A 144179-nucleotide genomic window follows, 5' to 3' on the forward strand; every position below is an offset into this window, starting at 1 on the left:
GTCTCAAAGTGGGTTATTTCTGCAGTGTGTTTGGGGCCTGGGGTTATGGAGTCGGTGGGCCCACTTGGCTATAATAGGAAAAGAGAAACATGGAGAGAGAGACCACTTAGTGGTCCCCAAACTGTGCTCTTTAAGGGTTTTTTGGACTTCGGCCCCCAGAATCCCCAGACTGTTGGCCAACATGGTTGAGGCTTCTGGGAGCTGAAGTCCAAAATTTCTTAAACGCCACAGTTTGGGGACCACTTTTGACAGAAAATCAACGCTTATTAAAGACTTCATCTCCCCCAAAACAGAAGAGAGTGAAGGAGAATCATTGCACCAAAATAAATGAATAAACACCTGCAGGCCCATGAAGCGCTTCCATTTTGATCCACATTGTTTTGCAGAAAGCATAGAGGAATGGCTTCTACCTGCTTGGGCAGAAATAGCCAAGTGCTCAAGCTGGATAACTGAGGAGAAAAGAGCATGGGACACCTAGCTAGAAGACAAACTCTCTTACACTATAAAGGTCTGTAATGGGTGCTAAAATGACAACACGTTTTATGAAGACTGGTCACTTTTTATTATGTCAACAAAAATTTGCAGCACCTCCAACCACCAAATAAATGGTCAACTGGACTTCCGGAAGGACATGTCGCACCTTCACTCTTCCATCCAACCTGATGAGTATCCAATGGACTCTGTAAACAGATCACATGAATTGCATATAAGGGATCTAGAAATCCAAGTAGACCACAAGTGGAACATGAGTCAACAGTGTGATGCAGCAGCTAAAAAGGCCAATGCGATTTTAGACTGCATCAATAGAAGTACAGTCGGCCCTTCTAATACACAGATATTTTATACACGGATTCAAGCATCCACAGTTTGAAAATGTTCAAAAAAGTATAAATTTCAAATATCAAACCTTGATTTTCCATTTTTTTTATAAGGGACACCATTTTGCTATGTCATTATATTTAATGGAACTTGAGCATCCACGGATTTTGTTATACACGGGGGATCTTGAAACCAAACCCCAGCGTATAACAAGGGTCCACTGTATAGTGTCTAGATCAAGGGAAGTAATAGTGCCACTCTATTGTGCTCTGGTCAGGCCCCACCTGGAATACTGTGTCCAGTTCTGGGCCCCAAAATTCAAAAAGGATGTTGAGAAACTGGAGCGTGTCCAAAGGAGGGTGACCAAAATGGTGAAGGATCTGGAAACCATGTCCTATGAGGAATGACTTAGAGAGCTGGGGATGTTTAGCCTGGATAAGAGACGGTTAAGAGGTGATATGATAGCCTTGTTTTAATACTTGAAGGGATGTCATATTGAAGGGGGAGCTAACTTGTTTTCTGCTACTCCAGAGACTAGGACCCAGAGCAATGAATGCAAGCTACAGGAAGAGATTCCACCTCAACATTAGGAGGACTTTCCTGACAGCAAGGGCTGTTTGACAGTGGAACACACTCCTTCAGAGTGTAGTGGAGGACAGTCACCTATCAGGTATGCTTTGATTGAGAGTTCCTGCATGGCGGGTGGTTGGACTGGATGGCCCTTGTGGTCTCTTCCAACTCTATGATTCTATGTCACATTCCTACCTTTTGCTCCCAATGGCAATGGGCTGATGAAAGTTGCACTCCATAGAGGGCCAAAGGGCTGCCCACCTCTGACCCAGATGAACAAAACGATTTGACCAGATATTAGTTTTCTGTGTCCTCAAGGAACGTCAAGGAAAAAGATTAAGAGGTGTTGTTGTTTTTAATGCAGGAAGGGATGGAAATAACCACTAGATAAGTAATGCCTATCATACAGCTGTTAAAAATCAAGAAACCAAGCAGGAAAAGGTGTGAAACCTATATTGCTAGAGAATCTTCTTTGCAAAAGAGGTGCCATTACTAGATAAGTTCAGATTTATTCTCAGAACAGACACACCTATACCTAGAAAAAAGTGATTTCCCTTCAGTTGAATTGTCTTTGAAGTAATTGCATTTAGAGTAGCAGAGAGAAAAATCTCAGTGTCAAGAAGGAAAAGGAAAAAAAATGTTTATTTCCAGGAACTGTAAAGAAAATTGATTGAAGAACAAGATAAGGATTAAACTATGATAGCTATACTGCAAGTTGCTGGTTCTATATACAGAACAGATAGTTGGAGTTCTGAAGCAAATTGTGAAAGCTGAAATGATCTGGATTCTGCAAGAAATTAGAGGCAAACCTAACTTAACAAAGTAGGCCTGTTATTTCTCACAACATAGGAAGAGTACAGAAGTTGTGTTACACATGTCTGAGTACAGATATACCTCAGTTAACCAAGTAGATGTGTTCATGGGCATAACTTCTTCAGTAGAAAATTTGGTACCAGAGCCAGCACCACAAAAAAAGAAGAGCAGTTCAACATGTTTCAGCACTTTTTAAAACTGAAAACAAGTAATATGCACATGTGAAATTAAACAACCAGGTCAGATAAGCCTTGCCTAACAAAACAAAACCATTCTGAGCTTTCCAGACACCACTTGAAAGCTTTTTCCAAAATGCATCCAGGGATGATTTTTTTAAAAAAATTCAAAACTTTCCTTATGATTTCCATTTTGGTGACCAAACTTAAAGATCTATGCTTTGTCAACAGTGTGCTTATATGATCACTTTTGGCTTACTGGATCTTTATTTTGCCATTTAAACATACTTAATAAGGGATTAGAGACAGATGCTGCTTATCTTGTGTATCGTAAGCAGGCACACATAGCTACAGTAGGATCATCTGGAACAGAATCTCATTCTTTCCTAACACAAGTTTTATTGTAGTTTTCTTTAACAGCAGGCATGCTTTTGCAACCCATCCCCAAAAGTAAAATGTAAGTTTAAATGGTTTAAATGCTATAGATTGCAGAATTGTTTAATATATATTGCCCAGAATCCTGTTATCAAATACTAAACTAAGTACAATGGAACTTCGCCATCCACAGATTTCAGCATCCAGTTGTCCCAAATGGAGGTGTATGCATGAGGTCATGAGAACAGCCATATACACATCACACCAGCATTAGGGACAACAGCACTTGAGGTCCCACATTTTTTTCCTATCCTTGGGGAGGGTTGGAATGGATCCCCACAGATACAAAGGTCTAACTGTATTCTTAATTATGAAACCTGTCCCCCCAAACCTGGTGGAAACCCCCCAAACCTGGTGGAAACGTCATTCACCTGTGCTACAGTCATTGGCAAAATGGATCTCTTTCTCCCTATGTATCTGATGTCTTGTGTAAAGCAGTTGCAGGGGGAGTTATGATCATGACAATAGCATCACAATCATGACTAAGTAGCAATAGTGATTATGGGACACTTACCTAGACTTACTCATCTGTAACAGTTCTATATTCATGATTTCTACTTAGTCACAATTTTGATACAATTTCCACAATCATACACACACACACACACCCCAATTACTTTACCAGACAGCAGCTGCATGGGGAGAAGGAGACCCATTGTGCAAGTGAATGGAGCATGTATTACCTGATGTTTTCATCAGGTTTGGGATCGTGGGGTGGGGGGAGTTGGGCCAGAAGAAAGCAATTAGGAGCTGTACAGACAGCCCCAAAGGGGCAGCCTCCAGCTGCCCCTTTTACAACCACATCAGGGACATGGCAACCACACACCAGGGCTCTGATCTGGCCTTTCCAGGGTGCAAAAAGGAGCTGCAAAAAGCAGTTCCTTTTTGCACCCTAGGAAGGGCACGATAGCCACGGTGCTACAGTTTTACAGTGCTTCTTTGGCTCTGCTCGTGTGGACACAGCGCCAGAGGAGCACCATGATGCTGTGTGCCATGTGATGTGGCATGTGGCATCATGCCACCCTGGGGGTGGAGCCAGGACATGTGTCATGTAGACGCCCCCAGGTCGGCCCAAACTGCCAGTCTGCATAGCCCCTTAGTTAAGTATACTTTAACTGTTATTGATACAGAATACTGGCCTATGATTTTAAACAACTTGTAAAAGCTTCTAAAAAATTGTAGAAAACAAAACACTATAGAATAATGTAAAAGAGATTAGAGGATGACAGATTCATATAAGGAAGAACCATTTGAAAATGAACCTACAGTTTTAGGAAGTGAAATACAAAATGCACTGAGAACACTTGAAAGAAACAAATCACTAGGAACACATGGCATATCACTAGAGCTGCTCCAAGCAACACAGACCAAATTTACTTTAGTTCTGACCAAAATCCATCCACAAATATGGAAAACAATAGAATGGCCTACAGGCTGGAAACACTCAATATACATCCCAGTCCTTAAGAAAAGGAACACCAGGGATTGCAGTATCCACAGGACGATTGCATTAATTTCCCATTCAAGTAAAGTGATACTCAAAATTCTACAACAAAGACTTTTACCATGTATGGATGTCCAAGCTGGATTCAAGAAAGGAAGAGGTACTAGGGATCATATTGCAACATACATTGGATAATGGAGTGCATTAAATAATTTCAGAAGAAACTCAGTCTGTGCTTTATAAATTACAGTATAGCAAAATCTTTGATTGTATAGATCCTGAAAAACTATTATGGGTGTGCCACAACATCTGTTTGTCTAGATGGCAACCTGTACTCAGAATAAGGGACTACTATCAGGACAGAATATGAAGATATGAAATGGTTTGCAATTGACAAGGAGTCAAGGCAAGGATGTATTTTTCACCCTGTCTTTTTAACTTGTACACTGAACACATCAAACAGGATTAGACTTAAAGGAAGCAGGTATGAAAACTGGAGAAGGAAGAGGCAGGTGACTACTAGCAGAAAATAGCAAAGTCTGGACATGGTTAAGGAAGAAAGTGCAAAGGCACGTTTACAATTGAACATCAAGAAAACAAAAATAATGACCACAATTGATGTATATAACTTTAAAGCAGAAAATGAAGACACTGAAATAGTTTTTGGGGGCTTTTTGGGGCTGTGTGGCCACATTATGGAAGAATGTATTCCTGACGTTTCACCTGCACAAATGATGCCAGCCACAATTGCAGGCAAAACGTCAGAAATAAATTCCTCCAGAATACAGCCACACAGTCCAAAAAGCCCACAAAAAACTATGGATGCTGGCCATGAAAACCTTTGACTTCACATTGGACACTGAAATAGTTGAGGTTTTCCATACTCTGGGCCAGTCATTAGCAATAGCGTTTGCATTTCTCTACCACTTCATTGTGAAATCTGTACTCTCTAAGCAGTTTACAATCTGCAAGCCAATTGCCCTCAGCAAGCTAGGTACTAATTTTGCTGACCTATGAAAGGATGGAAGGCTGAGTCAACATTGGAGCCCTGTCTAGGATCGAACTCACAACCTTGTGACTGCAGTAAAGGCATTTATCCCCTGTGCCATCAAGGCTCCTAATCAGAATGGAGACTGCAGTCACCATTCCAGCTGGACCTGGAAGGGCAGCTATGAAGCTATGATGGAATTAGTTGGATGTTTACAACTATGTTGTAAACATACAATGGTTAATGGAGAGCACCAAGAGAGCACCAAATGGTTAATGGAGAGCATGAAGAAATTCCAGAAGAAAATCAGGAAGTACATTATAGACTCTAGCAAAGGATTTAACTGCATAGATCATAAAAAACTATGCATGGCTCTTAAAGTCATGGGAGTGCCAACACATCTGTTAGTCCTGATGAAAAATCTATACAGTACTTAGGACACAAAACTTCTATTGGAACAGAATGGTTCCCAAGTGGCAAAGGGGTTAGATAAGGCAGCATTCTAGCACGCAATTTGTTCAACATGTATGCAGAAAATATAATAAGAAGAGCAGGTTTAGACTCAGAAGAAGGAATGAAGATAGGAGAAAGGAACATGAACAATCTAATATATGTAAGTGATACCATACTACTAGTGGAAAACATCACAGGCCTGGAATAATTACTAATGAAGGTCAAAAAAGAAAGTTCAAAGACAGGCTTAATTATGAACATAAAGAAAGCAAAAATAATGACCAGAAAAGAACTATATAAATTTAACCTAAATGATGAGGAAATTAAAATAGTTAAAGAGTTCCCATAACTTGGATCAAACACTGGTCAGAACAGAGATTGCACTCAGGTAATCAGAAGAAGTCTAGGAATGGGAAGGGCAGCTATGAAGAACTAGACAAGAGAATAAAGAGTAAAGATATACAATTAAATATTCAAGTTAGAATCATCCAAGTCATTCTATTCCTCATTACCATGTATGGATGCGAGAACTGGACAGTGAAGAAAGCAGATAAGAGGAAGATCAACTCATTTAAGATGTGATACTGGAGAAGAGTAGTAAAGATAAGGTGGGCAGCCAAAATGACAAAACAAATGGGTTTTTAACTTTTGTATGTTTTTAATCTTAACTTTATATTGTTTTAACTAGGTTATTTTAATTGTTTTTTAATTAAAGTGTTTTTTATCTTGTGAGCCACCTTTGGGGGAAAGGTGGCATAAAAATGGAATGGATGGATGGATGGATCCTTGAGAAGATAAAGTCAGAAATCTTCCTCGAAGCCAAGATGATCAAGCTGATACTATCATATTTTGGCCACATCATGACAAACCATGACTCATTAGAAAACACAATAATGCTAGGAAATGTGGAGGACAGTAGAAAGAGAGGAAGAACGCATGCCACATGAATAGATTCAGTCAAGGAGGTCATGGGCCTGAAATTACAGGACCTAAGCAGAGCAGTAGAGGACAGAGGGTCTTGGAGATGTCTCATCCACAGGGTCACCATGAATGGAGGTTACTGCTGTTACCAACAAACAGATCAATAAATGGGTCCTAAAGCAAATCAAGCTTTAAGTCAACTGAGATTACCATATTTTGGACATTCCATGAGAAGACATGACTGACTAAATAAGGCAATAAGACTTCGTAATGAAGAAGGCAGTAAGAGGAAAACCCAATTCCAGTTGGATAGATTCAATCAAGGAAGCCACGGTCCTGAGTTTGGAAGACCTGCACAGGGCTGTTGAAGATAGGGTGACTTGTATGTCTCTCATTCATGGGGTCGCCACAAGTTGAAGTCAAGTTGATGGCAATTAACAACAAATGTTTTAAAACTGTACTGGTTTTAATAATTTGCTAGCCACTTTGAGTCACAGTATTGGGCAAAAGTTGATGTATAAATGAAGCGAAAGAGAAGAAGAGGTCTGTGTTTCCATTACCTTCTTTCACCAGTCTCCTATTGTCAATGTGCCTAAAAAATCCCTTCCAGCTACACAAGACAAGGAGGAGAAGGTAGGCTGGGCAGGTATAAAAAAATACCTTATTTAAAAAGAGGTTCTTTATCTGAAGTTTTTTAACAGAAGTATTCCTGTACTAGATTCCTCCCACATCACAATACCACAATTTTTCGTGTAAATGGAATTAGTTTTGTGAAGAACAGATGTGGATAGCTGTGTGCATCTTACAGGAGAGACTGAGAAGTCTTTTACCCTGGCAATTGAGTTTTACAGGACAAAGACAACATCTATTTTAAGTATAAAAAAATGAGTTTGAGTTTACAGTCATCTATTTTCCAGTAATTAGATCTCTTTCTCCACCCCCACAAAGGTATTTGAGTTTATAAACAGAACAGGTTTCAGTTAACTGCACAGAGTTCTATTGTATTCCCTGTTCTAAACGTCTGAGGCCAAAACGTCTGTGTAAGTGTACAACAGAATCCTTTTGCTGTTTGTTTTTTGGAACAACTTAGAAAAAACTCTACTACATGAGTAGACACCCATTTGTGCAATGGGACATCCCCTTCCTGTTCTCCCTCCTGTATTCAGAGCAGCTTTAGGGGACATATGGAGGACTCCAGGTCTGAAGGAAATCCATTCCTCCACTGGTGTCCATCCCACTGCTGGGTGAACACTCTTGGAGTCCCAGAGACCTGGACTTCACACCTCTAGTTTAAAGTTCAGGCTTTTACACTTTGCTTAAGTCCCTCTGTGCTGCCCAGAAATGATTTATTGATATGTGTAATATGCAGTGTGTATGTGTGTGCGCGCATGCGTCTGTATGTGTGTGATCATATTTCCTTGCCTATCATTGTAAATGCATATGCATCCCCCCTCTTTTAACAGCCCCTTTGTTGTGCATCCTGAGAGGCATCAGTCTCTCTTTCTCATCTGATTGACTGGATGTTTCCAGATCCCACTTCTTCTGTACAATCCCCAGTGGCATACTTAGCATATTTGACACCTGGTGCAGATCATTTCTTTAACACCCTCCACCCACCCATCAAAAGAAACTACCTGTCTCTTTGCAGCTCTGGCCAAGATCCTGCATCATCAGACCTAACTACCATAAACAGAGTTCCATCATAGATACCTCAGAAAATGCCACCCCTAAAAACCCTACCTTTTCAATCAGGCTGTATCTTAACCAAAGAGTTTTCATAGCACTGAAGTACACGGCATCTCCAGTACTCTTGCAATGCATGTTTAGATGGGCAACAGGAGAGGCCTTGTGGGGTCTTTGCTGTAACATCTTCTCTCAACATGCTCCACAACCAGGAGAGCACTGCCAGCATAATTTCCCAGTACCTCAACCTTCAGTGCCTCAGAAACCCTTCAAATGGGGTGCTAAAGGTAGGTTTGAGGGAAAAGGGGGTTACAATTGGTTGTTAATGCCTGTAAAGGTGAATTTGTAACATTGCAAGATCATATGTCTGGCTTACAAGCTCATAATAACTGAACAGGATGCCAGCCAGCATATCTCTAATAAGCAATGTTTTGACTTTGCCGTCTCTTATTATCCATTCATTGCTATTTGCACAAATACCACCACATTAACATTTGACAAATTAGTCTGATGGAAGATACAATGGGTCGTACCCTGAAAACAGGGAATCCCCTTACTCTGTATGGAAGATTCTTGCTGTTGTGTGCCTTGAAGTCATTTATGACTTATGGTGACCCTATCACAAGGTTTTCTTGGCAATTCTTTCAGAGGTGGTTTGCCATTGCCATAATCTGAGGTGGAGAGAATGAGACTTTCCCAGGGTCACCCAGTGGGTTTCATGGCAGGACTGTTGATGATAGTGTGATTTAGACTTCTCTCGTTCATAGGGTTGCCATAAATCGAAGTAAACTGGGTGCCAATTAACAGCAATTCAAAAGAATATAAACCAGCAACCACAATAGAAGCCTTGAATCCACATCCCATCTGAAAAAACACATTTCATCTGGGGGGGAAAAACTGTAGTAAAGGACTACTCTAAATCCATGGTTTCTCTGAGGGTGCAGATCACACCAGGTGACACCCCAGAGGAGAAGTGATGCTTGGTTGGGCCCTCCTTCCCCTTCAATGCAGGAGGGGCAAACGCACACCCTTCTCAGATGTTACTCTCTACCGCAGATCACACCCTAGTAAGTGGTGACACTATTCTAAAGTGCAGTAAGAGTCACTGTCCCTTTAAGGTATTCAGTAGAAATATTCAAAAACCCAAATGGGATACAACAATGACAAAAGCAAATGTTATGCTGGCCTTTCATTGTGTGGTCCCCCACTATGTGTTCCACATATTGCAATAGCTTTGTAGGTTTGCTGATTGAAATCAAGGTTAACAGGACCACATTTCCTTGATTTGTAAGGAACCTTGAAATGCTTCCTATTGGTCTCCAAAACAAGAAACAGCTAATGTTATTTCTCAATTTTTGAACATCTGTATTCAAAGCATGATTCTGACCTCTCTCTTCCCCAGGATAAAAAGAATTTGCTGTTTTTATTGTTGTAGTGTGTATTCAAGTCAACTCTGATTTATGACAACCACATCATAGGCTTTTCTTGGCAACATATACTCAGAAGAGGTTTGCTGTTGTCTTTATCTCAGGCTGAGAGTGTGACTTATCCAAGGACACCCACTGGGTTTGCATGGCTGAGTGAGGATTCAAACCTTGATCTCTCAGAGTCCTGGTCCAACACACAAACCACTACACTATGCTCGTTGTTTTTAATAGCACCAAAACCTTCTTTTGAACCAATACTGCTAGGGAGAGGAGGAACACTGACTCAGTGTTGGATGCCACACACATAATTGCCATCCGCATTGTCCTGATGTTGTTCGACCTTCCCCATAGCTGCTTATCTGCATAAGGAAAATAGGTAGATAAATTCATGCCAGTATCATCATATCCACATTACCTTGACCTTAGGAAGTATTTAGACATAAGAAGCACTTAAATGTTACTAGTTGAACTAGCACTTCTACATGGGGAGTTATTCAGGGGTGCTTGTATGGGAAAGGTAATGTATTTTCACTGGCAATGAGAAGAGTGAAATAAGCTCTACGTATGCTCAGACGGTTGGTTCACATGTCCCATGCCTGATCCAAAGGGTCAGATTGTGTCCTGTTTTTGTAATGCACCTGTAACCCACAATAAGGCATTTTAAGATGTGGCTTTACCACAGTTACTAGGTTGGGTTTCCATTGTGGTACAGTCTGCTAAGGTGTACAATCTAGAGCACTGAACAAGAGCAGAGTAGTACATGAGCAGGAGACCTTCTGGTGGGTAATCCTCTATGGCTAAATTTCCATTAGAAGATGGAGAAAATGTAATTTGGATGTTTTGCCTTAGGTACCCAAACACCCCTGCTCTGTAATATATTAAAGTGAGACCCTATTTATTTGCAATGGAAATTAAGGATGTAATGACTCCTGCTATTTTGGTGCACTTTGGCATGAGTAGTGGCAGCAAGAGGGAAAAGACTATGAAGGAGAAATGATGGCATTGGTGAAGCAGTATGCTTGGAACGGGCAGATTTTGTCTGCCTTCCCTCAACACAAGTGTGCAATCCTGGAAAATGTGCAACTACACCAAGAAGATTCCTGGCCCTATTATGAACACCAACAACATTATTCACACGTATGTGTGTCAACTGACCCTGTAAGAAGCTCCATTTAAGGGGAAATGGGTCAGCTTATTAGCATGAAGATAATGTCTGTCTCATAGAAAGATGTTTGAATTAAATCAGCCAAAAGTTAGGAAACATGCAACTGACAAACATAAAAGGAATGGAAGCAAAGTCTTTATGTTAGTTAGCGTCTGGGCAGATGTATTCATGGATGGGATTTCTCAATTCTTATCTTATGATTAAGCTGAAAGATAAATAGTATGGGAAACAGCATTCCTTCCAAAGCATGGTATGTGTAATGCAGAAACTGAAAAGAGACCATTGTGCAGGAGGATTGCAAAAAAAATAAAAATAAAAATGCTTGATTAGGCCTTCAACAACAACATTATTATTATTATTATTATTATTATTAATATTATTATTATTTCTTATCTGCCTCTCCCCATGATGCAGCAACAGACCAACATATACATAATGTCAGTTAAAAAAAGATATCAATTAAAAGAAGAGACAAGACATATGCATATTAAAACAATCCACATTTAAAATTAATCAGTTAAAATTTAAAATCATCTGAACAAGCCTGCCAGAAGAGACTGGTCTTTAATACTGAATTTAAGGCTGAATTGCTATGTCCAGTAATCTAGGAGAAAGCACTGCAAGAGAGCAGGAAATATAATGCTCGTTTCAACCAATATTTTCAAATTTGGTATGGACGATATGATGGGTACCAACTTATTACTCCACTTTTATTCAAATTTTTTTATTAGTGTTAAAATGCTTTCTTCACTATATATATATTTTAATGAAAGACATTCAGAGTACTCTAATCCCAGAGAACTGTAATGTTCTTTTTTGTTTAAAAAAAATTAACAACTCTTTCTAGTTACTATCATCACTTAACATCATTACTGAAATGGTGGTGACTGGAAAAAATTAAAAATCATTTTTAAAACAAATTAGCATTATTTCATAGCACTATAACACTAGAATGTAGTTATGCTGATCGACTCTGAATTATGGTATTATATTTCTCTTGCTCACATACTCCCTGCAACATTTTAGTACTAATTATAAAACCAATTATAGAAGAAATTAATGAGGTGATAAAATGCAAAGGTTTCAGATAGCTACTGTGTTTCGTTGTATAGTCTGGTGACTTGGATTTCTACTTTCCCACCCCCAACAGCTTTGTCACATCCACTGCCGTGGATGAAACCATGCACATTTGAAAAATTTGAAAAGAAAATGCAGTACCATTGTGTGCAATTCTTCTCATAGCTCACAATGGAAGAACAATTCTTGGGTAGTATGAGGAACTCCCCATCTTAAAGCATTTTAAGTCTGCAATTAGAAGGATTTTTGCAGGCATTAGCATAATCTGAAAACAGTGATTTCTAAAAGGATAGTTTCTTCCCAGAATAAACCCAAACAAAGCTCTACCAGTAAATGCATCAGACATGAGCGTTACTAAGATAAACAGAGACCTGATGGGAAAAGTCAGCTAAGCCACTTAAACCTTAAGCTAAGTCAAGTTTTTATACAATGGATCTGATCCAACTTCAGTTGATTATGCTTATACCTCATTGAATGTGAGGAACGTGTTCAAAGCCTTTGCTCAGTGGAACACATTCATCACAACTAAGATAAATTCTAGCGATATTAACTGGAATCTTCTTTCCAAATCTAAGCATTCATAGAGATATTTCATTTTATTTCTGCAAGAACCTCGAAAGGCCAACCGGTGGATTTCATGGCTTGGAAATTTTGAACAGAGGCCTCCCAACTCAACATGTAGCTTAATGGCTGACATTCTGCACTATTCATCTTTTGATTAGGGATGGAGCTGCAGAGAAGAATCTCGATGAGCTTTATCGTACTAGCGAGATCCTGCGAGAAAACGAGAGTTAAACGAGAGTTAAGTTAAATTCGAATTTAAACAGAACTTGCAAATTTGGAAAGTTTATCACACTAATTGCTGTTAAAATGAAATAACGCAAAGTTAATCTGCAGTTAAAGTGGAAGAAACCAGCAGCTTTTTAAATTCGGTTTGTTCTGAATTTTAAAAACTGCTGGATTAACTTCACGTTATTTCACATTAACTGCAACAACATATGATAAACTTTGGGCATTTCCGGGTTATCTTCGCATTATATCACGTTTAACTCCCGTTTTCCCATGGGATCTCGCTAGTGTGATAAACTCCGATGTCAACAGTAGGACCTTGGATTTACAATGGCCCATGTTCCAAGTAGAGGGACACTTCATCCCACACTGGCAGGATGAGGCATTCCCCAGATGGGACCATGGGTCACTAGCCCTGGGTTCACTCTTCTCCAGTTAAATAATCTTGAGTAGCAAGGCTGAGAAAGACTTCTTTCAATGACAACTTAGAGTGCTGCCTAGTCACAAAGTCAAGCACAAAGTTCTGAACTAGATGCACAAAAGTCTGTCTCAATGCAAGGTAGCACCATAAACTCGTTGGAGAGACAGAAGTGGAAACCCTGCTCAGCTATAATACTACAAAATTTAACATTGCCTCCTACACACTCAACAACAAAAGCTGCCAAAGTCTTTATTTTTTTATTCTTTTACTTTTCCCACTTTTCTGCATATATTGGGCGAAGGACTCGAGGTTAGTCCAAGGGTTTAATTTTTAGTAAGAGCTTCTTATTTTTCACTCAATGAATTTCTTGGCTTTTCTGTCCAGACAGTGATAGGATTTGGAAAAGTTCATGAAGTTCATGAACTAGCTCACCACAGTTATCTTGAAGACAAACTCGGTGATTAGTCAATAGCTTAAGAAAACAAGGTTGGCTAGCTTGTCTCCACACTATTTACCACAGTCTCAGGGCAGGGACAGAGGAAACCTATGGTTTTTCCGAATGCCTGATGCCAGACTGTTGAAATGTACAGCCTATCCAAGATGGATATCTGTTACTCACCTCGGAATTGACCTCTGCATTATAATGGATACACAAGTATTTTGTCTTTATGCTGTGAGATGAATTTATCTTAAATAAGCCCCATTTTAAAAAATCAAGATCCCACCATCTGGCAGTTTCCTCTAGACTGGGGAAGAGCCCTGCCCACAACTGTTTGAGCCACAAATGATGGTGAGACACATGAAGTAAGAGGATGCCTTTTGTTTTAATGTCTATGCGGGTCAGCCTTTCAACACAGAGAAGAACCAAGACAAATAAACCAAAATGGAACATACCATAAAATGTCTGCAGTTCACAATAAATCTGAGCTTCAAGTTTCCTCCTTCCCCTTGCTGCCTCATCACCACCACCTACAAAACAGTTGCTCTTTTCCAACTGGCATTTTCAACATGTGTTAAAATACAGGTCATTGATTTTGTTTTCACTTTCTGGTGTTCTGGGTTAAACCTTTGGGGCAAGGGGCTTTAATGTAGAAAAAGAGAGAGTGAGGGTTGAAGCACTGGCCTGTTGCAAGCCCCATTATTCTGCACCATTTATTTCAAAATGCAATTACATTTAAACTTGTTTTATTTATCTATATTATTTTAACCTTTTAAATTTTACATGTTGTAAGTTGGTTTATGATTATCGGTAGGATGTGTAATGTTTGAGATGAGGTGACTGATGTTTATATATTTTGTTATTTGGATATAGTTTGATGCAAAGGCCTTTGGCCAAAAGCAATAAATTTTTGACTTGACTTGTATTTCAAAATGCAAAACATAGCCTTCTAAGCACAGAACGTATTGTAAAGGTGTTACTCTTATGAAAAAGATCTTGTTAACCACTGAGCTATCCTGGGTTGTTGTTGTTTTTTAAACTCAATGGCAGCACAGAAATATTGCTTAAATTCTGCACTTTAAACTGACATGATCTAAAAACCACTCTATCCTGTGTTGTCTCTCCTGTCACATGACTGGCCTGGGAATAACTACAGTGTCCTAGGATTTTCTGTCCTGCTTTGGGGTTAGGTATGATGGTCTCATTGTGCGTAAGCAAGTGGTTTCACTCCTTAATTGCAAAAAGGAAGTGGTCAGACAATCCATGTTGCCCCAACGAGAAACATGGCAAAATGTCTTGGATGAAAACCAGGAAAGAACAAGAAGCTGCATGTGAAATTTAAAAACAATCTAGCTCTATCCCCCCCCCACCCCTTCAAATACAATTGGAACAATTTATAATATATTCCTTGAAAAGATACACAAGGTTTTTTTGAAAAGAATTGCCATTTTCTGTCCCTGCTTGTTTCTATAAAAGTCAAAAAGCTAATTCTATTTTCTTTACATAATTCTGCATGAGTCATAGTTTTGCCGTGAAGAAGAGGATGTGGGTTTTGGAGTCTAAAGTCATATACGCTTGCCAGCCAGCCCTCAGAACTATTGCAGGGGTCTTCAAAAAGGAAATTTTTGAAGATACTGTGATGCTACATCCAAATAACACTTAGAATAATAACAGAATAGTAACACAGAGCTTGGGGGAAATAAGTTTTGTGACCTCAGTAATCATAGCTGAAGAAAATAAAGGAGATGTTTTACAGCAGTGAAATGAGCAATCCTGAAAGGTCTTTTCCTGGGCAAAGTAATTCCAATCACATAAATACTACTGCTTCAATTACAAGTGTGTACAAGAAAACTAACCACGAAATTGTGCCCCATTTCTTCCCACCCTTGTACTTCAAGATGAAGAGCAATGAGATCTTCAACAAAAAAAGTTTCTTTTTATTTATTCCTATTGTTCTACACTTCACCAAGTTCAAAAGATGCATTAAAGAGGGGGATATGAACAAATACTGTTGCATGAGTAGAAAGGAAAACCCTTGTCATATTGGTTGTCCAAGCCTCATTTCATTTTAACCATTGAGTTCAGAAGATTTTCTCTCTCTAGTTTGCCCCTGTTCTTGCTTGTATCCTGGTCCTAGGTCTGCTTGCTACCTTTCTATCAAAAGTAGACCAGGCTGTCATTAAAAAAAACTTTGTAAAAGGAAACTTCTTTGCCAGAGGCTCCAATAACTGAGGTATGACTGTATGTTTATCATTTCTTCCTTTTAAACTGATTGGCCAGTAAGTAATTATGGGCATAATGTCTGCGTATCAATGATGATACATATATATCTCTGAGAAAATCCCATGGAGGGTTATTTGGTTAATTACAGGAAATACACATTGCTTTTAACTGTCTGTGTTTTATTCTGAGAATTAGATGAGTGTTTGACATTTTCTCTCATGTTTGGAAGGATAATAAGGCACAACGACACATTGTGCAATAAATCTGTAATCAGATCTTTCGATATTTTGACTTAAAAGAAGCTGGTCTTAATTTGATTGGTTCTGGCCAATAGGGGTTTGAATCCTTTTCTAGATACTGTTCAGCTCATTAGATCCAGTTCGTAGATCTGCAATATCATCCTGGCCACATCAGAGGATGTGATGGAGAGGCCCTGGTCTGAGTTCCAGGTATGGTGGCACTATTAGCTCAGAAAGTCCACCTCAGTGATAGCACCGAAACTTAATAGCACAAAAAGGTGTTGGGCCAGAATTCTTCGAGACTAGTGTCCAAATCCCAACTCCACTCTGGAAACTCTCTAGGTTGCCTTGGACAAGTCCCACTCTCTCAGCCCCAGAGGAAGGCATTGCCAAACCACTGCTGAACATTTTGTGCCATGAAAACCCCATAATAGGTTCACCTTAGGCTGGGTCACCATAAGTCAGAAATGTCTTGAAGGCACACAACAACAACAACCAACATGGTCCCCTCCCAGGTTACCCAGTAAGGTTTCGAGCAGTCACTTCACACTGATTAGTGTTGCAAAAACTTTGGGAAGAGACAGAGGAAAAATCTGAGCCTGCCACTCTTCTTTTAATTAAAAGTCAAATTACCCATTTGACCAAAATTAGATCTGAAGTGTAATATGTAGTTTGGTTGTAAGTACAACTGTGTCACACTATCAAATTAAACTGAAAGAAAAAATGCACACCTGTACTTACTGCAATATGAAAATCTCTTTTCAGAATTTGGCTATTTCACTGTTATCTAGCAATGTAACATCTAGTCCAAACAATTATAATTTCCACAAGTCAGAATTGCAAGTATTAATCTAGGGGGAAAAGAAAAATGCATGAAAACGGAAGACATTTTTAAACTGTAATTCCTATTGAAGTCAATGAGGTTTATTTCTGAGTAGACATGGACAGAATTACACAGTTGTCACAGCAAAACCTTGTGTTTCCCATATAAATACAGGAAGAAGTAAAGGGGGAAAAATATTTGTTTTCATAAAATGGAGGGAAAGCTGTCGTACCAGTTCATGCATTCTGTCTACCAAGGGAACAAAAAGATTCCCAGGCTAAAAAACTTAACAAAGTCTGAGAAATAACATATTCTCAGGCTTTTCCGTAGGTGGGCAAACCCAGAATGCCTCTGTTATTTTGGTTTTCTTTAGCGCTGTGAGAAACTGCATTAAAACATCTTACCATGCATGTCTATATGGGTAATAATTTTACTGTTTGGCAGAATGTATTTTGTAAAGCTAAGAAAAGGCATGTAACTTGTAGGTACAAATCTATGATCTGGGCTGTTTCACTCTGCTTTTGTGGACACTTCATTATTTCTGTTGTTCATTGGTGATAGGTCTGTTTTTCATAGTCTTTCCCTACCTGGGATTCTCCAATAGTATTTTTACTTGTTCCGACTCCCTAAGGCAAAGTGGAAAAGGTAAAGGTAAAGGTTTCCCCTTTGACAAGGTTGTCAAGTCATGTGCGACTGTAGAGAATGGTGTTCATCTCCATTACTAAACGAAAAAGCCAGCTTTATCAAAGATGACTCTGTGATCATGTGGCCAGCAAGACTGCACAGAATGATGTTACCTTTCCCACTGAAGTGGTACCTACAGTATACTGTATATCTACTTACACTTTTACATGCTTTTGAACTGCTAGGTGGGCAGAAGCTGGGACTAGTGATGGAAGCTCACTCCGTCATGTGATGCTTGGGTCTCAAACTGCTGACCTGGCGCCCATGCGATCATCAGAGTCAGCTTCTTAACCACTGAGCAAGCCCAAACTGCTCCCACTTTATACTGGAGTGGCCTGTCCCATCTCATTCTATCCTCCAGAATCATTTCTGAGTAGTCTAAAGGGTAATAAGGTGACGTACCATATGTAGTAACGTGTCTCTTTGTTTCTCTCTATATGTGGAGTCAGGATCTATTAAGTCCCCAGTACAAAAGAACTGCAAGCAATAGTTTAATGCAAAAAGGAACACAAAGGCATCTTCCAATGACATAATATTTCTGAGGGTTTTATTTCACAGTTCTCTGAGATGCATTTGTATCATAGGCCCGTTCCGCACGGGCATAAAGTACGTCCCCAGGACGTACTAGGGTTAGGAAAGGGCGTGCTTTACGCATGCCCCTAACCCTAGTATGTCCTGGGGACATACAAAATGGCAGCACCCATTCTACACGGGCGCTGCCATCTTGACGTTGCGGACACATAGCGTCCACACGTCCCGGGCTGGAAGTGACGTTGCGAGTGTGCCATTGGCCACTTGCGGCGCCACTTCCGGGGCCCAAAAAGAAGCCACTTTTTGCAGCTTCTTTTTGGTGTGTCCAGGACCGCGCAGTTTGACTGCTGCGGTTCCCGGATGGAGCAACCGGCAGCGCCGGCAGAGCGTCCATTTTGGTTGCTCTGTAACACGCCATAGTTTAACATTTCCCTGAATTCTCTCAGTGTTGTTACCAACCACTCCCCAGTTGGCCAAAGGCATAGCTAACTGTTCCTTAACTGATAACATGTTTTTCCTTTCCCCTCAGCCCTCTTTCTCAGCAGCACATTGGTTTTGTTGGGTGAAACCAAAAGAAAGCAGACTGCAATCCTGTATTTCATATTCATGGCCTAACTTGTAGGTAGTTCTTATAGATAATTACATCAGCATCTAATTACATTAGAACTAACTTTATTGAATGCAGGATACTGCCTGTTCTGGACATGGTAGCGCTGTCCTTGATAGATAAAGTTCATGACAGTCATGACCACGATCTTGGTCCATCTTAAACTAGTGCACAAACAACACTTGTTTCACTCTAAAACCTAAAACAGGCAAATAGCTGACAGTGTCCTATTCATAATATTGCTGACTAGATAGTAAAAAGGTCAGAGAAAAATAAGTTGAGAAAATATCTGAAAGCATTTCAAAAAAAAAAAACTTTTCTTATATTTATAGCTCTCTTGTTCTCCATCATTTGATGCAAGGCAATGTATGTTCCCAGGAGATCTCCTATCCAGATATCAGCCTAACAAGATGACTTGGATGATGGAACAGAGGTATGCTTATCAAACTTGTAGATCTAACCACATTAGATGTAGTAGATTATCCCAGAGGACAGGATGAGAAGTCAAAATTATCTTGACAGGTTGGAAAACTGGACTATAATCTTACAAAATGAATTTCAATGGGGAAAATGAGAAATATTACATTTAGGCAGGAAAAACTGGAGGCACAAATATAATATGCACAACACCTGGATTTACAGCACATATGAAATCAAACAAGGACCACAAGCTAAACATTAATCAACAGTATGATGCAATGGCCAAAAAAGCAATGTGGTTCAACAGGAATATAGGGTCCAGAATGAGGGAAAAGCAGACTTAATCTGGAATACTGTGCCTAGTTCTGGGAACCACAGTTCAAGAATATTTTTGACAAACTGGAACATGTCCAAAGATCAAGATGGTAAAAGTTTGGGAAACCAAATCCTACAAGGAATGGCTTAGGGACCTGGGTAGGTTTCATTTGGAGAACAGAAGATTGAGAGATGGCATGATAGCTATCTTTAAATACCTGAAGGGATGTCATGTAAAAGACTGAGTGAGCTTGTTTTTAACCTGCTCTAGAGACTAGGACACAGATCAATGAATTCAAATTACAAGAAAAGAGATTGCAACTGTACATTAGGAAGAGCATCTTGACAGTAACAGCAGTAACAAAGGTAGAATGAATTGCCTTGGAGGTTAGTGGATTTGCTACATTAAAGGTCTTTAAGCAGAGGTTGGAGGGCCATCTCTTGGAAGCACTGTATCTGTGTATTCCTTCATGACAGGGGTTACGTTAGATGTCCCTTGGGATTCCTTCATGTTCTGTGGTTTTATGATTTGAAGTTTCTAAGTCCTTATCGCCAGCATCTCCTATGCAGCTTCCCTCTGTTATGAATTTATTGTTATTATTGTTAGCTGTAGTTTTGTTTTGGTGCTATTAGCAGGTGCTGGGTCTAGCTTTGGGAATGAGAATCAGAGTTTCAGACACAGGCTGTTAGTGAGAAGCTCCAAGATCATTTGACCTGAGAGAGGAATGTAGACAGTTGAAGGGATGGTTTGCATGAGGGGAGTTATAATAGTGAAACTGACACTTCTGAGCTAGTTCTGACAAGAAATGGCTTTCTGTACTGATCTATTGCAATAAACTCTTTCTGGATCATCCATGAAGCCTGGTTATTGAGATAGATAGCGACAGGATATCAAACTTAATTTCAGCCACATGTGTCCTTGAGCATTATCATTTTTTAAAGTATTTAAATATATATATACATGAATAGCATAAAAATGATAGAGGCATCACACAGGAATATATTTCCATAAACCCATATCAATGGCATCACCAGGGTTGGCATCACCTGGAGAAGTTACCCCATTGACTCTCTCCCATACCACATCATACAAAATCCTTAGTAATGCCTTTTGTACTCATAATGTTACTCATAAATCATAATTCCCATATATTACTAAATGTAATGGAAATAGTTGTGACATAAACAACTAGCTAAATTAAAATTATACCTTTAAAATTACAGTGTTGTATGTACCACCTATATGTATTTACATGCATATAGTTTCATGTGGTTAAATGCTTTACAGACCGCCCAGAAGGAGCAGTCTCGCACCACTGCCGGTTGCTCCGCGAGGGAGCCGCAGCAGCCAAACCGCGCGGCTCCCTCGCGGAGCAAAAAGAAGCCCCAAAATGGTGCTTCTTTCCATGGCACGGATATGACGCCGCGAGGCGCCAATGGCGCACTCGCAGCGTCATATGTGCTGTGCGATGTGCGGACGCAGTGCGTCCGCTACATAAAGATGGTGGCCCCCATGTGGAATGGGCGCCGCCATTTTGTGCGTGCTCCGCACGTATTAGGGTTGGGGAGTCAGGAAGTGACACCCCTTTCTAATCCTAGTATGCGCAGAGCGCGTACTTTATGCCCGTGTGTAATGGGCCATAGTTTCATGTGGTTACTTAATCCTATTGTTGATTCCCTGGGAATCATCCATCAGATCTTTGTTAGATTACAAGATTACAGGTAGCACCTCTCAAGGCTAGGAGACCAGGTATAAATATCAGTCCCAAACCTCCTTGTACATAGCTGCACACAGCAGGCATACAGTTTGCATTCACTGTTTTCTCCCATACCATGTGAGCGCTAAGAGCCTCTCACTCTGTCACGCTCAGACGTCATCTGAGCCATACCCTGCTTTCTGTGCTTCCTCTTCAGGATAGGAAAATATCCAGTTTCCATCCCTCTCAGCTCTATATGATGTTGCTTTTTGAATTACTATCATGTGTTTGGTTACACTCTTGCATATTTCCAAATAAAAATCTTCTTTATTCACAAAACTTGGAGTCCTCTGCAGTTAGTACTGGTATTAATAGGTGGAAACAGTACTCAGGATTACCCATCTTCTCGCAAGCCTCCTTGTGCTAAACAATTCCTCCAACATTTAAGGAGATGCTGACACAGTTGGGGGGTAATGGCTGGGGAGGACCATGACAAAATCATCTACCATCAAGTGATCCTCTGTTTTAGGAGTTATTTTTTCTTGATCATCATAAAACCTGGTGCATCTTAAATGCACTATTGAACACGTTAGATTGGGGTCTATGGGTATAGAAAAGATGTTATTAATGTGTTAAAAAAACTCTGCCTTTCACTTCATAATTTTCTGTCAAAGTGATTCTCAGGGGCAAAAAGTTACAGGTGGTGCATTTCCAGAAAATACTTAAGTGTTTTTAATATTGAAAGTTGCTAAGCATATGGTCCAGACTAATCCATTCCAGTTATAGAGCTATAATAGACTAGACTATTTCCAGCCCATCCCAGTTATAGACATGCAATACCAGTTAGTGCCACACTCAGCCATCCCTAACCAATCATTATGGCTGCCATGTAACAGTACTATAATACAGAAATTAATATTCTTTGTTGGTAGTCATGTGTGGCCTATAATTTTTTTAATCAACTGTATGGAAGTAAAGTGTAATGCTAAATTGTGTTGCAGGAATTTTTCTCCAGAACTATAAGCCAGCACATTGGTCCAATTCAGAATATTTAGAATGAACTTGATTTTATTCTGCGTTTTGTTACATGCCTCTAGTAAACTCAGCACTGCCATCTGGTGCAGTTCTGAGCTCATGTGCATATTGGCATGCAACCTGTGGCCAAATGTCCAAGTGGTTCGAAGAATGCATGTTTTAAACTTGGGTGATAAATAATTTGTTTATTTCTCATACGAAAGGGATAAATTTGTTTACTTGTAATGATGATAATGGTGGTGATGACAGCAATGCCAGTGTACTGTGTATAATAACATCATAGCCCAGATTCTAAATGTGCTAGTAACTCTGTATGCACAGTTCTGTGTTCTTCCACTGCCTGGCAGTTGTCAAGTCCTGGGATGGGCCCACTTTTCCATTTCAATGCAGAGGGAAGGGCAGAGGAGACAATTGAGATCCCAGAGATGTGCGTGTCTCAGCTTGGTTGGGGAGGGGGAGAAATGGTTGGGGAGGGGAAGAAATGGGAGTGTACTGTCAATTGGAGTGCAGCTACCTTTTCCTTTTCCCAGACGCTCAAAGCAAGTAGAAGTTTATGACCTAAATTGCTTTCCACCCTCCCTCTGGTAAGAAACAGCAGCAAGGGGCCCTTCTGGGGCTTGACGGCTGCCAGAGCTGGCAGGGAGGTGGATGGACAGAGTTCTTTGCTCCTTATCCAAACAGGGACTTAACACACATAAGGGCACCACAATTAAAAAAGGATGTTGACAAACTGGAGCATGCCCAGAGGAGGACGACTAAAATGGTGAAGGGTCTGGAAACCATACCCTATGAGGAAAGACTTAGGGAGCTGGGTATGTTTAGCCTGGAGAAGAGGCAGTTAAGGGGTGATATGATAGCCCTCTTCAAGTATTTGAAGGGGTGTCACATTGAGGATGGAGCAAGCTTGTTTTCTACTGCTCCAGAGACTAGAACATGGACCAATGGATGCCAGCTCCAGGAACAGAGATTCCACCTCAACATTAGGAGGAACTTTCTGACAGTAAGGGCTGTTCGACAGTGGGACTCACTCCCTTGGAACATGGTGGGGTCTCCTTCCTTGGAGGTCTTTAAACAGAGGCTGAATGGTCATCCGTCGGGGATGCTTTGATTGAGAGTTCCTGCATGGCAGAATGGGGTTGCACTGGATGGCCCTTGTGGTCTCTTCCAACTCTATGCTTCTATGATTCTAAGTCATTGACAGAATGCCAGCTTATGTCAGTTCTGGTCTCTGATTTTTTTCTTTTCCTCTTCCCTACGTGTTCTTTCTTCCTTTTCTTCCATGACATAGGCAAGTAATTTAAAATGTAAGCCTCTTGAGTGCATTGCAGAATGGCAGCCTACCTATCTCATAAATAAATAAATGATAATAAACTAGTTGGTGGTGAAAAGGATCTATGTTCACCCATTCATGGATCTGGGAAAGCAGCTGGCTCCTTGGAAAACCTGGGGTGAGAGAACTTGTGTCCTTCAAAGAGCAATCTCTTGGGCCCTCTGGTGAGCCACCCTGTGGTACAGACAAAGTAGCATTTAAAAGAGGTTTGCAATGTGGCTAAAGGAGCCACGTTGCAAATTTAACTATTCCTCTTGGGCACACCTAATGTAGTTTCCTTACAGGATTTACCCTGTGAATTAATCAGATGGTCAGTTTGTGCAAAGGACTCCATTTTGGCCTGCCAGAATTCCAGCTGAAAAGTTCTGAAGACCTCGCAAAGTACTAAAAATGAAGACTTCTTTTTTTCAGTGTTATGACCCCCATCCTCTACCAAAATCATAGAATCATAGAGTTGGAAGAGACTCCAAGGGCCATCCAGTCCAATCCCATTCTGCCATGCAGGAACTCAACAATCAGAGCACCCCTGACAGATGGCCATCCAGCCTCTGTTTAAAAGCGTACAAAGAAGGAGACTCCACCGCAAACACTTCCCAGCTATTTAAGAAACAGAGTGATACCCTTTCCGAGGATTTCCACCAAAAATTAGTTTTCAATATAAGACTAAAGACACACATATCAGTACTGAAATAGGTGCTGTTTATGAAGTGTCAGATGTTATCCTGCTATAATGTAAATGGATCCGTGATAACATAGAGCTCCATGTATTAAGGAGTGGCTAATGTACCTGAAGGAAGTGGCAACACAAAGACCAGGAATACAAACACCGTTAGCAATGACCCTAGGAAAAAGTCTAAGATCTGAAATGGACTCATTCCTTTGCATATGCTTTGGTCCCAGGAACATTAATGGTGTTCCCTACTGGGAATACACTGCCAGTCCATTGGTTCATCAAGTCCAAAACTATTTTGAGTGACAGGGTAGTGGCTCTTAGCACTCAGGCAGAGGGACTTCCCATCAGCTGCTGCCTAAAATCCTTTTCACTGAAATTGTCAGAGACTCAGCTTGGGATCACAGGGCTCCTCCTGCGTGAGCAAAAGCTAAACACACCAGTGTCAGTGGTGTTGTGAGTAGAGTTGATCCAAGATATTTTGCTCCCTAAGGCAAAACATCAAATTATCTTTCCCTCTTCCCACCCCCAGGAACAGTGTATAGTATCCAATGCCAAGTACTCAAGTTATTTTGGCATCTGAGGGAGGTACCAAGCACCTCTGTCCTGCCTGGCAGTAAAAATGCAATAATAATAAATGGCATAACTAGCACATTGCAGCCTTTTCAATCCAACTACTTGAGGCAGCTCCTGCACTCTGCCTAGTGGCAGGGCTGTCCCTTTTTCATAATCCTTTGGCATCCTTTCCAATTAAAAAGAAAACAGTTTGTGAGTAGAGAAGGAGAGAAAGCTGACCAGCTCCTGTAGTTTTGAAAAGACAATCTGATGAAAGAGTAATGTTTCTGGTAAGTTGTATTGTTGGGACATAATTATTTTTATTTCTGCAAAGCCTGTAGATGTGATTTAACTTTTGGTGATGGATAAACTTCCATTCAGTGGAGTCAACAGAGGAGTGATTGCATTGTGGAAAGCTTCTCTTGGAAACTTTCCATCAAACAAGAGAGACCGCAATGGCAAGGGAAAACCATCTTTAAGCAAACAATGCATTATTATGACAACTGATTACATTACAGTCCCTGCTCCATTTTATTTTATTTTACTTGCGCACACATTTTCTTCATCTGGAGATTTTCCAGGAAATGGGATGGATATATTACATATGTGATGATCCCAAAATATTATTTAAAAACCTATGATACAAAAGCTGTGCTTAGCACTGAGACAGAAATTCAATATGCTGCTGAATATTTCCTTAACATCCACATAGATTAGCTGGGGCTATTGAAAAATAGAATATACATTTTAAGAGCCATATTATCAAAAAGCACATACATTTACATGTTACCCTAACAGGTTGTCCTAACTTTATTGGCTTTTTGGATTAAAACACAGAACAGTTCCATGCATTGAATTTTTAAGTTGAGAGCAGTAACATAAAACAGAAGGAAAAACAGAGTACATAGAGCATTCAAACTGCTGCTTGGCCAAAGAATTTGACCCATCTTAACAAAACAAAACAAACATCTGAAGAAGATGGAAATGAAGGGCCTTCCAGAGGTTAGGGGCAAAAAAACCTGAAACCCCAATCCAGCCTCAAAAAAGGGGGAATGCTTAGGCCTGTTACAGACTGCCAAAATAAAGCTGCTTTGGGTCTCTTTGGAGGTATTCTGTTTAAATGATGCATGCATCCTAAGAATCCAGAAGCTGCACCAAAGCTGCACTCCAGTGCTTAGGAATGGCGTGTGGCTTTGGCGCGACCTCCGGACTCTTAGGACCCATGCATCATTTAAATAGCATACCTCCAAAGAGATATGAAGCAGCTTTATTTTGGCAGTCTGTAACAGGCCTTACTTTCTTTTCTTTTTTATTAATATTAATGTACGGTTGTTGTTTTTTTCCTTTTAAAGTTTAAAAACACTTTATTACAGTCACAATGTGGATTTCTGGTGTGCCTTCTAGGTACAATTCAAGTAAGAGAGGCTGTGTAGCACCTTTTCCCTGCACTGAAAGGAGCTTGGAGTAACTGTTGTTCCTCTGGTCGGAATTACATCCAGTGAAAAGGTTTTTCAAATGTTAAAGAAAGAAGAACTCTGGAAAAATTACTCTCATGCCGTGTGCATCCAGGATAAAGTTGTGTGGGATGCAGACACTAGTGGGAATGGCAGCAATCTCTATAGCAGCCCGTTGAATTTTGCTACCTGCCTGGCTGACAAGAGTCCATCGGTCAGGTTACCATATTACCTTGTTAGGTGATTTTAACAGATTCTGGGCCCATGTCACCAAATCCCCTTATGCCCTTCCTCAGTCACCAGCCCCAGCCCGCTCCCACCAGCCTAGCTCGCCTCACCTCTGTGACTTCACTGATCCTCTATTTTTAAGCCTGAAATCTCATGAAATGGGTTGCTGATCTGCCAACCTGGACCCCACAACCAAAATGAAAGACGCAAAAATGACACAAGTCTCAACTGTACCAATTTGGCAGGGGCAGTCTCAATTACTCCTTGGCCATCCCAATTTTTCAGCTGCTTTTAAAATGTCCCAGTTTCACTTTCCCCCTCCCATTTTGTCCTGAGCTTCAGTTGCTGGAAACAAAGTGCAAAGTGCAAAAGTAGTTTGCATTCAGTAAAATCAGCAAGTGGGAGAGGAGGGGAGGGAGTGGAATATTTCCCTTCTCAGGTGGCTCAGGCAAAAGCAAACTGCTGCATCCTCTCCTAGTCTGTGTGTTCTTCATTTGTAAGCTTTACCATCTTGACTACAATCTGATGCTGCTTGGCCACACATGTTCTGGTTCTGTGAAATGTGTGCTGAAAAGGAAATTCACAACAGCGAATACAAATTAGGAAATTAATATTAATACTTTAAATGAATAAATTGAAGAGGAAAATGATCAGCCAAGACATAGAAATACAACCAATCAGAAAGTAGATAATTTATTAAAAGTACATGTAACAAATGCACATGCAACTTTATGAAATACTAGAATAGAAGTATTAAACAGAATCCCTAACCAGACAACATTCAGGGAAACCGTTACCTTAATCCTCTTTACCTGCTGACCATGGCAAATAATTAGTGCTGAGAACATACACACAACATTTTATCATGAGCATGATTTGTTGGGACAGCCCAGGAGGAAACTCTGCCACAGCTAAACCGCAGGGAGGAACATGATGAACCAGGTGTCATGAGGACTCTTCTCAATGGTTTGGGGGGGGGGGGGGGTTGAATTGGTTGTGGAGCTAAGCATTCTTGACATCATCATGATCATTATTTATGTCTCCTGGATGCCTCTTTCCCAAAAACAAAACCAGCCATCTCACAAATAAATATGCATCCATGAATCTTTACGTTGCTACATCTGCATCACTCCTTGCTATTTCTTGCTGGTTCCCTGGGCTATTTTAAAGCAAGGCAAAATCCTAGTCTATCTGCAGTTGAGCTTTAAATGTGTATTCCCTTCTGTTTCAGTATCTCCCATTGGTCAACACTCCATCCCTATCTCTCTTCGTCCCCTGCCCACATCTTCTAGACGGACTTTAAGCATTCATGGAATTTCTGAAGTGACCACAGCTGGGGAGAGATTGTTTTCTTTGTGCCTCTCAGCTTGTGGAAAATCGTACGCAATATGATTCAGGCACCAAGCAAAGCAGGAAGTACATGACTGCCATTGCCACACCATTTTATTAAGAGAGCCCATCATCGGCCGCAGGAGGCCCCTGCTCAAAAGGCCACCATGGGGGTAAACTACACACACATTTGTTTGTTCAGTGTCTTCAGGATGCCAACTGCCCCGAGGCCTTTGTCAAACCACTTAAGCAGCGGTCAGTCTGGTTCCCGAAATTTGTGCCCCAGTCAAGGCTGATGGAGGAAACATTTCAGGAATTTGTTAATACACACACAGCACTAGTTAAGGTCCAGTCACCATTAGATTAGAAATATATAAAGATATCTGTTAACTCGTTTCCCTACCTTGACCCTAATCTCCACCTGCCTGATTTCTATTGAAATAAATAAGCACACTTGAAGCTTCTTTCGTGTTCATGAAGCCATGGTGAAAACTCGTGGTTGGTGGCCAGTAAGAGAATGTTTCAGATCACATCATCCAGGCATTATAGATTAAATGAGCAAAATGGATAATTTCAGGAATGTTTTCAGGGGGGGAAATAAGATTAATCATAGGTTTTTTTGTAGGTTTTTCAGGCTATGTGGCCATGTTCTAGAAGAGTTTATCTACTGTAATAATCTTCTCTTGTTATCAGACCCATGGATGTGTTGGCTCCTTGACATTTCGCCAGCATCTGTGACTGGGACCAGCCACAGATGCTGGCGAAACATCAGGAATAAACTCTTCTAGAACATGGCCACATAGCCCGAAAAACCCACAAAAAACTATGGATGCCAGTCATAAAAGCCTTTGACTTCATACTCAAGATTAATCATAGTTTGCGGGGATTAATAACTGTTAGTAATAATACTTAGCAGTTACATAATGCTCTCTGAATTAAAAGGTGTAGCTGTATTAGTCTGGAAAATCAAATCTGAGGAAGTAGACTGAAACCTACAAAGGTTCAGGCTACACGTTTCTTTCTTCCAGTTAGTTTCAAAGGTGCTACAAGATCCCACTGCATATTGATAATACTGTCTTGTTTTTCAAAGCACTATATGTTGATTATTTTGGTAAGTCTAACAATACTCTGGTAAAGTAGGTTCATTTTATGCACATACTGCAGTGGGACAGTTGAAGCTAAGACTGAATACTTTGTCTGACACCAGCTAGCAAGGTAACAAGTAAACCTTGGCTAAAATAAGAGTGCAGTCTAATGTTACTAAAATAACTGTTTTGCATGGTTTCAATTTTGTGCATATCTGAAATTGGCACCGTACGTAAGACATTTTGCATTATCTGGTTTTGCTTTGCAATCCCCACTTATGAGATATATGGTCAAGGAGCCAACACATCCATGGGTCTGATAACAAGAGAAGATTATTACAGTAGATTTGAACTACTTTGAGACTATTGACATCACAGTTGTCAATTGATAATTAGTTCTAGCTTACAAAGTAGTAGTCGTTTCGTAAACTGGATGTAATACTGGGTATTGTTTTTCAATAAAATTCAGGTACAAAGACACTTCAGCAATGTTTTGTCTGCAAAGTTTTAAGCAATTTAGCAAAAAATAAATTAAACCAAGCATTAAACCAAAAAAAAAAAACCCAGGATCTAATAGATCAACTGTCTGGTTTGGATGAGCTAAGCCCAAAGGTGTGGTAAACACTGGAAACTTCTGGTGACTCAGTGGGGAATAACAAGCTACAAGCTAAAGAATCAACCCACACAACAGTTTCCATCCTCTTCTTCTTCTTCTGAGTATTTATGTTGTTTAATTTGGGAAGATTAATGTGCATGTAGATAAATTTCAGTGTTGTTTCACCATTTTCATTTTTACAGTGCTAGGGAATTATATACACCATCTCTTCTGCAAGTTGGCCCGGGGAGGATCAGCACTACAGGAATATCATGCAGAAATCAATGTTGGAAAAAAGTCGAGGATGAGGGGTTTCTTGTCTCCAATATTTATATTCATTTGATTATGAACTGCTTTAATGCTTTCCACAGTGTGGCCTTCAAGAACAGTAATTAAAACACAGTTATAAACTTTTAAATAACAACTTACCTTATGTAAGCAACATCTTAAGAACAGCTGCAACAGAAGAAAATATTACATGGGAGCAGACCTCACAGGAGAAGACAGAGGAAAGCATACCAGAACTGTGGCAAAATATGTTTTTCACCAGATTTTGAAATGCCAGTGGAGAGGGACCAAAAGCAATTCTTAGGCTATGGAGTTCCTGGCTCTAGGTGCCTGTCAAGGTGAGACTTACCTACCCAATTTCTTTACTCGGTTGGCAGACCAATGGGTCTTTTTTATCCCACCGCTGCCACCAGTTATGTGAAGGTTATGACCACTATCCCACCAATTCTTCATTGCAAGACTCAAACTCGGGACTCTCTTAAGTGTCTTCTGCACTATAGCTCTATTTTGATGCCAGTCGTCTTGGGTTTAAAATTTCCCCCCAGCTTGGCACCAACTATTCTTTGGCAGCCACAACCTATTATCTAATGTGTCCCAAACTTAAAAGACTTTTCTCAACATTGATAACGTTTTTAATATGTTTCTGAAAGCACTTCAGACAGCTGCTTGTTAAAACAAAGTAAGAAACTTATTTGCAAATCAGGCTGAATACATTATCTCTTTTACTAGATGGTGTTCACAATGGATATTCACCAATGGATATGGTGTATAAATATTTTATTCGTTACACAGTTTAACAGTTTCTCTAGCTTGTCTTTGTAATTGTTTCTTTATAGCTTTATATATGTTCCCCTACAGACATGGGCGCGTTACAGACCACCCAAAAGGGGCGGTCTCGCGCCGCTGCCGGTTGCAGCGCGGAGGAGTCGCAGCAGCCAAACCACGCGACTCTTCCGTGCTGCAAAGAAGAAGCGCCAAAATGGTGCTTCTCTTTGCGGCGCAGTTATGACGCCAATGGCACCGCGCGACGTGCGGACGCTATGCATCCAGCACATAATAATGGCAGCGCCCATGTGTATAGGGCGCCGCCATTATTACGCCCCCGTCACGTGCTAGGGGTGAGGCCGATGTGGACCCTAGGTCCTCGGCCAACCCCTAGCACGTGATGGGGGCACCGGAAGGGCCCGTCTGTAACGGGCCTAAGTTCTCATAGAACCTTTATTAAACGTTTGTATCTTATAACACTTCTGGCTACCTGTGACTCCACTAGTCACCAAACACTATGTCTCCTGCAGGACACTACAACAATAGAATTAAGGGCACTCTTCATCCCTTTCCTGGGTACCTAAAACCCTTTCTAACTGCCCCTCATAGCAGCTTATCCTAGCCTCAATGGCTCTTCACCCCTCAGGGCACACTAAACATCAACCTCTTTCAAACCTCCTCCTCCCTCTTATATACTCACTCCTGGGAGCAGACCCCACCTTTCCCCGGTTTCTCTCCCATTGGCTAGTTCCAAGGTCCCAATCTGCCTGTTGTCTTCACAGTGCCACAGCACTGCCTACACACTTGGCCTAAATTTTGACAGTGGGAGTACAATAGGATAATATACTGATGAATTATTTGTGCAACTACTTCCATCAGAGGTGGTGGGCACAAAGTCATCCTTTAGGTGTTGTTAGATTGCAGCTCCAATAACTTTAGCAAGCAGACACTATGTGGAGCAGTCTGGGCATTGCAGTCCAGCAAAATGTGAAAGGCTGTATGTTCTCCACCCCTGATTTACATGATTGTACACCTTCATGTTGACAGCGCTCCACAGCAGACCCTTAGAGAACAGCTGGACACTCGCAAAACAGTTAAGAAATAGGAATGGCCCTGCAGGAGACACACACATGTGCATGTGTGCACATACATGAAGTGATGTCAGGTACCACACACTGATTTAGAATAGGAATACTGCTACAGATAATCTCCTTTCTGTCCTTTTCACACTATGCCACAAGCCGGAGAGCCCCAGCAGATTTCAATAGATCATGCAAGAGAAAAAAAAATATTTGAATATCCTCACACGCCTTTATTTTAAAAACAAATGTTATCCTCCCACCATACCCAAACAGGCATTTGAACCTGAACAGAATAATGTTTTAAAGCAATACAATGGCATCAAAAAATATTAGTAAGAGTGTTAGCAACACAGACCAGACTGACCAAACTTTACCAAGAAACTTAGAAGAGTCCAAATTATTCAAAATAGTATTGCCATTGACTTCTAAAGCAATGCCAGTCTCCTGTGACAATATGGATCTTTACAGACTCACCACACATGTTCCGTCACAGTCTGTTCAGTGATTCCTGTAAATCATCTCCTTTGCTCACACGAGTACCTGACACACCTCTAAAATGGTTGTGGTGAAGAAGGATAGAAGGATCATGAACAATAATTCAAGTAAGTCAACTCCAATATTTCCAATGGGGTCCAGAAGTCAAGGTTTCAGCAGATTTCCTTATCATAACCCATGGATTTAGTTACAGTGATTTTAAATAAATGACACATTTTTTTCTGTAGACTTTTAACATACAATACAGATTTATAATGAGCTGATAAGATTTCCAATTACTTAATCACATTCCATTAATCACCATACAATATCAAGAATCCCATGCACAGTTAATTACTTAATTAGTTTTATGAGTCTTAATCAAGACATGTTCCTTTATCCTTGTCAGGTTGTGTCTTACTATTATTAACGGGTATCGTGAAACTAAATTCAGTGTTTTTTGGTCAAAATCTCCAGGCAACTAGACATAAATTTTTCTTCTTAAAAAATTATATATGTAGATAGCTGCAAGCGTCACAGGAACAGATGGCTCCAGCTCTTTCCAGAAAATCCTGAGCAATAGGTATATTATTTTAATCTGTTTTAAGGCTATAATGTCTTGGTTCTGGTACAGACCACGCAAAACATCATCCAGAGTGCTCACACCAGAACTGGTGTTTGGGACATGTGTAGTTTTAATAGGACAGTGCCAGAACAAGGGGAAATGGGCCTTTTGGACTGTACAGACAAGTGCCAAGTGCTCAGAGACTTTGGCATATATGATAGGTTTGTTTGTTTGTTTTCCTTGGATATTACACCCTTATGTCATATTCCAAAACATCATCTTAATCCTCTATAATCTTTTACAGAATTTTACTAATTGTATATTTAGCTAAGTAGTAGAAGAGCTAAGAAACCCTATTAGTGAATTGTGAAGATGGGTATCAGGCTACTGACAAGAGTGGTGAATGAGCATCAATGCACAATGCATGTTGAGCATTTTGCTAGGTCAGCTGCACACCCAGCTCTAAACTAGGTACATAGGTTATAAAAGTGCCTAATTCTAATTCCAGCATATATAGAAGTCCACTTACGGAGATGCAATGCTGATATAGGATTGCAATTCATTTTTGCAGTTCAGCTAGCTTTTAAAAGCATGTTGCTATTACAAAAAGAAGATTGTATGTACAGCGCTGTGTAAATTTACAGCGCTTTATAAATAAAGGTTAATAATAATAATAATAATAATAACAATAATAACAACTAGGACAAGACTACTGACATAAGGCAGAAGATCCATTGGACACACACAACTGATTGTATATCCTTTTCTGGGAATTCCAGACACTGGCTGGCATCCTGTAAATGACTTTGCTGTGTGACTTCAAGTCGTTTCTGACTTATGATAACCCTAAGGCAAACCTTAGGGATTTCTCAGGCTAAAATTGTACAGTTGGCCCTCCTTATCTGTGGATTTTTATCCATGGATTCAAGAATCAGCAGCTTGAAAATATTCCAAAAACGTATAAATTCCAATAAGCAAGCCTTGATTTTTCCATATTTAATGGGACTTGAGCATCCATGGATTTTGTTGTCTGCAATGTTGTGGCAGGATATGAAGCAAACTGTTGATGTGAGGAAGTTTTTAAATGTCACGATGGCGGGTTATAGACCGCCGCTTTGAGGCGGTCTGCCGCCGCCACCGTTTGCTCCGTAAGGGAGCCGTCGCAGCCACACCGCGCAGCTCCCTTACGGAGCAAAAAAGAAGCTCCAAAATGGAGCTTCTTTCTGCGGTGCCTCTGTGACGTTGCGAGGCGCCAGGGGCACATTCGCGACGTCACAGGCGCCGCGACACGTTCAGACACACAGCGTCCGATACGTAAAGATGGTGCCGGCCGTGTAGAACGGCCAGCACCATATTGTACAGACAGAGTTTGTATTAGACCCAGGGGCGTCTAGAAGAGACGCCCCTTTTTTAAAATGGGATGTCCTGCGGACGTCCCAAGTGCCAGTTTGTAACCAGTGTAAGTCAAGTCAGTTCTGTAAGGAGCAATAGGTCAAAATTCCTTGAAACCCATATGAGAGGCTGACCAGCAGTTTCAGGGTGTGATTACTTTAAGCTTGCTGCTTAAATTTAAATTACATGTTGCTCAAGTATGTATGTATGTATGTATGTATGTATGAATGAATGAATGAATGAATGAATGAATAAATAAATAACTGGCTGCCTAAAAATAAATTAAAGTACTTGCTGCTCAAGTGGGACACCAAATTCAAGTTCTAGGCTGGCTGGGGACCATGACAGTTGCACTCTCTTCAATAATGGCTTGATGTCAGAAACCAGCTGGCCATGAACTGGGAAGCTTTGCATTTGGGCACCATATATTCTGAACTCATCTACAGGGTCACCATGAGCCAGGGTCCACTCGAGGGCAGTTAATAAAAACAACAATCCTGAATTGTGTCTTGCTTGCAGACTTTGCCTATGCAGTTTGCCTTTGGAAGGTTGAGTTGCTTCTTCTGTCACTGCTAGACGATACCACTGCTGCCTCCCCATATTCAGACCTCTGGCAGTCTGATCTCTTCAGACCATGGCCTGAGTCCCCTTGCTCAGTTGGCCATTGGATTTTCCTAGGATCCTATAGAAAAGTCCTATTCTGATTCCATCTTGCTTGAACGACATAATCCTTCTCAACCATGCTGTACGTTTCTGTATCCCTTGGCTGCCTGTGACTCTTCACTTCTGGCTTGCTTCTCAGTCTTGCTTCCTGGTTCATTCTTCAGTCCTGACTTATTCTTTGGCCCTGGCTTTTAGCCTGCTTTGCCCCTTGGTCCTGACAACCGGCTTTATCCCAGAGCATTGGGTTCCCTGCTCACCTCAAACTGCTGCCCACAGACCAGCCCTAACAATTATGGTTCCCCACTTGTGTATTTCTGATTCTAGTTATTAGATTGCACACGACTATTGTGGCGGGTTTATTGGTACCAAGGCAAAACAGGAAAAGTGGATGTGCAAGTGTCTCAGACATCCACATGTTGTGTTCTCAGTGTCCTTTTTTTTGCCTGAGTTGACCCAGTTCAGATATCTGACACCTCCTTTCTTGGCAGCTGAGAGCAGTGCTAATTCTCCATTTGATGTTACCACAGAAGTATGAAAAAGGAATTGCACAGCTCACTCACATAGCCACTTGCCCTGGGTCAGTGTGTAGCCCTGAGTCTTGAGTCACTTTCTCATGTCAAAGTTGTTGAGATAATGTCCACGTCTCTGCTAGATTTTTCTAGAAAACAGAACTAGGGACTGAAAATGGGTAGCCTGTAGGAATCTGTCACTTGGAGAAAAATAAATGTTGCTGGACTGTGAAGCTATATCTAGCAAAGTAGATAGTCCATGTAAATGTAGGCTTCAGCAGATCCTTCTGCATCTACCTTGGGATACTACTTGGATCACACTGAACTAGGGAGCTGAGTCTTTGCTCTAAATAACAGTCTACTCTTCAACTGCAGTACAGAGAACTCGTAGCCAATTACCGTGTGCCCGCATTATAGGTAGGCGCACCATACACAGCTTCCAGCATATGCACACACCAGTTTTAATTAAGATGCAGCCTTCCTGTACATTGTGTGACATTTTTTTAAAATCCCATTTTCAAAAGCAGCAGTTCTGGCCACTTCTGTTTTCATTTTTTGTTTGGAGTTGGAGGGTATTTGGGCAATTTATTCAACCCCTGGAAGATCTCTGTGGCACAAGATTGCCCCTCGGATTTGCCATACTTGCTTGGAGGTTTCCTTCTAGCTGCTGATTCAGCAATTGCTATACTTCTTGGATGATTTGGTTTCAAATATTTTTCTGCTCTTAGTCAATGGGCGTATCTTTCCATGTTTGTCTTCCCAAATAAGAGCTCTTCAGATGATACACAGGAAACCTAATAGTGGGGTGATTTATGGATCATCAAAGAAGAACAAATAATTTGTTTTTCAGGGACTGTGGTTAGCATGGCAAACAAGGGTTTTAGCAACTGGAAATTTTCATGAACCTTAAAAATAGACCACATCAAACCCACTTAACAGCAGATTTCCATTAAGAGCCTGGTCAATTATCATGGTTTCCTATGATTTTTTTTTTTTTAAATTAACCATCACTGTTACATAAAAAATGGGAGGGGGTTTTCCTGTCAGGAAAGTCAGTTTTCATCTCAGAGAGCTGGAAGAGGCTCAAATTGCACTATTTCACAAATGAACAACTGAGGGCTCAAACAGACAGGCCAAAATAAAGCTGCTTCGGGTCACTTTGGAGGCATGCTGTTTAAATGATGCATGTGTCCTAAGAGGATGGAAGCCGTGCCAAAGCCACGCTCCAATCCTAAGGACTGGAGCACAGCTTTGACGCAGCTTCTGGCCTCTTAAAATGTGTGTGTCATTTAAACAACATACCTCCAAAGTGACCTGAAGCAGCTTTATTTTGGCCTGTTTGGGCCCAGTATTTACCAAATTAGACTGCCATTACACTCTAGAACAGAACTCTTCCCCCTCTGCTCTACCTTTTGAGAGTTGACCTGGTTTTCTTCTAACAATGGGGACTACAAACTCGCACCTCTATGGATCAGTGGCTGGCATCCCATTAGTAACATATACAAGTGTAACTCACACTATACATGCAGGGAGAATTATTCACCATAGAGCAACAGACATAACACACTGACAACTGTGGGAGCAGAGTTGTGTATGCAACAATTTTTCCTATTGCTGTTGCACACTGCACATTGCATATTACCCAGTCATTGACATACATTGCTCAGTGTTGCAATTCTACATAGAGAATATGTAGTACTTAGTGTATCTCGACATGAAGATATGTATGCTGTGCTGAGGACTGGAGCCACTATGTGTCCCCTCTAGCCAAAAACCAAGCAACTGGAGATCACATCTGAGAAGGAAAGGATTTGGCCGATGTTTAAATCAATTCTTCTCCTTCAAAGCAAGGGCTGGAAGAAGTGTAGAGTCCTGTCGAATCAAGAAGACAAAGAACCAAAGAGCACAAGAAGGAACACATATACCTTCCATTGTTTGGAGCTCAAGACCTCTTTGGGAGTAAAACGACCCTTTTACTTCCGATGGTCTTAGGAAAATAATTTGGTGGCTGGGGGTCACCACAACATGAGGAACTATATTAAAGCATTGTGGCATTCAGCTGAGAACTACTGTTCTAAAAGAAATGCCTCCCTTATGCCAAACCCTCCCTTCACTGCTACATCATAGTGCTTAGTCTTATTTATTTATTTTTATTTATGGTATTTATATCCCGCCCTTCAACCTTAAAGGCTATCAGAGCGACTTACAATTATTATTTTTAATGAGACAGTTCCCTGCCCTCAGGTTTACAATCTAAAAGACAAGACACAAAAAGAGAAGGGAATGGTGGTGGGGAAGGAGATGAGGTCCAGTGGTTCTTCTCTCCCTCTGAGGCCTGGACCAAGGCAGATGGACTGGAGGGAGGGCTCTTCTTCTTCAGGCTAGCCCTGGTGGAGCTGGGCCTGCCTGGTCACTCCCTCACAGGCCAAAGGATGTCTGTTATCATGGAGGGAGGGCTCTCTTTCTTCAGGCTAACACAGGGAGAGGCGGGTTATAAATAAATACTATTCAACACAAAGAAATGTAAGGTATTGCACTTAGGGCGGAAAAATGAAATGCACAGATATAGGATGGGGGACACCTGACTGAATGAAACTACACGTGAAAGGGATCTGGGAGTCCAAGTAGACCACAAGTTGAACATGAGTCAACAGTGCAATGCGGCAGCTAAAAAGGCCAATGCAATTTTAGGCTGCATCAATAAAAGTATAGTGTCTAGATCAAGAGAAGTAATAGTGCCACTGTATTCTGCTCTGGTCAGGCCCCACCTGGAATATTGTGTCCAGTTCTGGGCACCACAATTCAAAAAGGACATTGAGAAACTGGAGCGTGTCCAAAGGAGGGTGACTAAAATGGTGAAGGGTCTGGAAACCATGCCCTATGAAGAACGACTTAGGGAGCTGGGGATGTTTAGCCTGGAGAAGAGAAGGTTAAGAGGTGATATGACAGCCCTGTTTAGATATTTGAAGGGATGTCATATTGAGGAGGGAGCAAGCTTGTTTTCTGCTGCTCCAGAGAACAGGACCCGGAACAATGGATGCAAGCTACAGGAAAAGAGATTCCACCTCAACATTAGGAAGAACTTCCTGACAGTAAGGGCTGTTCTACAGTGGAACACACTCCCTCCTCGGAGAGTGGTGGAGTCTCCTTCCTTGGAGGTCTTTAAGCAGAGGCTGGATGGCCATCTGCTGGGGATGCTCTGATTTGGATTTCCTGCATGGCAGGGGGTTGGACTGGATGGCCCGTGCGGTCTCTTCCAACTCTATGATTCTATTATTATTATTATTACTATTATTATTATCACCAATATACTTTCTCTCCCATTCAAGATCCTTCTCTCAGCTCAATTCCCTTCACCTCTTTTCAGCTCAATAGAGGACAAAGGCACTACCAATTGAAGGGCATTGAAAAAGAATGTAGGATGTAGGACATTACAAAATAAAAGTTGAAAACACCCCTATAAATGTACATCCATGCTTCTTAGTCATGCATTTTGGGAATTCTTCCAGGACAGAAAGTTGAAATGGAGGACAGGTCTTGGAAAAGGAGGATCTCTAGTCACCCTAAGCTAAAAAAAATCCCCAAGAAGTGGAAATTCATATCTCTTAGTTGTGTTCAAAAGGGAATTCTTCCTGGATCGAAGGTTGAATTGGAGGACATGCCCTGGAAAAAGGAGGAAGGCGCCTGGGCACCTTGTGTTGTGCGCCTTCAAGTTATTTCTGACTTACAGAGACTGTAAGGCAGTGAACCTGTCAGAGGGTTTCTTAGCAATTTTCTTCAGAGAGGGTTTGCCACTGCTGTCCTCTGAGGCTGAGAGAGTGTGACTTGCCCAAGGAGGGTGGCTTTTAGAACATACAGTCATCCCTCTGCATCCAGTCCAACCCCATTCTGCCATGCAGGAACTCTCAATCAAAGCATCATCGACAGATGGCCATCCAGTCTCTGCTTAAAGGAGGGAGACTCCACCACTCTCCGAGGAAGGAGTGTGTTCCACTGTCCCAAGCTCCCTTCTCAAAGAGGTTGGACTGGTGCTCGCATTGCTGTCCTTCTGTAATAGGGTTGCCAGATCAGAATCATCCCATTTTCCAAGCCAAAACCTGAGACTTGGGGAGAGCTCCTGGTGATGTCATGGAAGCAGGGCTGGTGATATCATTAAGCATTGTGTATTATGCAGCAGCCAGAGTGGCTCACTGCTTGTCGTTCAGACACACAGAGAAACATCATAAATTCCTGGCTGCAAATTAAGTTTGTTTGCAAATGGCAGGATTTGATTTAATTAAACTTTGCAAAGTGCAGCAACCTGCACAGGCAGCTAGAATGCTCTTATCTCTTACCTGGAGCTGACCCCATGAGTACTAGAGAACGTGAACCCTGCCTATCTCCCATAAGTGCCCCACAAAAACTGAAGACTCCAGGTGGTGCCCTGTACCTGGCAACCTCATTCTGTAAGCAGGCAAAAACATTGGGCCCAAACAGACAGGCCAAAATAAAGCTGCTTCGGGTCACTTTGGAGGCATGCTGTTTAAATGACAGATGCATCTGAAGAGGCCAGAAGCTGTGCCAAAGTTGCGCTCCAGTCCTTAGTACTGGAGTGTGGCTTTGGCACAACTTCCGTCCTCTTAGGACACATGCATCATTTAAACAGCATACCGTATCCCCAAAGTGACCCGAAGCAGCTTTATTTTGGCCTGTCTGTTCAGGCCCTTTGTTTCAGTAGGACATTGAAGACTGATGACTTGTGAGAAAAAGGCCTTTCAGAATACGTTGTTTTGTCTGTATTTGTTGTTTTTCTCTTTTAATAGTCACACTTTCAACTGCTTTTAATTCTGTTGATAGTTTAATTATATTTTGACTTTGTATGATTTAAACTTTTTGATGCATTTGTTTTAACTTTTGTAAGCTTTTTGGATTCCCAGACTGGAAAAAAAACTGTTGTTGTTTCAGCAAATATCAGGGTGGTTGATGTCTCCTTCGTTCCTGTCTTTCTGCTTTTCAAATATGTCATATAAATAATTTTGTTTTAAAAAGATCTATTTAATTTCATGTATTAATTAGAAATCATCTTCAATCATCTTTATAATAAAGTGGATGGTGCCCATCTGTTGACCCGCTTGCTCTTCAGAAAACAGTATGAGAAAGTGTGAGTAACACCATGTTTCGTTGCCAGTGTTACCAGGGAACAAAATGTACTCATTAGTTTAAAAAGAGATTGGTAGCAGCTTGGTAGCATTTTAATAATCCTAGTGCCATCTTATGGTGAATTTATGTTTTGATGAAGGATTAAGAGTTCTCAGTTCAAGGCTTCTAGTCAGCTCTTAAAAACTCAGCAATGGGATGCTTTCCCTAGAATTCCATAGGATGGTGCCATGGGTGTTGAAATGGTTTACTAGGGCCCCATTCCCACTGGCGGTTTTGCTCCTGAAAGAACTGGGCAGATTCGGGGGGGCCCTTCCGAATCTCTCCATTAGTAAGTGTCCACTACAATATAAGGGGCATTTTAACCCGAATGCCTTCTTACAGAAATTGGGTTTAGCATGAAGGCACCTGTTGTCAATCAAGCGATCATCATAGGTGACATTTGCAGCACTCATTGGGGCATTGGAAGTGTGCTTCCCCCCCTCCTTTTTTTTTAAAGAGCCAGGCACAAAATGCACCAAAATGTGCACCTCATGTGTATGTGTGTGTGTTGTGGGCATTTGGGTCAGTGCAGGTTATGATCTGCCCTTGGCCCTATTTTCAACCCCAAAATGCAAGCTAATGCATCCTGTGTCCCCCACTCCTTGCCACCCCAGAATGCCTCTTACACATGTAATAATAATAATAATAATAATAATAATAATAAATTCATCACCTCGGAAATGCCAGAAAAGAATGCGATTGCTATGCATTCTTTTTTGCTCTTAAAAGCAATTCAGGTCTACCCCTGAATTCCTTAGAGACAGTAGCAAAAGCATGTATCATTTTTGCCAATTTGCCTAATTGACAAGAGCAACTTTTTGTAACATTCGGATTGTAGCATTCATTTGCAAAGGAAAAAAAAGTCTTGCCCTTTGCAACATTTCCTCTTTGCTGGAAGCCAGCAAATGAAAGGGAAAGTGAACAAGCAGCTAGCCACATTCTATCCATCTATATATCTGCTTCCAGAAAAAAACCATGCACATATTTTGTCAAAAATAATTTTAAAAAATTAAAAAAGGGGCAGAAGGTGCCTGGTGCGAGCTCCGTTTGTGCCCTGCCTTTGACCTGACCTGAACTGACCCTTTTCCTCCTGCTGACATTCTCTCTTCAGAGGAGCTTTGCCATTGCCTTCCACTGAGGCTGAGAGAGAGTGACCTGTCAGTTCCAACTGACCCATGGAATCAATTGGGAATAAAAGGGGACTGCAGCGCAGGCATTCTGACTGTAGCATCCGCATATAATACTAATACTACTAATAATAATAATCCAGGAGCAAGAGGAAATGAAAGTAGCACAAGCAAGCACACAGACATGTCACCCAAAAGATCATGCGCATAAATTGTTAAAAATAAAAGAGGCTCCTTCTGATGCAGCATGATTTCCCTACATTCCCCAGCTTAGCCCCGCAGCCCAATTTCCCTTGGCAATCCTCCTCCTCCTCTTTCCTTCTGACCCTCCCCTCCCTCTAAGCTGCCCTGGCTCCTTCATCCTCCTCCTCCTGCTCCGTTATAGAATGCCCTCCATGGCTCCCTTCTTCCCATGGCTCCCTCCTCCTCCTCCTCCTCCATCTCCATCAGTTTCTCCACTCCCCCCGCCCTCCCTCTGACAGCCCTTTGCAGCCCCTGTCAGTCACCCTGATTTCCCCTTTTAGCCTCCTGTCACCCTTTGCCTCCAGATTCCCCTTTTTCCTTTGGCTCTTTCCTCCTCCTCCTCCTCCTCCTCCCCTCCGATGAGGGGAGGGAATGCTCTGACCTCTGCCCACCCTCTGACCTTAATCCCTCCCTGAATTTGCCCCGATCATGATTGGGGGCAAATTCATATTTCGTGGAACCCGGGTCTTTACAGAAAAGACGGATTTTAGCCCAAATCTCGATACCCTGCACTAAGGGGCATTTCCTTGTGCAAGCCTCGACATGGATTGTGACAGAATCCGGCCCAATATGAACTTCATGTGGAAGAATCGATTTCAAAACCGGGTTAAAAGGTAATGTGAATGGGCCCTAAATTGCTATAGGCCCTAGTCTTAATCAGTCTATTCTGGTTTAGGGCATATGTGTCAATGCCATGACTTATTTTGGGCACATCCAGTACCTCACCCTCCTTGGTGAGGAGCCATTGGCAATGGTGCCTGCACTTGACTGAAACAAACTGAATGTGGTGTGCAGTGTGTTACACCACAGTCCTATGTCCACTCAGCATATACATCCCATTTAATACAGTGGGCTTCTTCTCAGTTTAGTCAGTACAGGATTGCTTTGGAATAGAGCAGTCATAAGCCCCCATGTCTATACTGATGGAGGAATAAAATGTGGGGTTTTTTTTTTCCAACAGGCACAATTATTCAGAAAAGTTTTCAGAGTAATGATTAGACAGCATGCATCAATAACAAGGAGAACTGCAGTGGCTTAGTTGTTAAGAAGCCAGTTCAAGACCCAAGTGCTGCATGATGAGGTGAGCTCCTATCACTAGTCCCAGCTTCTGCCAACCTAGCAGTTCAAATCATGCAAATGCAAGTAGATAGATAGATAGGTACCACTTCTCAGTGGGAAGATAATGGTGTTCAGTGCAGTCATGCTGGCCACATGACCACCAGAGTAGTCCTTGGACAACACTGGCTCTTCAGCTTAGTAACAGAGATTAATACCACCCCTACAGTCGGTTACGACTAGACATTCATGTCAAGTGACTATCTTTACTTTACCTTTATCAATTGCAAAAGAAAATAAATGGCCCACTGAAAGATTTTATTCAACTCTGCATAGTTTTAAGCTATTTCACTCTATGTCAACTGTTTCGATTGTTTGATATTATTATTATTATTATTATTATTATTATTATTATTATTATTATTGTATATAGCACCATAAGTTTTATTGTTAAAGCTATATAAATAAAATTAAGTTTCTGTCTGTTTGTTACTGTGTCGTAGGAAAACAGCTGGATGGTCTGGTCTGCTTTAAAATTTAGGCCATGTGGCATACTTAAGACTTACTAGGGGTCCTATGTGGGCACTTCAATTATATTTTAAATGAAATTTCATCAAGCTTGCTTGGGCATGTTAGGTAGAATCTCTAACATCATATCTATAGACTTTTGAATCATTATGTATGCTTCCAGCTATGATTCCAAGAGGCCTTCCACTGTTAGAAATTTATCTGTACTTTGTATGTACTGACAGTCTCTTAGTGCTATTGATTTGTACATATAGCTCACTTGGACTTGGGTTAGTTACTTTTATCTGTATAAGTAAAATTAAGTTTCCATTTGTTTGTCTGTTTCTCATTGGATCAAGGGAAAATGGCTAAATGCCTGTTTGCCAAATGTGGGCAACAGTGGTTTCTCTAGACTTAGTGTCACCCCAGTGTGGCTCATGGTGTCCCCCACAATGGTGCACCCCTCACCAGTCAGAAGGGAGGGGCAGCTGTCATAGGAACTATATAAATAAAAGTATGTTTCTATCTGTTTGCAAGTATATTATTGTATCATGCTCAAATGGTTGCACTCATTTTTACCAAATCTGGAGGGACATTTCTTATTGTTTGATTTAGCATATAGGCTTTGTGGCATATGTGAAATTCTTAGCATATAGGCTATGTGGAAATATATGAAAAGGGGAGGCACCCTGTTATACACACTCACACACACACACACACACACACACACACACACACACAGAGCAGTGTGTTTGGTAGCCAATTGGGAAAAACATACTCTCCCAAGGGCAACTATAGGCCTTAACAGGCAGGCCAGAATAAAGCTGCTTTGGGTCACTTTGGAGGTATGCTGTTTAAATGACACATGTATCTTAAGAAGCCAGAAGTTGCACCAAAGCTGCGCTCCAGTCCTTAGAGCGGCTGGCCTCTTAAGATCCGTGTGTCATTTAAACAGCATACCTCCAAAGTGACCCAAAGCAGCTTTATTTTGGCCTGTCTGCTCGGGCCCTTACTCAATTGGCTGCAATGGAAATTGCCTTGGTTTCCGATCCAGTTGTGTACTACTTAACCACTTAAATCAGAATTTCTGAGAATACTGTTGTTACTTTTTCTGCTGCCCCTGGAAACAATCAAAAGATTTGCTGTTGTAGTGGGAGGCTATGTAAACATTTGTGTCCAGCTTTCAAGAACTAGGAGTGACAGAGCAGCACGACATAATTCTGTCTGAAGTGCAGCTAAAAATATTTCAGATCACCATTGGCAATTCAATGTGTATGGGGGCCAGGCAGGGAACAGGAATTGTGATGGAAAGAAAAGCCAAGACGAGGCCAGCAGAGCTGTGATGGGCAGATGGTAGAAAGTGATTGCCTCTGGATTATTTGCAATAGATGACCAAAGATTTTTGAGACTATAAATAGTTGAACAATAAGGGGGGGGGGGGTCTCCCCAGACCAAAAAAAAAATATCTAGATTACTGAACAAACAAATGCAACCAAAACTTGTTGAGGAATTAGCAATAGATTTGTGTGCAAACCATACTTCTCATACAGAAAACAAATCCATGGGCTGCCTCTGAGAACATGCTAACGTGCCCTGAGAAATTTGCTATTTGCCTTTCTTCTTGGGCGTGAGAAAGAACATGGAGTAGCAGTCTCTGTGCTTCTGAGAGTGTGGCATGATCTCTATTGCTCCAATCTGAAGCAAGTGATCAATGGTTTCCAGCAGGAGGCAGTGTTTCCAGAGGTGCTTAGAATTGGGAGAGGTGACAACAATCTCATGAAGTTTGTAGGAGAACTATATTTTGTATCTGTGTCTGCGAGTGCTCAGCATGCAACGATCAGTGGTAGATGTCTCCCATACATGAGTGAGCTCCTGGAGTTTGCCCACTACTGGCATCAGGATTGCTCCAGAGAACAGGACCCAGAATAATGGATACAAGCTACAGGAAAAGAGATTCCACTTCAACATTAGGAGGAACTTCCTGACAGTAAGGGCTGTTCGACAGTGAAACACACTTCCTTGGAGAGTGGTGGAGTCTCTTTCTTGGAGGTCTTTAAGCAGAGGCTGGATGGCCATCTGTTGGGGATGCTTTGATTGGGATTTCCTGCATGGCAGGGGTTGTACTGGATGGCCCTTGTGGTCTCTTCCAAGTATTATGATTCTATGATTCTTCCAACTCATATGGTTCTATGATTCTATGCCCCTGACATTGCTGTTGGACTGAGGGTTGGCCAGCTGCTGCACAGGACTGGGGCTTGGGCTGCAATCTAGGTTCACCCGACTGTGTTTAGAAGCCTCTGGAGTCCCTGAACTGAAGGGACTGAAGGAAGGGGTGAAATGATACCTGGGAGTTTGAAAAGAAGGCTGTCCCTGCCTGTTGTGTCTTTTGTCTTCCCTCTTTATCACACTAGGGGAGATCCTGTGGGGAAATGGGAGTTAAATGTGATTTAAAGTACATTCAAATTTAAACCAAATTTGTAAATTCAGTTAGTTTATGACACTAGGGACTCCCCAAGTGAAATAACATGAAGTTAATCTGAATGCAAAGCAGTGAAAACCAGCAGCTTTTTTACTTTCGGATTGGTCCGAAAGTAAAAAGCTGCCGGTTTTCTCTGCTTTGCATTTGGATTAACTTTGCATTATTTCCCATTAACTGCGACATCATGTGATAAACTTTGATAAAATTTCCAGATTTTCTTTGGTTTAAATCTAGTTTAACTCCCGTTTTCCCGCGAAATCTCGCTAGTGTGATCAGTTTAGTGCCTTTTATTGTCCTTGTTTTCTAACAGGATGGGTTCCAAAGAGCACTCATCCATGTTCCAACTCTAGAGTTGGCACCTAACCATGACTGGTGCTGCCTGAGCCCTGGTGCTGAAATGGACTGCATCCATGGTACTATCTGCTGAGAAGACAGCTGTCTTCATTAGCTTATTCAGCCTTTGTCTGAACATGGGCAACTCAGATAAAAGGGACCCAAGGTCCTGACTGCCTTCGTAAAGAAAGTCATTGAAATGGAATAATCTAACTGGATGGGGGCAAGGAGAGGGGTCTTCCTCCCTCCATTTGATAAAACTCCCCCTCCTCTGCTTCTTCATTTAACAAGTGGCACTTTCAAATTAGAAAAGTATTTCTAAAATGAATGGTATTTTTCATATTCTATGCCGATATCATGTAAATCCTACATTTAAAAAAAGAAAAGAAAAGGTAGCAAAAAAGTACCATGAAAAGCAACAAACAGAAAAGTGATTTGTTTTTTAAAAGAACAAGCAGGCGAGCAAGTAACACAAAAAGCTGGACAACTAGTGGCAAAGAACTATTTTGAAACACTGTGATGAGAAAAAGCAACAAATTGCTTTCTAAAGAAGTAACTTCCCAAGTTGGGAAAGTGGGAATAATGCCAAGCTATTTAAAAGCAAGATGTAGGACAAGCACAATTCCTTTGTGAAATCAAAATTAATCTTGTCATGGACACTGGTTATGTAGTCCAGGGAAGAGGCTGTGGGATTTGGACATAGTATATCTGCCTTTAAATCCTAGCTCACTTATCTCGCTCTCTCAGGCTCACATTCCCTTTCACTAAGTGAAGAATAATTGGGTTCATAGGCTAAAATGCTTTACAGTTAAAAGCTTTGCAGCATCATAGGAATAACATTTTTCCCTAGATAAAATGCATTTGATTGATGTGACCATCCATGGAAGGATGTTTAATGTGACAACACGAAACTGATTTCCCGGAGCAAATTCGGCCCCAATTAGCATGTCCTACAGTTAATTTTCTATGGAGACATACATTCCTGTCTGGTGATTTTTGTTTCCCACTCTTTTTCCTTCAGTACAGTCTTCAAAACCAACATGCATCATCTATTGTGGATTTAAAGTTTCCATGGTGAAGGGATGGCCAGTTAGCATTTTCAATGTTTTGGTGTGTTCCTATTATCATCTCACTGTTGTAGCAGCAGAAAAAGCATGAGCGGCTGTGTGGTTAACCGACCTGGCTGCAGTATTCTGCCCAGAGCACAGTGAGGTAAGAGACCATGACGGCATATCTAACAAGGATCTTAAAATGCTATTTTTCTTGAAACAAACTGATCCTTTGTTTAAATATGTAAAATGACAGCCTGCCCTAAGGCTGTATTCAATTACCACTCAATGTCCATGGGAACTACCAGGCAATATGACCAAATCCTCAATTTCCCTATGATTATGTTAAATTGATATCCGTTCCAAAATAATTCCAGGACAAGCAATCAGGTGGCCACAGGTGTGTCCATAAATTCCACCCTTAGCACCCACTATGGTTCCTACCTGTCTCTGATTTTTTTTTTAAAAGAAAATATTTGGGGAAACTGGAAAATGAAGTGCTTTGCTGGAGGCGATCTAACGTCTTCATTTTCTTGGAATGCCTCTGGAATCATGTGGTTCCAGAGTCATTCTTATGGAGTGAAGATAGTAGGCAACAGCAGACTGTGCTGGGCCTACTATTAAAATCCCACTCTTCTCATACACAGACAAGATGTTTGTAGATGTTACAGGTAATCTAAAGACTGCTGGGAAAGGTATAACAGAAAGCATTTAGGGGTGTATATGGTAGATATATTTGTGGGAAACGGTTAAGAAAAAGCATTTAGGATAATTCCGAGAGAAATTATGGTCCAAAACACGCGAGAAATAATCCAGTTTGAACCCTCTTTAACTGCCGTGGAGGGAATCTGGGGAACTGTAGTTTGCTCTGGCACCAGAGCTCCCTGACAGAGAAGCCTCAATGTCTCACAAAACTACAGTTCTCAGGACTCCCTAGCATTGAGCCTGGGTAAAGTGATCTCAAACTGGATTATTTCTGCTATGTGTTTGAGACCTATGTGACTGGAGAAAGGTGATCCTGAAAGATAGGGCAGGATCTTGTGGATTAGCAAAGTGTGGGATGTGTATATGCTGTGGTTGGAAGTGTGAAAGAAAGAGACTATTTTTACAGGGCAATACCAAATAAGAGGATTGTGGGTCCAAAGGAGCTCCGTCTCCTAGAAGGTTTACTTGTTGTTGATGATGTGTATCCTCAAGTAGTTTCTGATTTATGGTGACCCTAAGGTTTTCTGGGCCTGTGAGTGGGCCACTCATCCAAGGTTACCCAGTGGGTTTCCATAGCTGAGTGGGGAACTGAACACTGATGTCCAACACAGCAACCCATCACCCAAACTACTACACCTTGCGGGGTCTCAGAAGGTTTACTAGTGTGTCTAAAAGAAAAATATTTTGTTTATGATATTAAGTACAAAGCAGAAGTGAGTTCTGAAGCTGCAAAATACAAAACCATAAAAATATCAACCACTATGCATATGTGTGCACATGCACATACACTCCCCCCCCCCCCAAAAAAAAACCATAATATAAGGCAATATCCACAGACAAGCAAATCCCCACCCACCCCTTTTTCTTGGGCAGATGGATGTGTTTGAAAATGAAGTGTTTACCTGCGTCCACACAAGTTTCAAAGAATTGGAGTCTTAAAGCATTCCTGGATACAAACTTGGTATCAGAGCCTGTCCTTTTTTCTACAGCACACTTTGTAAGCCCCAGGAATGCATACCTGCAGGAAACCCATTGGAAACCCCAGAATTAGACAATTAAACAGGGCCTGTTATTTGACATCTACTTAAGTGGAATACTTGTGCATGGGACAATATACGTCTGACCAATGATGAGGAACTGAGTTTTTAAAATAATAATAATAATAATAATTTTTAATATTGAAAATTTCTATTTCAGAAAATGCACCATTTTAAACAAATTAAAAGCAGTTCATGGGTCTTGCATGGGTCAAACTGGAAAATGGGTACCCATGAAGAGCAGGGCATTTGTATTTATTTTGCATATGCAGATGACAATGCTTCTAAAGAAGGGAAGTGGGAAATATCTGCTATTAAAATACTGAAACATTCTGAAAACCATAGCTTGCTTTCCATTACATTCTTTAAACATTGCTAAAAAGCATTGCTTGCATAGCACCTGAAGAGCTTATTGTTGTGTGCCTTCAAGTTGTTTCTGACTTTTGGCAACTCAAAGGCGAAACTATCATGGGGTTTTCTTGGCAAGATGGGGTTTGCCATTGCCTCCCTCTGAGGCTGAGTGCATGTGATGTGCCAAAGGTCACCCAGTGGGTTTCATGGTTGAACTGGGAATCGAACACAGACCTTCAGATCTGTAATCCAACATGCAATCCACTACACCATCCTGGCTCTCATATCCAACATGCAATCCACTATGCCATGCTGGGTCTCATATGCTAAATAAATGCAAATGTGCTGTTACTCATAGGCATCCATTGCAGTTTGGGAATTTTTCAGTTTGACTGATGTGGGGTCTATGCATTGTGTTTGAATATAATTGGTATATGGGAGGGCATAACAGAGGCCATAGGGAAAGAGCCTTCCTTCCCTGCATCCATCAGCCACCTCTCCTTCCATCACTCTCAGCAGCTGGGATGTCGAGCAATGGCTTCCAATCCCACCCCTTCCTTCTCTATTAAATCCCTCATGCCTTGTGGTATTTTGGCAATGTTATCAAGCACTGTCGGCTATTATTTTCATACTTTTGTCATTGTTATATTCACTTCTATTGATTATCGCATACTGAATCCTTTCCTTCCCCTGGCTCCACACATCTCTCCTAACCTGATCCTTATTCGACCTCTTCCTATCTCCCAGCTTCCATTCCTCTGTTCACTCTGGAACTGTTGCTCTGTTGCTCCGAAAGTGACTGCAGTCCACGATAATAATAATAATATAATAAAACTTTTATTTATATACCGCTTTTCCTTCAGATCAAAGCGGTTCACACACAATAAAACTATATGACCCATGTCATAGTACAATATGTCATCAGTTACAGATAATACAATCGAAAATTTTAAAAACAATATATAAAAGCAGTTGGGGGCATCAGATAAATAATCTTAATCTATTAGGGACTAGTTTCTCTACAGCGAATCGGGAGGGTATGCTAGCCAGAAGAGATAGGTTTTCAATGCCTTCTTAAAGGCTTCCAGTGTCGAACTAAGTCGAATCTCTTCCAGGAGTGCGTTCTACTGGGTTGGAGCTGTCACTGAATAAGCTCTTTGATACATTGCTGCCAATCTTACCTTTGGGCATTCAAGAACATATTTCCCTGTTGTTCTGAGGGTGCGAGGCGGATTATGTAGGGAGAGGCACTCCCTCAAGTAACTCAGGTCCAAGCCATGTAGGGCTTTATAGGTAACGACCAACACTTTGTATTGCGCCCGGAAGCTGATAGGCAGCCAGTGGAGAGATTTTAATACTGGTGTTATATGGTCGGTTCTTGAAGTTCCCGCGACCAATCTGGCTGCAGCATTTTGGTCTAACTGAAGCTTCCAAACCTGGTACAAAGGTAGCCCCATGTAGAGCGCATTACAGAAATCCAAGCGAGAGGTTACCAGTGCATGTACTATCGTTTCAAGGTCCTTTTGGTCCAGACAGGGACGCAGTTGGCGTATCAGCCGAAGCTGGTACCAAGCACTCCTGGCCATCACATCCACTTGAGATAACTGTAGAGATGAGTCCAGGAGTACTCCCAAACTGCGAACTTTGTCCTTTAGGGGGAGTGTAACCCCGTCCGGGACTGGATGGCAAATTTCCCTGTCTAGATTTGGGGCACCTATCACGAGTACCTCTGTTTTCTCTGGATTCAGCTTGAGTTTGTTTTCCCTCATCCAGCCCATTACTGACCCCAGGCAGGCATCCAGAGGAGAGGTGCCCTCCTTAGTCACTGTATCAGCCGGAGACATGGAGAGATAGAGATCTTTTTCTCTCTAGATCATTTAACCTTCTCGCTCTTACTGAAACCTGGCTCCTGGCCCATGATACCGCTACCTCCACTGCCCTATGTTTTCTGGTCTCTCTTTCACTCACACAAGCCGCCCTGATGGTTGAGGAAGAGGGGTCGGTATCTTATTGTCCAATTCCTGCCAGTTTCAACCGCCAGTTCATCAAGCCCGTAGTCTTGGCTTCATTTTTGACTCTTCTCTGTTGATTATTCCCCAGATCCAGGCCGCCGCCAAGACCTGTAGTTTCTTTCTCCACAACATTGCCAAGATCCGTCCATTCCTCTCAGCCTCTACTGCCAAGATTCTGGTCCATGCCCTAGTGGTATCATGACTAGATTATTGTAACCTTCTACTGACAGGGCTTCCTCTTTCACACCTCCATCCTTTCATCTCTGTCCAGCATTCAGCTGAACGTATTACATCTGCTCACCACTTTGACCATTTTTCTCTTTTCTCCTCCTTTCATTGGCTTCCCTTCCCCTTCTGCATCCGGTACAAGCTTTTGTTGTTGGCTTTCAAAGCCCTCCATGGACTGGCTCCTCCTTACTTATCTGAACTTCTTTCTCCTTACGTTCCTAAATGTACCCTCCTCTCTGGTATTCAAGGTCTCCTGTCCCAGCATAGGATTGCCACTGCCCCCTCCCGGATTCATCCCTTCTCACTTGCTGCCCCTTACTCCTGGAACCTTCCTCCATCACGTGCACACCTCATTACTTCTCTACCCAGTTTTAAAATTGAATTAAAGACTATATTGTTTAGCGAAGCGTTCCCAGGGGTGAGCCCCTCTCTGCCCCAGGATGCCTCGTTTTAACTATCCATTAAAAAGCCAAGCCCTCCCTCCAGTCCATCTCCCTTGGTCCAGGCATCGGAGGTAGAGAAGAACTGCTGGACCTGATCCCCTTCCCCACCACCACTCCCTTCTCCCTTTGTGTCGTGTCTTTTTAAGATTGTAAACCTGAGGGCAGGGAACCGTCTAATTAAAAAGATTGTATGTACAGCGCTGTGTAAATTTACAGCGCTTTATTAATAAAGGTTAATAATAATAATAGGACAGATGTGATTTTCTCATCCAAGGTCTGCCCTTATAGGGAGATACCCAACTTCTAATGCCCAATGAAGAGATATCCTGGGAGCAGGGGCATCAGTGGTACCTGTGCTAATAGTGGAAGAGGCAAAATTCAGCAAAGCAAAATGCAACATTTTAAAGTTTGTTTTAAATGCCTACCCCCCATTTTTGTGATGTGGTTTTCCAGGGTGTGGGAGAGGGGCTCAAAACAACTTTGGAGACACTCAAATGTCCCACAAGAGCACAATTCCTTTCCTTTCTTTAGCTGATTTGCATCTCTCTCTTTGTGCACCTACTTCCTAATGTATTTAGTCAGGAAATATCCAAAATTACAGAAAGCCTTTTCTGAGGAGACCCATACCATAAGCTCTGTCTTTGCCTAATCAAGAAAAAAGCAGATTATCAGTTACCATGAAATTATGACACAATATGAAATTTATTTATATACAATTTAGTTTTAATATAGTGCTACAGCAAAGACAAGTCTAGTGCAACCTGAAATTCACATCTCTTAAGTGTTTCATCAAATTTCTAAAAACAAAATGAAAATATTACACAGCGAAAGACCTTCATGTTGCCTTCATTTACTGCAGTCAAATATAAACTGTAATTATGCAAACTGTTTTAAACTTTGAACTGACATACTAAGGGTGACTTTGCAGGTTAGCACATCCAGAACTGTGTGTACAGTGAAGCACAAAACATGTCTATAGTTTATAGTTTCCACCCACCATTCACACTCGTATTTTGTTGTAACTACGTAACTGGGAACATGTATATAAACACAACCTTCTGCACTTGTCATGTAGGAAAATAGCAAAGCAACCCAACAATCCTAACCAAAATGCACGGCAATTGCAAAGCTTAAACTATTTACTTTTGAATTTGCTATTCAGCCTTGAATAGAACTGGGGCCTTAACTTTCCCTTCAACATGAAGCTTTTCTCAGCAACACCAGATTCAATGAAGAAACCTGGAAAGGGGAAGCACATCTTTACCCAAGCTTTACTTTATCCGTCATAGGCTCTTTAATCCCCTCTCCACAGTCACAAATATTTATTTAAGAATCCACCAGATATACAAATATGTGGGCAACTTAAGTGGACCAGAATTCAGAGCCCATGAAGGTATTTTCTTCATGAGGACTGTTCATCATTCCTTCCCCAACTGTTCTCAAGAAGCACCACTATCACCTCCTCTTTCCAAACAGGACTTCTGTATCTTCAAGTTCCCATGCAAGTAAAAATTCAACAAGTCATCTTACCAGCCCTACCTGTCTAAGTGCTGGAATACTATACCTGGTGAATTTCCACTTACATAGTACTGAAGGCACAAGCTACCCGCCATACCCAGGAGATGCCAAAATCCTTTGGGTTCATCTTAGACTGCAATGCTGCCACAGAGAAAAGGGTTCAGAACCAATGCACAAGTCACCATTGCAGTGTGTAGCTAAGAAGGGCATGCCTTACCATTCCCATGAAGGCACCAAACTGTATAGTACAAAGCCACCAGGGGTGGGGCAGGGAGTTGAAAGAATAAAGACCATGGTTGTAGATGTCAAATTAAGGCCTTAAGGTGCAAAAAATGAACACCATTAATATTTATCAGTGGCCAGCTGGTATCTTAATCCTAACCTGCAAGTAACTTCCACAAACTTTTGTGGAATTTAGTATCAAATAAATTAGCTCAGAAGCAGTGGTGAGTTATCCTAATTTGGACATATAACACAATTGAAAAGTTAATAAGAAGAAGTTTGGCATTAAATCACATCCAAACATTAAAACTGAGCAGCAACTTTCTACAGTGTAGCTCCAGTTACAACAGGAATGAACAAAGGTGGCTCAAAACTAAAGTGAATAAAGTGATCACTCAATGCACCTTGCAAACTAAAACTTTGAAATTGAAAAAAAACAAGAGTGCATTTGTAATTGAAAAGATGTGACCTAAACTGAGGTAAAGTCATGGAGGGAGCAGCAGCCACTACCATTTTGCTGCCAACTGGTTTCAGCACTTTCTACTGGGAGAAAATTAATAAAGGTTTCTATTGTTTTTAACAGAGAAGTACAACGACAGTTCTACAGTGCTGCCCTCCAGATAATAAGGATCAGACACGAGGCAATTGTTGCTCCAAGAATTAAGTGCTGATGCTGGCTGAGGACCTAGTAGAAACAATTCTCACCATTTCTACTGTACATAACTAGAAACTACCACAAGTTGACTCAAATCAAAGTGCACAGTAACTTGATATTTTTAAATCTATGATTTAAAAATTAGCTTATTAAAGTATCTATGCAATGCCATGTTTCATACTAATGATATTTTTAACCAGTTGTGTTCTCTACTCACTCTAATGCAGTAGCTCTTTATAGAAGAGGTCCCAAATAAAAACCATGAAGATTCACTATTGCCCTGGAACAATACTATGAAGACAAAAAATCAGATATGCTTCCTGACACCAACAAATAAAGTACAAAAATGGACTACTCATTCTTGTTCCACTGGCCAAAAGGGGCATTTATAGAAGAAAACAATACATTTTTTTCCTTTGTACGTTTGTTCAAATGCAAGAAAAACGTGTTTCTGGACAAAAAAGGGACCCTTACCATAAATAATACCAAATTATATTTTGAAAATACTGAAGCTCTGTAGATCTGGCATACAAATTCATTTATTTTAATTATTATTATTTAATTAATTAATAATTTCAGTTCTTATCTTTAATTGGTAAGGAGGCTGGTCTTTAAACAAGTTTCTCTAGTGAGGAAAAAGTATTCATTACCTCACAGGCCCAAACAACAGAGACCATACTTTGAGGATAGCAACTCTCCTCTGCAACACCCACCTATTCTGTTTGCATATTCATCTAAACCACCTGGAAACTCCTTAGACACTTTGTGGGCCAGTCTTGCGTCATGGTAGGGAAAACAGAAGTAGCAAATCAGCAGTGATCACTGAACACTTCTTACAGATTGGTGAGAGAGAAAATTTTGCAGAAATAGGAAGAGGAAGAAATGTACTAGCCTGAGAATGTATAACATTTTGTCCTAGTTTGGCTGAAACTGTTATTAATGCACACAACAGACAAGTTTATTCTCCCCATCACTGCAACAGGCTGAACATAGCATAAGTGTAAGTTCATTTGAATGGAAATACTCATTATGGATATGCACTGGATAAAAAGCATACAGAGCATCACAAAGCACTCGACAATAAAGGTACATTTGCTTTAACCCCAATGTTTCTCACAATGCAAACAATGGTACATTTGATAGTTAAAGTGTATGGTACACATTTCCATATTTCCAAAGGAAGAATGAAGAAAATAGGGCATCTTTTGGTATTCAGACATGTTCCTGAAGCCATCTCAAGAATGTTTTACTTTCCAGATCTCTCTCGCCATCAGTAGCCACCTTCTCCATCATGTCACAGTATTTCAGCACTGCTTGAAAGAGGTCTCCCACTTTCCAGCCTTTCTCTCGCAAACTCTTTGAAATCTACGAGCAACACCCCCCCAAAAAATAACATAGATGTAAGTTTGTATGGTTGAAATGTGACAGTCTGTGATAAAGCACTTATTTGAGAGATAAGCCTACATTATAGTTGGTATCTTTTCATGGATGAGAAAACTCTCCATTTACAAAGATGGGAGGGAATTAGGATGGGAAAGACATGGTACTTATCACCTTCCTTTTGATATGGAATAGTGTCCTGTCTCACCAGTCACAATAGGATCACTTTCCTCTTACTGCCATAAACTTTATTGTATGTATAGCCAATGGCCTTTACAATACATTAAAAAATATAGCAATGAAATATATACAATAGTAGTTTTAAGAATATTAGACATAACTTTAAAAGTACTGCCCCGCCCCCCCAACAAATAAAGGAAAATCACGGTGCATTCTCCTACTTAATTATCTCCCCAACCACTTCAAGAAAGGGAATATTTTAAGTAAGCAATTAGTTTTTATTTTCTTTACTTACATTTAAGTGTACTCTAGTAGATTTTAAACCTTATTTCTTTCTTTTTTCTTTTTTTAAATGAGCAGACTAACAACCACATTATTAAGATTACAGGCTAGAAAAGGTTAATATTTTACAGCTGTCAAAACAAAACACACTTAAGTCCAGATATTTTTCTTCTATCTGATTTCCTTAAAGATGCTCTTCAAGTAACATTCTCGGTAGCTCTGTGGTCCATGGTTATGTGGGCAGTGGACAGTAGTTAAGGGGAAAGAATCTGAACACAAAATTAATACATTTCTCACCATCCCTAAATAACTGGTATTCCACAGTTGAACAAATGAAATCTAAAAGATGTCTCTCCCTGCATCATCCTTCCATGACACAGAGTGTGGTTTTCTTGGTATATATACTCTGTTTTTGATACAAACCACTGACTCCAGAGTTGCAAATTTAGGAAGTGTATGACTGACAAAACAGAAAATTAAGATTTCTAACAGCAAGCCAACATGAAGTAGTTAAATTACTTTTCTCCTCAAGGGATCTGAGCAAAGCAGTTTCATTGTCTAGCACTTTGAATGGAGCCATATATGTATTGAAGGAGATGGGCAGAGAGGTAGAGAGTATGGCTACATGGACCAAATGAACCAGTTTTCTACAGCCCCCAGGGCACCCTGCCTTCATAACACAGGAATGTAGCTCCAGTTCTACACAGGTTACTCTGTAGAGATTTTTAGATGCAGTGCCGATGGGAGTTACATGATTATTCTATGCAAGATCAAAATTGCAAAACTATTTCAAATCTTGACTATGAATGTGTAAAGTGTAACAAGCTATATGAAAAACTGGAATATCTAGTACTTTTATTACTCACAAGAATGAAATCCTCTGGAACATCATCATGAAAATGAAGTTCAGTGACCTCGGTTTCTGAAGCACTCAGCCACTGTAGTGTCATTCTCAGCTGGGAATCCACTATGTGTGGTCCTATGTCAACATTTATGATAACCAATGTCTTTTCTGTGCTTCCTAACAAAAAAGAATTAAAATGAAAAGTCCAGATTTAATCAAAACATGTCAAATCAATTAATTATATAACATAATTCTTCAAATAATGGCACTAGGCAAATCCTCGCTCAAAAGTAAACTGAAATCAGGGCTGAGCGGCTGATGGCTACATTTGTCAACATCTCAATTTATTCACGGTAGTTGAAACAAAAAAGGAATGCTAAGTTCCAAAAGAATCTCCTCATACTAGGCCAATGAGCAATAAAATGGAAAATACAGTTCAACATAAATGTAAAGTAGTGATGGGGATTCTGGAGGGTGACTTCCACTTTTGAAAAACAGCTTCCCTTGGCCTAGAACAGGCATGAGAGCAAAAAATGGCCTGAAATGCAACAAGGAGAAACCTGTGGCGCATCACTAGACAATTTCTCTCCTGTATTGTGTGTGTGTGTGTGCGCGTGCACGCAGGCATGTGCACACACATACTTGGGGAAAGCATATGGAACATATGTCACATTTTGCCTACCCTTTGTGTAAAGTGATCTGTCTTTGAATACAATGTCCTATTCCCTAAATTTGTGTTAACTTACTAGTCCAGAGATGACAGGGCTGTGATTCAGCAAATAGCCTTGTTGAGACCTTTTTCGGAATGCATGAGACATATAAATGGGTAGAGAGATGGGGCTACACATAATGGTCTGATCCATTTCTCCCTCCATGTGGCTGGATTCATGTTCTAAGTCTCCCATTTCTTGGTTTGAACAGGGAGGTCTAAACAGCTGTGCATACCTTCACATGATGGTGAGTAGAATGCTCTGTATGTTTAGGTACCATGTTTTATGTGGATTGTCCAGTGGAACATTCTACACATGTCAAAAGAACATCTCTCAAGAGACTTAAATGTGAACAGAACATCCCTTTTTGTAGCCCCTGCATATCCCCCTTTCCCAGGCAAACAAGTGCTCCCCAAAGCTCAATCACAGTTCCTGGGTGTATAAAGAAGCAGTAGATCTACTAAAAATATCCCCTGACCCTGTAACTGACTGACAAACTCAGAGGTCATAGATGTAAATAACTTGTTTTCGGTTGGTGACTGATTTTCAGAGGAAAATGAAATAGTGTGTGGCTCATTCACCATAGGGAGTGAAAGCTGTCCTCTGTCCCTACTTTTTTCTCTCAACATGGCATGGGCATTGACTGAGGCAGCGTGAAGGAGCCTAAAACTAATATGCACACCTCTATCACTTAGGGACCTCACATATTCAGGAAATCCATGACTACTGCTATAATGTTAACTCAGTATGGCCATAGATTCTATGTTCTCTGAAAAAGGCAAGTTCCAGGCTAGAGAGTTCTAGGAACTGCCAATTTAAAATAAAATTTCCAGTAGTACGATGCCCTTAGAGTGGGATAATGATTATTTTATGCTATGGGATTATCCTTTTGCAGGATAAACATGAAGTCGAGAACACATTGTTGAACCTGTTCCTTTCGGCTTGAGAATCTTCCCATTTTCAGGGTCTACCCAATATGCAGTGATTAAACCTTTTTCTGTCTAATGGAAGGTCAAAGGATTTAGGTCACTTTGTGTTGGGCTGATGTAAGGGTTTCCCACTCTGGAAAGAAGTTACTGCTAATGTAAATAAAGTGGAGCTGGGGCTTTCATGTGCAGACTTTGCTTAGGATGAAATAACTACCACAAATCTTCCCAAAGCCTATAATTTCCACAGACTGGGGTCTGTAGTGGATTAGACTTTACATAATACAAAAACACGGTTCTTAAGCCATCTAGGACTGCTGTCCTGACTTACTGAAGTTGATACAAAGTGAGTTTACTTAGATCAGTTCCAGAATAACTGACATATTTAGGATTACCTGCAATGTTATCCTTAAGTTCTTCTTCTTTATCTTCTGTTCCATCACTGGAAGAGACAAGCATAATTATTGCAGTGTGTGATAATGCTAATGTATCTTACTATGAAGAGACAGGGATGAACATACAAGGAAAAATATGGATTGATAAAAATGATCAAGGAAAGATTGTGAAAAGTAAGCATTGCTTCTCACACCATTTCCTGTTACATGATCTGCAAATTTTTCAAGTAACTGTTCAGAAATTTTACCCTTTATTTTCAAATAAGGAGTAGTTTTAAGGAGATGAAAAAAATATATTTCAATTTCATTTATATTAAATCATATGGAATAATTCTAACTGACAGCAGGAAAAAATGCATTGGGAAAAATCGAAATCTTGTAGGAAGCAAGCTCTTAATTTTTATGAAGAAATAACCAGAAGCATCTAGAATAGCAAGCAGGACATGCATAAATGTATTTTCCCCATTTTGCCAGGGCATTCATATGGTAGCACAGTAAAATGGACCCATTCAGTATGAATTTGTTAAGGAAAACCATGATTAGGTGAAAAACACGTGAACAATGAATCACATTTCATATGACAGTCTCCTCTGTCTTGAAAAAGAATGAATTCATGCATTAAAATATGAGGAACCAGCCTATTTCAGTGTCTTGGTTTGACCAACCTGTCTGATGTTGGAAAAGATAAATTCTCCTCATATATATCTCCTTCTAAACCAAGACTGCTCCAGCTACTGCTGTTACCATTACTGCCAGGGGAAGAAGAGAACACAGCTGAACTAGAAAAAAAAAAGTTAGCCCAAACCAGAACCTCCGTTTTCCATTAGGATTCCAAAGCAGTGGTGCTATCCTTTAAAAATGTAGGCAAGACCAGAATGCAAAGACATGCAAAGAAAACTGTTGGCAATGTTCAGAAGAATAAATGCCCAGTCACATGGCACTTCTCTCACATTGTCAATTACAATGATTTTACAAGGGTTGGATATCCAAGTACAAGAGAACCCTGAAGACTGGAGAGTGGGAAAACGCAGGCACCAGACAACATAGCTATGGCAGATGGCAGGGCACGGAGCAGTTTCAGCATCTGGCACTCCAGTGCTTACACTAATCACTACACAACATAATTTCCTTTTTTGTGTTATGAAACATTTGGTTGGGCATGTCTCCGGCACAGAAAAGTGCCCACTGCTGTAAAGCCAGCTGCACCCTTTTTGTTCATTTCCTTCATTTTAGATGCACTGTGGAGAAATGAAGATGGGAGAAATGGAGTCATGGCAGCAGGCATTCCACTGCACAACACATCCATCTAAGTGTTAAGAAAAAGGCCTAGTTTTTGCTTGGTAAAGGGGAGGAGAGTAGAAAGACCAGGACAAGCTGCAAACATTGACAGAACCATTGATGAGCTCCAACTCCCCCCCCCAAAAAAAAACCCCACGACTTCAAATTCCCAGACACAGCACACAAAGAAATAATTTGGCTTTCCTGAATTGTCTTTTTACATCAATGTTGAAGAGCTGAAACAGTGCTGGTTCCTTCCACAAAAACATGTTGCTTCCTTTATGGTAAAAGCTGGAAAGTGTGGCCCCCCCCAGATGTTTTTGGCCTACAATTTCCATCAGCCCTAGCCAGGAGAGGCAATGGTGATGGAGGATGACAGCTGCAGTCCAACATCTGGAGGGCTCCCATTTGAAATGGAGAGAAGTCTCATAAGTAAATTGTTATATTTTATGAGGAGTGTCTATTTAAAGCAGAATGGTTAAAAAAAAACCATACACTGGGCGTGCCCAAATCCTTCAATATGCCTCATATGGATCCTTGGATTACAACTACAGGTTGAATCTTCCTTATCTGAAATTCCAAAAATGCTCTAAAATGCTCAAAACTGTTTAGAGCTACAACCCAAGTAGTGTAGTATGTACATTTGTGGGGCTGGAGAGGGATGCAAGGCTGGATATAGACATGAATGAATGACCAGGAGCACCACTGCTACCATCTTGAAGATAGAAGTGGGTGGCTGGAGAGTTCCATGGAGATCTCCTGTACAGTAATCAGGTCCCTTATGTAAAATAAAATGGTGTATTATCTGTGGGCTGCAGAGAGACATGAGAGACGCAATGTTGCCGAGAGACATGGCTGGAAAGAGACATGAGATTTTTAAAAACCCTGCTTTTTAAAAAATGCATGAAAAATTGAGTGATATTTCTGATGACGCGAGCAGCAGGCCCCAGCAAGAGTGATCTTGGCAGCAGCAACAGCCTGCACACTGATGGTCAGCCTGAAATCAAAGTTGTTCTCTCCAGCTGTATTTCTCTGCAGCCCACAAATATTGCACCGTTGTATTTTATACAAGGAACCTGATTTTGGGATATATGCCAACTGTCTGCTTTTGCCTTGCAATGAGGAGTGCTGGTGTCACTGCTACCAAGGCTTTGAAGACGGAAGCAGGTGACTGGAGAGCTTGCCAGAGATACTGTGTACAGTAATCTGGTCCTATATATAAAATAAAACGGTGCAGTATTTGCAGGCTGCACAGTGACATAAGAGAAGCAATCCTGCAGAGATATATTGCTGGAGAGAGCAACTTGGATTTTGGGCTGCCCATCAGTGCTCAGGCCAAGGCTACTCTTTCTGAGTCCTGTTGCCCAGCAGCTTCTGGTGCTGTTTGCATCCTCTGAGCCATTGGAAAATTCATTCTATTTTCCATGCATCTTTTCCAAAAGCATGTCTCTCTCCAGCTGCATCTCTCTGTAGTATCACATCTCTATAGTATATAAAAATACACCTTTTTATAGACTGGTGTTTAATATGTCAATTGTGTATGCAGTTTAGGTTTGCTTGTTTTTTATTATTCAGAATAGCATATCCAAAAAGCTGAATTCAATGTTTTTCCAAAAACAAATCAGCAAACAAAATTATCACATTATTAAGGTTGTCAACATATACCAAATATGTTATAATTACCTATCACTGAGGTGAAGAAAGCTACTGTTTTCATCCGGATGGTCATCTTCGAAACTTAGGTTGGACCAGCTACCAGTGCTGTCATCACCAGTGCTCAGACTCATCTGCTGGCTGACTATGGATTCAGCAGAATAAAATCCCTCTTTTCCCATGGAGCTAAATGTTTTTTAAAAATTATAGTATCAATATTGTTTTACATGTAGTTCCTCAGCATTTATTTCCTTCTGCTTTTGTCCACTGGTTTAATGCTGAATTTGCTCACTAATAATGCCATGATACCTATTGGCAGGGAAGGCAAGATAGAGTCCACACAGAATCTCAGACCCCAAAAGGTCATTTTTGCAGCTCCAGACCTTTGCTTCTCTTGCTATTGAAATTCAATGGCAAATTTTATCGTCAAATGTAGTGTTAAAATACTGGCAGCCATTTTTTTAAAAGAAGAAAATATTTCCTTTAAAACGTTTGGCCAGTGTTACTATACTTCTCCGACACCTCTGTGGATGCCTAATGTCATCCAATGGAGCTATCTCAAGTAGTCAGGGGTCTTCTATACTCTGCCCCACAAGAAGGAAATGCAGACCATTAAACGCCTATTGTGAAGAATTTGCAAGACACATTACAGACAAAATTACCCAGATCCACTCTGACTTGGATGCTGTAGTTGACGCAGGTCCAGTGGATGTAACCTTGGCACCTACATGTCCTGTATACATTTCAATTTGTGCAGCTTGAGGATGTGAACAAAATCCCTGTAGAGGTGAGAGCCACACACATGTATCTGACTCTTCCCCTTCCAGGCTCTGAAAGTACCCAGAGGGCAGTGGATAAGGGGAGTGATGAATGCCTCACTGCAGCAAGGCAGCTTTCCATCCTGCCTAAAAGAGACTGTGGTGAGATTGTTATTCAAAATCCTCCCTGAACTCTACCATGCTTGAGAATTACAGGCCAGTCTTTTCTCAGCAAGCATATGGTGGCCTCACAGCTCCAGAAACTCCTGGATGAAACATATGATCTAAATCCATTTCAATCTGGCAGCAGGCCTGGCTATGGGAAAGAGACAGTTTGTTTCATAGTAATTTCAGCTAAGTGAAATTACTATGCAGGGAATTTGACAGGGGGAGTATGTCCCTATTCGTTCTGCTGGACCTCTCAGAAGCTTTTGATACCCTCACCCAACATATCCTTCTGAGTTGCTCTATGGGAAGAGAGTTGGATTCCAGACCTTCTTAGAGCAGCAAACTCAGAAGGCGGTGCTGGGGAATTCCTATTCACTGCCTTGGCCACTGAGTTGTGGGGTCCCTCAGGGCTCAGTTTTGTCCCCCATGCCTTTTAACATCAACTGTTAACTGCTGGGAGAGATTATTCTGAATTTTAAAGTTTGGTGTTACCAATATGGTGATGACACAGAACAGTTATCTCTCCCTCCCATTAGATTCTAAGGAAGCTGCCTTGGTTCTAAATCAGTGTAATCGACAGGACAAGGTCAAACAAACTGAAAGTTAACAAAGACAAAACAGAGGTGTTCCTGGTCAGTCAAAAGGTAGAACGGGATAGAAATTCAGCCTGTGTTGGATGGGGTTACATTTCCCTAGAATTTTAGCCTCACACTTGGGTGTTCTCCTGAGTGGATTCAACCCTAATGCACAGGTTTCAGCCATGGCTAGTAGCACATTTGCACAATTAAGACTAGTACACCAGTTCCACCTATTCCTTCATAAATCAGATCTGGCTATGGAAACCCCCACTTTGATTACATGCCTTTTGGACTATTGTAATTCATTTTTTGTGGGGCTATCTTTGGAAATTGTTCTGGAACTTCAACAGGTCTAAAATGCTGCAGCCAGAATGCTGATTGAGGCCAGTCACAGAAAGCATATATAACTCCCTTGTTGAAACAGCTCTAGTAGCTACCAGCTCATTTCCAGGCACAACTCAAAGTGCTGGACATGACGGATAAAGCCCTATATAATTTAAGTCCAGACTACCCGAAAGATCACGCCTCCTCATACAAGTCACTTTAAGATCTATACAGGCAGCCTTTTTCTCAACCTCATCACCATCAGAAGTCCATCTGTAGAGGACATGGGAGAAAGCCTTCACATCCACACTGTTGAATTCCCATCATAAGAAGGCATCTTCTTATGAGGTGGGTAATCTCGTTTTACCTTTTGTATGTTTTTTTAAAAATGATTTTATATTGTTTAATGTATAGTTTTAAAATAGTGATATTTTAATTGTATTTTAATTTTACTGCTGTGTTTTTAACTAATTTTGTTGTATTGTTCGTGAGCTACCTTGGTTCCCACACTGGGAGAAAGACACCATATAAATGCAATAAAATAAATAAGTAAATGTAACTGAATGTAGGTGGCAAATCAAGAAAAATACTTTCAAAATATATATTACTCATTTATTTATTCATTTATTTATATTATTCATTTATTCAAGATCACTAAGGAGGCAGTAACTCAACTGTTTCTTAGGCCTGTTACAGACTGCCAAAATAAAGCTGCTTCGGGTATCTTTGGAGGTATGCTGTTTAAATGATGCATGCGCCCTAAGAATCCGGAAGCTACACCAAAGCTGCACTCCAGTGCTTAGGAATGGAGTGTGGCTTTGGCGCGACCTTCAGACTCTTAGGACCCATGCATCAATTAAATAGCATACCTCCAAAGAGACCCAAAGCAGCTTTATTTTGGCAGTCTGTAACAGGCCTTAGATCACCAAGTAACATAGAAACTTATTGGGATTTTCAAACAGAAAGATATCAAACAACATTCCCAACATCTTCTGAAATGTTTCAAGAACAAATGCAACATGTAAGATATTAATAGAGCATTATCTTTATACAGCTTAAATTTAAACATAAATTTAGTAAAGTTAGAATTACAAATCTAAAGCAAGAAGCTGCAAGACAGAAGCAGCTTCCCGCTTACCTCTCCACATGCCCTTGAAGCACTTAGATTTTCCTTCCTGAGTGTGCCTTTTGCCAAACAGATTTTCCAACACAACAAAAGGCATGCTTTTACAATCATCTCCCTCAGAAAGAGAATTGGAGTGTTTTGAAGGCATGCTGAGAGGTAAACAAAAAGCCATTTTTCTCTCACTATGTGTCAGCTTACTTTTGTAATGCAATAAAGCTCTTAGAGGTAACAATAGTTTTTCTTTAATCAGAAAGAAAATTCCTTTCTCCAACTGGCTGCAACCAAAAGAAGTTTGCAACCTGTGCACAAATACTGTTTATATACTGTAGCAAAAGACAAACCTGAACTCTGTTAAGATGTATTAGTAATGAAGACATATCAACAACTGACTTCAAGTTAACCCCCATCCCAATTTAATCATGAATTTGGAAGCAAGATAGGATAAACAGCGTTAACACTATTCACATAGAACTTGCACATATGCTGTAAATCTAATAAGGCGTGGCACTTCTATGCCTTAATTTTTTCTCTGCTATCACCATCACACTGTCAGAAAAAGATTATCCAATGCTACATCTGATTTTGCAAATACACAGATATTTTCTATCCCAGTATACTGAACTGAGGGTCTTTGCTTTTAAGCTTTACCACAAGACTAAATGTCTTATTTTTCACAATTCCTCAGTTTCCTAAGTTAAAATTGTACTAATAATGAAAATGAAAATATAAATATATTCTCAAACTGAACATAGTTTGATCTCACAGGGATTAAAATAATATTAAAAATTAATATAACATTACCTTATGTTGAGAGCGGGACCAATGTTTGTCATACAGGAAGTCATGATTTCTGTAGTAAGGCTTTCTGCAAAGCTGATTCCATCCTGTCCAATTCCACTATCAGCTGCCAAACTTGTGTTACTTAGTTGCCTTCCTGCTCTGTCAAAAGCTGCAGCAACCACATTATCAGCAAACACAACCTTTTCATCCATATCAATACAGATTCTGGGAATATCCAGGTGGAGAACGTGAGATTTTGGGCAAATGTCACTTGCATTTGGAATCTGGTGTACTTTGGAGTGTTCTTGTCCAGTCAGCTGCACATACGAGTTTCCGGTAGAATACTGATGCTCCTTCATACCGCAGTACCTACAAGCTGTTGCAGAAAATGGAGAAAATTTTTCTGCATATGTTGATCTTTCCCCGTTTGTCCAGTTTGCAGATGTCTGCAGAGTAGCTGATTCCAAGGTTAAAGCATCATCTACTACCTTTCTGGCATATTGTTCTATGGCATTAACAATGCCATCTCTATAGGAATGTTCATTCAAACTGTCTGTGCTATGATACAGCTTTTCTTTGTAACAAAAAGGAGAAAGCGTTTTAGAAAAGGTTGTTTTTATATCAGTGACTTTATCAACTTTAGATTTTTCATACAAACAAGAATCAGTTAAGGATTTTGGTAAGCAAGCTGCTGACATTAATTTTCTTCGGACATCAGATGTTATACTATATGCAAGAGATTCTGAGAAATCTATTAATTTTGTCCTTTCAGTTCTACATATGTGGCATTTGTTTCCACAAGTCTGCTTTCCAAATTGATGATTATTACCTTTTTTATGTTTCTTTATATCCACACCTTTGTTTACTACCTCGAATAGTTCAAACTTGTTTACTTTGGCACTCGATGCAGAAGATAGCTTTCTATTATACTTCATTTTGAGCTTCTTGGCAGCTTGCTGCATGCCAGATCTTATAGATCTGTACACAATTCTACTGGCAAACTGATCCATTATTAGTTCATTGTGACCTCCTTCTCTTTTCAGAATACGAATAATATGATCTGCATATTCATCAGTTACACTTTCACAACTTGGGTATTTGGAAGTGAGGCCTGGAGCTTCTGAATTCTCTGGTAAAGAGAGTACAAAGGGGTCCATTTCTTTTGACCACTGATCTCCCAAAGGACACTTTCTGTTTTTTGACCAACATTCATGGGAATTTCTTTTAAGATGGGACCCATCTGCTTTGTGATGAACTTGCTTCAACCTCAAAAGCTTACAATGTCTTGATTTTACCATTTTCTTGGCTTCACTAATGACCTTTCCAGCCATATCACCAGCATAAGCCCAGACTGAGTGCAAGTTTCTTTCAGGGACATTCATAAAGGCAGTATACCCACAACCTTTGTTTTCCATGCTTACTTGAAAGCTTTTATTTTCCACCTGGAAAGCTTTATCATCTACATGCGAAGCAGCCATTTCAGTTGCCATAGAGATTATTTGGGTGGCTAGACAATCAGCATATTCTGTTGTTCTTACTGATGTTTTAAGTCTCTCTGCCAGAGTTTCAGAGAGCTCTTCATCTTCACTGCTTTCAACTTCTTCAGAGAGAGAACGCATCAGTTTCAAGATGAATTCTTCTTTTTCCAAATTATGATGTTCATTTTCATATAGGCCATCTATTTCTGATCGGTAAGGCGTAGAAGGGGGTGTTGCAGGAGCAAACTCTTTTGCAAATTCCCCTTTAAGTTTTTTTGTTAACTTCCTTAAATTCCACTCAGAACTAGCTTGGGAGGGTATTAAAGGTGTTGGTGGTGGTGTGTCTGGAATTACACAAAGATTTCCATCTCTATTGCTCAGTTTATTTTCCATTTGAAGTATATCTTCACAGCTGTATGTAGCAGAAATAATGGTGCTTGTGTTGAGAAAAGATCTTTCGGAACCAACTGTAGAGGACCCTGTTGCTTTGCACATGTTGTGTTTTTCCTGTGCGATGCCCAAGGATTTTGCGGAACAACTTTCTGAGTCAGGAACTCCTCCAACAGGCTTTAGAAATGCCACTCCAGAAGAAGGAGGAGGTGTGCATGTAGAAGCCCCACAAGCTTCATGTCTCTTTTTTTCCTGTACACAGTCTTTAGCTCCTGAAAGCAAACTCCTATTAGAATACATTGGAGTTCCATAAAATTTAGATGAGCTATTTAGAGGCATTTGCTGTTGCCCTACAATTACTGGAATGTTTTTGTTTCTTTCTGACTGCTTTGTTGGTGTGGGCACATCTTTCCTATTGCTTTTCATATCAGTTCCCAATCCTACACAGTATGCTAATTTCTCCCCTGTGGCAGAACATGTAGATTTGGTTTCATCTACAGACTGTTTTACTATTCGTTTATAATTAGCAAACATATTTTTACAGGTATCTTCACCAATGCACTGTAAATATGGCATTTTCTCCATTTTTAACCTATCTGTATACTGATGGGCAGATTTAGAGACCTTGGAAGAGGTTACTGTTTCATATGCTTCAGTTACTATCATATCCACCATTTTCCCAGAAAAATTACTGATGCTTGGCATACCAGTTAAGTTTGAAAAGTTATTGATTTCGGGATTATTTGCTTGTTTGAACTTATTTTCTGTACACAAAACGTGGCTGCTACATTCACTATCTGGAGTACCGGCTGTCACATAAATATTTCTAATTGATGTCACTTTACTTTCTCTCTTTTTGGTTCTGCAACACAGCTCTGGAGGGTCTCTGAGTAATTTTGTTTGGCTATTTAAGGGCAAATAGTTCCTCACCTTTGTGTCAGATGACAACATCTGATTTTGACAAAGTATGCTTCCAGCTAAGGGCACTGGGATTGAGCTTGCAATGCCAGAGGTATAGACCAATGCTTTATGTACCGTATAGTCTTTTCCAAATTCCTGTATTGGATTCAAAGCTACTGGCAATTTATGCTGCATCTCCAAAGAAGTGTTGGAGGCTTGTGTTGACTCCAAAATATTTTCTGCACTTACATACTTTACATTGTCTACTGAAATACTAATTGCTGCTTGTGTTGTAAATGTTACATCAGCCTGGGATAACTCAATAAAAGCTTCCTGAATAACTGACTCAGATAAGTCTTTGGCATATGATCGTACAACTTGGTCATTATAATGGAAGGACTGGTTCTGAGAAGCTGTTGGGGTTGATGGGTATGAAAACTGACACACTTCCATTATTCCCTCAAAAATCAGCTCCTCAGCAAGGTCTGCTGCAAATTTTGCAACCGTGTTGGTAAATATTTGTTGCTTTACAGATTGTAGATCTTTTAAGGCAGCTGTTATTGCTTCATTCACTAAAAGGCCTGCTAGCCCATTAATAGCTTTCTTCTTCAGTAAAAAGGCTTGCTGCCTTCCAATCTCATAAAAGGCCATCTGAAACACTGAAGAAGTCAGTTTAACAGCCAAGTGACAGAGTGCATTAGTACAAGAAGAAACACTTTTCTGAAGATCTTTAAAAGCATTGCCAAAACTCCTTTCAACAAGCTCTGATGCAAATTTCTGTATGTGGTCCTTAATCATCAGTGGCTTGCATTTAGATTTACCTTTCTTATTTTGTCCTTTTCCACAGATTTCCCCTTTGGCTTTTACAATCTGAGTTTTTTCTTCTTCTGAGATAAACGTTTTACTGTTGGAAACCTTCTGTCTGCATCTATGCAATGATGGAGACCTAGAATTAAAAACTGAACCCAGAATTTCAAAGGAAATGTTATTTGCAAAATCCGAATATGTGTGATAAACTAAATTATGATTTTGGTTAATGACATCTCTGTTGACGGCAGTTTGACAGAGGCACTCTGTTGAAATGCAACTGCCCAATGGACTGAAAGCTGAAGATCTGATAGGGCTGAACAAGCATCCACTGTCATCTGGTGTTTTCACTGGACGGTGGGAATCCGGAACATCCAAGAGGTTGCTATATGGTGATTCGGGTTTTCGGGGAGTTGGTTTCCTTACATTGGCTGGAAGAGTAGGACGATCAAATTTGAATTTTAGAGGATTCATTGCAGTTGTTGCAGAACATGACTTTTTACATGACATCATTTTCTTTTGTGATGGATTACCTAAGATGGGCTCTCTAGCATGTTTACAACAGTTTTCCAGAATTTGCTCTTGTTCATCAAATTGATCAAAGCTATCAAAAAATTCACTTACTTCAGAGTCTGAATCTTCTATACCATCTTTCATTACTGGTATTTTGGGGAGCTGAAGTTTTGCCTTCAAGCTTTTTTGATAGCCTTCTTCATCTAAGAAAATGACAGGGCTTGGGCTAGAACAGTCGGACTCTGATGATTCAGCAGGAGAAGAAGAAAATAATGTTTTGTGTACAAGATTAATACTGTGGTCTGAATTATGTGACTTGAAGAAACTTTTCTGTATCCAAGGATCAGAAATTGAAGTTGTGACTGAATTCCTAGATCGTAAAGCAGATCGTTCTTTATGTTCCAAGATATTAAATAAAGAAGATGATGACTTGACAGATGGTTTCCAATGCAGGGAATTAACAATTATCTTTTGATCAACAGATTCAAAATGATTATCAGAGATGGTTTGTGAAATATTATCTTGATGTTTCTCAGGTGTCACATGGCCTATGCCAAAAGGGGAGAAAAAGAAACATTTAAATAAAATACGCAAATATTTTTTTAAAGAAGATTCAAGGCAATGATAAAAATAGTTTTGAGCATGAAATAAAATCAAGTACTTTCCATGTTGAAATAGTTTGCCACTGTGGGAAATGTTACTGCTTAAGTTTCCACAAACAGTGAAGTCAATGCACCTGACAATGCCAAAATGAATGAATGAATAAATAAATAAATAAATAAATAAATACATAAATATACTTTTTTTCATGTATGAAATTCTTATGTGGTGTTTCAGGGAACCTCACTCCTTAATTCAATGAAATTAAATGGGGAAAAAACCACAAATGTCTGTACTCTTGAGTTAAAATCTAGTACTACTGGAATACCTAGGATCTATCAGGAAATATGAACACAAGGTCTTTATTACCAAACTACTCCTTTTCAAACATTGTTTACATTTCTTAGGTACCAGCTGTGTTTGCAAATGCTCCACCTAGAACCTATTCTGGCCATTTCACTAACTAAAGTGCACAGAGAGTGAACAACAACAGCCATATTTCGTCTCTTTACATGAAAGATCATTTTTAACTCCTCCGCATGAAATGTGGTGACTGTGTAATCACAACTCACATATGTCCTATAGAGCCTGTGAAATTTCTTGCTGTTATTATACTGCAATACTTCTGAAATTGTGATACTTCTGTTATATAATTATGTTGGTGGCTGAATATGTTGCTTAAGTTTAGTCCTATTGTACTATGATGGGACAACGCACTGTACACCCCCACCAAATAATGTTCTGTTGCAGAATCCACACAACTATAGACACACACACACACACACACACTATGTCTATGATGTAACAATTAAACTATACTGCTGCCAACAGAATCATAAACAATGTTCTCACATTTCAGCCACATGTGATACAGGGTTTTTTCCTCTAAAAACAAAGGGTTAAAAACTCAGTGGTTGTTGCCACTGGAGTGCTATTTTTGTCCCAGCCAATATAATATGTTGGGGGGAAGTACCCCATGCCATTTTGGAGGGAGCCTCAATGCAGCAAAGTGGAAATGAGGCACTCTAGTTGTCAACAAGTTGATTCTATTCAGGAGAAACTGATATTCCTTATATTTAAAAGACATTAGAATTTATTGGGGTAGAGATACATCCCACAGTACAAAAAGTGCATGTTTTATTTTGTTTAGTTAGATCTGATTTACTTCAACTTGTGTTTTTGGGTTTTGTTTTTTTTTACTCTGGGAGTTTGGATGGAACACATTTAATTTTGTAGACAGCAATACTTCTGTGGACATGTATACCTCACAATACACTGGAATTCTTACCGAGGGAGTAAAAAATCATCCATAATATATAAAATATGTTTAGGTTATAGTGCAAGCATGTTAAAAATATAGGATCAGTTAATCCACACATTCCATTATTATAACTTCCTATACTTTACATTGTCCGGTATTATTAACACTGATGACTGCAACTATAGTGTTTTGCAAGAAAGTGGAAAGTGCCAATCACTCTTGAAAACAGTGTTAATTTTAAAAAATTAAAAAAAACAATTAAATAAATAATAAATTCAAATCTTTTATTACTTTTATTACAAATCTTTTATTACTGATATTGCTTGTAATAAACACTCCTTCCAACGTACATTGCAAAACCCAAAGTATTTAAGGTGCCATGGCATCGTAGCATCACTAACCAGATTTTGCCGTCTTTGTTGCTTCATCTTCATCTAAATGCTCCAGAGCAGTCACAAAATCATCCTCAATTGATGACACAGACTGATTAGTATCATCATCCTCTGTTCGGGGTAAGCTCGACATCTTTTGCAATGAGTACATTTCCACAGTACATCTTATGCCAGCAGCATATTTGTTCAGCAAAGTAAATACAGAATCGACTCTGAGCCTTGGAAATGAAGGGGATAATCTCATCACACATACTATCCGTGAAGAGTATTTCTTGTAAAAAGAAAGAGAGAGAGAGAGAGAAGGGAGAGGGATAGAGAAAGGTTTATTCAATGGAATTTACAAATATTTTCATATTAAAGTAATTTCTTTCTTGAATTGCAATGGCATAAGCAAAGGGCAGAAAGTGAAGTTACTGCTTACAGGTGAGAGAAATACTACAGGAAATTTTACATGATAAACTATGGACTTTGTTATAAAGCTTTACTTTAGACTAAAGCTCCCAGCGGGTTAAATCCAACTGCTAGTCCAAATCAATGGGACTTACATAATTCAGCACCTGATTGAAATCATACCTTTTATAGTCTGCAGCATGATACAAAACACATACAGGCCCCAGCTTTCAATATTTACATGTGTGTCATATTAATACACTTTTTTATGAAAGGCAAACTGGATGAAATAACAACACCAACAACAACATTTATTTATAGCACCCTTTTCGCCAAAGAGTGGAAAACCAGACATACATAATCGAAAACAAAACAATAAACCAAACACTATTGTCTACTAAAGGTAAAATCCCCACCACCCCACCAGTTGCTACTGATCTTGGCAGCCTTAGGCACAGTCAGCAATGTCATATGGTGAATTAAAGAAGATCTTCAGCCCTTTACAAAAAAGTGTAAGATCCTCCTCCAGCCAGAGATACAAAGGAAGATTATTCCACTAATGTAGAGCCAGGTCCTGAAAGGCTCAGAGCCTTGACAGTGTCATACGCATTGGTGGAACTGCCAATAATCCTTTGCCTGTAGTTCTTAGGTTTCTAGATGGTACGTACCATGCTAGCCAAGCTGCAAGGCACAAGGCCTTAAATACCAGGAGCAAAAGTTTGTAATGAGCCCTGACTCAAACAAGTAGCCAGTGGTGGGATCTGTGAGGAGCTGAGACATGTGACTATTTTGGAAGATTTAAAACAACCTAGATGACCCTATCCTGGATTAAAACCAGTGGAAATATGCTGTCAATCATACACTAATATAAATTGCAAAATAGCCTAATCCTGTTACCTTTTGTTTAGGAACTTCATTAGTCTCCAATGGTTTATGAATGTTCTTTAGAAAGATAACTTCATTTTCATGTAAGCTGCAAATGTGGAGTGATCTTAAGAGATCTGGGAGCTCAACTGATATGGCCACCAATTCCTAAAACAAATATAATATATTGTTGAAGAACAAATTCATTTCAGGAAAACTTTCCTTTTATGTCAGCCTCAGACAATCATTCTACCAACCTGTTTTTTCCCCAACAATGTCTTATGTTATCAGACCCAATACAATAAGGAACACTATTTATTTATAATAGAACATATATCTTACATTTCTCTACAATGCAGACACAACGCAATCTCCAACCATCTCCTGAAAGAAAAGTATCTTATGAGGCTTCTTAAAAGTGGGAAATCAGATGTTGGTATCATTCAGGGATGGTTGGAGGAATAATGGACTCACTAATGGGTTATTCCCCCCCCCCCCAATGCCTATCAGTGGTTGAGAAACTGACTCTGTGGATCACAACATCAGCAAGTCGGCAGTTTGAAACCCAAGTGTCTCAGGACAGAGTGAGCTCCCGTCACTAGTCCCAGTTTCTGCCAACCTAGCAGTTCAAAAGCATGTAAAAAGTGCAAGTAGATAAATAGGTACCACTTCAGTAGGAAGGTAACAGCGTTCCATGTAGTCATGCTGGCCACATGATCATGGAGTCATCTTTGACAACACTAGCTCTCTCAGTGACAGAGATGAGCACCACCCTCTACAGTCCAACACGACTAGACAATCTTGTCAAGGGAAAACCTTCACCTCTACTATGCCAATTGACAATGCAGGAATCAATGCTCTTTTTCAGTTGGTTCTGTTGTGACTCGTTCCCTTCCCTGTCAGTTTAATTATCTAGTCCTATACTAATTTTGCTGTCTTTTCCCAGCCCCAGATGACTCAACTGTTGCAGATTCTACTCTTTCTTCTCACTACTTGCAGTGTAATTTAACAACACTGGGCATGTAATAAAGGCGAGAGAACAACATATTTAGTAGGCATTTTTGTTGGACATATTTACCAAGGGAAGGTAAGCTTCTGTCACACCAAAAGACACAGACCTAAATCCAATTTTAATCCCATCTAAAGCAGACCCATTGAATTAATGGAAGCATTGGCTTACCAAGTTTTCACTGATTTGGTCTGTTCTACTTGAGATTAACAGTTGAGTTTATGCTGAGGATGTTAAGCCCCCAAAATCACTTTATTTTTTAATGTTTACATAAGCAAATGATTACACCATTTCAACTGGTACTGATTCTGATGTTATTGAAGCAGAGTTGTTGCACAAAATCATCTTTCTATATTACTGCGGTAATGTTAAAAAGTCTGGAACATATAAGAGGAATTCCTGTGTGCCTCCTGCATTGTGCTTCAGGGCTTCTAAGATTTTTCTAGGACTATACAAGGGAAATGCACCCAACTGTCAGCTACCTTCCTGTAATGTGTTATTTCAACTCTACCAATAAAGAAAATAATTGTGAACTCCATATTAGAAAAGCAGACCACATTCAAAAATTAAGATCACTAAGGTCTCTTATGAAGGAACCATACCTTAGGAATAACAGCTGTTTGATCAGCAAAACACAGAAATGTGACCTATAATAGAAATACATGTTATATGAATATACAATACAAAATAAAAATATTTAAAAGCTTAAAATATATAATATGTAATGTTTTTTGAAATTTTGATTGTTGTATCTGTTTGTTAGATAAACTACTTCTAAATATTAAGAGATGGAAAGGTATCGTCACTACTTAGTTCTTTTATACCAGGTGTGGGCGAAGTGCAGCTTACAGGCTGCATATGACTTGCTGGGCCATTATGACATGACCCTTGCATACTTTCACAGAAAGATATTTGGTGGTATGCTCCAGCTTTACACAAATGTCATCTAAGCTTTTAAGAGTGCAGGATGTTTCTGTTCTCTACTTAGAAAAGGGCACTGGACAGGAGCATACCACCAAATACTGTATCTTTATGTGAAAGTATGCAAGGGTCATGTCATAGCCAGCTATGGTACAATCAAAATTCTGGAGGATTATGAAGGGACTTCAAATTTCTTCTCAGAATCTGCAGGAACACTTTTACATCCCTTTAAATAATGGTGAGGGAAAGAAAACTGCAAAAAGGTTCAAAGAGATGATGCTGTGCCTTGGCTATGAACTTTAACTTTTATCCTAAGCAACTATTTAACCGACGACACAACTAAAAGCAATTTGAATAAGTATGTATCAACCTATGTGTGGTTTTAACATATAATTAAAAACACAATTTCATGTAATGTTCATGTAACTAAGAATGGTAGATAAATAATGCAATCTTTTATTTCTAGTAATTTAAAATTATCTAGCAACTGATCTTGTACTTCAATATAAAGAGTACAATTAGTACCTGCTAACCCAAATGTAAGTGAAAAGCATTTTTCAAATGAACATAAAAACTGAAGTGTAATCACAACATCAAACCTCGTTGAAATTGTCTTGCTCCTCCTTCAGTTCTTCTGTTGAAACTGTGCATAATTCTTTCTGACTTTGCAACAATGTCTTTATGGGAGGCAGTGCACATTCACTGAAACTCTGGGGGGGGGACAAAAATTAAATTAAATGAGAAACAAAAACACTATATGGACTGTCATGTCACATTATAACTTTTTTCATGGACAGATGATCAATTGCACTTAAATTCATTTATGGGAGATTCATCAGTTTTCAGACTATAATTGAATTAAAGTGTTACTCCATTTCAAAAAAGTGCATCTGTCCACATTTTTTCCCCAATCGATCACTTTCTCTGGCTCAGTTTCAATAATACCTCATGCAAATAATGATTTGAATGCCTGAGAAAGAATGTCATTCTTGCATACTGTCTCCTTTCCTGATGTTTACACAGATTGCTTTTCTATTTCCAATTTAACATACTGTATGTTCTCAACTATAAATCAAGAAATTTGTGCACAAAACTTGACCCAAAAAACACAGGGTAGACCTACTGACAGGTAAATAGGGTACAGCTGAACTGAGGAGGAGAAAGAAGGGTGGAATTTCGCCCCTCAACCCTCCTCTTCAGCCTGGCTGTCCTCCTTCCATGGGGACAGCTGAGGTGAAAAGGAGGGAAAGGGGCATGCACACACCCCTCAAGCATCTTTTGCAGCCCATCTGTCTTCTAAGTTTTACCCTTGACTTATGGCTGAATACATTATTTTGACCCCAAACCTGATCTCGATTTATATATGGGGTTGACTTATACTTGAGTATATACAGTACTTCCCTATGACATGTTGAGAAATATTGGAACAGTGGTTCTTAACCTATTCTGCACCACAGACCCCCTTTAAATGTTTTGTTGCCAGAGACCACCCAAGACTCAAGATTTAAGACCCTAAAGTTCTTCAAATATTTAAAGTTGCAAACTTCAAGGCTCTTCAAATATGAAGAGAAGGGAGACATAATTAAATGCACACACAAAAATATTTTTACTGGAATGATTCCATACAAATTTTTCACCATTGCTTCAATCTCATCTTCAGCTTGAAAAACTATTAACATTTTCTCCTTGAAGATTTAAGTTAAGTTTTTCTCCTTGATGAGATTTAAATGAGTAAAGATATCTGATAGATATGATAATTTTACTAACCAGGAAAAATCTGTCAAATGATCTATGAGGTGAAATTGCTGCTCCACGAGAAATTATTTTATTTTATCCCCCAGTTTCCAAAAATGAAATAAAACTTACCTCGTGATAGCCAATGAACTTTACAGTTTAGCAAATGCAACAGAAGTGCCTGTCTTACCCAACATGATACCTGAAGTCAGATTATAAATGACCCCAGTAAATTTAATGACAAAAATGCTAGAAGATCGTTTAGGAAAATAAATCCAGTTCCAACGACCAATGGGCAACAGATTCCAAATTCATCACACATTAACAATAGCAATAGCATTTACATCTATAGTGCTTAATAGTGAACTCAGTTTATAATCTATAACATATTACACGTTTACATATTACTCAATTATATAATTATAACTGTAATATCACATTGTACACCATAGCACCATTTTCTAATGCAGAACTGCCCACCTTTCAAGTCAAGTAATTGCCAGGCCTGGAGAATCTGTGATCCACCAAACTTAGTACAGTTGTTCACCAAACAAATCATCTAATATACTTGTACTTGAAGAGGAAAAAATCCTTATATATCAACTATAAAATAGCACAAATTTGATTCAGTTGTAAGTCAAAACAGCAAGATAACCAAGACAGTCATTTTGAAGAACAGATGTTTACCTTTTTCATTGGTAGTTCAGCCTTCTTCTGACTGCTAGGACGATCCATTGTTTAATTTTTTTTCTCCAATGAAGAATTCAACATTTTCTAAAGAAAAACAAAAAGGATTATAGTTATATGTTCTATTAAATCCCTTAATTACATTTTAAAAATTCATTTTCCTAAAACCTCCAAGAATGTCAGCCAAATAACAGAAAACACAATTATATGAATTGCTCCCAGACATTGACAGATAAACAAACTATGATCCTCCCCAAAAGTGATTTTGGGGGAGGAAACCCACTTCATTGCTTTGAGGTATACTGGGAATGATCGTTTGGTATTGTCAGTAACATTAACCGATAGAAATTGGGATATTAATTCACTGGCACCTTTATTAATAATTATTTTATTAATAATTATTTTATTAATAATTATTTGGATGGGAAGGAAAAAGGATGCTGACAATAAATTAATGTATGTTTAAAAGCTTGAGAGAAAAATAAGGAAGTAATGAATGCTATATAATGCAGATATATGAATCCCAAATGTATGATTTATGTTGTTTTATTTGTGTAAAATAATAAAAAGTAATGGCAAAATAATAATTATTATAATTATTTGGATGAATAATCTTTGCTTGACTTGTCACTGAAGCAATTTCCAAAGTAGATCAGACAATGTCAAAATTGAGCCTAGCGGTACATTTTCACTACTGGCAACATCAAAAGTCCCCCTTTTCTCCTTTTAAAATTGACTTCACCAAATCTGGAAATCCACTCCCAGATCAACTACAAAGCCCACCATAAAACTGTTGTCTAGGGACCTCTGGGAAACCATTGCCAGTCTAGTCCTGGCTGTCTGGAACAAACTTTTCTCAGAGGACCTGAATGTACAGGGTGGGTTGTAATGCCAAAGGTGATCCTGTAAGTAACCTGGACCCAAACCATGTAGGGCTTTAAAGGTAATAACCAACATTTTGTACTTTATCTGAAAAACGCTTTTAAGATTGGTGTAATGTGATCACTCCTGGATGTACCCATAATCAGTCTGGCCATCCCACCCCCATGACTCTGGATGATCTCTCCCAGCAGCTTTCTGTAGATGTTGAATGGCATTGGGGATAGAATGGCACGTTGTAGTATACTGTATAACAGCTCCTTTTTTGAGGAGCAGCTATCCCAAGTACTACCATCTGGAACCTGCCTGAGAGGTAGAACCAGTACTACCACTGCAACACAGTGCCTCCAATTCACAACCTTCTTAGGCATTCCAGAAGGATATCATGGTCAATGGAATTGAATGCTGCTGAGAGGTCCAAGAGCTGTAACAGGGATACACTCCCCCTGCCAATGCTCAGGCAAAGATCATCCATTAAGACAACCATACCAGTCTCAGCTCTGTATCCCCCTCTGAAGCCAGTTTGAAAGGAGTCAAGGAAGTGTGAAGACATCTGGAATTGGAAGACAACTGATTTCTCAATCACCTTGTCTAAAAAAGGAAGATTTAATATTGGTCTGTAATTATTAAGATCCAGAGGATCCAGGGAGTGCTTTTGCTTCCTGAGAGATGCATTAATGATATTTTGTGTTTGAAGCCTAATTGCATTTCCTCCCTGGATGCATCAAGAGGAACAGGGATCAAGAAAGCAAGTTGTCTTCCTTACTTGCCCCAGCCGCATGTCCACCTCAACACTACTCACCAATTGAAATTGGTCCAGTATAATCCTACTCACCAAGTTACTGAACACCTCTTAGTTGACTTCCACTCCAGTGATGGCATTTAAGTTGGCTCTTATGCAAAAGATTTTATCTGCAAAATGGTTATTAAAAGTGTCACAGCAAGCTACTGAAGGTTCTAAGGTCAGGTTCAGAAGTGAGGGTGACTGAGGTAGACCTCTCACCACCCTGTACAGCTCAGCTGGACATGAATTCACAGACACAATACATGCAAAAAATAGGCATGTTCTCTATATGGTATCTTGTTGCATAGAAGTCGAGTTTTCAGCCATCTGCTCTCTGGTCATTGTCCTTTCCGTTTCAGTTCTCTGAGACTCTCTGTACCAAGAAGCTTGTTTGCAAATGGATCAGAGAGGATGTTTGGGGGTGACCATGTCAATAGCCCTGGTTACATTTTGATTGCATTCATCAGACAGATCTTCAACAGGATCATTGGTGATGCCAGCAATGTAACCTTCCAAGGCCTTCTGGAATCTTAAGGAATCCATTAGCCTTCCAGGCCAGACCATTTTAATAGGTCATGCAGAGGCAAGTTGTAGTTGTCATGCTAGCCCTGACCAGAAAATTATCTGTCATGACAACTTGGAGGTATTAGTCACCTCCGCCCACAAAGCTGTATATTCCGAACTGAAAACTACATCACGGGTCTGACCTGCCAAATGTGTAGGTCCTAAAACCAACTGGGATATGTCCATGTTCATCATGGATACCATGATTTCCCAAGCTGCACCTGACAAGCTGGCCTCAAACAGTATGCTGAAGTCTCTGAGAAGCAAAAGTCTAGGGGACTCCCAACAACAGCTCCGAGACAAGTTCAGTGACCTCAGCCAGCGCTTCCGATAGGCAGCAAGGTGGATGGTATACTAACAGAATCCCATCTATCCCTAGTTTTCAGGCGCAGGTATACACACTCAATATGGCTCAGCTATCTACTCTGGTAGTTCAGGTGGTCTTTGTAGACCACAGCTACTCATCCCACCCTGCCCACTTTCCCTCACCTGCTCACTAACACAGTATCTAGCTGAGTGAGCCTGTGCCCATATTGGACCACTGTCAGCTGGCCAGGTCTCTGTAAAGCATTCCAGGTCAGTCCCCTCCCTCCTTGAGGAGGTCATAGATGATATGTGCTTTATTTTTAACTGACCTGGTGTTACATAAGAGCAAGGTGAGGTTTTGTGAGTAGCCTGGCTCACTCTCCAAGTTCCCTGCAATGACAGGATGATTGGAAGGTGAGATAGATATTAAACATCTCTCTCTCCTTCCTCCATAAGAGCATATGGCCCTGCCATCACTATACCTCCCTATGCACTGTACAACTTCTATCGCCATCCCAACTTCCATTTTTAAAGCCAGAAAAACACTCTAAAACAACCTTTAAAACAATTCTATTTGTCAGCAGAAACAATATCCACTCAAAGGGACTAGCTAGCTGGCTACTCTGTCAGACCCCTACTCACCACTACGTGTAGCCAGCTAGATGGTTCTGGGCTGCCCGCCACCAATGCCCAGTCTTTCAACTGGCACTCTCACTCCCAGCTGGGTTATAAGTGTGATATTCCCCCCCCCCCCCCCCAATCTACAGAAACTGTGTCTTCTACATGCTCAGGCGGAGTACTTGGTCCTTGCCCTGGCTCCACCACAAGTGGCGGCTCCCTTTGGTGTTGCCCCTTTGGTGCCAACCCTTGTCAGTGATGAGCCCGCCATCTACACATACCTGACAAGCAGGGAAACAGCTGGAGGCAATACTGCTGGACTTTATCATACCGACTAACAATACATGGACTTTATCACACGTTCAAACCACTATACCATGCTGACTAACTGATCGCATACTTTGATTTAAATATAATGCTTTGGTACATTCCATGAGTAACAAACAGTGTATTTTAAATTTCCACTTCAGGTTTTGTTTTTTTAAAGGGCTGGCTACTTCAATATCCCAGTACTGTCAAACTTCAGCTGTTCTAAAAACATAAGCTTCATTAAAAAGTTAATGATAAGGATACTTCAATCAGCAATAGATTTTATAATTACAAAATAGTGTTATTAGTTAGTTTATTACATTTAAAACATTTCACCATTCTGCTCAACAATCAGCGAAAGACAATTCTTGTGCACATAGTTATGGTAAAAACAATTACACTGATTTTTAATCTTTATGATGCTAAATACACTCACCTGCTTAGAAATATACTGGATTACACTGTCCAAGTTAAAAAATTTCTAGACCGAAGACTAATCCCTCACAAGACCTTTATGAGGGAAGACAAGCACAGCAAATGGATGGTGTACTCCAAGGTTCATGCAACAAGTAAAATCAGTCATGAGCTGTCCTAAGCAATGACTTTTGCCACTGGTGACTGCCCTGTTCCTGTTTAGACGTACCTGCAGTTACAGAAGGCCAACTGTGCTTCTCCATTTGGCCCCCTGACAAGTACACAGATGGGGACCTAACAGCTTCCAGAGCGCCCCCCCTTGCTAAAAAATGACACCATGAAAGGAAGTTTGGGGGGGAGGAAGCAGAGACCTACATAGTGACAATCTTGGCTTCGTGGAATATTAGGCAATACCTGACCACAACAAAATAAAAACAAACATTTTGACCACCCAGTCAAATATTTGACAAGTGCCAATCCCTTCTTGCTTTATGTCCTTGTGGGGAAAGAAGATAATCCAGGTGATTTCATTTTCCTAATATTTAAAAATACAACTTTACTCTCTTAAGTCCTCATCCTATCTCACATTTCCTAGTGAGACAAAATTAGTCTAGCTATTTGCGTTTACTTCCTGAGTGAATATGAGTAACAGAGTGGCATCACTGCATGCCATAAAGTTATGTTCCTCTGCTGAACTATTGCTGCTGGCCAATAACAGGAAAATGCAGGGTGCTTCAAAAAGAATGGTACAAATTATGAAAGAATTTCAAAACTTTTATTCTAAACTATATACCTCCGAACTGCCACAAAATTTGGACAAGGACCAAATTCTACAATCTCTAAATCTGAAGAAGCTCAAAGATTCTCATAAATCACAATTAAACAAACCTATTCACCCATATAAACTCAGAAAGACAATAATAGCTGAACTGAAACAGAATAAGAGTTCAGGCCCAGGCGGCTTTTCGGGTGAATTTTGCAAATTATTATTTGACCAAATTTCACCACATCTTATTGCCCTTTTTAACTCCATTCTTAATAATGCTCCTGTACTGACAAACTGGCATAGAATCCAAATAATTCCAATCCCCAAAACCAAAGAAGAATGCCCAGAAACTAAATCTTTTTGTCTTGTTGCATCCTTAATCAAGATACAAAAATATTTACCTCTATTATGGCCTCCAGAATAAATGAGTTTATTTTAGAATACACTGATCCTAACCAGGGGGTTTCATGCCGGGTAGATGTCTAGCAGACCCAGTCCGCAGAGTACTCAATATTGTCCGCCATTCCAACCAGTCAAAGACTCCTCTAGCCTTACTTTTGCTTGATGCTTTGAAAGCCTTTGACAGGTTGGAATGGCCATTTCTTTTTGGGGTCCTTCAAGGAATGGATTTTGGAGATCGCTTCATAGGAACACGTCTATGAAAAATCAGAGGTGACAGTGTTGGTCAGCGGCATCAACTCAACACTTTTTGCACTTTCCAAGAGCACCAGAAAAAGATGCTCATTGTCACCTCAACTATTTGCACTGACAATAGAGCCCTTGGCTAACATGATTTGGCACAATGCTAATATCACTGGCCTTTGCATCAGCAACCAATGCCATAAGTTTGTGCTTTATGCTGATGATGTGTTGATTTCTTTTTCATGCCCCAAATTATCATTTCTGCCTCTCAAAAGGCCAATTGAGTCCTTTGGTAGTTATTCAGGTCTAAAAATTAACTTTAACAAATCTACATTAATGGCTCTGAACACTTCTTACCAATAGCAAACATCCTGGCAGGACCTAATGAACTTGCAACTTCATCCCTCAGGTTTTTCCTATTTGGTAATAATAATCACGAAAGTCATCCAGCAGCTCATACCCCGAAATTATAACCCAGTAGACACATGGATGCAACATAAATCTAAAGAATGGAAGGCTTTAAATCTTTCCATGCTTGGCAGGATTGCATTAGTCAAGGTGTTCATGATCCCTCGACTTTTTCCTGTTTCAAACAAACCCATTGACTCCTCCCCTATCTAGATTCAAGAAATGGCAAAAATTAATTGATCAATTTATTTTCAATAAAGAGACCTAGATTTCCCAAATCCACCAGACACATCACTTCCAAGAATGGTGGTCTAGCAGTCTCCAGATATTGCCCTATATTTCCAGGCTTTCCAACTCAGCCAAACTATTCAATTAATTAAGGACAACAGCGCTACCAGATGGGTATATCTAGAAGTTTATAATATGAAGTCCACTGAATTTACTTGCCTCTGTACCCAAACTTCAAACCAGAAACTTGGTAGGCTATCTAATCCATTTTTATCTAACTCCCTACTCATTTGGCATAAATGGAAACATACTAGCTCCAGACCACTCTCCAATTAAACCTTTTTTTGTTTTGTTTTGGCATCCTCTTTCTTACTTAGATGATTAATTCCCACTAAGGTTATTGTGAAGATGTGAACTCTACAGCACTTTAGACCTTTTTTTCTGGTGGATTACCAAAGACCACCACCACCACCATCAAAACTTCCCTACAACAAACTAACATTACCTGGCTTCAAGTACACCTGACTGCTTCCTTTGCATCACACCTAGCCTCAGCAGGAGAATTTCCACCTATGTTTTCCTTTCTTTTGAAAACTTTTCTTTGAACTCCGCATCTCATACTTAAGGGATGGCGACAGTTATCGACAAACTTCTCCTGGAACACACATATGGAAAAGGCCAATATGTGCACTCATTTTGGCAAGGAGAACTGAAAACCACAATTTCAGAACTGCATGTACTCCCCATATGAACCACCTAGAGTCCAAAGATCCTCAGGAGAAGGCTTTCTCTTGGTCCCACTACCATCCCAGGTTCTCCTGAGAGAGAGCCTTCCCAGTGGCTGCTCCCACCCTCTGGAACTCCCTTCCATGGAAGACTAGGCTGGCCTCCTCACTGCTGGCCTTTTACCCGCAGGCGAAAACATTTTTATTTAAACAGGCCTTTTACGGTCTGGCAGGCTTCGTTTTATTGGGGGGGGATAGGCCTTTGTATGGACACTCTACACCTTGACAAGTCAGACTCTCCGACTCTTGCTAGGAACTAATTTTTTTATTCTGCTGCAGAATAACTATCCATCAGATACATATCCTTGGACCTTGTAGTTAGTAGTTATTGTTGTTGATGTTTTTGTCATTGTTCTACAGACTTTATGTGTTTTATTGTAAAAACTCAATAAATAATTTAATTAGAAAAGAAAAAAGAATGGTACAAAACCGAAAAGGAACAGCTTTACTTTTGCACCATTCTTTTTGAACATACAAAGGTTGAACTACTAATGAAAAAGGTAAACATCTGTTCTTCAAAATAACTGTCTTGGGCCTGTTATAGACAGCCAAAATAAAGCTGCTTCAAGTCACAGTGGAGGTATGGTGTTTCAATGATACATGCGTCCTAAGAGTCCAGAAGCCACACAAAAGCCACACTCCAGTCCTTAGGGCTGGAGCGTGGCTTTGGTGCTAGTTCTGAACTCTTAGGACGCATGCATCATTGAAACACCATACCTCCACTTTGACTTGAAGCAGCTTTATTTTGGCTGTCTGTAACAGGCCTTGGTTATCTTGCTGTACATACAAATGAAATAGTAAATAACTGGCAATATAACTGCTTTACTTAAAGTACAATAAACATATACAGTAACAATACTGGGAGTGGAACTGGAGTTAGCAACTGGAGTAGGACAAGATTAATAAACTGTATAGTTTATGGACTGTATCAACACATGTATGTGTAGCACAACTAAACTGATGAGCTGAAATTATTAAATTACCCAAAACCCTGCATCTCAGTATCAGATGCATGAACAAATAGAATTTAACACTTTGCTGAAGAATTACATAAATACACGTGTAGCATGATGTGAGGATTGCAAACCATATTGGACAGTGGTTGAGACTCTTTCTTCTAAATGTCTACTAAAGATAGAGAAGTCTGTCTCTCTTTACATCTAGCCATGTGGTCTAGCGATAAAGACATCTGTTTTAAAAGCATAAGACACACATCAGATTGAAAGAGCTAACATCAGATTGAAAGAGCTAACATGCCTGACTGACCTTTGCCAACCCAGTTAAACTCAACAGATGTCAGCTTACTTGGATGGTTCGAAACTGATCTCCCCCCTCCCTCTGCTTTTTAACTGTTGTGATGTCCTACATTGCAGAAACTAGTAGGGTTTTTTTTGGGGGGGATTACTAAAGACAATGCAACTGGTATGCCCAATTGCTATTATTCTATGACTGAAGTCCATTCAATCCCCAGAATGATGGGGAAAGCACTGGGACCCACTACAGTGGCTATCAGCTCCCTCTTAAAAACCTTTTTAACAGCAACAAGGTGTACCAGTTGCTAAATCCACCATTATCTTTCCTTCCACAATGCTTCTGGGACCTGCCTCAACATACACACTGGGGCAGACTCTACAGACAAAAGTAATAAGGGAGATGATGGTTATGATGGCTGTACCTGGCTTGTTCAGTTACTCTCTTTATAGTACTGAGCTTATTAATACCAAGAGGCTAAACCTGCACTGCTTTCAACACCATGTCTGTCCATTTTGCTATTATCCATCTATAACTGACCCCTAATGGATTCATCTACAATACACCCTCATTCGGTTAACAAATACATTTATTTAGTTATGTACTTATGTTTGCATCTCACTTTCTTCACACAGTTTAGATGGCAAGTGTAATTCTTAATCTCATTTTAATCCCACAACAAATCTGTGAGGAAGATGAGGCGGTGACACCATAACTGGCCCAAGACTGAGGTTCATAGCTGAGTGGTGATTTGAATCTTGTGCGTCCCTGTCACGGGGTGCTTCCAGATAAGACAACTTTCAACACTACCAATCAAAAAGCAATATTCTGTTCCTTCCCCTTAACAGATTTTTATGGTGAGAAGAAAGACAGAGAAAACACAGACTTTACAAATTGAAGTGGAGCTCATCTGGATTGCTTCTCAATAAATTAATTGACCCAAAGCAAATAAGCCTCTTCTGTTGAGTACTTCTAGCCTGATAGTATACCCACTGTACTGTAACAGCAACATAGAGCAGTAAGGATAAACAAGACACTTTCTGACTTAGGAGTTAGCTTGAAGTGAAGCAAGCATGACTGGAATTTCCTCCTAAGGATTTGTCCTTCCACTGATAGGAAGGCAAGCTTTTTAGCATGCTGAAGGGCAGGACAGGGACTTTTACTACCTAGGTGTTATCTTATATTGGTTTTTCATGTATTTGCTTTTTGGTTATGTTTTAACCTATATTCTGTTTTTAATTTGTACTTTGGTATGGTCAACTGTCCTGAGCACTCATTAGCAAAAAGCCAAAAAATGTTATTCAGCTAGCTGCTTTATCTGGCAAAACCTGAGACATCCCATTCTGATACTGTGTATGTGCCCAAGTATCCTTAAAATGTTTTAGGCTACAACTCACATGATCTCTGACCCAACAATGCCGAGTTGTAGATAAAACATCAGGCATGCAGCAGCTTGGGGAAGGCATTCATATGTTGCTTTAAGAGGGTTATGTTTTGTTCTGTGTGGCCTAGCACAGAAGCTAATTTCAATGAGAAAATATTAGCGGGGGAAAACCTAAGTAAACATTAGTTTCATGAAGTCAACACAGCAACCAATTATGTGCATGCATACCAGTAATGTATCAGCAATAGGGAGGCCCTTTGATATCCACTGGGGTTTGGTTCCAGACCGCCTCCTCCCCTGCGGATACCAGAATCCCATGGATGCTCAAGTTCCATTATATAAAAAAGGAATAGTAAAAATGGTCTCCCTTATATAAAATGGCAAAAGCAAGGTTTGTTTTTTGCAATTGGGTGGGTGGGGTTTTCTGCAATTGGGCGGGTGGGTGGTTTTTTTTCAAGCCGTGGATAGTGGAATTCATGGATTCAGAATTCCTGGATACCGACAGCTGACTGTATAACCTAATTCAGGAATAGGCAACTTCAGTGGATCCAGGGGCCAATGTGTTACCCTTGAGACTTCTGCGGGATGCACAGACTGCCAAAAATGCCACATACAAAAATGGAAGTGACTAAAAATCCATTTCTAGTAATTTTAAATGTTAGACAGTGTGTAAAAGGACCATTTGAAAAGCGACTTGTCCTTCCTTGGAGGCTTTTGGTAGAGGCAATTCACCTTTTGGAGGCCAGAAAAATAGCAGTTGGGAAATCTGGAAATGTCAAAGGGTACAAGAACCATCTTGGGGGGCATATGTAGCCCTAGGGCTGTACTTTGCCCACCCCAACCAAATTCTTCACAATGAATTTAGCTACAGCTTTACTCTTCAGGATCTTTTCTAGTTCTTTCGTGGTTGCCTTTTCCATTCCTAGCCTTCTTATTTGACTGCAGTCTCCATTCTAATAAATGTTTGATCCAAGGTATGGAAAATCTTTAACTATTTCCATTTCTTTAGTTTTTGTGGGTTTTTCAGGCTACGTTCTAGAACATGGCCTCACAGCCCGAAAAACTCACAAAAACTATGGATGCAAGCCGTGAAAGCCTTCGACTTCACATATTTCCATTTCCTCATTATCCATTCATCCTAGCTAATGATCAAATAGAAATAGTCAAAGAGTTCCCATACCTTGGATCAATCGCTGATCAGAATGGAGATTTCAGTCAAGAAACAAGAAGATTAGGAATGGGAAGGCAGCCATGAAAGAACTAGGCAAGATCCTAAAGTGCAAAAACATAACCTTAACCTATGTATGGATGTGAAAGCTGGACAGTGAAGAAAATGGGTAAGGGAAAAAAAAATCAGTTCATTTGAGATGTGGTGCTGGAGAAGTGTGCTGAGGATACCTTGGGCAGCCAATCCTTGAGCAGATAATGCCAGAAATCAGATCAGGCTGTCGTACTTTGGACACAGAATGAGAAGGCACGACTCAAAAACAATAATGCTAGGAAAGGTGAAGGGAAGTAGAAAGAGAGGAAGACAACATGCCAGATGGATGGACTCTATTAAGGAGGTCACAGGTATGGGTTTGGAGGAATTAAGCAGAGCAGTGGAGGACGGAGGGTCTTGGAGGTGTCTCATCCAATGGGTCGCCATGGGTTGAGATCAACTCGAAAGCATTTAACAACAAATGTATGTTTTTTTAAAATATTAAATATAATTACTATGACTCATTAGGGAATTTAAATGAATATAAATTGAATTATGTGTTGCGCTCTTCAAACTGGGAACTGTGGTTTTGTGAGGCATTTAGCCTTCTCCATCAGAGAGGTCAGGTGCCACAGTGTAACTTGAATTATGTGTTGTCCTCTTCAAAAATGTTGAAATCACAAGAAAATTACAGATGGGAAAGGCAGCCATGAAAGAACTAGACAGAATCCTAAAATGCAAAGATATACAACTGAGCACAAAAGTTAGAATCATACAAGCCATTGTATTCCCTATTACCATGTATGGACGTTCTGGAAGAGTTTATTCCTGATGTTTCACCAGCAGCTGTGGCTGTCAACTTCAGGGGATGCTGACATGGAAGAGAGTGGGATACACACTATACTCCAAGGGAGTGTGTTCCACTGTCAAATGGCCCTTACTGTTGAGGTGGAATCTGTTTTCCTGGAGCTTGCATCCATTGCTCCATTGGGTCCTAGTCTCTGGAACAGCAGAAAACAAGCTTGCTCCCTCCTCAATATGACATCCCTTCAAATATTTAAACAGGGCTATCATATCACCTCTTAACCTTCTTTTCTCCAGGCTAAACATTCCCAGATCCCTAAGTCGTTCCTCATAGGACATGGTTTCCAGACCCTTCACCATTTTACTTGCCCTCCTTTGGACACTCTCCAGTTTCTCCACATCCTTTTTAAATTGTGGCACCCAGAACTAGACACAATATTCCAGGTGGGGCCTGACCAGAGCAGAATACAGTGGCACTATTACTTCCCTTGATCTAGACACTATACTTCTATTGATGCAGCCTAAAATTGCATTGGCCTTGTTAGCTGCCGCGTCGCACTGTTCACTCATGTTCAACTTGTGGTCTACTTGGACTCCCAGATCCCTTTCACATGTAATCTTGTTCAGCCAGGTGTCACCCATCCTATATCTGTGCATTTTATTTTTCCGCCCTAAGTGCAATACCTTACATTTCTCCATGTTGAATTTCATTTTGTTAGCTTTGGCCCAGCTTTCTAGTCTATTCAGGTCATTTTGAATTTCGATCCTGTCTTCTGGGGTATTAGTTATTCCTCCTAATTTGGTGTCATCTGCAAATTTGATAACTATGCTCCCAGTTCTGTCATCCAAGTCATTGATAAAGATGTTGAATAGCACTGGGCCCAGGACAGAGCCCTGTGGGACCCCACTGGTCACTTCTCTCCAGGAGGAAAAGGAGCCATTGCTGAGCACCCTTTGGGTCCTGTATGGCAAAATGGGGCTGGACTGGATGGCCCTCTTGGGTCTGTCTCTCCCCACTCTTCTATGGCTCTGTGATGGGGCTGAGCAGAGAGTGAGGACCCAGAGGGTCTTGGGGAAGCCTCCAAGAGAAGAGGCAGCCGACAACAACGACAACAACAAGGCGTCCTTCCAAAGGCTTCCTAAGGGGCTCCATCTGCTGCCATGATGGGGAGAGAGCACAGCTGGAGGGGGCGGGGCCAGAGAAGCCCTCAGCAAAGAGACGCAGGTGGTCAAGAGGAGGAGGAAGAGCAGGAAGAGGGATGGTGGCCTACGAGGGACAAGCTGAGGGGTCTCGCCCCTTCCTCCGTCTAAGGCAGTGGTCTCCAATCTGTGCCCTTTGAGAAATTTTGGACTTCATCTCCCAGAAGCCTCAGCAATGCTGGCCAATACTCTGGGATTCTGGGAGTTGAAGTCCAGAATCTCTTAAAGGGCACAGTTTGGGGACCACTGGCCGAAGGGATTACAGGTCCCTGGCCTTCCCTCCCTCACACCTCGCTCGCAACGGCCACTTGCCTCAATTGCCGCTTCCTCCGCCGCTGCCTGCAGAGCATCGCTTTCGCCCCATCTCCTTCACTGGCCTTCCTCCTCTCGCGAGACTTTCCTCATCCGCACGGGATCTCCACACACATATACACACACAAACGCCCTCTCGGCTGCTGACGTTCCCCGCATGCGCAGTAGCGCCCCATGAAGCTCTGTCCTCTCTGCCCGGTCGTTTAAAAGCCCCGCCCACTGAAAAGCCCCGCCCACCAGCCCCCCTCAAAGAAGTATACTGTATTGTTATTGTGCCTAAAAAACACACTGCAGGAACAATCCACTCTGACAGACCACTCTAACTGGCTAAGTGCTAGGGAATTCTGGGAAATGTAGTTTTGTGAGGCATTTAGCCTTCTCTGTGAGAGAGCGCTCTAGTGCCACAATGAACTACAATTCCCATTCTTCCCTAGTCTTGAGCCAGGGAAGTTAAACTGGCCTCAAACTGGATTATTTCTGCAGTGTGTTTTGGGCCTCTGTTTCCACACAATACAAACACTCCTGGCGTTAATAGTGGCCCTGTGGAAATTAATAATAATAATAATAATAATTAGTATGATAATAGGCGACCTTGGGCAAGTCACACTCTCTCAGCCTCAGAGGCAAGCAAAGGCAAATCTCCTCAGAACAAGAAAACCTTGCCAAGAAAACCCTGCCATAGGTTCACACACCTTTGAGGCCACTTTGAGGCCAGTCTGTGTGTCTTACTTGGCCTTTGGCTGGAGCAATAATAATAATAATTATTATAATTATAATATTTGCTCCAGCCAAAGGCCAAGTATGACGCACAGTGACCAGTGTGTGAACCTATGGCAGGGTTTTCTTGGCAAGGTTTTCTTGTTCTGAGGAGATTTGCCTTTGCTTGCCTCTGAGGCTGAGAGAGTGTGACTTGCCCAAGGTCGCCCAGTGAGTTTCTGTGGCTGAGCCAGGATTCGAACCCAGGTCTCCACGGGTCACTGTCCAACGCTCAAGCCACTACTCCATGTTGGCACTCTAAATCATATAAATTTATATAAATAATCCAATTTATCATAGAATACTATACATATATTTAATTGAGAAATGCAGCCCATATATATAGTATTCTGCAATATTATAGAATACTATATATGGGCTGTATTTCTCAATTAAATGCTATACAATAAGGGAGAGCTGCTGCAACATAGTGCTTTCAGTTCAAGAGTCCAGCTAATTTATTTCTCAACTACCACCACCTTCCTCCCAGTTTTCAGTTGGTCTCCCTGCTCATGGAACAATCTGAGAAACACAGGTCCAAAACACACTGAGGAAATAATCCAGTTTGAGACCGCTATAACTGCCCTGGCTCAGTGCTAGTGAATCCTGGGAATTGTAGTTTATTGTGGCACCAGAGGTCTCTCTGAAAGAGAAGGCAAAATGTCTCCCAAAACTACAGCCTCCAAAATTCCCTAGCATTCAGCCAGGGCAGTTAAAGCGGTCTCAAACTGGATTATTTCGGTAGTGTGTTTTGGACCTCACTGGCTGTTTAAGTACTAATTCCAGATCCAAGGCAGATTACAACATAATTTAAAAAGATAAGATCAAACTCCAATATATTAGACCATGCACAAAACAAATAAGTTATTATGCAGGGAATAAAATTTGAAAACATTTGTAAAGCATAACAAGAAGAAACTGAAACACTCCCCATTAAAAGGCTTTATCTGAATAAGAAAGCCTTTTCCAAGTGCGTCCATGCTGCAAAAATAATCCTGTTTGACACCACTTTAACTGCCGTGGCTCAATGCTATGAAATTCTGGGAACTATAGTTTTTTGTCTTTTCACATTCCTCCCTGACAAAGTCCCTGGCTTCAGGCCTGAGTTCTTCTGGTTCATGGTCAATAGTAGGCTTGATATTGAAAATTATTTTGCCATATTATCTTTAAATTATACTGTGATGTTCTTCAGGTTTATATTTTGACATAATGGTTGGTATCGTGTTCTTCTTTAGCTTAACTTTTGCTATTAGTAGTTCGTAGTCTTTGCCACAATCTGCTCCTGGTCTTGTTTTTGCAGAGAATATAGAACTTCTCCATGTTCTGCTTCCACTCTTGTAGTCTATTTGATTTCTATACTGACCTTCGCACGATCTCCATATATACAGTCCCTTCTTGGGTTGCTGGAAGATTGTGCTTGCAATAAACAAACTGCTGGTCTTGCAAAATTCAGTCAGTGGGTCTCCTGCTTCATTTCTTGGTCCCCTCCAAATATTCTTGCAATCTTTCATTCTGTTCTGTTTCCTATTTTTGAATTCCAATTGCCTATGATTAATAAGAAGTCCTATTTTGCTGTGTGATCAATTTCCTCCTGGCCTCCAGCATAGAATCTTTCAATTTCTTCTTCTTCTGCCTCTGTAGTTGGAGGATAGACTTGGATTAAGATTATATTGGTGGATTTTTCCTGAAGTCTTATTGACCTGATTTAGATAGACTTTGCCTTATATCCTTTGACTGCTTTTGCTACAGCATTATAAATATTATATTGATATCTATATCTATAGATATATAGATAGATATAGACACTATCTAGTAGGCAGAGCTGTAACAGCATTCCACTTAAGAATGTCTTAAGTTTTAGAATTTCAGGAAATTTATATAACAGGATAGTTATATCACTATAAATGTCCTTGAATAAGTATATTCCTTCACAGACATGAGATAGTCTGGGTGCACTGTTTGTATAGACTTTTTTTTTAGTGTAAGCATATTATTTCTTATAATTACATTCCAGATTTAAAAAGTGCTTGTAGTAACTAACCTTGGTAAGGAGTGGTCAACTTACACAATGCTGAGGTTCAAAACACACTGCAGAAATCATCCAATTTAAGACCGCTTTAAATGCCCTGGGTGAATCTTAAGGAATTCTGGGAACTTTAGTTAAGTGAGACATTTAGGCCTGTTACAGACTGCCAAAATAAAGCTGCTTCGGGTCTCTTTGGAGGTATGCTGTTTAAACGATGCATGGGTCCTAAGAGTCTGGAGGTTGCGCGAAAGCCACACTCCATTCCTAAGCACTGGAGTGCCGCTTTGGTGCAGCTTCTGGATTCTTAGGATGCATGCATCATTTAAACAGCATACCTCCAAAGAGATCCGAAGCAGCTTTATTTTGGCAGTCTGTAACAGGCCTTAGCCTTCTCTGTCAGACAGCTCTGGTGCCATAATAAACTACAATTCCCAGGATTCCCTAGCAATGAGCAAGGGCAGTTAAAGCGGTCTCAACTGGGTTATTTCTGCAGTCTGTTTTGGACCAGAGTCATTATAACTCATATTTAGTCAGCTGAGGAACTGCCATGCACGTATTTACATATACTGGAGTATTTGGCAGCAATTCAGTATTTCCAATATATTGCATTACATTTAAAGTATCTCTTCCACAGGACAGTTCAGACATATTTCAAACTTAGTTCAGCAGTGTACTATACAGGTCGAGTTTCTCTTATCCAAACTGCTGGGGACCAAAAGTGTTTTGGATTCCAGATTCTTTCGGATTTTGGAACATTTGCAAATACATAATGAGATATCTTAGAGATGGGACTCAAGTCTAGACAAGAAATTCATTTATGTTTTGTAGACAATCTATACGTATAGTCCAAATATAACTGTATACAAATTATTTTTAATAATTCTGTGCATGAAACAAAGTTTGTGTACAGTGTACCATCAGAAAGTAAGAGTGTCACTATCTCAGCCACTCATGTGGACAATGTTGGGTTTTGGAGTATTTCAGAATTCTGGGAAAGGGATAGTCAGCCTGTATTCACATGCATTTCATTTATTCAGCATGGCTATACAGATATATCTTAGTTAACAAAAACTTCTGACAAAGAGGATCTTGTTTACAAGCTTTTTCAGTACCCACCCAGTCCTGCCGTTTCCTCCTGGTCCTTTGTTCAGCTGGAAATTGAGAAACATAGCAGTTTGGCATCAGGCTGTAGTAGCATGCTTGCAGTAAACAACACATTAAAGTTTGAGCTGGGAAAGAATGGCATTCCTCACCAGCTGATCCTACTCTGTCCTTGCCTACAACTGGCAAAGTAAACAGCGGCTTCCTCCAGAATCCATTTCTGAACATGTGTGAACAGCAAAACAGAGGAAAAAGGAGAAAGCAAATAAGTTTGCCTCACCAACTGCCCCCCCCCCCCAGCATTTAAAAAAGTATAGATCTATGCATTTAGAATACCAAATTGAAACCATAAGAGAAATACAGCTAGGTGAAGAGGGGGGCGGTTGGAGGCATGATCCTGCATGCATTTTGAAACAACCTTGAAAGTTGTCTCTAGAAAGTTCAACATATTTTTGTTTACTTATGCAAGGGCTACCTGACCTGGTTGTTTAATTTCACATGTGTGTATTTGAACAAGATGTTAGCTGAAGTATGTTGAACTGTTCTTTTGGGGGATGCATCGACTGACCACTATCACTTTCCATATTATTTCTCCCTCTGCTACCAAATTTTCTCTTAAACAAGTAATGCCCAGGAACATTTATCTTCCTTCTAAACTGAGCTATAGCTGAGATCAGTTAGTAAAATTCTATGTTAGATCAGCAGAATGTCAAGAGTTTTATAAAGAGGATCATATCTCCCATTTTGGGGATCGCAGCCAAACAGCAGTGTATCTATTTTCTGGCATTGCCCATTAGATTGGCACCAAAGTACTGTAGAGAGTAACACAGCTTAGATTTCCTCATTAAATAAAGGACTAGAGGTACAAAACAGAAGTGCTCCAAGTCAACTAGTCTGGCATCTTGCCTGTTACTCTTATATAGTAGGTATTCCATAAATGGAATAATGTTTTACTGTTTCTTGGTCTCTTAATACAGAATGTGTCTGCACTGACCTAACCATCCATACTGACCTTACAGTTGCCACAAGCCAGGCACACAATATTCTTGACAATTCACAGGGAAGTCGTGGCGAATTTGCAGGCAAGGTGGTTCAGAGGGCTTTCATCTGATTTCTAAAAAGTTATCTTTTACCCCATTTTTGCCCCTGAAAATCTGGGTTTTCTTGTGTGTGACAAGATGGTATCAAGATGGCATCAGGCTGGGGACAGGAGAAATTTTGGTTGGCAGGACTGGTTGGGTCTAACAAGCCTGGTGTGTGTTGCTATGTTTTTCTACTTCAGTGTATGCTATAAATTATAGCCATGAGATCAGCAGTGAGGAACTAGATTGGGGTACGTGACCCTCTTCCACCCAGCTCCCAAGTTTCACATTTGTTTTTACTCTTTTTACTTCTTCTGATCCTTACCCCCACACATGCCTGGTGAGCACTGTATCATCTTTGTTTTTAGTTCAGTGAATGGAGTGCATACATTCTTCTCCCCCCCCCCCCCCCCCATAATTTGCTTGCTTGTGTGGAGATCTCACACACTTCCTCACTTCTTGCTCACTCCTTCATTCGCTCATCTCTCACTCACTTGTGCAGAGATCTGCAATGTTTGTATGGGAGGACTGGGGAGGAGAAAATAAGCAAATAATTGGGGAGGAGAAAATAAAATGTCTATACGCTATTCCAGGAATTAAAAGCAAAGAGTAAACACAAATGTGACACCTGGGTGAAGAGAAGAGGGAGGGGGTAGCCCAGTCTAGAACCTTACAACTAATCTCATGACTGAATGCTTTCATAAATAAAATATAAAGTACATTTTTCTTTTTCCTTTCTCTGCTACTGGAACTGGAGAGGAGGAAAGGGGACTGGATAGGGAGGAATCCAACTAGAGTGCAAGGTAGTCTAGATTGGTAGGTAAACAATAACAGTTATAGGTTGATGCATGCTGGAAGGCAAAAGAAAACCGCTGTTTCTGTTAGTTGGTTTAGTTGGAGCTATGGACCAAATGTGAAGTGAGGCCGTTTTTTGTTTGTTTGTTTGGTCAGTGTAGCAAGCCTACAGAATATGTTTTTAAAGTCTTTATTTATACCATATTTTAGCTTTTGCTTTCAGTATGCAATGCACAAGATGGCAAAATCATAATTATTAGCCAGAATTCACATTACAGAAGTGTAACCTAATCCAGTGTAGGTCGAATCCCTATTTCATGATCTGCCTTTTGAACAACTGGAAATACCTTTGTCTCAGCTAGATTAAGCTTCAACCTCATCCAGTTTATTACCATCATCAGACACTATTGTCAGAACTAAAAGGTCTTTCCACTTTTTCAGTCCTCTCCTAATATTCTTTTGTGCTTTTGCCAATACAGTCGTCCCTTCTTATCTATGGGGAATCCATTCCCCCTCCCCTTACATGGATAACAAAAATCATGGGACCTCAAGTCCCATTCTTTTCTATGACCACACAATTTGTATGTGGCTGCACATGCATCCTTTTAAAACAACGGAGCTCGCCATCTGCAGAAGCTCAAATCAACAGATGGCAAGCCCATTGATAAGAAGAATCCACTGTATATCTCTTGCAGATGAGGGTGCTGCTATTTTGGCTACATAAGCAAGCAGAATTGGTTGGGTATTAATACTGACACACACAAGGAACATAGGAAGCTGCCTAATACTGTACTTAGACAAACCGTTGGTCCATATAGCCTAGTATAGTCAATTCTGACTGGAAGTGGCACTCCAGGGATTTTGGCAAGATATTTTTCCTAGTCCAACTTAGAGACCCCTGATATACTTAGCTGATCTTCCATTAAAAGTACTAATCAGGCCTAACTCGGCTTAGCTTCTAAAATCATGTGTGACACACATACAAAATTTCAACCTGGAACCTTGGCTTGAGAGCTCCTGTTTAGGGTTCTGTCTGCATTATTCTATTCACTTTCATCCCTGGTTTTCCATTTTTCATTTCATTTATATATACCACTTCATACTGAACTAGCATTCATTCTCTCCAAGTCATGCAGTATCATTCAGCTTTGGTCACTAAATTTTATGGGGGCTTCAGACAATGCCCTCTCCATGTAACCCTCTCTTTCTCCTATGGTTTTGACTTGTTGTTGTTGTTGTGGGTAATCTGTTAAGAATAAAAATAACTCAACAATGCCTTCAGATTGCTAACTTGAGGAACCCCTCATCTGGAAACATCTTCTTTGTTGATGCAGACTGCCCACTCCTCTTTGGGCAGTTCATACCCATTTCATTCTCTGTTCTTGAATTCTGAAAATACGTATTGATGTCAGTCCACCCCAGATCTGTTTCGATATCCCTCTTGTACATGAATAATGGCATTTTGTCATGCTATGAATTACTCTTTGGCATTTTTGATGTAGATTATTCAAAATTAATTCCACAAACTTGGAAGAGCTAGGAGGGCAAGCTCAGATGCACTCCACACATGGTTCTCCTGGTGTTTAATCCAGACTAGACTTTTTAAATGTAGCCAAAGCAATGTGGAAAAATCTGCAATATTTTGGTAGGGTTTATGTGGAGTCATTGTCATAAAAAATGAAATGCAGTGATACTTCTGTACTGTGTGAGGCCTGGTCACACAAACTTGTTCTCTGTATGAAAACTAGTTGGAATGCTACAAGTTTGTCTGTGATAATCATCTCTTTTTACCAGATGTGCCCACAAATGAACATGTTGACCAGCTCACTAATGTGCCTTTTCCTACCAACACTGAAAAGTGGAACATAGATCTGGGAAGCTGCTGCAAGACACATGTGAATGGAGCTGAAGTGTATGTGTGTGTGTTGCAATAGAGTGTGCAGTATATTCAGAAGTAGTTGTTGCTGTGAATGTGTTCTCCACTTCAAAAGAAGAATGCTAACACTCATGGAATTCCATGGAGACCATGGAAGAGCAAGAAGTATTAGTGTGCTTTCTAGTTTATATTATTCTTGCTATCAATGCACATCCTTATCAAGGGCAGTGAGGCTTCCATCCCATGTTCAAAGAAGGCAGTTTTTCTTCTTTTGCTGTGAAGAGAAAAAAAGGAGGCCTACAGCAGCACTAAAAACATGACATATTACCACAACCTATTCTTGCATGGTGTTTCTTTGATGGGTCTGCATGCAAGAATGCACTTCTAACCTCGTCAATGAATTTTTATTGTGTCACCAGTGAATGCACTGCCAGTGTAACTAGCATTTGGTACTATTCCTCGGTGGCCCAACATGGCCTGGCTGTAATGTATTTCTCATACCTCCACAACAGAAACAGGTACATACTGCGAATAGCCACAGAACCATGCAGTAAGCCAACATGGCAACACAGGAAGTAAAGAATTAGCATATATACTTCATATTGCCATGTATTCTTTTAAACCTTAGAATAGTATATTACCTGTAACACTCCTACTTAAGATCCACTAACTGGGTTTATCAGGGATGGAACATGAAACCACCTGTGTGCAAATTCTGTGCTGTGCTACTGAGTCTAGCTTAGTGCAGAGAACATGAACTCTGAAAAGGTGAGGCTGGGGAAATTATTTTTAATCTTGTTGTTGTTGTTGTGTGCCTTCAAGTCATTTCTGGTTTTTGGCAACCCTATCACAGGGTTTTCTGAGCCTAGAAGTATGAGACTCACTTAAGGTCACTCAGTGGGTTTCCATGGGTGAGCAGGGAACTGAAGCCTGATCTCCAAAGTCATAGCCCAGTGCTCATACCACTATACCACGCTGGATCTCATATTTTTAATCTAATCACTTCTTGTAGATAACTTTCTCTATGTTGTTGTCTATAGTTTGCATTAGAATTTGTTACTGTTATTTGCCATCAAGTTGACTTTAATTTATGAAGCCATATGAAAGGTCTCCAACCAAAAGCCATAGTCATCAACTGCCCTACTTGACCTTGCAAATTTTGTTGATGACTCAATCCACCTACAATACAGTCTCCCTCTTTTCTTACTGCCTTCTACTTTGCTGAGCATTATCATTTTTTCCAGTGAGGCACATAATCTCTGTGCCAAGGCCCATTTCCCTGTTTTAAGTGTTTAAAATTTTCTAAGGAGGTTCAGTACCAAATTTGATCTTGTGTAAATGCTTAATATGAGTCCCTTAATTAAGGTAGCCATGATGCTCTGAATCTTTTTTGAGAGAAGTTGGAACAGTTTTCTCCCCCCTGTCTTTTTTTCCAAATAGCTGAAGATCAGTCTCTCCTCTCCAGATTTTTACAAGGCTGTTTGGTTGCCTTCTGTTAATTGTGCAATAAAACTATTTTAATGAATATTGTTCTATTATCGTATGTTTTAAACTTAAGACATTTTGTAAAAAGTTTAAAACAGATAATAAACACCCAAATGTATCTGTTCAGTATATTAGCCCAAGTTTTCAAAAACAGAAAAGTATTCATTGAGATCATATGTATTTGTTTATTTCAGAAGGAAGATCAAGCGAGTGCTCTTTAAGGGAGGCAACTCTAATAAATGTACAACAGAATAATCCATTGCTTCCAGCAGCATACAAAAATACACATCTCCATTACTTCCATACAATAATAAATAGGTAATCATGCATCCAATAATAAAAAGGCACAGAAAACCGGTCACTTACAAGCCATAAAATTACTATTAACAAAACGACCCAAATATTCTGTACACAGAAATGTAACAATATATCCCAAAGGTGCAAAACACATAAAACATCTTTTAAAATATATATGCAATAAATATTTCAATTATTGTATATATTAAAAAATAAACCTGTGCCATTGTAAACAGTATGTAAACGAACAAAACTCACTGTTTCCTAAAAGTGATTATAAGTAAATAAACCCCAAACTTATAACATTTTCAACAGATTTCAATGGGCAAATTGGCTAGGTATTTAAACCCTTGCTTTTTTTTTATTGGACACAGAAAACACAGCCAGGGTAACCTGCATTAGATTCCAGTGCCGTATGTCTCTCAAAGAAGGAGGCCTAGTCCAGACTTTGAAAACTGCTAACCATCAGTGGGACACTCACTTCCAAACTGGTTGCCCCAGTGAATGCAATCAGGATATCGTTGTTGCAGTGAGTCTGTTTTAGATCTGAACTGACATAGATTAAATAGAATCTATAAACCTGTAAGAAATGAAATAAATGAAACCAATCATGGTAGTAACCACAGTTTGAATATAGCAAAGTAACCCCCTGAATAGCAGTCATAATCTAGACAGCTCCAGACTATGGGATGGATCCAGTCTGAATGATACCTAAGAGTAAAACTATCATAATTTATGTGGCCTAATTTGGATATGAGTAGCCCCCACTGATTTAAATAGATTAACTGTGTGACTTAGTTTGGATCTTCCCTTCTGTTTCACAAAAAGACTGATAAACACAATCCCCTTTCTACAAATGCGAAAACATAGGCACTGATAGGCTGGATTGTTGGGTGTAGAAGCATTGGAGATTATCACATGAGAGATGAGATGTCATTGTCCCATCCCTGTCTGATCCTTCCCTCCTGAAGGACTTTCACACACGACCCATAATTGACCCGTCCATCTGAATCATTTTCACACGTAAGCACACTGAACCCGTCATGCAGCTGCCCAGGAAACACTAGTGAAAGTGATCACATTAAATACTTGCACATGAAAGCACTCTGAAAAGCACTTTCAGCCATCAGTGAAGTGCAATTCTCCTCCAGAAGAATCCGTTAATACATCCAAATGACAGGTTCAGCATGTTTCTATGTGAATGTGTTTAGAGAGATCAATTTCACTCAGGTCATGAATGGGATAAGGATGGGGGAAGCAATCCCATCCTTATCCCATCCCCATTTGATAATCTCCATTGCCTTTGAGCCTTATGGTGGTAAGTCCTACCCAGAAGTTCATAATACTCCAACATCGTCATCTCTTAGGTGTCCGGTAAAAACATTTTTATTCACCTAGACATTTAACATATTTTAATTTGATCAAATTTAAGTCTTCAAACATTTAGTTCCTACTTTTACTGTTGTACTTATCTTTTATTATAATAATCTTGGACAATATGTTAGGATGATGGGTGCTACATAATTGTGTAATAAATAAATAAAGACAAATGACTTTTGAATTAGAATTCAGTTTCTCCTCTACTTTATAATCTGATTTGTGATGGCATTTAAAAATGAAATTATATAGCCTGTACACTTACAGTTATGAAACCCTTTGGACAAGTACTCAAAGGGAGGAAAATCCCATTAGCCCTGAAATATTTAACGTAAAGCTATGCAACATACAAAAAGAATAAAATGCAAAAAAAGAGGGAGGGGAGGGAAGGGAAGAGCACACATGTGTCAATATTTGAGGAACTGCTTCGTTCGAAAGACAGTGGGAGTTTTCCAGCCATCTTTCACTTACACAAAAGTAAATTAGACAGACAGCCTAGCAATAATGGTGCTATTTGGTCATTATGGACAGTTCCATGGACTGTACTATTCATAAATATGTGTGATCAGTGGCTAACTATTGCTGAGTTTTTGTTTTGTTTTTGCTGAAAGATGGAGATCTTACACAGGGGGACATCGGAATGCCATATATTTTGTGTTTACGTTAACTTTAAATATCCACAGGCAGGACTGGTTTGTTAGTATTTTCATATACAAGCAATATATTGAAAACCAAGGCAACTTTGGAGGCTTGCAACTTCTGATTATATGTGGGAATGGCATACTAAACTTATTTAGCAAACCCCCAAAACACAGAGAAACAAGCATATGTATATGTATTTCAGTCTTTCGGGAATGATAGTTAAGTATTTTAAAAAACCAATTAGATGTATGCATATGTACGATTACCAATAAAAATAAATGAGAATAGTACTTAACTTTTGCTGGACCATATCTTTACTGAGGAGAATTCCAGGACTGAGGTCTGGCATATTCTGGTAATTTGCTAATATTTTTTCCCCTTTTTTCTGTTTTAACTGCTGGTGGAGAGTTTCAAAAAGCAATACTTTCTGAAAATACATTGAAGATGCATGACAACTGTGGAACAGGAAGGTATTAAAATGAACTGCAGCACTGCAAGAAAGACTACGTGTTTCAGAGTGAAATAATGAAATAACTGTTTGGTGAAACACAATGGCAAATGGTTTATTTTACATGCAGGTACACTATTCACATTAGAAAATTTTGTAAGGTATCTTAGGTTCTGAATTTCCTGTGTTACACGGTGTAATAAAGGCAGCAATCAAAAACTCTTGTTGCCTTAAATTGTGCAATTACAAATATCAGAACTATTAAGAGCTTGATCCTATACAGTAAGGTGTGACTAGATCTATTTAAATTAGTGGGCTCCAACTGTGTAAACATTTGAGCAGAGGAAGAGGAACAGAGCAGTGGCTCTGCTGGCTTGCACTAGTTAGATCTGCATTCACAATTTTCTTAATTTACATATTTGGGTGGTTTGGCAGTTCTCAATCTTTGTCCCCCATTTTTTTTTGGATGTTGATCCCCAGAAGTCTTCAGCATTGGCCATAGTGGTCGAGACCTCTTAGAGGTGAAGTCCAAAGCTTCTGGAGGACTGAGATGACTAAGAATCATTGATAGGGGAATGGAGTAGTTTTGGATCTAGATGTTCAGTTCTTTCCAAATGTTGGAATGCAACCTCTATGTCTCCTAGCCAGTATAATGGTGAATATCTAGATCCAAAGCAGCCTCCTCCATACCTCTATCACACCTGTTCCCTGCTTTGGGGGTTTCTGCTGGGAGCAGCTTTCTGTTTGCGTGTCCCCAGTGCCATACTAAGACTACCTAAGCATAATCCTACCAATGGGGAAGGTGGGGGTGAAAAATTGTGTTTTAAACCATATATTTTCCATGATAGATTTTGAAACTAGGTTGCTTTAAAAAGGTACATATTTCCTGTTCTTCACAGGAACTAGGACAATGTTTTATCCTTTTTTTTTTTACACTGGTTCAGGCAGGCATAGAGATATGCCTGATATTACTCTTGTTGTGTATAGTTCAACAACACAAACTTCATTTTCCTTCAACACAATATGAGTTTATGATACGAATGCTTTCTTCCCATTTTCTAATATTTAGATGCCTTGATGGGAAGCATACTCGAGGATAATACAAAACATTGCCTTTTCAGGACGGGGACATGTTCTGGAATGTAAATCAATGCATTTAAAGTAAACGAAACTCTAGAATGGGTGCTAATTCAGTAGCCTTTTCAGAATATTGCCTCTAATAAAGTTCTGAATGCTTACAATCTTTCAGTCACCTTAACTACTGTGTTAATAAAAATGACAGAGCAGACATTTTAGAAATAAAATTAGAACTCAGAGCAGCTGCAGCAGGAGGGTAAGTTCATATGAAGTGTGGATTCACCATCTCCATGGTGGTAGATACACCAGTTTCCCTGGTCTCTAGATGTTATTAGATTGCAACTCCTACCATCCTTACTACCAACTGTGCTGGATAGGGCTCATGAGAATTACTATCTAATACCATCTGGTGGGCCACATGTAACCCACTCTTGCAGTGGGTCTACTCAATGGCACTAGGTCTTGCCACTGAGTAGACATGTATAGGAATGGTCTTGGCAACCAATCCTATTTATCATTTGTTCAAAATTTACAAGATAAAAACTGTAAATTCTGACAAATTAATGCCAGTAATAAAACATCCTGATAGATCGTTCACTGTGTTGAAAAAACGTGTCATTCTCTATAGGTCTCAGCTCACTTTTGGAATGTCAGCAAAAGCCACTTCCAATGTGAGACACCTAAGAAGACTGTTTTACCATGAGTAAGCTGTCAAGCCTAGATTGCTTCAACTAACATCCAATCGCTGCCTGAAATTAGAGTGCCTTAACCATAAATCTGTAGCTTTTGCTGGCATTTGTTCCTCCATTCATTCTATAGGTAACAGATTTTTAATAGAAAAAACAATTGAACAGGAGAATTCTGGGAATTATGCAGCCCTCCAAATGTCATTGAACAGCAACTCCTAGGATTCCTCACCATTGGCTATACTGGCTGGAACTGCTGAGGACTACATTTCAACATCATCTGAAAAGCCATACAATTATCATCCTTTCATTAGGACATACAATTGTTTCCAGAGCCTACCCATTTACTTCAAACCAAGCTGACATTAGACAAGGAGATATATTAAAACATCATCACCAATCTTTACATCCAGCAACCACCACAAAGCATAAACACATCTTTTGTCCTGAAAAGCAAATTTCCTTTCCCTCTAAACTGCTGCTTGATAACAAGATCAATGTATGTGCTTCCAGATGGAAGATTCCTAGCATTACAAAATCATTGCTTTTCTGCTATAAGCTATAAGTGGAATTGCAATGGATTTTCTACACATTCAGGAGGATAGCACTTTTGTGTGTGTATATATATATATATATATCTGCATTTTGCAGCTTTGCACGGGACAGGTCAGAGTTTCCTTCTCCCCTGCTCTTCACCTCCTTCCCACAAAGTAATTACAGTCTCTTGAGCAGAGTACCTTTACTTTTCTTTTCTTTAAAAAGACATCAAACATAAAGGATCTGCATCTCTAACATATCATCTGCCTTCCACATGGACAACTCCAGCCATAGTGTATAAGTATTTGAAGGGGTGTCATACTGAGGCTGGAGCAAGCTTGTTTTCTGCTGCTCCAGAGAATAGGACCCAGAACAATGAATGCATGCTACAGGAAAAGAGATTCCACCTAAACATTAGGAGGAACTTCCTAATAGTGAGAGATGTTCGACAGTGGAACACACTCCTTTGGAGTGCATGGAGTCTCCTTCCTTGGAGGTCTTTAAACAGAGGTTGCATGGCCATTTGTTGGGGATGCTTTGATTGAGGGTTCCTGCATGGCAGAATGGGTTAGACTGGATGGCCCTTGTGGTCTCTTCCATCTTTATGAGTTCTTCACTGCATTTTTTGTATATGCCTAGAAAGAGATTGTGCTGCCAGCCTATTCACCCTTTCCCTGACAGATCTTCTTTAGAATCAAAGAATCAGAGCTGGAAGACTCTACAAGGGCCACCCAGTCTAACCCCCAGCCATGCAGAAATTCACAATCAAAGCACCCCCACAGATGAATATCCAGCCTGTTTAAAAACCTCCAAAGAAGGAGACTCCACCACTCTCTGAGGAAGTGTGTTCCACTGTCAAACAGCTTTTACCATCAGGAAGTTCTTCCTAATGTTTGGATAGAATCTCTTTTCCTGTAGCTTGAAATCTATTGCTCCTATAGTCTCTGTAGCTGCAGAAAGCAAGCTTGCTTCATTCTCAATATGACATCCCTTCAAGTATTTAAAAATGGCTATCTTGTCACCTCTTAACTTTCTCTTACCCAGGCTAAACATACCCAGCTCCTACGCTGCTCCTCACAGGGCATGGCTTCCACAAAGAAAGAAAAAATGGAAACAGCACTGGGGAAAACACATCAGGGCTACAGGATGTTAACAGGATTTGATTTTTAAGATCCTTTCTTACAAACAAAACAAAACCAGTGTTACTTTAAATCACAGCATTTCCCATTCCCACTTTCATGGAAAATGGGTACATTAGATCTCTGATGTGCACATAACATCAAGCCATCAATCTCTATTACTCCCTGTATAGTTGTGTATAACAAAATGATCGAAGAAGCTATGCCACATGTTTCACTCAGAAAAAGAATCTTTTCTTTTCCCATTTTTAAGGCAGAACAGAACTGAATGTCTAGTTAAATGCTATTTAGGAACACTGCTCTTTTGTGCATCCAACAGACACAAGCTACTTTTTACAGTTATAGCAAGTAAGCATTCAAAATGCCATGCTCTCTAGTACTTCAGTAATATGAACCAGAATCAATTGAAGTGGAATCCAGGGTTTATGTGCCATGCCTCCTGTGTGATCAGAAGGACTTATACAACATTTAGTCTCATTTTCTAAAATTCTGGTTTGTTATCTATGAACCCATGATTATGTTTCTAAATAACTTCTGTCAGTTTTTTTAAAACCAGCTGCAAAGTATGTATGAGTCTAGCTTGTTTGTGAGCTGGGCAGAGTGTGTTTTATACCAATACCTGGTTGGTACATAATGAAAATCCAAGAGTATGGAAAGTACACAGCAGAATAAATTTTCCTGGGTTCTAGAAAGAAATAGATTGGAAGGGGCAATGCAGAGACTTCACTTGCATTCACTCCACTTTGTGTACATTGTGCTAAAACATGTTTATGCATGAGACTTCATGCTATGGAAATTACAAATACTTCTCCTGTTAATGATTTAGTTAGATTCAAAGCTGAGTGCTTTCACTGAAGTATGTGTCAAAAGAAAATGGCAATCAAAGTCATAACTTCAGTTTAGCTTTCACAACATTTTTTTTACACAAAGCTGTCCCTAAATACTATTTGGTAAACCATGTTATAAATTAACAGTGTAAGAAATCTGTTCCAGATTTTTAAAGATGCTGCTTCCTCTGGAACTGAAATAAAATGGAATACCCAATTAAAGATTGTTTATCAAAATATTTTGAGGATCTCCAAAGTACTCAACATTATTTCATGTGCATCCTCTTTGAAAAGTTTGTTTTTTATAAATATGAATTTAATAAATATGAGTTTTACCTGTAATGGTAGACAGATATATTCTTAATGGATAAACTCCAAAGCAGAAACTGCTTGTTTCTGTTGTCTGGAGTCCAGTAAACACAGAAATGCAAAAATGTAAGATTTGCAAATGTACACTGGCAAAAGAAGATGGTTTCAGGCATGATCTATTATTTTGTACAAAATTCTAAGACTCAATCCTTCCTCACCTATTTATTTAAACTGATACAGCATTATCAAAAACCTGCTATTAAAATAATTTCAAAGCATTTTCTACAGATATTCCAATGTTGTAAAAATTTACCTGCAACGCAGCCTAGAAGGTATGGAAGCAGCCATTATTATAAAAGTCGATGATTGTCCTGGTGCTTTAAATTCTATGGGAGAAATTGGAATTTACTAGTATACAAAATAAATCTAGTGTACTTTCTTCTTAAGACAGTAAACAAGATGAATAATTACTTAATGGCAGTTAGAGACCTGATAATAAGACTCCAATTCTAAGTACATTTCCTTGAAGTAAATCCCATTTAACTCATTGTAGTTTACTTCTTAGCAAAGTATTATAGGATCGGGTTGGTCTGAGAAGGAGATGAGGTGACAATTTGGTCCACTGGCATTAACAACCAGCTGAAGATTATTTAAATCAGCCTCTTCAAAGGAGAATTCTTCAAAGGCAGAATTTGCCCTCAAAGCTATATATGTCATTCAAAATTTCGAAAAACAGGTGCCCTTGTTATAGCTAAGTGTTTCAGATAGACATGACAACAAAACTGCAAACTTTCAGTTGTAACTACAATTTAACAACAGTATGCTGTGAATTTACAAGATTAATTTTAGTTAACCCCCCCCCTCAAAACGCCAACCCTGATGTGTGTTTTAGTGCAATTTGACTAGATTGCTACACTTAAAAGGTGCATGAATTTCAGTGGTGCACACAGCTTTTTTTGTCTGTTTTCAAATCCAGATGGACCCAGTCAATGTTTTAAATGTACAGGGACTCCTTTTTCAATGTACTCCCTGAAAACTGACCTGAAAATATCCTTTGTGGTGTCTGTCTGGGGTTTTTATCAAGTACATCAGGTTCATTTACTTTTTTTATCTTTTTTCTTTTTTACAAAAATCATTAAGAAATCTATCAAATCTAGAGCAAAAGTAACAGAAAAAAAATTAAAATTTGCTTCTTTGCACCGTAAATAAACCACATGTTCATACTATATTTGTATATATACAGTTGTACATAAACTCTGAGCATCTTCTACTACTAAAAGATATGTCATTAGGATAGTAGGGTGCCTGCCTCTCAATCCAGCTTGAACTATTCACTTTCAAAGATACAGGCTGATCATACTGCAAGACTTGCCAAGTGCTGATGCTAACTTTTACTCACAGGAGAGAATGGTAGCCATTAATTTATATGGGTGGGAGAAAATATTTTTAAGCCTTCACTAAGGTGGCTGGATTACTCTCTCTTCTGTCCTTAGCTTCTTTGTGAGAGAAGGCTATCAATATATTTGACAGAATGCAGTGGCAGCTACTGCAATTCAGGCCCAAACTATCTGCATAGCATAGTCTGCATTTCCCTCCTCAGTCATTTGGAAGTGTCTTTTAGTTACATGACATTTTAGTAATAATTAATAATAATTAATAATAATTAATAATTTGTTTTATTTATATACTGCTATTCCAAAGATTATAGCGGCGAACAGTAAGTAAGCTAATTAGCAAGTAAGCTAATCAGACATTCACTATTTATTCCACAGATGCTATTCTTTAAAGTAACAATCAAACTGAAGCACCAATGATAAATTTGGCATTCTACCAGTGATGCAGGTCTTTCTTTTCAATTTGATTTTTTGGGGCTCAATTAACAAGAATCTCATCTCAGCACCAGACTTAAATATCCATAGCATCAAACCCCAGTATAATAAAATATATTGTACAAGTGTTGCTACAATCTACACTACTGCTGATATATTAAAAGTGTTTAGTTTGGTGATATGCTTAACTCTTTTCCCACAAAATCAACAAGACCTCAAAGTGTTTCAATGGCAGAACTAAACATTCAAAAAATCCATTTCCAATTAGAATATCACTCCTAAGTATTTTGCACAGTGCCTTGGTTGGATGTAAATTTGATACAGTGGGGCCACCACATTAGTGGGCTAGCAATCTGGAGATTCAACAGGCCACGGTTATTATTCAATGGTGGCATGTGCATGCATGTGCACTGACATGGACATGCACATGGGGGCATGACCCACATTATATTTTTTCTATCTGCCGAAGGGGGGAGTCAAACCCCTGCAGTAGGAAAGATTCATTGTATATCATTCTGTACAGTCAGCCCTTCTTATACTGATTTTCCATTTTTTTATAAGGGACACCATTTTGCTATGTCATTATATTGAATGGGACTTTAGTATACACAGATTTTGTTATACACGGGGGATCTTGGAACCAAACCCCAGCATATAACAAGAGTCCACTGTATTATCCTTTCGTCCCAACAATGTGTTCCATTAATTTGAAACAAGCACATGCACGCACACACACACACATGCACACAATTTTTACATGACTACTAGTACTTTCAAGCATGTTTTAGCTAGCTATACAGATATGAAAACAATGATGAGTTGTAACAATACTATCATAAATATTAAAACTCAACATTAGTATGAATTCTCTCTTTTTATCTGATAGGTCTAATATGACATGTACATGAAACAGACTCTGACAAACTTGTTTCCAACATATTTTTAAAAACAATTATGAGAAACATTTAGCACCCCAGATTTTTTAGACTACAACTCCCACAATCCCTAACAGTGACCATGCTGACTGTAGATTTCAGGAGCTCCAAGTTCAAAATACCTCAAGGGCCAAAGATTTCTCACCTCTGTTTTAAAATAATGTGTATTTCTGCATTCTCTTATTCATGTGTACATTTAAGTGACACATTATGCACAGTATGCAGTGGTGCCATTCCACTAGCACAAATAATGTTGCACCCATGGACACCTAGTTCTGAACTTAGTTCTCAAAGGGGGGATATAACATAGCTTCCAGTTGTTCAACCACTTGTGTTCCTAGGGACCAGAAGAACTAATGTGCTATTGCTGTGCGAGTAAAAAGTATTTATGGAAATCTGCTAGTGCACTGTTCTCCTTTGCTAAGCTTAGACTGTCTTCAGGCTCACATGTTAAATCAGCAACCAGCCTTCTCGATAAAATATAAGGCTACTGCCATAATAAGAGGGGGGGAAATGTGATCTGCACATCCTAGTGGGGAAACCAAGTATAAATATAATGAAGACCTAGAACAGCTTTCATGACGTATCTTGGCATATATTCCCATTTAACAAGCAACAAGCATATTAAAAATTCAGTATTTGTTGGCAATAATTGAGTGAATGCACAGAATGAGAAAAAAAGGAACTTCCTGTGAACGTTTGAAAGGTAAATATGAAATATTGTTTAGTTTGATCTCTAGAAACAATGGTGAAATTCTATTTCAAGTACTGAGCACTCACATTTAGCAAAACATAATTCACTTTCCCTGTTCAGTGCATTCTAATCAATGCACTATTGACATCTCTAGAATAAATATACTGATATTCTGTAAGAATATGGGTCTTACATTTGGAAACCGAAATAGCCAGGATGCTTTGTTTTAGGTTAAATACTTTTCAGATATTATATAAGACCTGCATTTCAGTTTTTGTCAGAATGCCTACTTTTAGTAGGCATTATTTATTTTAAAGGCAGCATAGGCACCATTTTGAGCAGATTATGCAATAAAAATGAGTCCAAAGAACCAGAAATATGCGTAAATGCCATCTGAAGCAATCTACACATAAGATGAGAAGAAATGCACAGCTTCTTCTACTCTTTTAGTAAACCAGATTAGCACATCTTTCATGCTAGTTTCAAAATCCATCCCTCCACAGTCATTTTACTCTGCAGTCATTTGCAACAGTTTTCCCTCCTAAATCTGTAGGAAGGTTAAAAAAAAACTAAAATTGACTATATTCATCTTCAGGGTTTCTTCTCTTTGGTATGTGGTACTTTATATTATTTATATCTACCTATCTTCAATGGCTGAAACTTTTGGCTGTCTACACATCACACAGCATGCATAGAACTGTCCCCACCATGAATGTTCAAGTGAATGGGAGAGAAAAAAATATCATCATTCACCTCTTTTTATGGGGCAGTCTGTTTCCACATCAAAGCTCCCATAAATCTTTGGATTAGAGCCACTATAAAAAGTGTAGAGGTTTTTTTCAGCATTGAAAATCTACATGTGCAGTTGTTACCCACTGAAAATGTTGGCATTTTAAAGAACATGGAATGCTTTTTAAAAGAACCCTTGAAAGTGTAAAATAAGAGAGTTGTTGGAAGTGTGATTTTAAAAAAATGACTTGCAACATCACAGTAGATAGCTGCTAAATAAGTTTGTACCTTTGGGGGGTATCTATGTTAGACTTCACTCTTAATCCCTGAACTCAGAATTAGCTTCGGCAAGGGCATAAGAGAAATTTGAACAAACACTAGTTCTATCACTGGAAAAGTAAACATGTTCTGTTTTGTAAGTTTTGTTGTTGGATCATATCTTCATTTTTTTATTTATGGCAACCCTAAGGCAAACGTATCATGGGAGTTTCTTGGCAACATTTGTTCAGAGGGGGGTTGTCTTTGCTTTCCTCTGATGCTGAGAGGTAACCCAATGGGTTTCCATGGCCGAGTGGAGATTCAAATTCTGGTATCCCAGAATCCTAGACCAGCACTCAAACCATCATACCACACTGGCTCCCTGGTCTTTAATATATTAGGAACACTGAGGATATTAATGGTGTATTTTATCATGATCTCCAGAAAATCAGAAAATTGTTAGTGTGTGTGCTTTGCACCATAGTTTACAAAACAAATGATAGCCAAAATATCACAACAAAGAAATGACAAGCTTCATCTCATTATAAAGGATCAGTGTCAAGTAGATATTTTAAAGAATACATAACAAACAATTTGTTCATATACTGTTAGTACTAAATCAAAGACATGGTTGTGTTAGGCTGGAAAACCAGTGTGCAAAGGAATCTTGTAGCAAAGTTTTTTGTGTTTTGGGAGGGGGGGGGCTATGTGGCCATCTTCTAGAAGAGTTGTAGCATGCTTTTTCATAGACCTGAATCTACTTCCTCACTTGATCTTCATTTTAAAAATTTCAGAAGGCACTGATTGCATCTTGAACATTGCCTTGAACATATAGTAGCATCCCACAGATTTCCATCTTGCTCACTGCTGCTTAAGCAGGAAGGAAAAGTGAGAGAGAGAGAGAGAGAGAGAGAGATTCAAAATAGGTTGCTAGTCTTCTATTAGATAATGGCTGAATTAAGATACAACATTAAACAGGATTTAATTTATCGTTCACAACCAGTGTGTTTGAGCATGTTGCCCAGTGCTTTTGGTTGGTTTCGCTAAGTTTTCAGCTTCCAAACAAGCCAGGAATCAGAAACCATTTACAAAACCTAGCTTTTGATTTTGACTTATTAAGCTAAGTGACAAACCAACACAAATTGTTTGCTTCCTGAATAGCTTCTGACTGCTGTTCTTGCCACCATGAGAAACTAAGTAGGAAAGAGCACACAGCAAACACTAGCATGGTACCTGCCAAGATGGTATTCTCAAAGACTCTGGCTTACAATGATACAACCAATCTCTCTATGGATATGAAAGTATTTCACTTTAAACAATCTTTAAATACATGACCGAGATTATTTTTGGAACTGTTACTTGACACTTATCCTTTTTTAATGAAAAAAGCTTAAGCATGATACCTGAATGACCAGTAGAATTTTTAAAAAACCCAAAAACATGTTGTTTGTAATAAATGTTAGAAAAACATTAAGTCAAATTGACATTTCTTAGACCATTACCAAATCATATAAACACCTACACTTAAAAAACAACTTTCACATATATCTCAGGCATTACATATTTCTGAAGAAGGTTTATAAATTTCTGTACTCAAATAAGTCTCTGTTTAATGTGTACTGGAAACTAGGTATTCCTTATTGTGATAATCTGCATATTACTTACTTCAACTTATTTGTAACATTTACTGATTTTATAAAAATTGCATAATCAAGCCCTGATAGTCACAAAATTGGTCCTTGTGGTGTCTTCAATATGAAGTAATCTTAGGTCACTGTATATAATTAGGTTGTTGTCTCTGAGTTAGCAAATACAGGCCTCACTACTAGCCAGAACAATTAGATTAACCTAGCAGTTGCCTGAAGAAAGGCTATAAGAAATAAATATTGCATATTTTATAGCCTAAAAGAAAATATTCAGATAATACTCTCTCATGGAGCCAACTCATAATTTGTGAGGTACCAGTATTTTAAAAATACTTGGAAGTTATTTGAATCAAGAGGAAAAAAACTATTTTAGTACATATTCAGTACACAGACCTTGCTAGAATATGGCAGAAATATATATATTCACAACACATGGCATGTTTAGATAACATACGTCAGAAAAACCTGACAGAGTAGTAACACAAGACACAGAAAGCAACATGAGACACGGAACAGTAATAAATTAATTCTTATTAAAACAGATATAAAAAAATTCAAGTGTTTAAAGTATCAGATGTGTCATGCAAGAAAATGTTTGGTCAGGGAATCCATGCATCAGAGTCCCTATGCCCCAGCCTGATTTCTTGACCTGTGAAGGAAAGAGGGAAAGAGAGAAAAGCTGCTGAGGTATCACAGTGTCCGCTAAAACCCCATGTGATCAGTCTCTCCAATACATATGTAAGAGACTGCAGGTATGCATATGCCTCACGAGTTCTTCAAACCACATGTTATTTGCTGCTGCACCGAGAAAGACATCATACGTTGATTATCCTTGTTTGGTAATTCATAGGCTACCTGGAAAGCATACACATTTGAACTGCTCTTCCACAATATACTTCACAGCATTTGTAGGCACACAAAACTTTTCAAGTCCTTATATCAGGCTCTTTTGTCAAATAATACCCCAATCACAACACACTTGTCACATACTAATGCTCACTCATCCATGGAGTAACCTATTTAGAAGGTCACATGATTCTGCAGCTTTGCAAAAGTAATGTTTCTTCTTTGAAAGGGAAGCAATAGCACTATACTTCAGCCAAAGGTGTGGTCCTCTCAAGTTCTTTAATTCCCTGGAGAATTCGCTTCATATGGCCCACCTTCATTATCCCCAGGTCCTAGAAAATAAGGAGAACAGAAAGTTCACTTTACAGAATAAAGATCGCCTTACAGAAGACAAAAAAAATAAAATGTTAAATCGATCTCTAATCTTTAATAGTGATGGTCAGTTGACTTTACCTCACCATCCCTATTCTCCCAGGAGTCAAGCTAGGAAAAATAAAATGAAAACATACTGCTTTCCATCCATCCATTATCACACCTCAGTCAATTACACAATTGTGGCTACTACTTCCAACATACTTTGTTCCTGATCCCTTCTTTAAACCCACCTCCTTGCATTATTCCCTCCCGAACATACCTTTGGGGATTTTTTGTCCCCCCAATGCAATTCAGGAACTCCGCTGCCCCATGGAAGTAAGTAAATAAAAAAGTAAACAGGAAAAACTGTAACCAGGGTGCTTCGAAATAGTGAGAGGGAGGGGACAGGGAGGAGGAAGGGACACGTGGCTAGTAATCGTGCAACTGCTCCAGAAGTGACATTTTGCACCTGGGGACTTTCACGATTGCCAGGTCATTGACAGGTTTCCCCTGTGAATGAAAAGGGATGTGTTGGGGCAGCTATGAATTGGAGGTGTCATCATCTGGTGAGTATCACCAAAGCTGCTTCCTTCCCAGTGTACCCATGGTTTAAAAGCCCTGTGCAGTAACATCTCTTGTTTTCACCAAAGGATAAAGCGATCAAAGCAAAGCTCTCATGTCAGATGTTCCACATGACCAGTGCCACTGTGTAACTCTTACATTATAGACATTTATTCCTTTGATCAATTCAGTCTGAGGGAGTCATAAGAAAGGTTACTACAACAATACCGATCATTTATGATTAACAGAATTATTAACAGAACTGTTAATTGCTTATGGTAATGTCCTACATAAAATGCTTTTCTAAATATGAAGACAGGGTAGTGTTTATTGCCTCTAATCTTGCCAAAACCACTGGAACCTAGTGATGACTTGAGATATCCCTAATAAACCTAGAGAATGACTTACCTGCAATAGTTATTTTTAAAAATCCAATAAATTAACTACACACATGACATCCATACATAGGATTTTTGAACGTTTAGTGAAATTGTTCAAGCTTTATTTTCTGGTATCTTCTATACCATGGCCACTGAGAGATTTTTCCAGCCAGATCAAATCAGATTTGTATTTTGTTATTTTTTATTTCTCAAAAAGCCCAGATTATACTAGATCTCTTAGATATTAGGACAACTCTCCCTCAGAGAACAATAGCTGAAGAGAACTTTACACACAGCTATGTTTGCAACAGATCATTTCTCTATAGTGAAATATAGTAATCATCATTTGTCAGGTTCAATGTGTTTATATTGCTCATCCTAAATTGGAAAGCTACTTTGCATGCACTGGCAAAATAAATGAATAGAAAAATAAATAAATAAATAAATTCAGAATTAACTGTGTCACATTTTCTGTATATAGAGATCATTGTGAAGAAACTACAGTCTGCCCTTGACCTGCACAGGAGTTAGGGGCGCAAGACACCCGGAAAAAGCAGAAAAAACACAAGCCTAGGTCAGGAGGAGGAGAAGCATGCATGCACCATTCCAGGCCATGCTGGGTGGGGGGAGAGCACGGTCAAACCCTGAATAATCCAATTCGCAAATGTTAAACCTGTGGATATGAAGGGCAAACTGTATAGTGCCACATGTACCCTAAAAAGGGATACAGCTAGTACTTAAAGAATAGGCAGAATGTAACCTTCCAACACGTTTTTTCCCCACTAAGAATTTATTTTAGACTATAAAAAGCTTTACTATAACTTATTTTATTAGCAAAACAGCAGCGACATAGATGATCTAGAAATTAATTTCTGGGAGTCAACTCCTACAAACTGGCCTCCTTTAAGGAAAAGTTCTGAATAGTCTCCCCATTAAATTTTTTCATAAGGAGCAGGAACAAAGTGTACTGTTTATAGTGCAGCTCTGTCTACTAAGAGGAGTTAACCTATTCCAGGGGTAGGCAACCTGCGGCCCGCGGGCCGGATGCGGCCCGGCGAGGCCTTGGGACCGGCCCCAGCCCGGTCCTGCCGCCGATTGCCGCCGAGGCCTTTGGCGTCTCGCGCGAGGGGCATGGTGGGACAATTGTCTATAGAAGCCTCAGAAACATGCATTTATCTTAACATTTTTTTAAAAATCAGCAATTTTTTTCACATGTCCTCCATTTTTTATTTAAAAAGCGCCCTTCATTTGAAAATTTTGTCCTACATTTGTCCTGGTTTATTTATTTATTTAATTTTTTAAAAATTATTTAATTATAATAAATAATAATAAATAAAATTTTTATTTATATGCCGCCCTTCCTTCGATCAGGGCGGCTCACAGCAGATAAAATACATACAAATTAAAAATCATACAATTCAATAAATAAAACCAACAATAAAAAGCCCCTTAGCCCAACCTCTTGGCCACGAAAGAGGAGGGAGGCCCACAGGATATCTATTCGGGGAATGCCTGTTGGAATAGGAAGGTTTTAAGGTCCTTCCTAAATTGGGCCAGGGTGGTAGACGAGCGGAGCTCTGTGGGCAGCGCATTCCAAAGGGCTGGGGCAGCTATGGAAAACATCCTCCGAGAAGTGGAGGCTAACCTAGCCCCAGGCACCTTCAGTAGCTGCTGCCCAGACGTTCTGAGGGTGCGAGGCGGAATGTATGGGGAGAGGCGGTCCTTTAGGTATCCTGGGCCCAAGCCATTTAGGGCTTTATAGGTAATTACCAACGCCTTATATTGAGCTCGGAAACGAATGGGCAGCCAGTGGAGGTCTTTCAAAATCGGTGTTATATGGCTGGTCCTGGGAGCACCAGTGACCAGCCGGGCTGCCATGTTCTGTACCATTTGCAGTTTCCGAGTTTGGTATAAGGGTTGCCCCATGTAGAGTACGTTGCAGAAATCCAATCTCGAGGTTACCAGAGCATGTACAACAGTTTCAAGGTCCCTCTGGGCCAGGTATGGACGCAGCTGGCGAATCAGCCGAAGCTGATAGCAGGTGCTCTTGATCGTCGCATTCACCTGAGCTGTCAGGTGAAGCGACGAGTCAAGAAGCACCCCCAGACTGCGGATGGAGTCCTTCACAGGGAGCGTGACCCCGTTCAGGACAGGTGGAACCACCGCCATTCCTGGACCAGGAGAACCTATCACTAGTACCTCCGTTTTTTCTGGATTCAGCTTGAGTCGGTTTTCCCTCATCCAGCCCATTACTGACTCTAGACAGGCCACGAGTGGAGAGACGCCATCCCCAGTCACTGCATCAGTCGGAGACATAGAGAAAATGATTTGGGTGTCATCAGCGTACTGATAACCCCGCGCCCCATGTCTCCGGATGATCTCTCCCAGCGGTTTCATGTAAATGTTAAATAGCATGGGAGACAGAATGGCTCCTTGAGGGACCCCAGTTTTAAGGGCCCTCTCATCGGAGCACACGTCTCCCAGCTGCACCATCTGGGACCTCCCGGAGAGGTAGGACCGGAACCACTGGAGCGCAGTGCCCCCGATTCCCACCTCTGCCAGGCGCCCCAGAAGGATACCATGGTCTATGGTATCGAAAGCCGCTGAGATGTCCAAGAGCACCAACAGGGACACGCTTCCCCTGTCGATGCCCAGACGGAGATCATTGACCAAGGCGACCATGGCCGTCTCAACCCCGTAACCCGTCCGGAAGCCAGTTTGAAATGGGTCCAGATTTATTTATTTTATTTATTTTTTGGCTTCGGCCCCCCAGTTGTCTGAGGGACAGCAAGCCGGCCCCCGGCTCAAAAGGGTTGCCTACGCCTGACCTATTCATTGGTGGGTCCTTCTCCACAAGCTGAGAATACAAGTTTTGTATATTTTGGAGAAAAGTTTCAAAAAGATTCTTTTGTTCCTAAAATGTTTTTGCAGGAAAAAATTTGAAGTTGGTGAAGTAATTGTTGTCGCTGTTATTAACTGTAATCAAGTTGACTTTGATTTATGTCAACTGTATGAAACAGAGACCTCCAAGTCCTCCTATCCTAGCACTGCTCAGCTCTTTCAGACTCGATTCAGTCTATCTATTTGTAATCTTCTTTTCCTACATCCTTCTATTGTCTTTTCTAGCTATTTATTTTTTATCATGATATGTTCAAAGTAGGACAGTCTCAGTTTATTCATCTTGGCTTCTAGGGAGAGTTCAGGTTTGATTTGCTTTACAGACCATTTGTTTATTTTTAGCAGTCCATGGTATTTGCAAGACTCTTCTCCAGGACCACACCTTAAATGAGTTGATTTTCCTATCCACTTCCTTCACTGTCCATCTTCCACAACCATATACAGAAATGGGAAATACAATGGCATGGAGAAGCCTAACCTAGTATTCAATGATATATCTTTGCACTTAAGGATCTAGATTGGTTCCTTCATAGATGCGCTCCGACTCCAAGGCTTCTTCTGATTTCTTGACTGCAGCCTCCATTCTGATTGACTGAACCAAGGTATGGAAAAACCTGTCTTATTTCATTGTGTTCATCATTCATTCTAAAGTTGTCTAAGTCATCTGTGGTCATTATTTTTGTGTGTGAAGCAATACACATTATTGCATCAACAAACATAAAAACTATTCTAACAACATTAAATTCAGAGTTCAACATTACCAAGCTGCACCACTGTGCTCTGCTCCACTTCTTGACTATTCTCAACCATAGACCTCAACAAGACTACATGTGAAAGAGGTGATATGATAGCCTTGTTTAAATATTTGAAGAGGTGTCATATTGAGACTGGAGCGAGCTTGTTTTCTGCTGCTCCAGAAAATAGGACCCAGAGCAATGGATTCAAACTACAGGAAAAGAGATTCCACCTCAATATTAGGAAGAACTCCCTGAGAGTAAGAGCTGTTCAAGAGTGGAACACACTCCATTGGAGTGTAGTGGTGTCTCCTTCTTTGGAGGTCTTCAAATAGAGGCTGGATGGTGCTTTGATACAGTGCTCCTGCATGGCAGGGAATTGGACTGGATGGCCCTTGTGGTCTTTTTCTGTAGATCGAACTTCACACAAGTTAATTTAGTGATTTCCCCAACCCTAATTCTATATACGATTCTATGAAATGTTTCCTATAAACTCCATTTATAAGTTTTAAGAATAAAGGGGAATGTTGTAATCAATTTTCTCAAATGAAAAATGTTAAGCTGTTATACTATGGATTTTTTTTAAATAAAAAAGGAAACTTGAAATATTTGCTGAATTGAAACCCAGACTAATTTGTCTAAAAGAGTCTTCAACGTGAATGTCAAAATGTTAACCAAATCATATTTTAACATGTCCTGCTTTCCTTATCCCATCCTGAAACTACAGCTAAATTTGCAAACCCCTTTTCCCATTCAGATTTATCTTTCAAATTTCGAGTCCTTCCTGTTTCATATGTTAACTCAACACTCCTGGCAGTGCATTATTGCCCCCTTATGCCTATTTCTGATTAGTGCAGTTGGTGAATGGTTTTCAAGGTCCTTCCCACTTAGCTGAGTAGCAGCAGATGTTCTGGCATAGTTCATTATAGCTGAAGAATCATACGGGTCTGAAAAATTAGAAAGCACTTATATACCAAACCTATCCCTGTGTGTCACTAAGAGGCAGGGTATAGGTGGATCCTATCCCACAAAATATAATTTAAAAACTAGCTTGTTGATTCTGTTGGGGTATAGGTACACTGAATTACATTACATAATCAAAAATGAAAGACAACTGGACTGAATTCAATGCCTTCAGGAAGCTTTCATAAGATGAGACCCTGGAGACATTTGTGCAAGTACACAGATTCACTTAAACTTGTTATCCTGCTCTTATATTCTTCTTCATTTATACTGACACGTGAACCATCCAGTGCATGCAACACTGGTGCAGTACTGAGCTAAATACATTGGTTATCTTCCATTACACCAATGTAGCAAGCATATAAGTATCCTATACAGATAATATTTGTGGAGATACAGAGATGTGGCCCAGTCTACATTACAGTGAGCCCTTGGTATCTGGTGGGGTTTTGATTCCAGGATTCCCCATAGATACCAAAACCTGTGGATATTCATGTCCTATTAAATACAATGGAATAGTAAAACGGTGTCCCTTATACAAAATTGAAAAATCAAAATTTGCCTTTTGGAATTTATATTTTTCGGAATATTTTCAATCTGTGGATGGTTGAATCTGTGGATAGGAAATCCATGGATTTGGCATGCCACAGAATGGCATGATCTGTGTGACAATATATTCTGCCACCATCATCTTTTTCCTGGAGGCGAAAACCAGTGATGACATGTTGTAGAAATGTACACATATTCAATATTAGTTTAGACAGAATTTTAACTGCTAGTTTCAGTGTCTATGCACCTAGGCAGGCTGTACTTTGCATTTATTAGATTCCCACCTCTGTCCCTACTGGTCAGACAACAGTGATGTTACAAAACAGCAATATCATTATTAATGACTGGTTATCAGCACAAATCTAACAGCAAAAGCACACGTGATGGTGGTGAAAGAGTGGGAAAAGCCTGGCAGAAATACAGAATTACAATTGTCTGCCAGGCCAATCAACGTAACAATGCTCAATAAACCCATTGATAAGCAATAATAAAGACAGCAGTAACAGAGATGAACTGCAAAATACCAATTACATTCTGGCTAGGTAGCAGAGACTACTACCTAGCAGAGTGCAATGATCAATTTTTCAAATGGACAGAAGAACCTATTCCTGCTAGAGAAACTTGAGCAAACGTTTTAAGTAAATTATAACAACTTTCATCATGCAGATTGTGAGAACAATCAGGTTAGTTAGTGGATCGCAGATTATCTACTATACATTGCTAGTGAAATATTTTTACTAATTGCGTAGTTGCAATGTAATAATTTTCACACAAGTTAATTTAGTGATTTCCCCAACCCTAATTCTACTGTGATTCTGCACACATTCTAAAATAAACCTTCAATAGTCATTATATTTCAAGATACCAACATTATCTCACAGTGTATTACTTTGGGGCTATGTGTGCATGCATGCATGTGTGGTTTGCAAGTCTGCACCCTGACAGCCAAGCTATAAGCACACAAATAGACTGGGGATAGAGGAAAGATTTCAATTAATCTGTTTTTAAAAAATCTTGTAAGCAGAAAAATAGCACAAAGAAAATACCTTAAGATCTCGCCTTTCCAGGTGCAAAAGCTCAGCGCCTCGGATGTCATGGCTGATGAAGATTTCTTTGTACTCTCCCAAACTGAGCAGATCCAGCCAAGCAGCAACTTCATCTGTGCCCCATTTCTGAACTACCAAAGTTAAGAGCAGAACCCCCTTAATTTCTACATGCTCAACTGCATTACAAGCAAAGGTTAGGCCATAGAGTGTGGAAAATAGAACAATGCAGTGACAGCGTAAGTCAACTATATTGTTGGATGGGAAAGAGTAGCTTCTTTTTCATGCAAGTTACTGATAAGGAAAATGTATGTTAAAAAAAGAACAGGCCAATCTGCATTGCAGCCATGCTTTCAGCTTTAGCATCAAAGCTATCAAGCCCCTAAACATCAACTAATTCATTTGTAACCATATTAGCATCTGTAATGCAAAGTCTGTGCATATTCCATATACACTATGGTTTACTGGTTACAGTGTAAGTTGGAAAAATTAGTACTCATAAAAACATAAACAACTTCAGTTCTTCATTCAGCAAATGCTCTATTAATCCCATTATTTTAAAGTTCTGTCAACGTTGTTCTCTAAGGTTAGTTGCCCACAATAAGCTTGAAGAAGAAGTTTAATAAGTAGGAATATATAAGCTATTGTTTTGTTTTCACGTATTTCATTTTTTACTATTTCACTTGTGGCACATGAAATATGTTGTCGTTCTTGATGTTGTGTGGCCTCAAGTCATTTCCAATGTGTAAGTCCTAAGGTGATAAATCACAGAGTTTTCTGAGGCTGAGAGTAAGTAATTTGCCCAAGTCACCCAGTGAGTTTCCATGGATGGACATGGGTTTGATCCCTGGTCTCCAGAGTCATAACCCAACACTCAAACCACTATGTTACACTGGCTCCATGATATATGTTAGCAACAGCCAATTCATTAATAGTTTCAGTTAAGTTACATTTATCAACAAATTACTAGGTTTAGTTTTGTTCTTTGGTTTAAATTTGGGAGTGGGAAAATGCTTGCTAGAAGAAACTGGTATCAGATTACTGTAATAAACAGCAGTGAGGTACCATGTGCATTCTCAATATCAATGAAGAAAGAGGGCAATGAAATACAATAAAAAGACTCATAGTTAGCAATTATTTTCAAAAAACATAGTACATGAAAGCAAGTTTGCTTATGCTAAAACACTGGCTTTCTAACTTTCTAGGAACTCTTTGCATGTTGTTTTATCTGTCAAGAAAACCAGATCACATCAAAGAATTCTGGGCAAAGGTATATGGTTATATTAATATGCAGTACTATTAAGGCTTTGGGTCCTTGCACTTACTACTACTAAATTGAGCCTACATTGTGGAAAACACACAACCTTTATCTACAGCTGTACATTATAGTGGAAGTTCAGCAGCAGAAGTCAACCTGTTGGCCACGAGAGACCTTTTCAGTGAGGAACATCTGATAAGCTTCCAAGGAATTCCAGTGTTTGCTGAGACATATTTTGAAAACCAATGTCTCAAGATTAGAGAGGAAACAAATAATTCACTTCACCACAAATCAGTAAGAGATATATGATATTATCTCAGCAGCAAACAATACAAAAGTCATTTATGTATCAGCATGTCTCCAGAGTGCACCTGCAAGTCAAATCCTAAGTCAACCTGTAACAAGATTCCCTTATACTCAAAGCTTAATAGGGTAAGCAGGTTATGATCTGAACGTGTAGTGAAAGATGCAAAGCCAATTGTTTTCCCCAAAGCAATTTTTTAAAAAGCATACCAGGCTGAGGGCTTGTCTTTTGCTTTTGAATCTTTTCCTTTTTAAACTTTGGCACTATGCGAAATACTGTGCTTCTGTTATTTCTTTTGGCATATTCCAAAGGAGGATCCTAAGAATGAAAGGAAATAGTTCTTAAAAATTTACTTTATTTTTAATTCAACATTATTTATATGCTGAATGCAAACAAAAGTTCACAGCTCAAAATTTAAAAATAATACAATAAACCACAATATCTAAATACATAAATACTTAATACGTAATGAATACACCAGAGAAGCTCTGATGAAAAGCAAAGCTTTTAAAATCCAGAAAGATAATTCTTCAGAATAGGATAGCATGAACAAAGAGATAGAGATGCCCAAAGGTTATTCCATAAAGGTGTTATGTAAATTAAGCAAAAAAAGGAGGGGGGAGGGATATTTGCACATAAAAACTTATCTTTTTTAAAAGATAGAATGCAGATCCCTTATAATTCTTAATACTGTTTCCTCTAGGCTTTCAAGTGGAAGTAGAGAAAGTGGAGCCCTCGTTCAGCATGCACCCATTTTGCAACCCACTATCCTCAGGTACATCCCTACATCTGCTTGACCTGGTGGTTTTTGGACAACTATTTGGCCCCCAAATGGCTCCAAAAATCCTAACACTGCCCCCAATGCTGTCAGATTTGTCCTTTTACTCATGTCAGAACCATTAGTGCTTGGAGAAAAGGCCAAAGATCAGCAGAAAGAGGAATGGCAGTTGACATGTCACTTCTGGGAGTTGACAGGTTAGTGTAGCCCACTAGAGGTGTGTGTGTGGAGGGGGGGGGGAATTGGTCCCCATTCCCTATGCAGCTCACCCCACTGTAGAAAAAAGTATTCACTTTGCTGTGAGAGTGGGTATGCATCTGATCCTGGAGACAGTATGCAGCCATTGTAACTTGCATTCTCTGGCTTTTTCTAAGCTCCTTAATGTCATCTAAGATGGCATCACTACATCATGTGGTAGCAAATTCTGCAATTTAAAATGTGCGTCATAGGAAAAACAACACGTATGAAGAAGTATTTCTTTTTATCTATCGTCAATCTACCACTATTCAGCTTCATTGGATAACCATGAGTTCTTTTATTATAGAGAAAACCTATTCCTATTTCTTTTTAGCCCCCACTATAATACCCCTTATCTTTTTTTTCTAAGTTACAAGTCTCTCAATGCTCTAAACTCATTGTATATTTGCCCCCCCCCCAACTTTTTTTAACCACAGAAGTGAACAATTTTTGGGTGAGGTTGATGGAGAGATTTTTTGCCTCTAACTGCAGGCCATGCTGAGCACTGAAATTGTTAAGAACAAAGAGGTGAAGGAAGCAAAGCAGAAAGAGCATTAACAACTTTTTAAAAATAGAAAGCATCAAAACTGAAAGCGATAGAACATCAACTTCTGGTGCTAATTTTTTTGAGGGTTTTCATAAGTCCCACCCCGTGACCAACCTATTTAAAGACATAAACAATAAATTGCTGCTCCTGGTGATTATCAGGAGTGGACCCCCAATTTTTTCAATGTTGGGTGTTCAAGGCTGCAAAAAAGGCCTTTGATTTTTCCATGTGGTCTACAGTCCATGTTCTATATTTTCCCTAGTTTAACTGCTCTTAACGTGCAGTGACAAAACTATACACAGTATTACAAGTGTGAGTGCACCATAGATGAGAAATGTATTATGATACTGTATTACAAATACGATTATGAATATTATCAGGGGTTATTGTAAGCTTTAGCAGTAATTTACAGTACTCTGTAAAAATAGCAACATATGGAAAGATGAACATAATCTACACAGGTCAGTTTTAGGGTGACATTGTAATTTAATTTACTCAACTAATAAATGAAAAGCAAGTGTGAATTTCACCCACCTCATCATCATTTAATTGTAGAACATGACAGAGCCAAGGAATTTCAGCAAGCTTCCTTAATTCAGTCTCCAAACTTTGAACAGCTGTTGAGAGCAGCTCTTCATGAAGAGATTCTAGCTGCTACCGAAAGAGATCACAATGTCTTATCAGCTTTGTTTAGAAGAAGGATTATAAGGAATATCTTACTGCCAGCTTCTACAGTTTGCCCTCCATGTCCACAGATCCACAGACTCAAGCATACACAGCTTGAAAATATTTGAAAAAATTATAAATTCCAAAAAGCAAAGCCTGATTTTGCCATTTTATATAAGGGCCAGCATTTTACTATGCCACTGTATTTAATGGCACTTGAGCATTCATGGATTTTGGTATCCTCGGGGGGTGGGGAGTCTGGAACAGATACCCCATGGATATCACGAATCCAGACAGAAACTTTAGCTCTGAAACAGAGGACATGTCTGGGAAAAGGAATACATAGTGTAGTTCTAGCTATCATGTCACACCTCAGTCTTCTCATCCCCAAGCTAAACATACCCAGCTCCTTAAGTCATTCCACATAAGGCTTCTGTGCTGGTCTATGACCATAGTAAAGATAAACTGAACTGAACTGAACTCATAAGGCTTGGTTATTTATCATCTTGGTCATTCTTCCCTGGACACATTCCAGCTTTTTGATATCCTTCCTGCACGGTAATGCTCAGAACAGGGCATGTATTGCAGGCAGGATCTGACCAAAGCAGAATGGAGTGGCACTACTACTTCCCCTGATCTGTACAATATACTCCTGTACTCTTGTTGATGCAGCCCAGAATTGCATAGGCTTTTTTTTTTAGCTTTTATATCACACTGTTGACTCATGTTTACCCCTCTACTACTTACCTCTACTAAGACCCACTAGATTTTTTTGACATGTACTGTTTTCAAGCCAGGTGTCACCCATCCTATGTTTATGTATTTTATTTTTATTGCCTAGAAGCAGTAGCTTAATTTCTATTCAAATTCATTTTGTTAATTTTAGCCCAGGTCTCGAACCTGTCAAGGTTATTTTGATCCTGTCCTCTGGAGGATTAACTACCTCCTCCCACTAATCACTTCTTGCCAGGATGAAGAGCAACAATCAGTGAGCATTTCTGGGTTCTCTTGATCAAGCAATTAGAGATCCACCTAACAGTACCACTGTTTAGACCGCAGTTCTCAAAGAATATAATTGTCTCAAAGATTATCATGGGGGACCTTGCCAAAAGCCTTACTGAAATCAAAATATACTAAATCTACAACACTGTCCAATCTAACAAGTTTCAACACTGTCAAAAACTTTCTTATTCTATCAGTTGTTGTAATGGACAAAAGAAATCACACTCCTTTTATGAGAACTGATCAACTCTTATCATGTTACTGCTACTTCATATTTGCCTAGACCATCATCAGGAACTGCTGATTTATGCAGAGACACTTTCTCCTTAAACCTGGTCCCATCAGGAAAGGCTCTGCCAATGAACTTATGTTCATCTTAACTACACAACGCCACCCGAATAACTACCATAATGGAATTAATTGCCTGTTAAGCATCCCTTATATGTTTTTTTCTGTTAACTCATATATCCTGGGTCTGTCTGAACATTTTATTGTTGTTGTTGATTTAGTATTTGTGGAACTGAAATAAATAAAAGTTAAAAAAGACTATAGGCCATGTTTAGATTTGCATTCACATTTAAAAGAAGTAAGGTAGGTGGAAATCCCTGCACATCCCTGATGTTAGTTTCCATCAAAATAATGAGTAAAGTGAACAATTAAAACACTGTTCTTATCAACACCTTACCAAAGGAGCCCTTCCTATTAACAAGGATTCAGTTTCATCATGCAGTGCCTTCAAATTGACAGCTACTTCAAGTGCTGTGCTTCTGGTGAGACTCTGTGAGAAGGAAATAATGAAGGTAAAAACAAGCTATTGTGATATCTACATTGCTATAAGCATAAAATGGGGGGGGGGGGGGAATCAAAATAAATCTAAATAGCTAGCATGCTATAGTGGTCTGAGTGTTGGACTAGGACTCTGGAGAGCAGGGTTCGAATTCCCACTCAGCCATGGAAACCCACTGGATAACCCTGGGCAAGTCACACTTTCTCAGCCTCAGAAAACAGCAAGACATAGTCTCTCAAGCCTTAGAGGAAGAGAAGAGAAAACCACCCCCCTGAACAAATCTTCCCAAGAAAACCTTGTGATAGGCTCCCCAACTTAGGGTTGCCATAAGTCAGAAATAACCTGAAGTCGTAAATGACTTGAAGGCATACAACAAGAAAGCTTTTCCTATGGGAATGTGGATAGGGTTTTCACATTTTTAAAAACATTTTTAATGAAAGCGTGCCTAACAACATTTAAAACAACTAAAGACATTGTAATGGATAATAGAAAGCTCACATTCTTAGTCTGACTAATTGCTGTATTGGGGGTCAGAAAGCACATTTCCTGCATGACAGAAAGGCTAGTGAGTGTGGGGGATTTCAATAAACCTTCCTGTACTGATTAAACTCTAGGTTTCAGGTGCATGTTGAAGATAAAGAATATTTTAAATCTATATAGCAATGAATTTGAGAAAAACTGTCCAAGTGTAAGTTGTTACTGTTTTATTTATTTTAGACATTATTTTCCTTTACCTCAGCTACAAAATTTCCCTTTACCTCAGGAAATCTGAGACTGGCTTTGTTTAAGGCATGGGAACATGCATTTACAGCATGAGCTAGTTCTTGTTCCAACAAGGTGTGTATTTTTGCAGCTTCACAGATCCTGTAAGAATTGAGGACAAAGAAAAGAGAGGGAAATTAGGAATGCATTGTCTATTGATCAGCTGTCTGAAAATAGAAATCTACACCATCAATAATTGTTTTGTAAGCATACAGCACCCAAACCAGCCATTTCTAGCAATATATAGAATTAACAAAAATTCTCAGATACAATGGCGGGATACAGACCGCCCAAAAAGGGCGGTCTATCCGCACCTTGTTTTGCTGCGTGTGGGAGCTGTAGCGGACAAACTGTGTGGCTTCCTTGCACAGCAAAAAGAACCTGAAAAAAGCGGGTTCTTCTTGCGGTGCAATTGTGACGCCACAGTGCACCAATGGTGCACTTGCGGTGTCACAATGACGCCAGGATGTGCAGACACTAAGTGTCCGTTGCATCAAAATGGCCACGCCCATGTGTACAGGGCGCCACCATTTTGATGCCCTCGTCACGTGCTAGAGGCGAGGCACGTATGGGCGGTGCACCCTCGGCCAACCCCTAGCACATGATGAGGGCACACTTTAGGCCCGTGTGGAGAGGGCCAACATCTCCCAGGATGGTCCTGCCACTGGGCTGGATGAGGCAGTTCACTTGGGAGACAGGGTAAATTCACTATTAGCAAACTAATCAAGATGAATTATGAATTAAAAAATTAATTAAGAGGAAGTAGTCAAGGAGTGCATGAACAAATGGGCACAGAATGTGGGATACACTATACAACTGGAACAGTGGGAAAGAACATAGTTTAGAGGAGTAAGGTTTACACTGAGTTCTGACCTGAAAGGAAATTGCTATAAGATGTTTCATATATGGCCCTGACACTAGAAAAGCTATCAAGAATGGCTAAATGATCTTATAATAAAGGTTGGAAATGTGCAGATAATGTGGGATCCTTTTACCATGTGTTGTAGTCTTGCAGAAAAGCAAAGGTGTATTGGATCAGAACTCATAAAACAAACCAAGAAATTTTTAAAAGAAAATGGCAATTGAAACCAGAATCATACCTTCATAGCAGCACAAGAAAAATGTATACTGAAAACATGTGATTTAGTGGAGACGGACTAACTAACAACACTAATAAAGAAGAAGACATCACAGAACTTTGAAAAGGGTTGGCAAATGTTATACAGTGGAGCGTTACCTTATGCGGGGGATCTGTTCTGGACCCACCTGCATTAGGTGAAAAATGCATATGCTTGAGCCCCATTAAATATAATGGTGCTTGTGCTCGCGGCGCGGGAGAGCATGTATGCCACAGGAACATGTGCCATTCATTATTTTGCTGCGCGGCTTTATTGGCTATAGTGCACCCACGTATGGTGCAGGCGCACTGTAATTATTTGTGGCAGATAAATGGAGAATCATACCAATAAAGGAGATATTAAATTAGATAATAAATTTATGTAACCAATAGTTCTTTTTAGTAGAAGCGGAATATTAAAAATACACAGAATGAGAATGGAAAGTTATAACAAAGATAACCAGTAGCTGAAGGATAAGAAGTCATAGTTTTAATAATAATAATAATAATAATAATAATAATAATAATAATAATAATTTATTTATAGCCCGCCCAATCACAAGGAATCCAGGCGGGTTACAACAGTAAAAATAAAGATAATAAAATAAAATACAATAAATAAATAAAATACAATAAAATTAAAGAGAGCGAAGTGAGTACATTCACAGTTAGGCCTGATGGAAGTTGGGCCTCTCTTTTTAATTTCCTCCCAGGTCTGATGGTGATGTCATGGAGGGAGGGCTCTTCTTCTTGAGGCAAGGATTTTATTTTAATTAATTTTAATTTAATTCTTCTCATTAAATTTAAGAGAAGAATTGGTGGACAGAGTGACATAAGTCACAGTAAATGGGGAGTAGAACTAGGTAGGGAATATATTTGTATATATTTAATATATTTGTTAAATGTCCTTGTCTTTATTTGTTAGATAGAATAGTTTGTATGTAGCTATCAAAGTATCTGTTTGTGAAAAATGCAACAAATTTTTGTTGCATTATGTTATTATGTATTACAAGTCAGTAAAAATATTTTTAAAAACCAAACTGAAAAACCAAAAGTTTTAAAAAATGAAACAAAAACAGAACTTAGTACTAAATAGAAATGTTAGTATTGTTATTGTTGTTAAAATTTTAAAATGTTTTCAAATAAAAAGTGGAATAATGGTACTATAAAGTAAATAAAACATATAAACACAATGTTGTTCTAAAGCACTTGCTACCAGATTCTTTCTTTCAATTAGTCTTAAAGGAGCATACTTTTAATAGGTTAAGTGTAAAGACTGGTAGTTGTTCCAATACTTTGAATAGCAAAAACAAAATCATGGTCAAACAATATCTCTTTGATTTTAATGACTGACTTTTCTCAAGACTAAGAATTGATGGATGAGATCCAAAAAAGAGGCATAACTACAGTATAATGGCTACACTCTACCTCCTGTTTCAATCCCTGAAATCCACCTCAAAAGTCAGTCAATTGCCCCAAGTGATGGACATCTTGTGGTGCTGGTGAGTAAGGTGCTGCAAGATGTGACCAGCTAATGAGCAACAGTGCAAGAAAGAATTGTAACAAGACCCCATAAGAGTCCCTGTTTCTGCTCCTCACATCATTGCTCACTTGAAGGAGTAATGCTCACTAGTGCTGCAGATCTCCACCAGCTGACTGGCTTTTGAGGAGGATTTCAGGGGCATTATGATTATTCCAGTGGTTTCACAATTGTAAATGTGTGTAGGCAATAGTTACACAACTTTATTATTGACTAACAGGATGCCAGCCAATGTCTTTCATATTACAATATCCCCATTTTTAGAATATGACACTAAAACATTCTGCCATCTCACCCTGTCCACAATACCTGGTAATCAGTTCTTCAGCGGCCTGAGAACACAGCTGGATCTGTAAAGCCTCTTCTTCAGTAGCTAGTTCTACAGCCTGTTGAGGGTATAATGGTGACCTCACAACTGGTTTGCAGGAATCACACTTCTGTTTGTCTTCCCAGGACTTTAGAGTGCTCTCAAAAGCCTGTTTAGAATTGAAGTATGGTCATCGTTCACACATCGGTTCATAATTTACTTTAAAATAATGATTCAGTTTACTTAATTAATTTGTATAATAACTAGTAACGCAAAGACTAACAAAAAAGATCTCATTTTGTAAATGTAGAGATGATCAAATTAGCACTGGTGACCAGACAGATGGGACTTACACATCCACCTAAAACCCACTTAGATACACAGACAATGATGAAGAGTACTGATCAGTTTTAATAATAATAATTAATAATAATTTGTTTTATTTATATACCGCTATTCGAAAGATCATAGCGATGAACAGCAAGTAAGCTAATTTGCCCCCAATAGTCTGGGTACTCATTTTAGCTCCCTCCTCGGAAGGATGCAAGCCTGAGTCAAGCTTGGGCCCTTTTGCTGGTCTTGAACTCGCAACCTTGTGGTTTTGAGTGAATGGCTGCAGTGCAGGCATTTAACCACTGCGCCACCAGGGCTTTAATACCATTTCATATTTCATGCACAGAAACATACATGCATGGATGTTCTACAATACCTAAAAGTGCAGATTTCAGCTAACCTATTTTTTTGCATGTTTTTTCCTCTGTGAAACTGAAATAAATCCCAAATAAAGGTAATTTATACAGAAGATGTTATATATTAGACAAAATATCTTCTCCATACATACCCTGTCTCGTGTTAGCATCTGCGCTCTGTTTTTATGCACAATTTTGATAATTCCTGGGGGCTGGATCCATGCCTCGCCATCTACTTGCACTGGGACTCCTTCATCTCCAAGTATGGTGATTTTTACTGACCGGCACTGAAAGAGAGTAAACAAATGTTAATGGAGATGAATATGTTCACATGGCAATTCTCATGAAGACGTGTTGTTATTAGCACTTATGGCTCCTGTCCAGATAAACCTCAAGGGCAAAGAGCTATTACATTTTGGCATTTATGATGATTTGTTACACACTTAAGATGAAAAGAAAAAGTCAACACATGGTTCATCTGTACTTTAACAGCCTCAGGAACTATAACGGCAGCTCATTTCTTTGCTCCTGGAGCAACACGTACCTGGGCTATCCTGTGATGCTGTAGCTTGATAACACGAGAAACTGCCATCTGCATGCTACCAAAAACTGCAACAACCTCCAAGATTTTATCATCGAATGATGGTGCTCCAAATATCTGTTGGGGAGGGGAGAAGGAAGCATCAGTTTGGCTGATGGAAACCTTTAGGCAAGCTCAGTCTTGAATTTTGTCCATTGTGATCTGTAATTTATCAACCGCACTTAAATACCTACATACCAGTACCAATGTAAGTTTAGACTAGTACCTGTTTATAGTCAAGCCTATACATAATTATTTTATAAACACCAATGAAGAATTAGAGCATTTGGTATGCAATGCAGATTATAACGTCAAAGACAACATGAGCACATTTAAGGCTGATAGAAACCTTTCGAAGTAGGGGAATGGAAATATATATGCATCAGAATATTGTGGCTATTCAAAATGTATCCAAATAAAAAATGTCATTAATATTAAAGAAGCTGTTTATAGCAGATGGTCATTTTCACTTGCTTATTTCAGAAATTGATACACTTCAGATTCTCAAAAGGGACAGAAAGACCTTTGTAGGAAGTTGAACATTGTGGCTAGATAAATATACCTGTCCCTTCCATAATCTCAGGTTTACTGCTGTTTCTGCACCCTGTCTATGGGTGCATCTACATTGAAAAAAGAATGCAGTTTGGCACCACTAACTGCCATAATTTAATCCTACAGAATCGTTGGATTTGTAGTTTTGTGAGGCACCAGCAGTCTTTTTCAGAGAAGGCTAAAGATGTTGTAAAACTATAAACCTCAGGATTCCATAGGATAGAGCTACAGCACTTAAAGTGGAGTCAAACTGCATTATTTCTACAGTGTAGATACACTCTGTCTCACCACACATACACAAGTACAGTACTATGCTGTTATTCTAGCTGGGAAGAAGCTTTGATCCCACCTTGCAACAATTGTTTGTTCACCGTACAGTAAGAATTTCTTTTCTTTTCTTTCTAGCCTATTTTTCTCCTAATATAGAATCCAAAGTGGCTCATAATGTAGGTTAAATCAGAACAGCTAAAACAATTTGTGGTACAAAAATTAAAAAACATCAAAGAATCAATACAATTACAATATTTATTTTAAAACACATAAAACACACTTTACATATAAAAAACAGCACACCCATTGCACACCCATTTTCATCAGAATCATTTAAAGAACGAAGGCCTGTTTAAATAAGGTAGTGGTCCCCAAATTGTGCTCTTTAAAGGATTTTGGACTTCAGCTCCCAGAATCCCAGACTATTGGCCAAAATGGCTGAGGCTTCTGGGAGATGAAGTCCCAAAAATCTCTAAAGGGCACAGTTTGAGGACCGCTGAAATAAGGTGTTAAACCTTTTGAGATCTAGGGCAAACACTGTGCCTCTTTTGAACATATTAAAAAGCTCAAGATGTTTTTAACCTACAACTTGAAACTGAGTAAATCTAGAAATCTTACAGATTACATACAATATCAGAGGTCAGAATTTCTGATATATTTCCTCATACTACATAGTATAAAACAGTCCTTTTAAAAACTGTTCTGAAAACTGTTTTTAATCAATGGAAAATTATGGTTCTGTTTAATCCTTTAAGAATGCATGAAAGCCACTTATGTAATGGATATGTATGAATTTTGAAAGACTTTAGAATATTTAACAAGAAGTTTTGTAATGTGCATGTAAACTATATTTTCCCCCATGGAGTAGTTCTAAAAAAATTCCCATATAGATTTAGTTGCAAATAGCACTTTTAACAAGGACACCAAACCTGTTACTCACGTCATCTTCCTTTGTTCCACCCCAGAAATTAGTCCCACCAGCATAGCTTGGAATATTCAAGACAGCTATGCCTTGAAGACTTGGTAGGGGGATATATTGTCCATCACACTGCAAGGCAAAATTGATCATATAATCACTGAAATAAATTGCTATTTCTTTCAGTCACAGCACCATACTCAAACTGATTATCACTATGGTGATAACTACTGGTAGTATTTAAATATTACCTCAAGCTGAACCTTTTGTTCTAGGTTTTTGTAGGTCCGTTGCAATAATTCTTTTGTACCCAGCACACCATACCACATCATGTTCTTTGTCCTGCTTCTAAATGCGGGGAAGAAAAATGATGACAGTGAGGCACATAATGCACATGATCAGTCATATTCTATGAATTCACAACTACTGCTGAGATGTTAAAGAGAAGCAGTCACTGCACAGATGATTATTTTAAATATCTCATTTTACATCCCAATAGTCACTCAATTACCTGCATTTTTCAGGGTGTACTTCTCGTTTGTTGTTAAATTCTAATGAAATCTTTGCATCTAATCCAATACCAAAATAATTGTTCATGACACACTTCTCTGAATATCCTTCCCTGTAGGCAAAAACACAACCATGTAACAACTGTAACATAATTGGGTAGACTGTAACTACTACAGTTAAATTTCTAGTTCTTCAACTGATTTCACACTAGCCCCTGCCTTGCTATCCACATGACTCCCCTTCCCCAACATGTAACAGTATGAGAATCGTGCTAAATAAATGTTGGGTGTTAAAGATATAACCCAAAGTATTCTGCCCAAACTAAGCAATAAGAAATGAGCAATTTGGACCTGTTTAGAACTGGAAGCAGCACTAGGAAAGGGGACAAAAAGGATTGTAGCAACTACTCCCATGCAAGCAAAGTGATGCTCAAAAGTCTACAACAAAGACTTTCACACTGTATGGAGTGGGGAATACCACATGAACAAGCTGGGTTCAGAAAAGGATGAGGCACTAGGGATCATACTGCAAACGTATGTTGGATAATGGAAATGTACCAAACAATTTAAACATAAAATTAGCCTGTGCTTTACAGGCTATAGCAAAGCCTTTGATTGCACAGATAACTAAAAGCTATGGACCACTCTTAGAAAAATGGGGGTGCCACAAAATTTGATCATATTGATGTGTAAACTGTACTCAGGACAAAAGGCTACTGTTAAGACAGAAGAGATAGAAACAGAGAGTTTCCAATTGGCAAAGGTGTCAGGCAAGGTTGGATTTTGTCACCCTATCTGTTTATCTTGTATGCCAAAAACACTTTGCAAAAAGCAGGATGAAATTCAGAAGGAAGAGGTGTGAAAACTGGAGGAAGGAACTTCAATAATTTAAAGTATGCAGATGACATCCAACTACTAGCAGAAAAGATCAAAGATTTGCAGTAATTATTGAAAAAAGTCAAGGAAGAACATGCAAAGGCATGTCTACAGTTGAACATTAACAAATTATAAAAATAATGACCATAGAAATTTAGATAACTTTAAAGCAGATAAAGAAGACATTGAAATAGTTCAAGATTTTTCACACCTTGGCTCTGTCATTAATCAGAATGGAGACTACAGTCATGAAATCGGAAGAAGATTAAGACTTGAAAGGGCAGCTATGAAGGAACTAGACAAGATTTTGAAATGTAAGAATATATCAGTGAATACTAATATTAGGATGGTACAAGCCATTGTATTTCCCATCTCTATGTTTAGGTGTGAAAGCTGGACAGTGAAGAAATTCGATAGGAAGAAAACCATTTCAGATGTCATGCTGGAGAAGACTTCTTCCTGGAAGCCAGGATGACTGAATTGAGGCTGTCATACTTCGGCCACATCATGAGAAGGTATGTCTCATTAGGAAAGACAATATGCTGGGGAAAGTAGAGAGAGGACAGAAGAAAGAGAGGAAGATCACATACTAGATGGATAGACTCAATCAAAGGGACCCCAGGCCTGGGATTACAGGACCAGAACAGAGAGGCAGAGGATAGTTTAAAATAGCCATAAAATAACCCAAGTTACATGACAAGAAAAAATAAATTCCACACTGTGATTTGGCATAGTGTACTAAGTAGCTTGACAATATCTCTAGGTGAATCCAGAGAGGATGAAAACTATGCTCCACTTTTGCATCATCCAAACTGACCCTAAGGACTATACCAACTGAAAACACCAAGTCTATATGGTTCCAATTATGCAACTTGTTCTATCCTCGTTACTTTAATAACCTTGGGAACTTCATCAAGCATGATCTGGTAATGGTAAGGCTGTGGCAAGCACCTTTAGTGCTTGAAGACAATCTCCTGCTTCCAAACTCTTGCCAACTCTATCTTCCCTTTGCTCTTAAGACGTGTTGGAAATAATTCAGAGGATAATAAGTTGTCTGCTTATCTGAAGATCTAGCCCAGATGTGAAAAAATGTGGGCCACTTAGGCTCTTCTTGTGAACCATCCCAAGGTTTTTCTTGGGGTTCTCCAGGTATCCCTCAAGAAAACATACTAAAGAAAAAAAGAAATATCCTATATGTCTGAGTGAAAACTACAACTGAATGTAACAGCACTATTTTAATATGACAAAGTTTCATCTAACACTTTGAACTTCTAATTCCACAAAAATCACTTTATCATTTTTAGTTTCTGTATAACTTATTGGGCTTTAAAACTGTAAAAAATGATACTAAATAAGAAAGCCAACCAAATGGCAAACAGAAAAGAGGAATGAATGAATTTATTACGGCATACAGCCAGCATAAAATAATAAAATCTTTACAAAAATTATCTTACATCCAGTTAGAAACATTTACAGTATATTCCAGCATATCATATAAACATTATATTCAAGAGGAAGAATTAGACAAATTAGACTAAGAGGAAGATTTAGACAAATAATTTGCTTACAATGATTCTGGATCTGGATCAATAAAGGGTGTAGCTCCAAATGGGTCAATGTTAGCTAGTAACATTTTGCTGATAATAGAACTTCCTGCAATAGAGGCAGCAAGACCTGCTCTTAGACCTGATGGGAAAAGGGGGAAATGTATTCTGTAATTACCTTATATTGACCTTAAATCACTATTAGAAATCCTTTTAAGGAAGAATGGCAGGTAAAAGCATTTACTCATAATTTTAAACAAGAAAATATATTGCTTGAGGTTGTTTTTGTTCTAAAATGTTTCATTTTTCATCTACAAATGTTGAGTATAAAAAGATTTGGGTGCTTTTTTTCCATTCCACTCCCTGACCATCATATTTTTTGTTGCATCAGTGCCCTGTCCTTTCTAACAGAAGAACCAAACAATCAAGACAGTCTGTGATTCCATAATGACTTCATCAAGAATATTATCATTTCAAGGAATACAGTGGGACCTTGGTATCCACAGAGGTTTTGGTACCAGGACCTCCATGGATACCAAAATCCATGGATGCACAAATCCCATTAAACTGCTATATTCAAAGCCTTACAAGATTCCAGATGAACTGATATGAATCTCAGCTTCAGACAATATGCAGATGCTTTAAAGGTAAACAATTAAAATGTCATTACCTGGGCAAATAATCCTTGTATTCAGTACAGGAAGATTTTCTTTGTTGGCTGCACAGGATGGAGCTGAAAAAGAACTTGTATATGAAGGAATGCGACTTCTTGGTCCACCTGGGGATCTGGGATCAGTTTTAACTGTTAAAAAACCAAGCGGGGGGAGAAGCAATGCATATAAAGTACATTGTTTTTTCTACATGTAAGTAAAATATATGATACTTTTTATTTCTTTAGGACTTCAAAAGACAATAGAGAACAGAATTTCTGCTGGCCTGTATTCAGTTGGAATACAATGACCGATACACAGAACATTGATTGAACATTGATTAAACAACTGTGGTCATTGTGATTTATAATTAATAATATATAAAGTTCCTAAAATTGCTAGGTGTGATAAATGGATGTATTAATTTTTACTGTATGGTACAATTTATCTAAGGAGCTATTTTCTTTTGTTTACATATAGCAGCTTCATTTATATACCACTTCATACGAAACTAAGCAGTCTCTAAGCAGTTTACAACTGTAAGCTAATTGCCCCCAACAAGCTGGGTACTCATTTTAGCAACTTCGGAAGGATGCAAGCCTGAGTCGAGCTTGAGCCCTGGCCAGTATTGAACTCGCAATCTTATGTTTTGAGTGAGTGGCTGCATTGCAGGCATTTAACCACTGTGCCACCAGGGCTCCTGGCTTACATATCTGCCTTCTATGTTTTAAACAACCTAATATTGCAATCCTATGCATCCTTACCTAGAGTAGGCCTAGTGGAAATAATTGGGGCTTATTCTCAGTAGACATGAATAGGACTGCATTTATTCTGAGTTTTTCAATTTTCAAAACAGATTTTTCACCAAAAGTGACAAACAACAACAACATGCATGCAAAAGAACAAATTTGTTGTTTAGGATTCAAATGCAATTATTATTCTCTAGTTATTTACTTGGATGAGATTCAGATTCCTTTGTATCTTCATCTTTTTCTTCTTCTTTGCATTCTTCCAGTTCCTTACTATAATCCATTGATGAGTGATTTATTTGCTCTTCTGTATGGGCATTCTGTTCATCCACAACTATAAGAAGATATAAATATATGTAAGCACTGTTGCTCCCATCTGCAAAACCTACCTTGTAGAGTAAAATGGCTATGCTCATGAAAAAATGCAAAATTTCTGTTAAACTTCTAATTACATATTTGGTTTTTACTAGAAAAACTTAACTTTGTGCATTCTTCATTACATTTGCTATTATTATAGTACTACCTATAGTAAAAGAGAGATAACCCAAGCATTGTTTAATTTTCAGCAGTAAGCATCTGTACATTTGCATGGGATGTATGGTTATTAATCAAGCTTTCATGAACCCCACTGGGTGACCTTGGGAAAGTCACACTCTCTCAGCCTCAGAGAATGGCAATAGCAAACTCCCTCTCCCCATTCTCAGCCTGTGATTATTCTCTGGTAAAAAGGTTATGTCAACATAACCTTGATAGATGTCTGTGGCACTGATATCAGCCTCTGAGAAAACTGCTTCACAACTGTGGAATTGCCTACATAATAATTAAATAAAGTCATATGCTAGATCACATGTGCTGCTTTACACACCAACAGTCAAAAGTATTCTCAATCTAAGCTACTAAAGGGACTTTACTGAAAAAGTGTATTTGTCCAGGAATGATAGATAAGAAAAATATCCTGAATCCATAATATTTTCAAATTTAAATCCCATGTGACACATTATTGATAACATCTAGATCCATCAAGCTGTTGATCTTGTAATTCAAACATAAATTTTCAGAGCTTATAAGAAAGAATCGTACATATTGCTTTGGTGGAAATTAAGAACATAACATTCATTTTGCACAATAAAATAAAGACTAAAAATGCCATTTTTTGCATTTTTAAGGTGTTAGACGTAACATTATTAATTACTCTTAAAATGTTAATATTTAGGGGAATTGAAAGCTTTTTGTAGCTCTTTTTTAAAAAAAAAAACACAAGCAATAGCAATAAGACACCTGTCTTTTAAAACAGAAAGTAATGAATTGTTTCCTATAAATATGTTTTAACTCTTGCAATTTCTATATATTTTTTAGTAATCCAAGCTTCAAATTAAAATGAAAGTATCATCTCACAAATTACATGCAAAACAAAATCTTCTATTTTGTTCCTCCATGAAGGAGCTAAAATGTACAGCCCTAAATCCAGTAACTAGTCCCAGGTACAGTAAACCAATTAAATCATTTTGATTTACAAAAGTGATGACTTACAAAGTTCCCACAGATGGGTTTACTCTATCTGAAACATGCAATTGAATTTAGGACACAACATTTACCTATAGTGCAATTAAATTTTGGTTATGTTAAAGCACCACTAAATCATGGTTTAAACATTGCAAGACTGAGCTTCAGAGAGCCTTGGTCTCTGTCCTCCTCTGGTACAGCTGCAAAGAGGCTGGAAGTTTCTGATTCCATTTTCCATGCCACCATTTGGCATGTCATTCAGACCTGTGGTAGATATTAATTATGTCATGTTGGAACACTCCAGATTTATAACCTATGATCTGTAATTGGCTTGTTTCAAACAAACCACAGTTATAATTAACCACAGTTTGTCACCTTTGGATGAAGCCGGCTTCAGCTGACCTCAAACAAAAATAAATGTTTTTAAAGTCTTCCTTTGGAGCCACACCATAGGAGGAAATGAAGAGAACATGCAAGTCTGAGGGAAGATCAGCTTTGTATCACTTGGTTTAGGGTTATGAATGTGAGCTGCCTTGGAACTCTCTCTGGGAGAAAGTTGGCATATAAATAAAATGAATGAATGAATGCTTCCAAAGCTTCACTTTTTAAAGTGCTTTCGCTTCTGTGTTAGGTCTGAACCAGTTCTTCACGTAAACAAGTAAGTTAACAAAAAACATTAAGAAGCAAAATTTTTCACATGCACACCTTTTTCTGCTTGTTCAATTATTTGCCTTAGAGCTTTCTTTAAACTGTTCGCTCTGTGCATTAGCTGTTCCCTTGGCTTGAAGATCTGGTGCGTAGGAGACACTGCACTGCTTTCTGTCAACTGTTCCTTGACATCAGATAAAGATTCTTCACTTGATGACTCTTCAGTTTCTTCTTCTACAATGGGAGGAGTAATCCGTGGCAGCACAGGTGTAACCTGGGCTTCAGCATGAAGAGCCTGAAGTAACAGGTTTAGCTTCTCATTCAGTTCTGAACACTAAAAAATTATATGCAGACAAAAAAGGGTATGTACAGATTTATGTCAGTGTTGAAACAATTTTTAAAACATTTTTGACTGGTGTGGTTTTTTTGTTTTGTTTTGCTTTGTTTTGTTTTTTGGTCACAAACCACTGCTAAATTTTCACAGCGATCCAAAACTATTTCAGTAAAATTAATAATAACAGAATAAAAGTAGTTGCATGATTTTGCAAATATCACATTTTTTAAAAAGATAAAGTATCATTAGAGACAGATTTTGATCTAAACATGTGCAAATCCAGAGCACTGAATTGTCAGTGCCCTATCATTACTGCTGTCTTCTCCTTCATTAAAAACAGGTACTGGAAAACTTTTTAAAACTTATTCTGTATATCTCAAAAATACTGTAATCTGCTGTGTGATGCAACAAGTATCACATAGAACCATTTAAATAGTTCACCACCATTTAGACCACATAACAGTTCAGTCTTCCATTTCTTGTCTGTTTAAAAAATCCTGCTTATCTGTCACTACAACAAGAGAATGCAAAACTGCCCTTTGGTATTGTTGCTTCCAAGATGACCATTCTTAGTTTCTCTCTTGCTATATTTATTCCTCAATTTACTTTCAGTTACCAAGACACTGAAAGAGCTATCTGTTTGTGCCACTGCTTCGCTTCTCCATGTTTACTCCTCTTTCTCAAAGTCTCTTCCATGGAAAACATGGAGTTCAATACTGTAAAACACTTTATCAAGCTAGAGCCAAGACATAGAGATAATGAAGTCTGTAATAGTTATTTTGGGGCGGATTTAAATGTTATTCGCAGAAAATAAACTCGGCCTTTCCAAGTGAAGTTCAAGGCACCTTGCAACAAATTTTTTAAAATGCAGTAATAAAACCAAATAAAAATACAATTTGTGTTTATGTGCCTTCAAGTCACTTGTCGTATGATGATCCCATGAATTTCATAGGGATTTTTAAGGCAAGGAATATTCAGAGGTCATTTTGCCAGTTCCTGCCTCTGAAATACAGCCTGCAGCACCTGGTATTCATTGATGGTCTCCCATCTAGGATCAGATGGGATCTAGTGCCTTTGAGATATTTAGGCCTCCAAAATACAATGTGTATGTATTTGTTACGTGTCAATTTATAGTGACCCCATAAATTTCATAGGGGTTTCTTAGGCAAGAAATACTCAAAATGCAAATGATCCCTAATGTGCACTTTTGGCATCTATTACTCACTATAAACTTTTTGTGAATACGTATAAAGAAGGATATGTAAATAATGAAGGGAGTGTTTTAAGGAAGGTAATCTATTTCTTACTTTCATAGCCATTGCATCAGCTTCAGCATTTTCCATTGGTCTTTCACAGGTCTTTCCTATTTTAGCAACAAAGCCTTTTACAGTTTCACATAATATCCTTTAGTGAGAGAGACAAAAATACCAAAACAAAGATTGACGATGTTGAAACATTCATTTTGTATGAAACAATAACAGAGTTTTCTTATTCCTAATGAAAACCCCTTGAGTTTGTATCTGTCGTGCATTTTGTAGCTCACAAGTCCAAACCCATTCGCAAGGAGAAGAGTAAGAGAGAAGAAGACAAAGTTTAACCTCTCTCCCATTTCCCTTTCTTCTATCTCTCTCCCTCTTCACAGAACTAGTCAGGGGTAGAACCTGAATTTACAAGTGAAGGGGAAAAAAAGCATGATTCCTTACAATCTGTAAAACATACTACATGTAAATTTCAGTGCACCATATTAGGTAAAGGTAAAGGTAGTCTCTTGACATGAATGTCTAGTCGTAACCAACTGTAGGGGGTGGTGCTCATATCCGTTGCTCGGCTGAAGAGCCAGCATTGTCCAAGGACTGCTATGGTGGTCATGTGGCCAGCATGACTCCACTGAACGCTGTAACCTTCCCACTGAGAAGTGGTGCCTATTTATCTACTTGCAAAGTCAAAGGCTTTCATGGCCGGCATCCATGGTTTTTTGTGGGTTTTTCGGGCTATGTGGCCATGTTCTAGAAGATTTTCTTTCTGACGTTTCGTCAGTATCTGTGGCTGGCATCTTCAGAGATGCCAGCCACAGATGCTGGCGAAACATGAGGAAGAAAATTTTCTAGAACATGGCCACATATCTACTTGCCTTTGCATGCCTTCAAACTGCTAGGCTGGCAGAAACTGGGACTAGTGCTAGAAGCTCGCCCCATCATGCAGCACTCGGTCCTCAAACTGCCAACCTATTGATTTTACTATCATCAGAATTTGTGTCTTAAGCACTAAGCCACCACATCCTTTTTGCACCATGTTGCAAATTACAAATAACTTACTTAGCAGATGATATGACCACAGAATGCTGATCAGAATCAAGGATCTTGGCAAGATGAGCAGCAACTGAATCTTCATACATTGACATCTAAAAATGAAAACAACACTTAATGTTGTTTGTAGCTGTGAAATCCAACATCTCACATATACACAAGGCCTTTCCCACACCCCCAGATATTATGTATACAAGGATACTAGATATGTACACTGACTACTTTTTTCCCAAATAGGAATATATACACACTAGATCTGATTATATTTTGAAAGTTAAGTGTCTTACAAATGCAGAGATGGGGGCAGATCTGGATTTCACTCCCATTCATACCTTTCTCCAAACCCTTTCTCATGGAAATTAGACCCATAATTAATTTGTAGGCAGGAGATCAGAGAAAGAATTCTATCAGTGATAAATGAGTTTACTATAGAAAATTTAATAAAGGATCTTCCCTTATGAACAATCTGGGAAATTTTCAATTGTGTAACAAGAGGAAAATGAATTAAAGAATCCAGTCTTCTTCTTTTTTTAAAAAAAATCATTCAGAAAGCAGCAAAAATTAAATTACAGAAATCACAGAATTGGAATTAACAAAAATCACAACTGGAAACACAAATCAACAAGAATCACAATGATTAACTTGGAATTGATTAAAAAAGGACTGAGTAGGGCTTTTTGAATTAAATGTTATTACCAAAATACGCTCTACATCAAATATCTTCTACAAATTTGGTAATAATATGGCCAATATGGTGGGATTTACCATCCTTTCAAACTAGCCTACCTTCCACAGGGATGTTGTGAGAAAAAATTGTGAAGACAACAGTCCAAATCACACTGCATAAATAATCCAGTTTGAGAATGCTTTAACTGCCCTGGACCAATGTTAGGCAATTCTGGGAATTGTAGTCTTGTGAGACATTTAGCCTTCTCTGTCAGAGAGTTCTGGTGCCACAATAACTATATATCCCAGGATTCCCTAGCACTGAGCCAGGGCAGTAAAGCAATCTCAAACTGGATTATTTCTGCAATGCAATGTGTTTTGGACCAATGTGTATTTCCCTGAGCACAGGATAAAAAGTAATTGATAATTTATGATAATTCCAAAAGTGATAATTTAAAAAATTACCACTATATCTCATAATGTCTCCTCAAATAGTTTTGATTGCAGAACTTCATCTCAGTTATAGAACCTCCCATGTCAATTTCATGCAACTCTTGGTCTGTGACTCTACATATTTGGGAGTAAGTTCACTGAAATTGACAGTACCTCTGAGAACAGATGTGCTGTTAATTTTAATTCATTTTGCTAGACTTATAAAATTCAAAAATTCAGAGTTATAAAATTCAGTTCAATAGAAAA

The 144179-nt window shown here is 39.4% G+C and overlaps 2 protein-coding genes across 19 annotated transcripts in view; both read right to left on the reverse strand.

Annotated features, from left to right (window-relative positions):
- Window positions 1-52640: 52640 nt before the first annotated feature.
- Window positions 52641-94424, reverse strand: AKAP11 (A-kinase anchoring protein 11). 6 transcript variants are annotated; one of them, XM_089511019.1, is made up of 12 exons: window positions 94403-94424; window positions 77650-77736; window positions 75828-75938; window positions 74910-74954; window positions 73332-73466; window positions 72054-72315; window positions 65725-70339; window positions 62000-62155; window positions 59704-59787; window positions 59039-59085; window positions 57030-57184; window positions 52641-55686 (listed from the first exon to the last, which is right to left on the reverse strand). In XM_089511019.1, the coding sequence occupies exons 2-12, from the start codon at window positions 77695-77697 to the stop codon at window positions 55534-55536; spliced, it is 5811 nt and encodes a 1936-aa protein (XP_089367145.1). In that variant the 5' UTR covers window positions 77698-77736; window positions 94403-94424; the 3' UTR covers window positions 52641-55533. The 6 variants fall into 6 exon arrangements, with proteins under 6 accessions (XP_089367145.1, XP_089367146.1, XP_089367143.1 ...); XM_089511020.1 differs by lacking the exon at window positions 94403-94424 and adding an exon at window positions 92624-92642; XM_089511017.1 differs by lacking the exon at window positions 94403-94424 and adding an exon at window positions 90511-90638 and having other exon boundaries at window positions 77650-77737.
- A 5366-nt stretch (window positions 94425-99790) lies between these two features.
- The window catches only part of DGKH (diacylglycerol kinase eta), a 127123-nt gene continuing 82734 nt past the window's right edge, over window positions 99791-144179 (reverse strand). For 2 of the 13 annotated variants that reach the window (XM_089511023.1, XM_089511033.1), the window contains exons 13-32: window positions 142824-142909; window positions 141816-141912; window positions 140232-140508; window positions 138229-138357; window positions 137295-137426; window positions 136649-136766; window positions 134207-134317; window positions 133947-134043; window positions 133720-133827; window positions 131922-132035; window positions 131530-131664; window positions 130691-130857; window positions 127697-127826; window positions 126861-126953; window positions 125042-125161; window positions 123155-123263; window positions 121387-121517; window positions 114150-114233; window positions 107278-107350; window positions 100417-100502 (exon numbers count right to left, since the gene is read on the reverse strand). In XM_089511023.1, coding sequence (XP_089367149.1) covers window positions 107315-107350; window positions 114150-114233; window positions 121387-121517; window positions 123155-123263; window positions 125042-125161; window positions 126861-126953; window positions 127697-127826; window positions 130691-130857; window positions 131530-131664; window positions 131922-132035; window positions 133720-133827; window positions 133947-134043; window positions 134207-134317; window positions 136649-136766; window positions 137295-137426; window positions 138229-138357; window positions 140232-140508; window positions 141816-141912; window positions 142824-142909 — 2274 coding nt within the window. In that variant the 3' untranslated portion in view covers window positions 100417-100502; window positions 107278-107314. Of the gene's footprint in view, window positions 100503-102285; window positions 102397-107277; window positions 114234-121386; window positions 121518-123154; window positions 123264-125041; window positions 125162-126860; window positions 126954-127696; window positions 127827-130690; window positions 130858-131529; window positions 131665-131921; window positions 132036-133719; window positions 133828-133946; window positions 134044-134206; window positions 134318-136648; window positions 136767-137294; window positions 137427-138228; window positions 138358-140231; window positions 140509-141815; window positions 141913-142823; window positions 142910-144179 lie in introns of those variants that run through there. The other 11 variants (XM_089511026.1, XR_016280127.1, XM_089511025.1 and 8 more) reach the window with 11 other exon arrangements.

The sequence above is a fragment of the Sceloporus occidentalis genome, unplaced genomic scaffold (assembly GCF_023333645.1).
Source record: "Sceloporus occidentalis isolate IW3139 unplaced genomic scaffold, rSceOcc1.0.p SCAF_2, whole genome shotgun sequence".
Lineage (NCBI taxonomy): Eukaryota > Metazoa > Chordata > Lepidosauria > Squamata > Phrynosomatidae > Sceloporus > Sceloporus occidentalis.

Bases quoted from the DNA above. Each gene is read 5' to 3' on its own strand.
- AKAP11 (XM_089511019.1), bottom strand. From the start codon at position 77,697: ATGGATCGTCCTAGCAGTCAGAAGAAGGCTGAACTACCAATGAAAAAG. The intron at 75,939-77,649 runs GTAAACATCTGT...TCCCCCCCCCAG, and splicing joins CTGAACTACCAATGAAAAAG to AGTTTCAGTGAATGTGCACT. The intron at 59,086-59,703 runs GTTGGTCAAACC...TGTCTCTTCCAG, and splicing joins TCTTTTCCAACATCAGACAG to TGATGGAACAGAAGATAAAG.